This window comes from Triplophysa dalaica, chromosome 18, assembly GCF_015846415.1.
Source record: "Triplophysa dalaica isolate WHDGS20190420 chromosome 18, ASM1584641v1, whole genome shotgun sequence".
Lineage (NCBI taxonomy): Eukaryota > Metazoa > Chordata > Actinopteri > Cypriniformes > Nemacheilidae > Triplophysa > Triplophysa dalaica.
In genome coordinates, this window is record NC_079559.1 from 13,493,881 (window position 1) to 13,638,059 (window position 144,179).

A 144,179-nucleotide genomic window follows, 5' to 3' on the forward strand; every position below is an offset into this window, starting at 1 on the left:
TAGTCTTTAAAAAACATGTAGGCTATGGTGATCACAAGAAAATTCTTGAAATGTTTTACCCAATTGTAATAACATTGTAGTTTTGAAATACCCTTTGCAATATCTAAGCAAACAAAGAATTCCATGTCAAATAACCACTTCATTATGTTCACTTCAATTTCAGCCACACCAAACAGTAGCCTAGCTGAAAGTGAAACGTTTACATTTTATTATATAAACTATTATACTATTATAAACTAATAAAAAAGAGTGGTGTAGCCTATTATTGTCAAAGTGTAATATACATAGCATAGAAAAGATAGGCAACTTCAATTCTACTCATCAAAGAGTCAGTAAAAGCACTGTAGAAAATGTATGCTGTGTTGTGCAAGAATTTAGATTTTTATGTAGTTATAAACAACCCACATCACCAGAAAATCGCAATGAATTTTTTATCTTAAGTAACAACTTTCATTACCCTTTACCGCCCCCTAATGGTGAATGAAGGATGCAAGATGTTTAGTAATATTTGTATCCGGTTTCATAAGTCGACCTTTTCGTCCTTGTTTGATATGTTTTATAAGGTCACATCTGATTTCAATATATAATATATGGAGTTTATTTCTAGCACACATGGTGTATTGTTGTAGAAGGTTAGGTTTAGACTCAAACAACATATTTAGGGGATATAGAATATCAAGTTAGTCTGGTATAAATACTGTAAAAATCTATATTTTCTTCTATTACGAAAGCTAAGTAAACAAGCATGGCTGTATTAACACTTCGATAACAGTTTGACCCAAATATGTTTTCATGTTTAGTAGAAGCATGTTGCAGCATTGGAAACAAAAACATAATTGGTGATGGAGAAACTAAACAATTCTTTATTTACTTCAAAATGAGTGTTATGGCCAAATATTAACATACTATAGGCTATCATGGATGGTTTTGATCCAGTGTAATGCGTATTTGTTGTTTATGCAAGTTGTGAGCTTGTGTGTGTATCGTCCCTATTCAACATCTGCAACTGAGGGTATATATGGCGTACGTCAATAAATGTATTGTATTTCTGCTCAGAATAAATGTACAAGTGCTGTTACTTCTGGAAATAGCAGCAGGTGAGAGATGGCCTATTCGCTGATGAGATTCTTAGCTTTCAGGGTAAACTAAACCAAATAGGAGATTTTTGTCTGCGCTGTCATCTTGGTTGTTTAAGACCTCATCGACCTTAATCAGAAGATCAGTTGTGCTAATTGATGGATGTAGGTTAGAAGGTTTATGGGCCTCACACAGAACTGAAACGTGTTCACCCATATTTTCTACATTTCAAATTTCATGTATATCTGAAGTGGAAAATAGAAAAAGAGGTGAAGGAGAAGAGAATGGGAAGAAGGAAAGAAAATGCGAGAAGTGCGGGTGTGAAGTAATGAGACTATATCTCATTGTCAGACACCCAAACAAACAAAACAGTGTCATCTGTGGATGAATCATCAGAATCGATCATAAGACTCTTATAAAAAAAGTTTCAATTCGTGCAATTTGACTTCTCGCCTCAAAAATGTGTAATTTTCCGCATACTTCAGCATTTAATATCCCAAAGGATGACCCTTGTTTTTACATGCACAGTTATAAAAGAATGATCATAACCTGAATTTACATGATTTTACATCACCGTATAAAGACATAATGCAAACTCTTATACAACCAAAAGATTATAAAATGTAGAGGAGACTTTATTTTTATTCACTTATAATTTCAAATGTTTAAAAAATGTATTGGTGTTATTTTAAAAGCATTAATGGGGGTTCAAATGAGGACATCTCACATGTCACCAGAGGAAGTGGGCACACGCACGCACGGACGCAACCACTCACGCACGCACACACGTACACATGAACAGAAACTCAGCTTTCATCAAGAGTAGTGCATTTTTTATTCGTTTGATCTACAATAAATTGTATCTGCTCCAACCAAATAAACACAGAATAAATAAATAAATAAGGGCTTTTACGATTGCTACTAAAACGGCAACTAAAACGAAAACAAACTTTTATTCACCTGTATGCATTTTTTCCTCTGTGGGTGGGTCATACAATACTGAAATGCCCACCATTATTAATTGAAGTGAAAATGATACAAAAAGGATGTCATGTACGCACAAATTTACAACAACTGCTCATCACTGTATTCCTGAGAATACAATGATCATGGAAGAGTAAGTTGATTTCCAACCGTGCATCCTTTACATCACATAACAATGAAATATAACTTTTACGGGCATAACTAATCAAATATAAAGATAAACCAAGCCTCTCATATATTTATCTCATCTACATACAGTATCAAAATAAAAATCCACATTATTTATTTAAATGATCAAATTTGTAAAACACATTATTAACTTGGGCATTTCAGTTCACGCCCAAACCCTGCATTCCACTTGACACACAGCTTGACAAATAAATACATTCCCGAAAATAAAACAGATAACCAGTCCGATTTAAAGCAGACATAAATGCCTATATTTTAAATATTTACCTTTTATATACCTCATTGCTGTGCAAGAAGCAAATGTGACCAAACAAATCATCCTGGTCCCACTGATATGTGCAATACAAGATTTAGCAGAACTTAAAAACACTGGTACACTAGTTCACTTCACACATACAGCTTCTTTAGCTTCGTGGGACCTACTGGCTTACAAGGAAGAAAATGTACAACTTTGTCAGTCTCCATGCAAGGAATCACTAATATCTCACATATTTGGACAGGCATGCTTCAATTTGTTTTTCTTTTATCATCACATTTATTTTGTTAATTTTAGTGTAGTCTCTGGTGTCTCGCTGTTCATTGTCATGTGCTTCAAATTGTCATAAGTGCTAAAGGATCCATTCGTTCCATTAAAATTCACAGTTACCATACTTCCTTTTTACGGTAACTATGTTATTCGAAAGGTTGAGATTGAGTCATTTCCTTTATTCATAAGGCAGAAGAAAGCAGTCCAGGGTAGAGATGGTTTTCATACGAATGTTGAAGACTCCATTGGAATCCATCAGCCAGTAAGACAAAACTTGGCCTTGCAACTTCATTTCCTCATTTTGATCTAAAAGTCCCACCTAATGTTTGCTAGTAGACAATAGGAAGATCCCAGCCATTCAGTCTTACTTTTTAAAAGTAGTCCTGCTGTGAAGAAAAATCGGTGAGCCCGTACTGCAGTAGGCTACGGGGTCTATACGATTCTATGGAGTGCAGCAGGCAGGAGAATAGTGCTACAGAACAAGACAGAGTGACTGCTGTGCTAGTTTGGTATATAGACAGTGATTTGGGACATCAGGTTTATTTTTTAGCTTAGATTCACCCACAATCTATATCACATTTTCAAAGAGCTGCATGGAGTTCATGATGTTTTCGTCCTGGAATGCAAGAGATAAGAAACCAGAATGAGTATTTTATAAACTGCATTAATAGGTTAGTCTGTCAGCATTGATGTCCCATTACTTATATCAGGCAATTCACAAAGGTTTTTGACACAATTAATTTTTTTGAAATTTAAAGATTGTTTTTCAGTCTGTTCTTCGCTACATGGCTTCAGAACAGGGGTTCTCAACCTTTTTGACTCCAAGGCCTCCCATTATACTCAATGATATTCAAATGCCAAATCCCCAAATAAATAAAATATTTTAGAGCTTGCCATTAGCTGAATTTTTTTAATTCATAATAAAAATTGGCAAATAATAAGACATATCTTGGATTAAAGTTTTTTTTAAATGTACTTTAGTAATCATTTGGTCTTACAAAGGGTTTTTCACACTTGAAATCAATAACCCCGGGTTATTCTTAACCCCAGCTAAACAGAATTATTGGAGGTTTTTTTTCACGTTTCACGCTGCTTATAATTTTACAGGGGTTAAAGGTACAGTTTGTAGAAATCGCCGCTGGAGGGCGCACAATCAAAACAACAACAATCGCGTAGCTTGATGACGCTGTGTAGAAGCGTGGAATGATGGGATATCTTGTCTTCAACACCACCGTTGATGGTACCGCTGATACATCAATCAGACAGAGATGAGAAATCATGTTAGCGGAAGAGGTAAAGTATTAAAGTTTTATAAATGTTGTGTTTGATGAAATAATTTTATTTCATTATAATGAATTAGACCCGAGTAATGTAAGGTGTAAAAACTAAATTGATAGTCACAGATGTTACATCTTGTCAGTATTTTTGGATAAAAGCGTCTGTTAAATGACTAAATGTAAATGTACAGTGATTGTCCAATTCGATGGTGTGATAACACTGCGCAGTTTTAAGTGTTCAAATCAATCATAGTAACAGTTATTTTGAACGTACCCACATCATTTGCAATAATGCTAGACGGACCGATGGCACAAACTACTTCCGCATCTGTCTACGACAGTGTAACGTGGTTGCTACGTCAGTAATAACACAATATGACGGCATTGACAGGCGACTAAACGGCCCCGATCCACTGTTTAGAATGCAGGATTTAAAAGCAATTGGAAACATTTCAGATATTGTAAGTACTCAGCTTAAAAATATATATAACATTGGCCTAGTGGTTTTTGGATATTTTACTCCAAAATTCTTAAAAACTCTACCTTTAAGAGATTTCATAACCTGATGTTTCCCACTGTACATCACTAAACCCTGGGTTATACGGTATATACATATCTGCTGTATCAACAGTCATGATTGGAATAAATACTGCAGCGTCACAATGACTGAATAAAAACAGTATGTGGTCCCTAAGATGAATCATCACTGTCTGATCTCTGTCGTGGTGCAGGACATTGTGATCGGTCTGCAATGCCCGTGTCTGTAATGCGTTGCTAACCCTGCTTTACCCCGGGTAAAATGCAGAGACAACCCCGCTTCAAGATCACAAGTGTTAAACGTTTGTTTACCCGGGGTTAAAAAGAGGGTTAAGAATGAAGATAACCCGGGGTTAAGCGCATTGTGAAAAGACCAAGTGTCACAGAAAAACAAGGAGTCATATGACACGGCTAAAACTAATAATTTCCTTTGTTTTAGATGTACTGCAATGTATATACACATAAAGGTTCTAAAACGCTGTAATTTCCACATACCGTGCATGTCCTTATTTCCTCTTTGCCTTGCCTCTCTGAAATGCGCATATCTTTTACAAGGCTCATCGCCCTGAAAAGCGAGGTGTGCTATGATTGGCCAGTAAAGCAGTGCGTAGTGATTGGTCGGAAACTGCAAGCGTGTGACGCAAATGTAACGCCTCTTGCCATATTTGGAACATCAGTTTCCACAGCAATTGTGCTGACAGGTACACACACCTTACTTACGTATACATTTTGATGGTCAAATAATACCACAAACTCACATAGATTTGTGGGGCATTGGTAACACGAGGCGTTTCAGGCAGGTCTGTTTGAGCTTTAGATAGAATGCATCTTTTGTTCTGACACTTTAATATTTGCAATAACATGTCTAATACATGCATGGGCCACTGACAACACACCAAAGACACAGAAAAATAGGTATTTGCGCTTAAGACCCCTTTGATTTCAGAAGAGCATTTCTGTTTCACAAAAGGTCCCAATTATACAAAAAGCACTCTGGAAATTCAGCTTCCATTTTATTTTTATTCCCTTTAATTGATTAGAATACGCTCTTTGAATCAAAGCAAACAGAAACTTACTTTCTGACAGGTCTCAATGAACTCCTCAATAGTGACCACGCCATCTCGATTCCTGTCCATTTTCTATAAGAGAATGAAAAAGTGCTAATGAGCTGAAATTTGTGAACATTGAGTATCATCGCTGTCCTTCCGAAACCTCGGGTGTCCAAATTCACAGTTTTTCAGAAATCAAAAACAAAAAAACATTACTATTTAAATGATAACATGCTATGTTGTTATAACTAGACAAGGACTTTGTAACACTTTTTATTGGTTAGATGTTTGACAAACATGAAGAGTGACTGACGATAATGAATAATGGTAAATAATAAAACCTAAATATATGAAGATACAAGGTTTCAGAAGGACAGCAGCGATATGTTTTCTGTGTCCATGTGTGAACTGCATCCTACTGGTACCTGGAAGAACTTCTCCACGTGTTCAGATGGGGCCTCATCTCTCACACTGGGGTAGGTGTACCTGCCCATCATGTCGTAGATTGACTTCATGATTAATAGCATCTCCTACAACATACAGACACAAATCCATTAGGTGAAAAGTACCAGAGACCATCAAAACAAACAGTTTAAGGAAGCACCTCCTTAGTGATGTATCCATCTTTGTTGATGTCGTAAAGGTTGAAAGCCCAGTTGAGCTTTTCAGTGACAGATCCTCTAAGTAGCACTGACAGACCGATCACAAAGTCCTGCAGCACGGACAGAGATCAGACAGTGATGAGATGGAACAACTGAAGGGTGATATCAAAAACATCTGAGAGGAAAGAAATTCTCACCTCGAAGCGAATCGCTCCATTTCTGTCAAGGTCAAATGCGTTGAACAGGAAATGGGCGTATGTGGTTGCATCTGAGCGAATGAGGAAAAGAAGGTAAGCATGGTGGTAAGCATCCTAAAATTAGTTCCTGATGGAGGTTATGGACAACACTGAGTGATTATGTGTATTATGGAATCTGCTGTACCCCCTTGAGGAAAGAACTGAGAGTAGATGGTCTTGAAAGTTTCTTCATCGACCAAACCGCTTGGGCACTCCTGAAATGGAAAGACAGGGATATCTAATTAAACATCTAATTAAACAGATAATAGACTAATTCTCTCTGTGCCACATCAGCAGCTGGTGAAGGTTTAAATAAGTGCATTGTGCTACTTTGCTTTGTGGAGAAAACTCTGCCCTATATACTCCGTCTAGTACATAGTACATACTTGTACAAATGTAAAGGACAACCATTCATATCATTGTTAAATACCAAAAATTTGCCTTGAGGTGAAGGATTTAAAATATTACAAATCGTAGCCTGTAAGACCACAGGTGTGTATACGGGACATAGATGCAACATTCAACCCCTCCAGACAAGTATACGCTATTTTAGGCTGGTCCACATTCATTCCGTCATCACTCACAGTAAAAATCTATGATGCTAGAATTTTGTGCAGCGTCTCGTTGTAAAAAACAAGATTTAAATAAAGTTACGTTACCTAACACACAACAGAAACTTTCAAGTTCAAATGAATTTAGTTAAGTAAGCCTTACTTAGATTACTTTTTTGTGTATATGTTCAAAGTATAGTAATATCTCTGTACTAGTAGTATACTTGTATGTGTACAATTTCACATGGACTAAATTGGCCAAATCAACCAACTAAACTTGCTCATAAAGGTATACTTTATGTATACTTTACATGTAACAGTAGCTTTGACTACAAGAGCAGTTTTTCTGTTTGTATACTGCAACTATATTACGAGCAAACTTACCTGTGTATACAGTATATTGAAGTATTGAAATAACACTTTAAAGTACACTCTCAGTAATATGTATTTAGTCTACTCACTTAACAGAGTAAACACGCCGTATTTCTATATGAACTTAGAATACTTAATGTTTACATTGAGGTATACTCAGTATACTGAGTATAGGCCAAATATACCAAGACTTTATTGTCAGAATATACTGTATCAAGAATACTTTTAAGAGTTTTAGGTATCTGAGAGGTACAGCGAATGGAGACTGGAAGTATGCTTTTTTTAAGTTTAAAATAAGTATACAAATAGCACACTTGAAAAAATATTTCTTTAGTAAGTGTAGTTTGGCAACTATAATGTTGTGGTCTACAAAACAGCACATGACATTCGCAGAGGTTTGACTGTTTCAATATGTCAGATGGAAAAGAGACTTACCTTAATATCAAAACCATTTCTGACATCTGAAGGATTTTAGTGATGTGAGGCTCTTTGGCCATTGTGTGGTTCAACCCAATTCATATCTAATTGTACACTTACAGCTTCAGATTCATAACCAAACACACCTTTTCTGCATCCTTATGTTTTAACCAGCCTGGTAGACCAGCTAGATTGACCTAACTATCCCAGAACCACCTTTAGTAGACTCTTACATTTTTGAAGCCCCTGTACAGGGACTGCAACTCCTTCTTGGTGAATTTGGTCTGAACCTGCAGCTGTTCCAGACCCTCAGGCTGATGTCGCACCGCAGACAGCTCGAGGTCGCTGTCACTGCTCTCTGTCGGAGAGAAAGAGGAAAAGAGAGGAGGAAGAAAAAGAAGCAAAGCAGAGAGAGAGGGAGAGAATGGAGAGTTGGGAAGGGAGATTATGGGATGCAGGACGGGATGGGGTGAGAGAGCATTGAAAAGAGGAAGACGTGGAGTGCGTGGAGAGAGAGAGAGAGAGAGAGAGAGAGAGAGAAAATAAAGGAAGTGAAAGCAAGAGAGTTAGCATAAAAGTGGAAACCCAGGCAGAAGGGGATAAAGTGAGTGGGGTGGTTTGGTTTGATAGACAGGGAACACTTTCTTTAACAATGTGACTGACTGCTGAAAAAACGTATATAGGATTTTCATGTCCAGTAGGATCAATTTTTTATGGCCTGTCATTCCAAATCACACATGTGATCACACATTTTTATTCTGTGTATGTGGGCCTTTAGTTTTCAAATGAGGCTGAAGTCCCTGTTTTTTGACACCAAACCTTTAGGACTATCATCTATAGTACTACAAAAGCTATTATTATTAGGATCTAAATGTTATTAAACTAACTAAAGTCAATAGCATTTTTTACAAAATCCAAACTGGATGAAACAATTTGAACAATAATCAAAATGTGTTTAGCTCTCAGCTATTGCAGTCATCAATCGCATGATAAAGAAAGAACTCGATCAAAAGGACAAAGAAAGATACAGATACAGAAGAGAAAACGAAACTAGACAGGTGCTTTTACTCACCGTCTTTGCACAAACAAACAAATAGAATGTGAAACAGGGAGGCACATGAAGGACAGAGAGGGTTGGAGAAAGTGAGAAGAGGAAAAAAGAGAAAATAGTCAAGTCAAAATGTGCTGAATTACAAAAAAATCAAAAAAGAATGATGGTTAGTGAAACAATGACGGTGTGAGATACATATCAAATGCATCTGTGAAGCCTAGGTGAAAGTAAATACTGTACAGTATTGGATAAAGACATTTCACAAAATCCTATTATAGATTTGTAAAACCCCTCGCTGGAAAATATTACAGATTAAATACAACATATATATTACCCTGCTGTCGACCATACAAAACATACGACTTAGACCTTAGTTTAAAAAAAGAATTGTTTATTTGTTTGGTCTACATGATATTATGGTAAAAACCTTTTGCGGCAATCGAGAGTGTCTATGGTATTAGATCATATTTTACAATATTTCTTTAAGATTAAGTATATGTCAAACAACTGTAAGATCGTAAAAAATATATATACATCTAACATACTGTATATATATAAAACTCAGAAAACAAAGAATTCCATCTTTAAGCATGTCAAATATAGACGGAGTTTCCCTGAACTGACATTTTCTATGTTTTGTTCGTTCTCTCTCGCACTTTCTTCCTCTCTCACCTGTTTCAGTTATATCTATGAGCCCGAGCAGATGCATGAGTTTCAGAAACATTAAGACCAGGCAGACGATGCCCACTGTCTGTAAACCTTCTGTTTCCCATCTCACACTCATCCTCACACACTCTTCCTCAACACTCTTACAACTGTAAAACTCCCGCAACTGATCTTCCAGGTCAGTTCCCTCCTTGACAGAAGCAGCTTCATAAATTCAACGTAAGTATCCCGTAAAAAGTAAAATTTCCCACGAGGGAAAAGGATGGGGAGATGTCCTCTTGTGATAAACATCCATTAGACTCCAAAGAGGCAATAAAACCGGGGAAAACAAATGTAGCCAGTCTTGCACGTGAACGCTTTGCCTTCATGACACAACCTTGAATATAAGCCTTGTATCCAAAATGAGTCTAGATGACTGCTTTCTTCTTTCTCACTTCTATTCCTCTCGCATCAATTTAATCTTTGGCTCGTAATTGTCGGAGGGAATTGAGGAAAAATTCTCACCGCATATATGATCGTATGAAACACACTCGAGGGAAAAGTTTGTCCCAGTTACTGTAGATTTAAACGCAAACCCATTTAGCCTTCAACATTAACTTTGGACAATAAATACGAAATATTCCGAAAAATAAGGCACACTTTGTTTACGCTTTCAACAAGTTGACACAGCAGAGCTTTACATTTTTATTGTATGGTATGCTCAGTCCAAATTTTTTTTAACCAGGTCTGATATTTAAGTTCAAGGAATTATTAAGGTTGTTATGATAGATGGATAGCACTCATGTACACACATTCACACTTGAGGTGTCCTAAATCTTTCCTCCCCTGCGAACCAGATTCTCATTGTTCTCTCTATATTCAGTTCTTGTAAAGTGCCAGTGAGATGAATTCTTCTACTGTAGATCTTGTGACAGAGAAAATTCAAGACATTAAAAATTATAAACACTTAATCTTGAGAAACCAGATGAAAGCAACAGCAATAACACTAAAGTTAATGAAAAGTCAGGATTTGGTTTTATTTATTCACTAACAGCGCCAATTCACTTCAGAGGTCAAAAGCATTTCACCCCAAAATGAAAATTCACTCATATTTTGAACTTTGGTAACTACACAAAATTGGCCCCCATCGGCTTCCATTGTGTGAAAACAACACCATTTCTCAAAATATCTTCTTTTCTGTTCCACATAAGAAATGGTCATATACCAGTTTTACATTTAGGCATTTGGCAGACGCTTTTATCCAAAGCGACTTATACTGCATTATCCTATACATTTTATATAGGTATTTGCAATCCCCTGGGATGGAACCCACAACCTTGCGTTGTTAACGCAATCCTCTTACCACTGAGCTACAGGAAAGGGAAGAAAGCAACATTTGAACAACATAAGATTGAATGAATAATTACATTTTTTATTTTTTGCATGACCTTTCACCGTTTTTTAAACACAACCAACATCGCCCTCTGATGGTTGATGTTTAACTCCTCAAAGGCACCGCAGAACACCGTTTGCACAAAACACAGAGTAGATGAAAACAAGTTGAATAAATAAGATGTTGATGGATCATCTTCCCCCTCATGTTACTCTGACTGAAACAGAATCTCCACGTATTGATCGATTCATTATACACGCTCCCCTTCAAAAGTAATACTTCACCATCTCTGATTACATATTAGATTCACACAGCCAGAAACCCAATCACAAACCCAAAATAAACTTCACTCTCCTGACACACGGAGCGCAGGAATAGATCTACTAATGTTGTTAGACTAATAATAGAGTCCTGGTGACGTTATCTGTTGGGAGGTCTGGCTTGTGGACCAATAATGGATAAAGGATTTATGTATAGATGACACCAGGTACGCGGACCCTTTTGGAGGATGACGAGTTTGTTTAATCTTTTGTATCGTTATTGTATTGCATCTTGTAACTTTACACTGAATACTTGTATTGTGTATGACATTTGGTTTTGATTCATGGAATTGGAGGCACTCAAAATTAACAAAATTAACAATTACTGTTGTAATGTATACTAAAAATTGTCATCATAAATATGAACATGTGAGGTCATATTGAACAGTGGTAGTTTAATAAGTACAGCCAGCGTTTGAACTATTAAAGGATTCTAGCTGACCGGTGCTTTAATGAACCCACAGTTTGGTGTTAAACTGCAAATAATTGAGAGCTTTGAAGTAATGGCCCTGGGAGATTACTCGTCAATGACACACATGTTGGGTCTCCATGTTTTTATGAGGACATTACATAGACGCAATGGTTTTTATACTGTACAAACGGTATATCCTATTCCCTACCCCTAATCCACCCCCTAAACCTAACAATCACACAAAACTTTCAGCTTTTTTAGATTTTCAAAAAAGTTATTTCTGTATGATTATAAGCTTGTTTTCTCGTGGGAAAAAATGTCCCAACAAGGACAAGGACTTTGGATATTGCGGTCTTTGTGGGGACATTATGTTTACCTTTCCCACACAGACACACACATAATAATTTAAAGAAATTTGTATCAATTGTAAGCAATAATACACATGTAGCATATTTAGTATAGTACTCACTAAGCCTGTGTAGTTTGAGGTGATAACAGAAATATATATGTCCAATAATAACATTTACCTCTATACACTGTAAAAATTTCCAAATAATTTAAGTTTACACAAAGTCATCATTTATTGACCCTCCGGTCATTAAAAACCTGTGTATGACTATTTTTTCTGTGGAACACAAAAGAAGATATTCTGAGAAATGGTTTTGTGTCCATACAATGGAAGTCAATGGGGGCCAATGTTTGGTTACCAACATTCTTCAAAATATCTTCTTTTGTGTTCTGCAGAAGAAAGTCTGGGGTTTGGGATAACACAAGGGTAAGTTCAAAATTGAATAATTAAACTTTAATGGGTGAACTATCCCATTAAAGTTAATTTCAGTTGTTTCAAATATAATCAAAGTAGCTGTGCAAGTCATTTCAAGTCACTTGAGTTAAAATTACATAAAATTTCAAGCTGAATACAAAGAGTTACTTTCATGACACATTCTCATCATTTCTACAGTGTACAAGCAACTTAGTGTTTTAAAGCTTTTTTAGTATGTAATGTGCATTTCATGGGAATCACACCCATGATGACCTTGGCACTGTTAGCGCAATGCTCCACTAGTTGAGCTATAGAAAGCAAGGTTATATGTGGCATGTTCATGTTCAAGACAAACAACAGAAAATTAAGGCTAGAACATACCTATAGCCCAATAGCACATTCAGAAATAAAGTCCACCTAAAGGTGCTGACTGTGATCTGTTATACCAGAAATGACTGGGCAGGTATGATGAGAGTGTCTGATGGTGTGAAGGGGTGAAAAGGAAATGGACATTGCCCTTCAGGAACCAGTACAGAGACCAGCGCACCCATTTTTAGGTAGCCGTAAAGAAAGCCTGTTCAATACAGCATGCATAATGTATGAAGGGTAATGTTAGACTGGGTTTGATTCAAAGAGTGAAAGAGAGAGAGAGAGAGAGAGAGTGCAAGAGCAAGAGAGAGAAAGAGAGGGAGATAAAAAGAGATAAAAAAGAGAGAGAGAGATTGCAGTATTTCTTACATCATAGTTGTCATTTAGTAAGTTTACTCATCTGAAATAATTAATAAATAAGACACAAAACCTCTCGACTCCTATGATATATGAACGATAAATCACATGGTGCATTGCATTATAAACCTCAGCATAACAGCTACTTCCAATCAGTTATTGATGGCACACATTCAGTACTTGTGGGTTTTGTGGGTTTTTAGAGTTTACTAAAACATTTCTGTTCATTTAAAACAAATATTATTTGAAATACGTAAACTAAAAATAAGTTTGAGGCACTAAAATTATGAACTGAAAAAAAATAAAAAATAATTTACACTTATATAGCAACATAAAAAGCAAACAAATAAATAACCAAAAAGGACAACGAACATAACAAAATAGCTCAACTTACACTAAAAGTTAAAGAAAAATAAAATAAAATATTAACAAAACTAGTCAAATTGAACTGTAAATAAAGACACCCTTCACAATTCTAGTGGCTTATTTAGGGCTGATTATAATTTCAAAGTCTAAATCATCTCCCTATAAAAACATTTTGCACTTTTGGGATTCAAAATTCTGCTAACAAAAATGTAAACCTCTTAAGTTTAGCTAAATAAACCCGCATAAACATACACAACATCCCTGCGAGACGTGATATATAAGGTATGTGTTCTGTTTATATCTGCGTATGGCAAAGCAAACAGTATTATAAAAATGATCTTCCCCTAATCGAGAAAGACCCAATGACCTTCAAAACCTCTGAGGCCATTCTTAGCAAACTGAACTAATCTGGCATCACGCGATAGGACCAATCAATTACTGCTTTCATAAGTAATGTTTAATACTGTTGCTGTTATTCGATCGCATTATCTTTGCATTAATGCAAACATCAGCGTAAAATCAGATTTGTCGTCTCCATCTTCGGGAGGCACCTGACGCAACCCTAGTCCCACAGGCCTCATTGGTCAATCACATAACCATGACAACAAAGGGGAGGACCTCGGTTCTAGAATACTCCACTTACCTTCCAGTGACATGGGTTCCAGAATGCCGAATTGCTTGAGGACGGCCACAAAGAGTACGATGACCACTCCAATGGCAAACAGTTCCATTCCCTGAATACTCATGGCTGCGTTGATTTAAGGCTCTTGGCACAAGAACTTCAAGAACTACTGGAAGTCAGAGTATTTATCTCGGAGATGGTCTCACTAGTGCATACTATCAAGGAACAAAGCCAACTGGCCGATATGGGAACGGTAGCGCATGAAGGGGGGAACACCAAAACAAAGCGGCTATTAAATTTCATCAGTTCAACAGATAAATATTAAAAAGGAAAATCAAGGGATATGTATAGCAGAACGTCAAGCCGGCAGTTGTTTGTGCACATGGGAATCCTGTCCCGTTACATTTATTTTGAAGAAGAGAGGAGAAGTCGGTCTTTCCATGTTAGGTCATTCTTCTTGAAAGCCCCGTTGGATAAATAAAGAGCAGGATCGCAGCTCACTTACACAGTCCAGATGTGTAAAAGCCATTCTGAGCAGCAAATGTTATTTTCAAGTGTCAACAAAGACGAGAGCTGCGGCAACGCTGCAGGTTAGGCAATATTGGAGGTTGTTGATCCCAAAGCGCTCACCTTAGCTGGATCTCGGGCACGATTTGTAAGATTTACAAAACCGTGGACGCGCTGTTATTATGCTGCTGTCAAAACGATCATATTTCACGAGTCCTGAGTGCCTCTTGAATCTTCAATTTCTTGATTTGGTTTGAAACTGAATTTGAAACAAAGGTAAACCCTACCGCCTCAAACTGGATCCACAGTCCAAGAACCAGTCAATAAAGTAATATTCATTTGACTTAAATGCAGGATCTGGCACGGACTTTGTCGCTGCGACAGTCTGGACATGACCTGGACGATGAAAGCAACCTCTTTGTCTTTCAGACCAGGTTGGAGGAAATCGGCAGAAAAGCTACACCCGTGGCAGTGTTAAAAATAAGAAAGTCCTTCTTGGAATGCAGAGAAGTGTCCATATCCAGGACAGACGCCTTAAATTTTGGCTGGCTTCAAAGTCTTGGCTTCAAAATGGCTCATTAAATCCAGTTTAACATCTTGGGAGTGGCCTGTAGATTACTGACAGTGCGGTTTGTCTTCTAATTGTCCTTCTCTTGGGTTCAGTCAAGTGCTCTCATCTTTTCCTCTGCTTCTGATTCAGCATCAAGTGCTTCTATCTCCTCTTTCAACTTGTACCGTACGGTTCACGCTCTTTTTTCTCTCCCCCACCCTTACCGGTCTCTCTCTGTTGTCCTGTAATAATCTGCAGTGGGCAGTTTATCTTCACCTCTCTGTCCATTCCACCCTTCCTTCAGTTTCTCTTCCTTTCTGCTCATCTACGACCGCTCCATCTCTTCTTTTATCCATCGCTTAACTTCACTGCCCCTGACTGCAAGTCAGACCCCTGTGCAAGAACTGGTCCTCTGTCAGTTTACTGACCACAAACTCTCTCTCTCTCTCTCGTCTGGAGACCTGGGGGAAAGTTACATTTCCAAACAGGGTATAATGCAGGAGAGACGTAGAGATACTAGGGGGATCAAATTCCAGGGACGCCCTCCCCTTCCCATTTCCCAGCCTCCATCCACCCACGTATCCGTTCCATCAGAAGCATTTTCTCTCGCGTTAGTGAAACGGGGCAAGGCCTCTGCCTGGAATGGGACAACTAGATGACATTAGCACACATGTCCGTCTGTTTGTAAGGAAAAGAACTGGCTGGATTAGAGAAGAGAGGGAAGAGAAGAGGCGAGAGATGAGGAGAGAGCCATAATAGCTCAGTTAGAAATAGGGATCAATAAGTCTTAAGACAACCGACATAAAAGTGAGATCAAACTAATCAAATAAGAAATTGACAAGAGAATAGAATAGAATAAAGAAAGGGAAATAAAGAATAAAAAGTAATAATGTCAATTATCTGAAGTTGGACTCCACCTTCGGCAACTGATGTCAATGAAATATAATAAAATCTAAGAAAAAAAGAGTTCACAACAGACAAAATGTACATTTGATCATTATTATGCCTCCAATGGCTCAATTTCAATGTTTTAGTGCATGCTTTCACTAAGCAGTTATATTTCAGGATGGCGTCAGTAGAAATGTTTCTTGTGTATAGGAATTAATGTAGAGCTTTTAGGAGGACACGGCAGGTTCCAGTAATGCCATTAGAAGATGAACACTTCTTAATAGGGGCTAAAGCGTGAAGCTTTTGCTGACAAGACACTACGGACAAACATAACTCTCGAACTTCAAAAAGGACAGTCCAGAAACAAGGTTACAATCTTAAAGTTGGCACAGTTGAATATTTGAAAGTCTTTGATAGATAAGAAACCATCAGCCAAGAGCATCTATAAGAGTAGTTCTGAAAATGTTTCTTCAATACTGTTCTGATTTCAATTGGAACAATTCCATCGCCCTCTTTTCATTTCATGTGTTAAAAGGCAGATGTTCTTCCTGAGTATTGATCTAGTGCACTCCGATTACAAATGGCAAAAGTTGGGTTTATCCATCAGTGCTGCAGTATCCATTCACAGTAAATGGCACTACAAGCTCAGGGGTTAAACAGGGATTTTACATAAGGGAAACCCTACGATCTGGAGATGAGATAATGGAAAGCTTGAGGGAACTAGCGTACGATAATGCTTTATGGAACTTTTTTTTGGTGGTCCAACTGTCCAAGAACAATTAAAAAAGAAGCTAGCAATATTTTTTGTTCACTTTTTTATTTGATGTCGTTTTGCATTGGAAGAGGCAGAATCTGCATACATGTTTAAAAACGATGCAATGACGATTTGGCTTATATATAACTTTTCTAGATGTTTTGTATATAATAAAACTGAAAATTATTTTGAAATGGTCTCTTACGTTTTTTCGCAGCTGTATATTTACATGCAGTATTATTCATTAACGCCTGCCATGTTTTTACTTTACGGCTCTTAGAATAAACACAGCCAAAAGTATGTGCACAAGCTATGTGTACTTGTGACAATTTCTTTGGTTTATCCTAAATGTTAAATGTAATAAGTTGATCTTGAAGGAATTTATTTTCTTACTCGTGAATTCATACAGTTCGAATCGTACAAAAATGTGCAATTATTAGAAAAAGAACGCACAAGTTTATACAAATTAGTTACCTCATAAAACACTTACACATTGCTATGATTCTTGAAAAAAACCTAGGTTAAGCAGGACTGTGCAACCTGATATCAAGGAAATTCGTTTTACGAAGAGAACAATTTGTATGAATTTGTAAGATGTGAATCGTACAATTATGTATGATTATTGGAATAAAGCAACACTGAAGCTCATAGTCTATGGGGCGAAAGCAAATCGTACTTCCATCCATCCATCCATCCATTTTCTACCGCTTATCCGAACTACCTCGGGTCACGGGGAGCCTGCGCCTATCTCAGGAGTCTTTGGGCATCAAGGCAGGATCAAATCGTACTTAAACGCACAAATAAGATTTTTCAAATTCATACGAATTATCCTTGTTAAAGAGTTACATATTGCTATGAGACTGTTGAAAACTAAGCAAAAAACCTAGATTAAGCAGGACTGTGCAACCTGATCTCACAGGAATCGGTAACTATTTAAGGAGATGGCTTATTCATATGAATTTGCCCGATGTGAATCCTGCAAAAACGTACGATTATTAAGCTATACTTAAGCCCCTCCCCTAACCCCACTAAATATCACAGGCACGAAAGCAAATCATACTAAAATTTACGAATATGATTGTGCCAATTCCTATGATTTTGTCACCTCGTAGAATAGTTACAAATTCCTGTGAGATTGGGCTGGACTGTGCCAGAACAAAATAGTTAAACTCCGGGACAGTGTACCTAGTGACTTATTGGTCATATAGAATATCAGTTCTCATCACCAATCCATCCTTCCAATTTAACTATTGAACAAACAGCATAACGTCCATTACTTCAGAGGTCTAGTTATAACTGAACGTATACAAACACTGCACTCTCTCCAATACATGTTCAGTAAGTTTGTGCACACAGTAATGAAACCTGATACAAGGCAACTGGTCCTCTATCTAATACATAAGCACTCACAGGCCAAACATTGTCTCGCTTTCTCGATGCTCAGACTCAACAGAAGTGCTCTCGCTGTCTCTTTCCCTTAATGAGGTGTGATGGATCTGCTTTGACAACAAACATCCTGGAACGCACCGACAACAGAACTTTTACAAAACAAATAAGATGTGAAAAGTTCGGGAATATGGGAGGGATACCTATTGATTGGAAAGGATTCCTCAGAGGAAATGACTTGATTGAATTCTCTCGACAAGCCACGTACACATCAATTTTTCAATTTGCTTACGTATCAAATAACCCTTCGCTTCATGGTCTTCGTTCACGTTTATCAGGAAATCTCACAGTAGTTTGTCTTTGGTGGACTTCGAACTAGGGGTTTTCAATCTTTCCCAAAAGTTGATCATCCACTTCTGAAGGACCCCCATCCTAAAAGTTCAAATACATCTAAAAAAATGAATTTAAACAAACAAAAAATATTTTATATGATAAATCTTACATTAGTCTCCATTAAGCAAAATATTTATTATTAAAAATGATCTATAATATTTCTCACTATTGCAATATATTGTTAAATATACTAATTATTTATTTGTATTTATGTAACTTTAATTAGATTATTAAATAGACTATTTTTGTTATTTTATTTAATCTCATTTATTAATTACATCAATTTTTAATCGTATTATTTCTCATTTATTAAGCCCCACTTTTTAGATTTTGTACAGTATAGCTCACCCACTTAACAACAGTTGCATCACGACAGTCAACATTCTCTGTCAAAGATAGTTTAAACCAGAAATGTATGCTCTAAATTTAATATCTCACATTGAATCCTATCTGGGTGTTTCTTTCCTTTGGTACTTGTTATTTTGCTTGCAATATATATTACCTATAACCTAAAAACAAGCCACAGTCTGTATTGAAAAATATAATTTGATTACTAATAAATGAATAGACTAAAATTAGGCCAAATGTTTAGAAAGATGATATTGTTCTAACATGACAGATCGAAAAAGATGAGCAAACATGAGGTTTGTGAATTCCTTTATATTATCAGCAACTGGAGTTCAGACTGACTTCAGGGGTCCTGCGATGCCCCCTATTGGACAAAAATATTATTAAGGGAAAGCTTTGGGATAGGAATATTTATGTATTTGTAACAGGATATAATTAGGCAAGTATCTGACCGACTGCTGTTGTACAGGTGCAGCTGATTGTCATTGATAGTACCACTGACTGACTGTCTTAGGTGTGTATGTAGCAGTCTGTTTGTCAGTAAATAAATTGGTAGAATAATATATTCACGGGTCATGGCTTTGGACCGCAGTGAAAATAGATGCAGATTATATGTTTCGACAAAAAAAGTCACTTTGGATAAAACCAAATGCATAAATGAATGCAAATGTGCACCATCTTGTTTTCAGTCAGTAGCCTATATTTTTACATCTAGAGATAGAAGGTTGAGCTCTGTGGTATCTTCAAATGGGTAACGGTGGATGGCTAAAACAAACATTATTGTGTGTATTTGGTGTAATACAGTGTGTTTACGTGGTATACGGTTAAAAACATATTCGTTTTCACATACAGTACATAACTGTTGCTCCTCCGTGCCACTCTGAAACGCCTCAATTTTAAAGAGTACATAACATGAAATCATGAAATTGACATTTCATGCAGTATGTAATGTTGCCGTGTTTGAAATTAAGCAAAGTTGTATATCCGAAGGTAAATGAATAACAAAGTTATCAGCTTGGAAAAAAGGAAGTCAACTCCGAGTCACAGAAACAAGTCATCCCAAGTCCGATTCGCGAACCGCTGTGAATGTACGTCACTACATATAGTCCTCGCCTATGTTTTGCAGAAGTAATGTAAGAATAACTGCCTATTACAACGAAATAATAGTGTTTTCACATCTTCTACGTACATATACTTGTTGTTGGACACTACATAAACCAAAGTACAACCTTAAAAAGCCATAGTTTTGCACTCTTTATACAAAGCTCATTGTTGTGAAAAGGGCTGTGTGCTCTGATTGGCCAGCTACCCAGTGGATTGTGATTGGCCGAATACCTAAGAAATATATAGTACAGGAGCAATAATACAGCATGTGCCAATACAAAGTGACTGGTTTCAACAAAAGCTGGACCACTACCTGTTGAGAGAAAGGGTTAGTGTTTATTTATTTTTTTGTCTGTCAAGTATTTTCATAAGAAATGGGATTTAAGTAGTTTTTTGAATGTTGTGAGAGGTGTGGTTGATCGGACCGAGTTAGAAAGAATGTTCCACCAGGAAGGAGTTGTGAATGAGAAAGAGCGGGAAAGCGATTTACTGCCCTTATGGGAAGGCAATACAAGACGCCGCTGGTTTGCTGAACACAGGGATTTTGATGGGGTGTATGAGTGCAGGAGGGTGTGAAAGTAAGCCGGTGCAGATCCAGTGATAGTCCTGTAGGCAAGTATTAGTGACTTGAATCTGATACGGGCTTCGACCGGTAGCCAGTGGAGAGAGATGAAAGGGTGTCACATGAGCCCTTTTAGGCTGTTGGAAGACGAGGCGTGCTGCTGCGTTCTGAACCAGCTGGATTGGTTTGATAAACTTGAGTGGTTTGAAAACCAACAAGGAGAGCATTGCAGTAGTCCAACCTTGACATCACCAGGGCCTGGACAAGGAGTTGTGCAGCATTCTCAGCGAGATAGGGTCTAACCTTTCTAATGTTGAATAAGGCATGACCCCGATGTCTTTACAATGTGATCATTGAAGGACAGCTGTTGACCCCGAGGTTCCTGGCTGTTTTGGAAGGAGTGATTGTGGTATTGCCAAGATGGATGTTGAGATCGTGTTGCACCGCGGAGTGTGCCGGAAACACAAGTTGTTCTGTCTTGGCAGGGTTCAGCTGGAGCTGATGCGCTTTTATTCAAGTTGAGATGTTCTTGAGGCATGCCGTGATGCGAGCTGCTACAGTGGTATCATCTACTATAGCCAACTTCTTGAGCTGCCTTTGATGCTGTGTCTCGACGCAACGTGACAAAGTCAATAAAACATTTTATAACAAGGCATCTGTTGCATCCAGCGGTGACATAGTTACTTAATGACTTATATTTACTTTTTTATGGAGCATCATGCTGCAGGGGAGAACAGCAAGTTAATATAGATCAATTTCTGCATTCCTGATCGTAGGACCAACAAAAAGCTTAAGTTTGAATAGTCAGTTGCAAATTCTTTAATAATGAAAATTTTATTACAGGCTGTGTGTGAGATGCGGCAGACTGTCCTTACAATGTTTGATTTTCCCCAGTTTTTAGAAACAGCCTTTGTGCACAATCTGGTGTTAATGTGCTACACACAATACTCTCTGATTTTGGAGTTGTGCTGTTTCGGAACAGTGTTGTGAATAAAACTTTACCACCGATTTCTTATTGTGTCCTCGTTTTGGAAGACCCAACTAAGTAGTTTTTCATTTGTAATGAAACACACAGCGTCTCCCTGACATGGCGGCAACATACTACAGCAGGAATAGACATGTCTTCTTTTTTTTGCATTCTGGGGGTGTTCTTCAGGCTTCTCACAAACTGACGCAGAAATGTGGGGGCGTGTCCAAACGAGGCGTTTTAGGCCACGAGGCGTTACATGTCTAATATATGCATGAACAACTTGTAACACACCAAAGATACAGGAAAGCACGAAATCGTGTCAAAGGTGAAGATACTTGGAAACCTTCAAAACGGCAAGAACGCTTTGTCAGCATACTCAAATTTACTACACAAAGTGAGTACATTCATTTGTAAAAATATAATTTTTTACTTAAATTTGATAATGAACCTCAAGCTGTGAGGTATGAAATGCTGTAGGCATGTCATGCTGGTCTTTATGGTTGGACTGAAAAGTCTGGTAGACCTGCTTCTTTTAAACGAAGCACTTTAAAAAGATAACAAACATTAAGATTTAATTTTAGTCAAAGCATCTACTAAATGTAAAGAAATCTAAATCGAAACTAATGTCACTTAAGATTTGACTAAGAACTTCCTACGTTGAATGTTTTATATGAACATTTTCTTTCTTATATGTACATGCTATCCTTCCACACAAGTGTTTCAGAGCACAGAGGCACCAGAGTTATACCTCTCGACTGCAGAGAATTACACTCCGTTCTCAATCATCCGTATGTTCTTGTAACATTCCGCCGGTCAGACTCACCTCAGGGCACTTCATGTACCTTCAATACAGTCAGTCTAGAGCCAAAAAGCATTTTAAGAGCCACAATCTGCTCTTAAATCTGATATGGTGCTCCTGTATGAAGCTGTAGACTGTTAAAAAATGTACAGTCGGTTCCAAAAGTCTGTAATTTAACACTCGTGTACTAGACGAGTGTTTGTACTTGTGTGTGTGACTGTGTAAAACTAACTCTCATCCTAACACTAACCCATATTAAGAACTTATTAAGCAGCTACAAGTATTTTATTAAGTTAGTATACATTCTAGTGAACATATAAATTAAGCACAACAGAAAAAGGCTCTATGTTGCGTTTCTCTAATTTAATTAGGAAAAAGTTAAGCTTGCTTTCATTTCATTTTAACTAAAAATGAACATGAATTTCACGTTTCTTAGTATTTAGAATGTCATTTTTTTTGCTATGACATAGCGTGCACAAGCTGGCATGAATTTCAATGCTAATTTATAGTATTTACTCTTTCATTCAGAATGGTTCTTACACAATACAATATTGCATCTGTGCTATTGTGTTGATGGTTTTTATGTTTTATTGTCAGTATAACTGCTCAAAGAGATTCATCACGAACGGGAACACAGGTAAAAATTTGTATAAGGTTTCAAAACACACACACACACACACACATATATTTATTTGCCTTTTTAATGCCCAGGGCTGCGTTTCCCAATAACGTTGTCTCTTAGCACACTACTAAGGCTCTAAACGTACACCTTAACTCAAGTTATACCTTTTCTAGGCGTTTTTCCTGAACTATACCTTTACCTTAAAGTAAACCTTCTTAACTCTTTCACCGCCATTGACGAGTTATCTCGTCATTTAAAAAAAAAACAGTTCCCCGCCAAAGACGAGTTATTACGGCAATCATTGTTTGTACTGATGTACAGCAGGTGGCGCTGTTACACACCTTGCGGAATAAGTACAGAATCCCAGAACCTAGAACGTACATTTCTTATCGGTTTTTAATGTTTGTTCTGAGTGTAATCTGGACGGAAGCTTTTACAAAAAACGTTAATGATCTCAGCTGTTTAATCAAAGTAATGTATTTTTGAAGAAACCTACCCACATTTAAGGAGTGATAAAAAACGAACAAATGAAGATAGAAGAACACGGTTTCTTTTGTTTAAAAGCTGAGACTCTGTTCTCTCATTTGACATATTGTTTCTCCACATATTTTTTACAAATATTACAAATATTCTTTAAAATGTACTGTGAACCATTAAAGTGATGGCTGAAAATGTTAAAAATACTCTGGTGTAGGCTGGCAACTTTTTATTAAAAAGGCTGGCGGGGAAAGAGTTAAGTGCGACGTTAGCATGGCGGTGGTTATATCGATGCCTTGAGAATCGATTGTTCACTCTACCTTGCGGTATACAGTGGGTTATTGAGAAAACAATGTTTATTATAAAAAAACGCTTTAGAAATAGTAGAAATTGCATTTATCAGGGCTCACTGAAATAGTATAAAGAAAGAAAGAAATATGTGTGTATGTATAATTTTGCAAATATCTGATTTTAGGGTCCACGCCAGTCCTTTTCAGCAACCCTCCCAGATAATGGCACTATCAGGATGAGTTCCATCTACCAGAGTCTAAACACCTCCAATGTTAGATACCCAGTCTATGAAAGTCTAAAAAAAGGGTAAAACTATGAGAGGATAGACGGCTGTAGCATACAAATAGATCCAGATGCACGCATGGATGTCATCGATTCCAATATCTATGACATTTAATGCATTTATCTGCTTTAGAAATATTGTATTTAGTCATGTTAATAATAAGGCACCTGTATTTAGGTGTTTGATAAGCCCTTTATCATACTGCTTCTTTTACATGTTTCACTTATTTACTCAAAGCAAATTTGAATTTTAAAAGTTTAAATGTAGTACACGTAGGTGATGATTGTAAAACTTGTCCAATAATAATGCAATTATGCAGAACGTTTTATGTTTGATTATGTGATATTTGTATCTAATAAAACAAACACAAGGTTTTAAACGAACAACTATTTGCATTATAAAGAATAGGCTCAACTGCTTGTTTGGCTTATCGCTTCATGTCAAACTGAATGTGTGGGCTCTATAACTAGATAGGATACTTTCAAACAAGTGAAAAGCGACAGAGCTCAGAAAGGAGACGTTACCTGAGCGGTGATAGCGAGCTGTGCTGTGCCTACAATCAGACAGGAAGCTGGGACGAGAGAAACGACGACGCGCTTCTAAAGAAAGTGTAGCCATCACTCCACCCATTATAGACTGCTGACGAAACCACACCGATGGGAATCACATTAAACTGAGTGACCAGAGCTTGAAACAATACCTCAGTGACTCACGGTGAAGAGCGTGAGCCGCATAGTTGGAAATATCTCACGGAAACCACTTGACCATCAATGTGTGTGTGTGTGTTTGTGAGTCAAAGACTACACTAAGAATTCTGTTTGATGACTATGGGTCAGACACGCAGGTAGATGTACATGTGACAGGGACACTTCAAAGATTCAGTGTAATGATGACCTTTCACTTAAAACATGACACACACACACTCACAAACACACGATCTCTTGTGTTTGTTTGAAATATTGTTTTTTCTTTCCTCCCGTACTGAGCTCACCCCACGGAGGTAAAAATATTGATATGAGAAAAGGAATAAAACTGATTAATTTCACGCTTTGCTTTAAGATCCCTGAGACCAACGAGTCTATAAAGAGGCTGGATTATATAAATACAGTCGATGGGATTTAGTGCAGAAACATAGAACAAAGAAAAGAAAAAACACACACATATTCAGGGTTAATAAAAAATGGTTATGTGTGATAGTTTTAAAACTACAAGGCAAACAAGGTGAGGGTCAGGGTACATGTACACTTGTTCTTTTATCTTGCTGGTGAACTAAATGGATATGCTGATCTACCAGACAGACAAACACTAGACCAGCTACAGTGTCACAAGCATGGAAATAAACCCCATTGTCTGTAGTGTAATACACAAACTGTGCACTGTGAGGCGCTAGTGTATAATCAATCGATGTATTGCAATCACACCAGTCACAAGTCTCTCCACTGTTGTGTCCTCATGTGCTGACCTGGTTGAAGGCCACTGAAACATGAGAGGACAGATGGAGTCGATCCGACTATTTGAGGGACATATAAATGCTTATTTAGCAGACTTATGATTATATTCAGATGCTTGAACTGCAATTTCCTTTCCTGTCCCATAGACTTAAAATAAATCTGACACACAAGCTGACTTTGAACACATTTAACAATGTTGATCGTACACAGCGTATCATCACTTAAAACCAGTGACACATTCAAATTGATTCAAAGAACTTTGTAACATTATACTTTGGTCCCTTTCTGTTTTGAACTGAATTATTCCTGATAAATACAGTATAGTTTATTAATAGGAGAACTTTATGAAAGCATTCATGTTGTTTTATATTTCTTTTTTAAAGGCAGTGCTTGATATATAAGTTTATGATGAACGTCCTGCCTCAAAGTTAAAGGAGCCAGTTGCATTAGTTTTCTTGGCACAAAAATTTGTTGGGAAAATGTATTTTTGTGTGATTTTAGATTTAGATTTCATTGAAACATAATATCATCCAAAGCTTTGGAGACTTTGGTCTTTCCACATTAAGTTAATTGAGCTGCACATTTCTGGAATTTCTTTTCAATATGACTGACCTGCCTTGAAGGCACTTTGACCATGCAACAAAGTGTAAGATTATACAGGTTGCTTCCATTTTCTATACAGACCCAGAGTTCAAATCTTCTATTTAAACGTGCAAAATTAAAATGAAATCGACTCGCTCTCTGTCTCTGTGGTGTAAATCAGAACCAACAGTAAAGAATGTTTAGCTAATGCGTCAGTAAATTTCTCCATTCAGAGTTCATTGACTGTTATCGGGAGTCAGGAAAGCAGATCTTAGGAAACACATCAGACAGGAAAAATTGGTTTAGTGGAGAATTCATGAGAAAGACAAATAGATGAAGGTGCTTATTTACGTTTTTATTCATTTTGACTGTATATATTGCAATGTTTAAATGGGCTTCATGGATATTTTTCTACATTTTTGCATGATATTTAGATTTTCGTTTCCAAAAATTGTACTATTCTAAGACGTGTATCTCAATTTGCATATATGTTCGCTTCTAGGCCATTATGAAGTCAAAAAGTATGGAAAAGCATGAGCTTTCTGTACACTTCAGAAGGGGAGGAGCTATTATTAAAGCCACATATGTGATTCATAATTTTCTCAATTCATTATTTTAGTATTTATTGATTTTTATTGCATGCTTCTGTGTAGCAAGAACTCTTCACACTCTCAAGATGTTTGGGCAGCGTTCGGTCTGAGGGGAGGATGAGTGGTCCAGGCCTTTCCACAAGAGGAAAAGTTGATTTGTTTATCCCTTCTTTTTAGGCTCTGTGATTCTTGTGTCTGGGAGGGTTGAACACTGATAAGTGCATCTTACAGCTGTTTTAAGGGCAACATAAGACAAAGTGAACATAAGTGACATTACTGAAATGGTGGAGCCTCGGTCATGCATTTGTCCTTTGCATCAGTGAGACCGCAGCACAGTGGCTTGCTACTTTGGGAAAGATAAAGGGCTCCTGTTACACAAACACACACACACGCGCACAATCACGGTGACAGCGTAACATTGCAACATTATTTCAGGCAGAGATAGTTTTACACTGAATCACTGCAGTATCAGCAGATAAAAACATCATGCTGGACAATTTCTCCACAAAACTGACTTGCTGTCCCATCATAAACCAGCGTGCTTGACTCTTTAGTGCCACACAAAATGCCTGAGATCTATGGCGAAGAAATTGTAAATAAGCATTCCTCAACTGATCATCTGTTCTTGTCTTCTAAAAATAATACTTTCCATCATGGGCCTTTTAAGTGAAAACAACTAGATTTGTTTTCTAATACTAAATCGATATACAACATTGTATAAAATGTAATCTTTCAAACATAATATGTAACATGATTTTATCCAAACATTAAAATTACACATTGCCGTTGATTATTACAAAATCTGTTGAATTTATATTTAATTCACTGTAGTAAAATAATTTTACTAGTCACAATAGTAAAAATTGTAATGATGAAAAATGTTTCACCCTTGTATTATTTTACTTTTCACTTTTCATTTTTGTTTTTACTTTATTTTCAAATTTATACATTTTCTGTCACATTTGTGTATTATTGTTTATTGCTCACATAAGAATTTTTTAAATGTATTTTGTTTACATGGTTTAACAAATGGCAAACAAAATAAACTAAGAACAAATAAAAACCTCAATGTTTAGGATGACCTTGTGACATTTTGAGAGCAAATTTTTTCACGACAGTTTTGTGCCTCTTTGTGTCACAAAATATTAGTTTTACCTTTTTTGCTTTTTAAATTGACTGTAAAACTGATAACAACGGTGTGAAACTGAAACTGTGCAAAGTAAAAAAAACAAAAGCAGTACCTTGCGAAAAAGAGCCAGTCACCAAACCGAAAAAGCAGCTGAGCATGCTGGTCAACTCCTTCTGACACTCATCCTTACAGTCATTCAGTGCGTCCATGTCTTCTGTCCTTGTGCAACACCTCTTGAACAAACTTACCCACTATATTAGTGCTGACCAAACAAACACTTGAACAAACAAACTCACAAAAGGAAAATAGTCAGTGGACAATGTCTAATGTCTTAAAACTTCAGACGATGTCTTCACTGTGACAGTCCTCCAAACTTCTCATAAAGACTCTGAGCCAGGCAGGCTTCCATTCATGACCCCAGCATCACAATACAAGGAGTTTCTTTTGTCAAAGAACAAACAAAACAAGACCGAATTTATGGGATCCGGTGCTGGAAGATTCTGTTTCTCAGAGCGAAAAGACTCAATGTGACCCAATACAGAAGACAGCTGATTTGTTATCTGGATAACACGACACCTCCTGATCCAGACGTTGCTTGTAATCCAGACCAAACTGCTTCTGACAGACTTCGATGTACAGTACATCTGAAGATATCCTGACAAATGCATAGGAATTAAAGTCAGCTATGAGCAATAAGCTGATCTGAGAGAGAGAGTGAGAGAGAGAGGAGAGAGAGAGAGAGAGAGAGAGAGAGAGAGAGAGAGAAAGCGAGATGGCAGGACGCACGTATGCTTTACAGTAACACGAAGTCAAAGTATAGGGAAGACATTAGTTAGATTGTGTGTACAGTATCTATCAAGATAAGGCCACCGGCCTGATTCTATGACACTTCACCTTTCACTCTTCCCATAATCCTCTCTGATTTCTCATTTGTGAAGTACTCTCTCATTTCCTCTTCATGTCTATAGTGCCATGTTCTTTGATTGGTGCAATGACATATTTTATGTTACAACCACCCCACTATTCTTCTCTATGCCCAAATATGCCCTTATTACCATAAATTCACATTCATTTTTGCAGAAGCTTTTATTCAAAGCCACCAACAAATGAGAGCGCATTAAAAAAATTCTAATGCCAATCATTCAGTATAATTATGAATAACAATACGACAAAATAACGGTAACACTTCACTATAGGGGGCAATTCTCACTGTTAACTAGTTATTATTAGCATGCATATTATTGTTATGTTGGCTTTTTACAAGTACTTATAAGCACATATTCATTACCATGTTCTACATCCCTAATCTTCCTACCCAATACCTACACAGAACAACAACCTTACAAACTATTAATAAGCAACATATGAAGAGTTTATTGAGGAAAAAGTCTATGTTAGTGGTTTGTTTATAGGGAGGATTGCCCCCTATACTGAAGTGTGACCAAATTCTATCTTTGCGAATGTGTAAAATGTCTACCATCCACTTAAATTTCAGCAACCTCACTTGTCATGTTTCCCCATTAAACCACTAGATGGCAACAGTTGAGCATTGTAAAAACGTACTTCTCAAAATAATGGGGAGGTCACTGAGTAAATGGTAAAGGAAGATTCTAAACTGCTTGAGCATCTTATAGTCAGTTTCATCAGACGTACACGCCTGGCCTGTGTTTGTTTACCAGTCTAGCTAGTTGCTAGTAATTTAAGTCAAAGTAAAAGTCTGCTTTATTGTCAATTCTGCCACATGTACAGTACATATATAGAGGATTGAAATTGCATTACTCTCAGACTCATGGTGCATACAAATAACATAGAATAAAAATATGTATAATAAAACAGATGAATACAGATTTTATATACTCTATGTAAAATACAACTTTAGTAGGAATATTTAAAACTGAAAAAGACGATAGGTATTGACAGAGTGCAAACCAGTGAAATATACAATTTATATAATATTTAATTCATAATAATATTAATTGATTTGAATATGTTATTGTATATTGAATAAACAATGTGTTGAATAAACAATTTAAATACCTTTGAATAAACAATTTGTTGAATAGGTTGTGTAACTTTGTCGCATTCAAGTTTTGCCAAGTAATGGTTCTTTTCAGAGCAGCCCACCACACAGTCCCCCATTCACGATTGTGTTCCGGTTCCACCTACGTCTGGTGACTCGAGTGAAATGTGACAAAACCTTTTGATCAGAAGGTGTTTGCTTGAATGTCTGAATACTGTTCAAACAAATTAGCTCTTCGTCACAAATTAAATGTTTTAATTGAAACAATGTTTTTGAAATGGATGATTTGGGCGGAAAAAGGAAAATTCAGAATTGATGGGATTACCTCAATTACAATTTAAAAAGCATCTTAGGATCTGATAAAACGCCAAGAAACATTTGTGCATATTCCAGAAAAATCTCTGAAGAAGAATTTTGTTATGATTTAGTCACCCTTAATAAAACACATAATTCAAAATGTGATTACAACAAGAATCAATATCCTATATATCGTAAACTATGTATATTCCTTATCACAGCGATGCCATACCGGCTATAGCCCTATATAATTTAAAATAAGCAGGTGAAGTATTAGTACCGACATGTCTTAAACTGTCCTGCCACTAGTCTGCCAGCACTAATAGAAGTAAATTAGGAAAAGCCAGCAAAAAACTTTCTAGAGATTCAGCTTTTATAGTTTTGATAGCATCTCATTAATGAACTGGAATGTACAAGTTTACGAGAAAACGGTGGCAACAACGATAGAATCGGTCGAAATCGAATCAACCTGAATCTGTTACCAAGGCTGTGGCACTGATCAACAGAGAAACTTCTGCTCAGGTCTGTTTGATCAATGTCACCCTCTTGGGGTCGAGACCCGACAGCTGTGCTTACAAGATGCCTGGGGTATCATTTACTGATGCGGGGGCTTTGATCGTAGCGGGTAGAGAATATAATGCATTTAATGAATCTAACAGTTTGTGTCCTCTGCTAGTGAGAGCAAGAGGAGGTGTTACTGTTTTTAAGATTTTATTTGTATTATTGTTTATTTAGATTCTCAATTTCAGTTTACACATTGTTTTCATATTAGATTTATTTATGTTTTTTTAAAGAATTGCTTTTACCACGACATGGTGTTGTCTTGTTGTCTCAATCCAGACTGCTTCTCCTGGGATAGTTCATAGCATCCAACATTTAAGCTACAAAAAAAACCCATTTCTTATTGATAGTATTGGTTCACCTGATTCTTTTGCAAACCATTTTTCTCATAATGGTTTCCGTTAACGATAAAAGCCTTCAGTGACAAATTGGAGAAGACATTATCGGGTCGCTGATGGAGCCGCGCGGCACAATCATACATTATGTGAGACAGTTCTGCAAATTTAATCCATCCACAGTCAACATGCACACGCTCGAATCTAGACTCTACATTGTCTCTGAGTAAAGAAGATGTGCTTAAATCAGCAGTTAGGGATTGAATCATCTACAGTCGCTCTGTCGCCTCTAAATTTAAAAATATGATATTTCCACTTTCTGCGTTTCACCTCGATACACAAATCTAAATCTCTGAATGTTCCCATTCGCAAAGACTCTGTTCAGTTTCTCCATCACAACCATTTCGAGCCAGACTCATTTCAAACATCTCAACAACTGACACAAACCAGTTGTTTCCCAAGAATTTAGGACCTAGGCTGAATGGAAACAAATCCTGAGCCAAAACATCAACTGAATAAAACACATTTTTGGGTCACATGGACTTTGCTGACACTCTGCTTACATTTTCCACTTCACCTAAGAGAAAGGTTGTTGTGCAGTTGTTAGGAACCCAAGGCTCACAGATTTAAACCCTATTATGGATTATGTGAATAACTGTTTTGTTGCATCCCAAAACAAAGCTTTCTGTATTCACGTAGCTGTGCTCCCTCTCTGTGTCGTCTGTCTCACCTTGCTCTTTGGGACTGGTGCTGGCGAGGATCCATTTGACCAGACAGCACCTCATGAGGGCTTTGCGTGTAAAGCGTGGCCTCTGCCATTTGCCACTTTCCTTCTGTCGGCCTGTGCCAGGCTCCACCCCGTTGGCGTCGCCCAGCAGATTGCCGTCCACCATCTTGCCATCCTCCTGGGAGAGAGAGGATACAGTTTTATTAGATGCATTTATACAAAACTTATTCAGCTGACAGCAGAATGTGTCTTGCTGGTATAGTTTAATAGTGTTTAAAACTAAACAGATGGCATTGCTGTGTACAGATCACAGACTTGTGACATTGCTTGGACGTGGATTGACTTACTATTTATATTTTTGGCTTCCCTGCTATTATTTTGGTTGCCACTGTCAACTACCTTCACAAATGCCGAAAACAATTACATCTGCATTTCCTGATGGATACAGAGGTGTTTGCAAGAACAATACTATAACAGCTTCAGGTCAGCTTAGGTTTGACGTTGACGTCTGCACATGGTGATATACAGGTAGATGTATGAAAAATAAATAAAAAAATCTTGTGTTGTAAACCAAAATGTACATTGTTTGTACAGTCACTTTCTTGCATTTTGTCTTGCATTTCTTGCATATTACATTTATCAACTTTAAGCTGTAAAATGATCTACAAAATAACATTTGGATAGAGTCTGTGCATTAAGCAGTCTTATTAGTTATTAAGCTGATCATCTATAGTTGAAAACCCAAGCCTGAATGTGGAACATATATAAAAATCTTTCATAAAAGACTGATGTGACAAGAGACATCTATATCTGCAGCGGGCTGTCGTGTTGTTTTGATCGAGATATAAATAAGTGTGGTTTATGTCAGCCTACGAATCTAAAATTAGTTTACATAGACAAATTTTTCACTGAGCTGTGCTTTCTACACGTTCAGCCAGATAGAAATCAATAACTGACAATGGCAAAGCTTATGAATATATATATATATATATATATATATATATATATATATATATATATATATTTATAATATTATTATTTAAATTTCTCTAGAATTAAGTTATTTTAAATATTTAAACATGTAAATTTACTGATGAATGTACTGATCATTTACCGTATAATAATATGCTAAAAGTTGAGTATCTGTTCCTTTTCAAGTCCAATCTCAAAATGGTATGCTCTTTTAAAATGCTGGGCTATTTAAAAGCATGGTCGGATCAAAAAGGCATGAAACCAATTGTTGGTTTGTAAGGCCCTGTCAACATGAACGTGGGTGTTTTCAAAACCACTGCTTTTTTTTAGCGGATCGCCTGTTCATCCATATGCAAACGCAGTATCAAGTCACTGAAACCAAACTTTTTTGAAAACTCCTGCCAGGGTGAACATTTTTAAAAACTCGGGTATCGGTGTTGTTATGTAGGTTTTGCATGATCCTGACAGTGCTTCATAGCGCGCTTCTGCATCTTCATGTGGACAAAATTTAAAAACGTAAAACTCCTTTAAAAAAACCTGTGTACTTGTGGAGCCAAAAATGGTGGGTTATTTCAACCCATTGTTGGGTAAAATATGAACATTATCTGGGTTTATTTAACCAAAAAGTGTCCCTTTTTTAAAGAGTAGTTTAGACAGTTTGATGTCCAAAAATCATTATACAGTATACTGCAGGGGAATGTTATTTGTAGGAGTAAAGATGTAAAAAAACACAGGATATATAGAATATTTGGGTATTATTCATATTATTGTACATTGCAGAGACTTTGGAGTCTGATTTAACAGAGGTGAATGGGCTGAACTTATATCAATGTGTAAAAAGGTAGTGAAAGATGTGTGTAGCAGCAGTAAGGAGATATTGGAAAAGTGACAGATTGAAGTTTGAGTCTGAGTGCAAACTAAATAGATGAAAACTCTCCTCTTATGCCCATTTTTATCAGCATATAGGACATGTGCTGAGGAGTGCAATGCGAGAGTATAGTACAGACTTACACACATAGCTGTAAATCTGTCACCACCACGCTTTAAAATAACAGGACAGGTTTTATTTGCTACAGGAAAACCCTGATATGTAGTATACTGTACTTTACCTCATTCCGCTCAGTCATCTTTCAGGACTCAATTATTCCAACTCTGACTCTATAAAAATGCCATCAATAAAATATCAGGAGAAGAGAGAAAGACTAGGACAAAAGCCTCTTTTACATGAATACAAAAGCATTGCAGGTAGAGGTTGGAGAGCCGCCTTGCTCTTGATAAACTCACAAAGGAGCCCGTCATCAGCTTGAGAGGGTTTATATAGAGATAAACAGTGACATTGATTTAACTCTGAGGGAGAGGTTGGTTAAGACTGCGCTGTAAATGCTGAGCAGCGACAGAAGGATTGAAACACAAGAACCAAAGAGCGGAGAGCTAAATACCAGTTGAAAGAGAGACTGTTTATAAAATGACATATCAGAGAGCTGCTGATGTGAGATGCTGAAAATGTGGCAGTGAGAGTAATCGGCCGAATTAAAAATAGCAGAGTCTCTGCTCTGACCGCATAAAGTTTGAATCAAAGCACTTTGATATGGACAGATATGGCAGATTATAAGAGCGTATTTGAATTAAGATGGAGAGGCACTTTGCTTCCCATTTGTTCTTCACATTTAAGACATACAGTACCATGATATATATGTTACTTCCTGTGTGAAAGCCAATCTTGTAGATAGAAGGCCAACACATCCAATCTGTACAACACAGTGATGCCAGATTTCACATATTTTGAATGTTCACACCATTTTAAATTTTTAATGTAATGTGTAGCATAAAAAAACATGCAAATGTGGGAGAAACGTATGATAAACCAAGAAAACAGTACATTCCTCATTTTGCACAACACAGTCTCATTTCTCAATTTAATAACGGGACATTATAATATGATTATTTATGGCATTTGACAGACGCTTTTATTCAATGCAAAATACAGTGGATTTAATCCATATATTTTGGATTCCCTGGAAATCAAATCCACAACCGTTTGGATTGCTAAAGCAATGCTACTTGGTCATGTCATATATTGTGATATGTCTTAATATGATGGTGACTATGTACAGTTTGGCACAAAACAAATTCCTGTGAGATCATATGTGAAGCTGTATTATTATAATTGTGAAGAAGTGATTACAAAGAAAACGCGTGGGCCATTCAGAGCTTTCTGTCGACCCGTTCACCACTCAGCGGGTTCTTTCTTTTCAAACCTTCCCATGATGCCTCAGCCGTGGGATAATCACAGTCCATGCCAGTGATAATCGTTCGGTATCCCTCCAATTGACCCAACACTGTCAGTCATGCGTTTCATCTCATCGTGCTCTTCATCTCCCCTTCACCCCCCCACACTCGCTGTTCAGTCCATACATATCCAGTTATGCTGTCATGCATAGACATGCATCAGGGTACATGTTTACCGACAAACACGGTTTAATTTCACACCAATTGGTGATCTAGCGGCATTTAGAGGCTCTGACAAGCTTCCGACGACACCCAGAATACTGCCGTAATGTGCACTGTGTAAGAGCAGGCAAGAGATGAAAGAGAGCATGAGAGATAGATCCATTATTATTTCCATAAAAGATGGGAACAAATAATGAAACATAGAGAGAGAAAGAGAGAGACAGAGGGAGAGAGAGAGAGAGAGAGAGAGAGAGGGGCAAATAGACAAGTGTAAACTGTATGACCAAACACTCCCTTCACACAGTGATATAAATAGAATGAGAGAGAGCGCAAGTGCGCGATAGAAGGAGAGAAAGAGAGAGAGAGAGAGAGAGAGAGAGAGAGAGAGCAGCTATAGACTAAAATAAAGATGGCACTGGATATTTTTCTTAGATACTTGCGTGCCAATTTAGCATAGTGAGCACAAAAATACAATAAAAGAAAAGAAAGATTGGTGGAGTGGTGGAGTAAAAAACGGAGGAGAGAGGGAATGACATTAAGATTGGAGGATTATTGGAAGATAGAGAGATGATATGAAACCATTTTGATGGGAAATTTGCATTACTATTTATGGGCATTCCAATGTGGAGAGAGATAGAGAGAGAGAGCAGAGGAAACAAATATATACAAATATCTTATTTGAGAAACAAATAAGAAGAAGAGCAATAGAAAGAAAGAAGAAGATTTGATTAGGTGAAGAATGAAATAATTCCACAAATTCATCAAGTTAATTTAACGCAAAGGCGTAAGCAAACAGCGAAGAAAACTCAGATAATGAAGTTCACAATGTGCTTTTCTCTTTTATTGTGCTTTCATTTAGGAACATTACTTCTCTTTTCCTGAAGAAAGGGCATTAAATGCATTTTAATGTGTCTTGTCTGTGACTTCAAGTGTTCTCATTATTATCTTCTACAGCACCTGAGAAAAAAAGTGGTGATCACCAAAATACATAATGTACACACGAAAAGAACCCGGTAAAGACTGTACTGTATCTGTGAGGACACATTAACAGAAATACAGTGATATTTCAAGATTTTTTACGTCTTATATATATTTATCAATTTGGCACATGCTTTATCTAAAATGACTACATGTATTTAAATATTTAAGCTACATATTTTATGAGTACACTCATTCCTTGGCAAATGAACCCATGACTTTGTGTTACGCTACAGGAACCCTGATCCTACACCTAAAGGGGTCGCACACCAGATGCGGAAGAGCCGTGTCCGTTGTGCGAGACCCCAAAACCTCACACAAACCTGTTGAGAGTTTAACATTTTCAGTAAAACATGATTTGGAAGATTTATAACTGAATGTCATCTAAAATGGGCCAGAGATCTACTGAGACCTGGATAGTGACTTGGGCCATGAAGCAAGCACCCAAACCACACCCTAGCAGCCACCCAATGCCCTAGCAACAAGCTGACATTTTCTTTAGGAAAATGCAGTTATCATCTACTTTGACTCAACACACAAATTCCAGTCACTGTTCCATTTGATAAATGTGTAAGTATACAAAGCGTAACCTTGTTTGCCATTTCATGCAGGAGAAGCAGACTTGAGACAAGGCTGTATAATTAAAGCCTGAGGGAGACTCCTGTGTTTAGAGAGAAGAGAAGATTTGTGCATTACATCAGGTGTGCAGTCACCATTAAAACATACTATTCCTCAACCAGCTCACAAACCCACACACAAAACCCACATTTAAAAGTCACAATCCACCACCATATAGGCTGTGTGCAGAACTCACTGACAAACATAACGTTTGCTGAAAACACCTTCAGTAGTATAGATTTTATTAAACCTGTATGTGAAAAGAACACAGCATGCGATGCTAAACATTACAAACAGCAATGACGTCATGGTTTAATTAAGTAGGCACCCCGTTTTGACCTATTCTTCAATTTCGCATTTTTATAAAATGTTCAGTAAAACTGTATTGCATATGTGTTGGTAGTTTTACCAAATAGCTAATAAGTCCAGAAAGAGATTCCATGTCCAATGAAATTGGAAAATTGAACACGTTGTATACTGCGTTTTGCCAAATTGTCGCCGTGTAAATAAAAGGTTTAATCTGCATTCTAATGCAATGATCCTGTCCTTCTCGTCTGGTGCTTTCTGTTTCTTTGGACAGGGTCGAGACAGTACCATGTCTTTGTTGCATTCTGTGTGGAAACACGTGGCCTTTGTTATGACATTGCGCCACGTGTCCTCCATGCCCCGCCCCCTTGTTTCCCTATAATCTTCCTTTTAGGGGTTTATTCCCATCACCTGCCGTCACCTTCCCCATGTGATTATATCCCGTTAGTGTTCCATATACTATGCCCCAGTTTCCTCTGTCCCGTACCAGTTCGTTATTGAGGCCATGTCTCGTAATTCCCCGTCTGACAACGTGTTCCTGATTTACCCGGTCGTGTTTTGGATTTCTTTGTGTTTTTTGGATTATATTATTTATCATCAGGAGTCTCTTGTTTTTGCCCCCTCGTGGGAAGTTTTCTGTTTGTGTTGTTTTCCTTGACGTTTTGCCCCCCGTGGGATTTTTAAATAAAGTCTTTGTTTTTCCTCTACGCCGTCTGCTCTTGGGTCTCTGTCTGAGAATCATGACATTCTTAAAACCTTTAAGATAAAACGTTAAAGCATTCAATTTGACTCTGTGGAGACACAAGTCCCAAAATGTACACAATGTAAAGAAAAAAAAACATAACATAATGTAAATAAGTTGTCACAGAATAATGTATCATAGTACAGTTGTGCACAAAAGGGGGTGTTGGGCACAGTTTTTGTGGCATTTTATGAAACATAGAAATGTATCATAATTTCTATGCAATCAAACATCAGAAAAATAAGACCACCAACTAAAATAATTGATATTCCAGCATTGTATAAATGTATGCTTAGTTAACATTTTAAATCTAAGATCTACGTTTTTATTTAGTGGGTCCGCAAAGTGATGCACTCTACACAAAGGGGGCCTCACAATGGAAAAGTTTGAGAACCACTAATTTAGAAAATGCGAATAACTCTTATTTTACAATAATGTCAAAAACGACCTTTTAATTTAAAGGCGACAAAACGTAGTATCAACACTGAAAATGTGCATACTGTGCATTGTATACATACTGCATGCTACAGAAATAGTTACAGCAGTATGACATTCTGTATAAAAAACCCAAGGCACACAGTGGTCTTTAACCTAATGTTGTAAGTAGTGCTTAGCATTGATCACAGATACATTAAGGCTACGTAAAGCTGCATTTTTAATGAGAACAGAGCAACACGTCTACTGTGGAGCTAGAGACCAACACTACGCACAACAACCGGTAAGACTAGTAGAAGCATTTCCATTTCTAATGAGTATATATTTTTTTGGCTGATTATTAAGAGTCAATTAAAAAAACCTTTGTTACCATTGCTACTTAGCATGTTGTTGTATAGACTAAAACAGCAGAGTTATGTGGGGTAAAAACCCAATTTTCTCAAAGTCAAACAATGAAGTCTAAAACAAATCCTCATAGATCATTAAGCAAGATGGGAAAACCGAAACCCATAAATGAATAAACAAAATCAGTTATTGAAGAAGTACACACAAAAAATGACTTCAGGGAAAAAATGTTTTTTGTAAGATTTAAGTTTGCTTTTGTATAATAAAGAATTTCAGCTTTTCAGTTAATAATCACATTTCCCATACGCCTAAAGAGAGATTCAGCAAACAAATATGAAATAAAATGACAAAAAATGGGCCTTACAATTCTGCAGAGCTTTCCTTGTATACCTGTGCATATGGCATACAAGTATTTATTGAAAATATTATTAATCCTTATAGATAGTCAACAGGAAAAAACACATTTGGAACCATGCAATCGTTGCATTTTATTGGTCCCCTGAAAGATACAAACACACATTCAATTATATCCGGTCATGACGCTTTAAAAATGATGACGCGTGGCGGCCTCACTTATGTCCTTGAGGAAACACCATCTAAAGGTAGCCTACTACTTAGCCAGTGTGGAGGGTGTCATCGGTGTTTGTGAAAAAACACTTGAGCACCATCGGGCTGTTCATTTCAGGCTCTCGGTCACATTTTATTCGAATGTTGGCATGACACTCGTTACAGTTGCCTCTGATTTCAATGTATTTCTCTGTGACTGATGGGTAAACCTTAGCTCTTTTAAAGGCAAATGTGCAAGCGCTCTTCACTCCTTGCCAGATATGAGAATTTATCACATGCGTGATATGCCAGATGCCAGGCTTTAAAATTGTATATTCCTTTTTTGTGTTTTAGAGAACTTGTTTTTGTACTCAACTGTTTCAGGCATGAATTCAATCCATTTCTGAAATGAAACGTGAAGATTTTCAAGGATAACTGTATTGGTCAGAATATTAGGATAATATTATGTACTAACAATAAATGTGAACCTGCCTATGAAAATCAGGCTAAATTATCATAAACAATGAGGTCATGAGCAACAATGTTTGATTTTAACTATGATTTAAAATTGTGATATGGAAATTGTGAAATGATTTATTAAATATATCAATATTATATTTTCACAGAATGTTCATTTAAAGATATGAGGATATTTTCACACACTGTTCTTTACATTATGTAGGATGATTTTATGTATAAAACAGCAAACCACCCAAAAAAAACTTGAACTCTGTTTGCAGGGTTACACATAAGAATATTATGTGTCCCTTTCTGTGAAAACCCAGCTGAAGTGTTTCGTATGTGAATTGCTGTTTTTAACATGAAATCATCCTACATAATGTAAAGAACAGTGTGTGAAAATACCTTCGATTTAAAATCGACTTTATCACAAATTGAAATCATAGTAAAAATGAATGGTTAAAATCAAACTTTGTTGCTCATGATCTCATAAGCAATGAGACTTGAGCCCGGGGTCACAATTTTAGAGACATGCAGCTGTAATTAGTATTTTATAACGGATACTGATACTAGCAAGGAGTTTTTGGTTGAATAAATATTGACAATCTAAGCTTTCTTGAATTTCCTTCCTTACTTTTTTAAGGAGGTCTAATAATATTGTAACTGGCAGTGTGAAAATGTTGTACTTACATTTGCCAGAAATTTGAAATAGTAACTTAATAATGGATTTTTACTCTACAAACACTATTTCCCACGGGATCTTGTTTAACATTGTGTGATGCGCAGTGGTGGCAGTGAACCGTAGCAGATGATAGGCTACTCCGTGTAAATAAAGAAAAAGACAAGAGAACCCATGAAGAGTAGACAATTATTTATTATTATTTGGATGATTTCGGAGCATGTCGATGGGCTGATGACATCATCGCCTCTAATTCAATGTCTAATATTAAAACAATTAAAGCAGCACAAACGTTTTTTTACGGCACAAACCAGCACAAACGGAGCACAAACGATTGATGCTATTTTGGGTGAGTTTGGAGCATGTCTGGGGGCTGGTGACGTCATCGCCTATAATTCAATGTCTAATATTTAAAAAAACGTAGCAGCACAAACACAACTTTTCGCGGAACAACCAGCACAAACGGAGCACAAACAAGGGGGACTATTTTCGGTGGTTTTGGAGCATGTCGGGGGGATGAGTGACCTCCGAATGACCTAAAATTATTCTTCTATTATCTGAAAAACTGAAGCAGCACAAACACATTTTTTTACGGCACAAACCAGCACAAACGGAGCACAAACGATTGAGGATATTTTGCAAATGTTTTGTGTTGGGAGGGGGGCCAACTTCACGCAGGTCATGTCAGATTGTTGGTGCTTGTGCGGTAAAAAAGAAAAATAGGAGAGAAAAGATTAAAAAAGATATAACGTAGCCCTATCCCACCATGTGTTATCAGCCAGCCAAGGTCGTGAGATGAGGTCAGCTTTTATGTTCCATCTGAACGCACCACAGCCCACTGACTGAAGACCAGCCTAAGGCCAGAGTCTTCAAAGAGCTGTAGTGACTTCCAGCCTAACCACTGTGAAACGCTGAAAAAGATTAAGAGAAAAGAAAAGAGAGAGTGATGTAGAAAGGAATAATGTTGGATGAATTACTTATTCAGTATTAGTCAAGGACTCTGTGATAGACAGTAAGTGCTTCCTCAGATCACACATTAGATAATATAATATATTATCTAATATAATTTAATATAAGAGCCTGTCCTTTCACGCACAGTTTTGAAATGATGCGATTGAAGTAACATCTTGCCATAATGTATATTATGGAGTGATGGACAGGGAGGTTTGTTAATGTCAACATCTAATAGGATGGTTTGTCGTCTATACTGTACGCTTCATAACAGGTCTGGAAATGGGAAAGCTCACTGGTACAAAAAAGAAAATGCTGTTTTAAAGACAAGGTTTCTTTGTGGATATTAGACACTTAAGGTAGGGCGCATACAGTGAAGTGAAGCACCACAGATGCACACATTATATATGGGAGAGCTCAAGGTCAAAATCTCTCCCTGACGCAAGACCGGCCAGTTTTAAAGCCCCAGTGAAATCAAAATGATAGTTTTTTTCCTTTCATTAAAAATAAGTTAGCCTTAAGGATTTCAATAAACTAATATGCTCCTACACGCTGACAAAATTCCCATTAAGAAGATATACGTTTTCAAAACTGACAGTCTCGCATGTGCGCTAAAAGAAATTAAGAAATTCCATTACAACACAATACACTTCAGCCTCTCGTCAAAGTTCTCGCCTAATCAAACACGCTTTACAACCCGAAGAGTCCCGCTCTCTTCACTATGAGAGCTGCGGAAGCGGCGCCCTTAAATCAGCCATTTATTACTGTATTTCCTAAATGGTGAATGAGATTGGGGTTGATCCAGACAGTTTTAACATTAAGTCTTAATTTCGCGTAAGTGTCAAGTGAGCGGTTGTACGGGAGTGTTCTCCGGTTCAGAGACATGATAGCACAGAGCTGATCATAGGCTGACTGTAACTTCATATATTATTGGACATCAGGTGGCTTTTGAATGTGAAACAATAAACAAACCACGGTAAATGTTATTATAATGGTACAGTGTTGTGTAACATTTGAAATGACGGTACGATATTGTAGTTTTATATTAATTTAGCTGGCATAAACTACCCTGACGCTAGCCAAACAAGTCATTTCACGTGTTCGCCTAACAGATAATAGGTACGGATAATAAGGGACAGATAGTATGCGTATTTGGCGGGCTGTCCCAGACTCGGGTCGTTCCCCCCATTTTTCTACGGTAAAAACAGGCTGATGGTAAGCAGTTGGGGTGGAGGAGGGATGCTGCGAAACTTTAGAGAAAATGAGGCTAAGGCGTCTAGTCTATTTGTAGGGGTTTCCTCCCAAACTAATAGGATGATTTGTGAGATTGGTAGGAAACTAGCCAGTTAGTTATCTGATTTGTGAGATTTGTCAGGAAAAGCCATCCGGGCTAATTAACTGATTGGTGAGATTGGTCATAGCAAGCCACCCCGGTTAGTTATCTGCAAATGCTCATAACAAATATTATGTAATTAAATGTAAAGCCGCGTTCACACCGCTAGCCTTAGCATTTTAGGACTTCTTGTTCCATCGTCCATTACACCATTCACAGTCTATTTACTTACCAGGGAACACATTTTTAATAAAGTTTGAAAGAGTTGTCAGAGGCTTGATGGTGGTAACGTTGTTATCGAGCGACCATATCGTAGTCTGTTTATAGAATCATAATAGCTTTCCACTTCTGGCGATTGTATTTTGGCTTCAAAAGTAACAAATGTGTATTTGCAAAGATGTTTTTGATGGGCAAAAGGTGTAAACATCACAAACCTTTGTTAAACAAAGAGCTTATATTTTGCGATCTTCCAAAAGTCTTTGGGAAAAATCATAGGCTTTTGGTCAAGGGAACCATTGCATCGCTATTTATATTGGCCTACTAAAAGACGTCATCTCTGTGGCTCCCAATAGGCCCTTTTCACATGATGTCATGCTTCTTCCGTTCTGCCGCAAAGCAGTGTATCGCTACTTCCACTAGCGCCTCAGAACGGAGTTTACCAAATCCCTTGAACAGCTGCCACAAATACAGATAGATGATGTACAACATCGTGCAGAGAACGATTTCGCTTACAGCAAGATCGAAGCTAGATAAAGAATACAAATTCTTCGTTGAACAGCCCCTGTTTGATTATCAAGATAAGTGTTTTGTTTTCGTTTTGTGTTAGCGAACGTGGTAGGATAAGTACTTGAATAAGTGTTCTGTCAGTTCTTCTTCTTGCTTGTTGCAAGATGGATGTTCTGATACACTGCTTTGCGCAAAAGGCGGAAGTTAAGTGACGTCATTGTGAAAAGGGCCTATTAGAAGGTGTTTCTAGTTTTGGTTGCTCCAGTAACAGTTAACATAAACAAACACTGCAGTAACTGACAAGACATATGCCAAATTTGCCTTCTTATATCATGCTCTAAAAGTATGTACTGTTTTTGTTATGCAAAGTATATCAATTTAAGTGTATAGCAAAACAATATGCCGGCACTGAGACAAACTAACAGAGAAACAGAGGTGGCCCTTGTTGCCTAGAAAACAATGTGGCCATTAACTGTACACACATAAAGCTCGTATTACCATATCAAGTATTTATTTACTCATTGTTTCATATAACGTTAACTCTATAGTTATATTTATTAATTTAGTGACATATTACTTATTTAATTAGCTTTTCTGTAGCTAAGTGGTAAGAGCATAGCGTTAACAACGCAAGCTTGTGGGTTCGATCCCAGGGGATTGCAAATACCCATGTAAAATGTATAGGATAAAAGCAATGTAAGTCGCTTTGGATAAAAGCGTCTGCCAAATGCCTAATTGTAAATGTAAATGTTAATTTCATTTATGCAGTGGAGTGTCACTTAACTCCGCCCACTCACAGTGAGTTGTGGGTCATTTGCAATTCGATTGTGCATCATTCTGCACTTCGGATTTCTACCGGACGTAGTAGACCATCCAGGACTCTTTGGAATACTCTTTTCAACATACTATGATTTGGGACATACTAATTATATTTTCGAATACTATTTTGGACGGATAGTATGCAAATTGGGACGCAGCAATAAAGTCATATAATTCACACAAGACACAGCTACTTCCTTGCGCCAATAGTCCCTGTTGCTCCTGTCGCTAGAAGTTGCTAAGATACCATAGAAATGAATGAGACCATGTACATCTGTCAGTGCCAGTGTGAATGGGGCTTCATACTATGTAAGGGCGCTCTGTGGTGCGATGTGATTTAAGCATAGCTGAACGCAATTTTTCGTTTTTAAAGGCCCAATGAGGTACTGCACTTTTGTCAAATGAGACCCCCTTTACGTTTCGGCTGATTGAAAACAAATTGGTCATTTTGGAAAGAAACATTTGCATATCTCTTGGCTAAAAAATGGAGTTAGCTGGCTGACCACCTTAAACCAACTAAGACCACCAAACCATGTTAAACTGGTATAGTTTGTATAAATTTGTATAAATTCACCATGTGTTGCATTCTATTGCCATCTGGTTTTAACTTGTTGCGGCTTTCAACTACTGGCCCTGCTGTTGTACGAGCCCTACAGACAGAGAGAGAGAGAGAGAGAGAGAGAGAGAGAGAGAACAAGACAAGAAGGAGTTTATTTTTAGCTGAGACCAACCGACGCATATTCTCCCCTGAGACGAAGAGAGAGGAAAGAAAAGAAAGACCCCCTAATCAACTCACACACCTGCTGCTCCTCAATCTCCACCTTCATTCTCTTCAGCTTCCGACTACAGTATAAAATACCTACTCATCTCCAGACACAGCACAAACTCAAGCTGAAATCTTCTCCCTTTTCCTGATGTAAGCCAAAATCTCTCCATCTTCCGCTCCGTTTATCCATTTCTCTCCATTCTTGCCTCCAGATACTTGCTCTAACTCCATCTGCCTTTCCCGCTCGATAACTTTTCCTGTCAATCTTTCTTGCCATGCTGGCTTCCTGTCCTCCCACGCCTGGTGTCTGATACCATATCTCACAATCTCTCCTTCACTCCCTTCCTTGCCTCTTTTTTCTGTTTTATATTGTACTGTTTTCTCCCTCCAAAAAAACCCATCTCCTGTATAGTATATCATTTCCCCTGTTCCTTCCTCTCACACGTTCTCTCTGTTCTTGGGATCTGTTACCACATGAGAGAGTCGCAGTGTTTCTCTTAATGTCAAAAGGGAATGTGTGTGTTGCCTCCTTGTGTCTGGTCTCTTATGTAAACCTTCTGATCTACAGCGAGCACACGGCTCTGTCAGTCATCCTGGTTTAGGACCGCCCAAAAAATAACGGGAGTAAACAGGTACACAAATGCAAAAATCTCTTTTCTGAGATGAAATATTTAAAAGAGATTTCAAGAGAAAAGTACAAGATGTCATTGTTCCTGGAATGTTCAATGACAGGTTCTGGACCAATCAGATGTGAGCCCTGTTTAAATGGCCAACAGGGCTGGTCACCAACATCTGTTTTGGATGCTTTTTGCTTTTAAATAACATCATCTTTCCACTAGCTAGAACACAATCTAAATTTGACTAAAATCAAAACAAACCAGGCTAAACCAGCATAAAAATTGTAAAAAGGTATATCTGACCGTTCTTGAACTATTGTTACATCGTAAAACAGCTTTCATAACCTGTAAAATCCCCTTATGAAACAGCTGCCCTTTTATTCGCTAAGAGTCTATTTGGCTCTGTCCCCGTCCTTTAGGATTAGACAAAATTAATCGACATGGAAAGCCTCTAAATCCTGCGTGTGGACTTCAAATCTTGGAAGGTCTGATCCTGCCTGATCGCAGAGATTGATTGTATTGAGAGATGTCTGGCATTGTCTTGCCGGCCTAAATGAGAGGCTGATTAAAAAGTCAGATGGAAAACAGACAACAGGGGCTCTGCTGTTCCCAAGGTGAGGATTGAGAATACAGAGATGGGGACAGAGCAACAAAGAGGATTATTTTCATAGCTTCTTCTCCTCTTTCAGGTCTTTCAAATCTAACTGTCCTGATGGCTCAGCTTGTCCCTGCCTCAAACGTGATTCTGATCTACAGTAACACGTGAATAAAGCCTTGACCTTTTCAAAGAGAGCGTGTCTGGACGTTCGTGTGCTCTCATAATTGTGGAAGATCATGTCTACTGCAACCCCCTGATAGTCAATAGGAGAGACCTGTGTATCCGTGGTGTGTTAAGGTGACGAGAGGCTATTTGCGGCTGCTTGTCTCTGTGGTGGCAGAGTGTGGAAAAGAGAGAGAGTGCCTGCTGGCTTTTTGAAGTTGGTGCATCTGCGAGTGGGTGGACGGCGGCTCCATACGCACGTCTGGGTGGCAGGGCTGCAAGGGGAGCACATCTATTTATTACAGTGCATGTGAAAATGCGGGGGGCAGTGAAAGCAATTCATCTGGTCAGTGCATCTTGTTTGCATGCACAAATGCCTCGGAGAGATTATCATGCCTAAATGCTTTTATTTATGCCATATTTGCATACAGGTCCAACATGTTTTTTTTAACTGATTATTATATACTACCTTTGGCACGCATGCGCTACAGATATGAAAGCTAGCTCATATGTTCAGTAGAAACAAACAGAATTTCTACTGGATGTATGTATGGTTGAGCATAGATGTAAATTAACCGGTCATCCTTTGAACTCTATGAACTCGTACAGACTTGCTATTGCAGGACAACCCCAGGTCGTATCAATGAATAAGATATCACTTTGTAATCTTTTTTGTGGATTTTTGCCTTTGTTCAGGACAGTGGAGAGAGCAGACAGGAAAACAGGTAGGAAAGAGGGGGTCTGAGAACAAGAAAGGACCCAGGTAAGACTTAAACATCCATGCAAGCCAATGGCTCATATGTACAGTCTGTATGCACCAGCCACTGGCCAAAGCTCAGATGAGAGATGCGATTACTAGAATGTTTTTAAGCCTACAGTTGTCACCTGGTGTATGATTAAAAAAGGGAAAATAAATCTTACAGACTTACATTACTGAACGAACCCTGGCCATATCATGTAAATATCAACCTTACGGTACCTAAAAAAAAGGTTTTTACAATACTGATCTGTCAAAAGTCAAAAAGTGTTGGTTTAAATTCCCATGCAATGTCTCATTGAAGCGTTTTTATGTCTAAAAGTGCAGCGTTTAAAATTCTCATGTCCATAATTGTGAAATGTCACATCCATATCATAAATATGCAAACAAAAATAATTATAAAAAATATAATAATAATGATTGCTTCTGGTTTGTATATTACAATTAACAGAATTCACACAAAGTATTTTGGTGCTAAAAGAGCGCATCCTTTCTACATGTCCAAAAGGCATTTATATTTCCCTCATAGAATAGAAAACACCCCTAAATTGACTGATATGTTGATGTCTGGATTGTATTGTCAGGGAATCCATAAAAATTGGGCGATTTTGACCAACTGCATTGCAAACAGAACACCTTAACAACCACGCACAAGTGTCCTAGCCACCACCCAGAACACCCTAGCAAAAGGTGGGTCAAAATCCTTCAGCATACTCATAACTGCACCATCCCCTGCAATCACTCACATTTTCATCTGTAACAATATCTGGTTCTCATTCACAGGTATGTCATTGCAGAAAAATGCTTGCATTGGCATGTGCACATCACACCACAAACAGAATTTCTACAGAACATATGCATGCATGGGCACAGATGTAAAATACCCACAAGGTCATTCTTTTGAACTCTATGCATTTTTGATGCAAGCACGCGGTACCTCTCAGAGGATGCCGTTTATTGAATGCCACACTAAAAAAACCTGTTTCAATAATGCTTTTGGCTTGCTTCCTCTGCCCGATTGTACACGCAGGTCTGTTGATAATGCGTCTACAGGGACTGTTTAGAGTCAATAGAGAACATGCGCCATTTCTCATCTGCTGCTAACAGCCAGCAGGTCAGTTTTCCTCACTGAAGGACTCCATGCTGAGGATTAAGTTCAGGAAAAGATTTGTCATCGGTGCATTGAACTTACACCCCAGTCCTTTCTTCGAGGATGTGAGATCAGCATTGTTTAGAGCAGGTGCACTAGCACGTTTATCATAATAAGTGACACACAAAAACGGTTGGTGAATCTCCATTAACAGTTCTCGTGCCATGTCTGTCACACAACGTCAACTTCAGACCATCTGTGGGGGACTATATGATAACTGTAGTATATTTATGTGTTAAATGAGTATCTACTGCATTCATTTACTATATGCAAGTGCAACATTATATTTTGGTAATTCACAAAGCTTTCGAGCTTTGTTCTTTTTCTGAATGCATCAACATTATTTCATGTTCTCCTTCCACCAAACTGCACAAGCCTTCGTTTATACCACGGTTAGTATTCATTTACATTCTCTCAATTTATGTTTCTGATTTATTTCAGGGCTGCACATATCGCTGTTTCAGGTTCTAGGCTTATGTTTGCTTAACATTCAGAACCAAACCTGGATCAGAACTCAGAGCAGCGAGGCCAAACGGTCTGCTGCAGTCAGCCGATTCAGTTACGGGTGAAGCAGCTCAAAAGATACATTTCCAGTTTATGAGTCCAAATCTAACGAATACAACATCAATCCAGCACTGCTGCTTTGAATCTCAAATTAAAAAATATGTTTATTAAGAATCCGTAAACAGAACAATCTGTATGTGCTCATGAGGCAGATGATCTTTGGTTCACCATGGCACTGTTTATTCTTAGTTTTTTCTTATTTCTTACCCTTTCATTAAACAAGCAGTATAGATTACCCCAAATTATTTATTATTCAGCTTCTCGCTCACCTGGACCCCACTGAGGCCACTTTGTGAATGTGTGTGTTCATGTGTTAGGAGACATTGAATTACCTTAATGAAAGAACCTAATCTATATCAATTGATTTGGTGTGAATAGCTAAAGACTGGTGTTTGGTTTCTGTAGTATGTAACGGAGAACACCATAGCCATGACATCCATGACCACAAAATAGGTCCCATTTTTCATGGTTTATAGAAAAGTCTTACACGCAAATCTCATGTTTTGTATTTCGGTCAACTATTCCAAGCTCAATCTCAAGTCACTGCAACTGGATTGAACACAGGAAGAAATCATAAAAAAGATTCACAGATGGTATGCACTAATGTAATATTTCAACAGGTCCAATAGGTCCATCTCAAAATATCAAAAATGTGCCATGCTCATAACAGGGCAATGAGCAAATCTAGATTCTACATGTTAGATAGAAAAAAGCTCTGGGGATGTGCACGGGACAGCTCCCCATAGTACATGCACTCATTTGTCAAACGGAGGACAGGATTTAATCCACACACTTATTTCAAAGCTGACAAAACCAAATTACTGAACATTTCAAATGTCAAAGCTTTCAGTGAGTAAGGATTCTTAAAGCCAGAAGACAGAACACCCAAAAGGTTTAAAACTCATCACTTAATCCCTGTGACTCACAAACAGCAAGAAGCCCATATAAATCAATACTTGAGCTCCAATACGTGTTTTTAATACCTGTCTATAAAAAGTTTAAATATTTAAAAATATTCACAGCATAACACGACAATTGTTCATAAAACCAAAAGAAAATTGAAACAATAAAACATATGGGAAAATATGGCAATAAGCTCGAGATGCATAATAGCCTAATAAAACATAATACAAATTTATCTGTATAAGGGACCTTTTTATAACAAACATTGCGTGCAATTTCATTTGAAGAGATTTTTACCCATGGGTATACAACAGACTAAATGCAGAGGGGTTTATAGCTGCTTTAAAGAGCACGGCATGGAGGTCTGTACGTGTTATATAATATATAATAACATATTTTCCATCATGGCACGTCAACATCTGTATGACATCGCGACCCCGCGCGCTCACATCAGCGAGCGCATATCAGAGCAAGCTACAGTTCAAGTGAAATTATGTAACTTCACCACAACTCATTCTCTTATACAGTCGATGATATGAAAGACAATATACTACAAAACATGCCAGTGGGTTTGACATAGCGTTACAAGTTTATTATTTATCATTTTAAATAAAATCGCTTTACTAATGCAACAACTGCTAGGATCGTCAATCTGAACATACATATTTTGTGAATTAAGGTGATGGATTACACACCTGCATTATGTCTCGTGGTGTGATGAATCCTCCTCAAGCCCTGAGGAGAAATGTCTATTTCCACACACTTCCAAGTGCACCAGCTTCACCGCGCCGATCCGTCAAGTGGAATGCTAGGGAATGCCCAGGATACGATCCGTGCGCGCGCGCGCGAGAGAGAGAGAGAGAGAGAGAGAGAGGGAGGGAGAGAGAGCGAGTGCTCATACAGCTCGTGTGAAATGTGTCTGTGGGTTTTATTAATTTCATCACAATTATTATCCTCGCAAATTAAGAAAGAAGCGCGCACGCAGCTGGTATTCTCATCGCGTAGCTGCCATGTCGAAACCGTAAGTGCCAATAAAGTGAAAAATGTGTCTTCACCCTCTATTTTATTGAAAAAATAAAATACATGGAAATTATAAAAACGAATAGGTTACAGCCTCGCACTTTAATATAACATTTAACAGTGACATTATACAAATCTAACATGGCTATAATTCCTCTATAATTACAAATAGAATATGTGGGAAAGATAAGTGGCAGTTTTCATTAAAATCAAATACTTTTAGACATTCCTCTTGGCAGTAATGATTCAATAAATCTAGCTGTGCTGTTTAAACCAACAGCATGTCTTGATATTTAAACAGTCAAGAGTCTGACTATAAATCTGCACTAAGCGACCCCCTTTGATGTCACATGCTCTTTCTCTCAATCCTGGGGGAGGTCACATGTAGCCTCATCCCAGCATAACGACAAGTGCACTCTCTGCCAAGGAACCCACAGTAAGGTTCAACCTTGCAAGTGAAACGGCAGTCAGTCCTTCCTTATTGCTTAGATCATTAGACTTGCCATCTAATCCACATGATGACATGCAAGGCAGCAGGAGACAAGCAAAATATCTATATCTACTCAAAAATAACCATTGAAAACCATTGATTTGCTCCAAACATGAAAGACAAAAGATCACCTAGGAAAAAGAAACACTGCCATAACACTCATTAGTTTATTAATCTTACAATTATCTTTATTGATGACAAATAATTCTCTAGGAATGACAACCAGTTCCAAGCACTAATTTTAACCAATGAGCATGAATGAGGCAATGTCACCACACGGTAATGTCACTCTCTTGTAAAATTGCAGTATCATATTTTTCATATTATTAAAATAGATAAAAACTGCACTTTCTCTAAGTCATAGAAAACAGGACCACATTCCACAGACTTTTAAAGCAGAAAGACCAATTACAAATCGGCAAATAAGCAGAGACTATGGAGTTTATACACCAATGAATCAAGCATCTCTCTTTCTGTCACACACGTGCAAGAAGCAAGCAAGACAAGTGAGGGGAAGGAATTGTAGCATGTGTTAAAATCATAATTATTAAAGGATTCGGGGTGCAGATATACGATGTGGAACTTAATTGCAAGTTATTCAGCATCGTGCAAAAAAATGTCTACTCCAGAGTCACTTTCCCTGCAGGGAGTGTATTGATTAAAAAAGAAAATGAAAATGTGCAAATATGAAGTAGGTATATAGTACCTTAAAGAACTGTACTGTAAACCCTGATGTGAACTTTTTTTATTTTTGTTTTCCGATTCTGGTCATTTATAGATTTATACAATAATTGTAGGGTGGATCAGGAATAGTTTCTGTATTGAGACAACTTGCGTGCTGCAAAATAACTGTGCTAAATGGCAGCTTGATTTCAACTCAGTTTTAAAGGCCCACATGAGTCACATTACGCCTGAACAGGTCTCCCTGTTGCTCATGTTAGCTATCCCAAGAATGTCATTGTGAAGATCATATTAGGCTAGCTTAATTACTGTACTGTATGCAGGGTTTGAATGTGGAACAGAAATGGGATTGAGGTGAAAGTGTACGTTTTTTAAGAGCATATTGCGTTTCAGTCAACAGGACATTCAGCTGCATTCTACTGCAACCAGTGGAATAACACATTAACGGCATATTAAGCACAAAGGCCGCAATTCAGTTTTCAGTGGAATGTGTCGCTTAAATGGTAAACAACCAATAAATATGCAGTTAGTTAATGTCTGTGCAGGGTAGGACCTTCAAGACATATGTATACAGGAGCTAAATGCACTGCCACTGGAGTGGCAAAATGTGTGCATCATAGATGGGGGACTGTAAACTGACAACTGAGAATGTTACTGTCACAATAGGTTGCTTCAACAAACCAGGCCATGAATCTAGGACTTGAAGGTTATAACCAAAGAGCAGTCATCCAGTCTGCATGTTATATGCACTTGTAATTAGACCTCAATGTCTCTCAGTTTCAAGGGGGAATGGTATCTGATGGCTGAGAAGTTACCATTCATGGGTTCCATTCACCAGTCATATACCATTCCCCCTGTGTTCCAGATTCACAGTTCATGCATGTCTCAGACTTACACTGCTGACTTTTGAGTCCAAAACCAGTGGGTTCTGAGATGTTAAGCCTGTTTTCGCTAAATGTTTGCATAATAGATGGGGGAATGTATTCTGACAAACTGAGAATGTTGCTGTCACATAAGATTCCGTTGTGTTTGAAAAGAGAAAAAAATCTCACAAAACCAGGCCTTGGATCTAGGACCTCTAGCAAGGAGCAGACACCTGCTCTACCACTGAAGACCTATGGTTATTAGTTTAAGTTTATGATGAGCAGGTTATTGGTTTGAGTCCTTCTTCCCTCTCTTTTTTCTCATTGAACACAGGGGAAACTTATCTTACAGCAACAACTGTAGTCATTTTATCTTTCTTTGATGTACAAATTTAGCTAGAAACTCTAAGAACCTGCTTCCTGGGGTGTTGAAGTTCAGCTGTGTAAGTGTAAGACAAGTATGAACTTTTGATCTCATGGATCACAAGCTGTCAGATACCGTTCCCCCTTCTTTACCTGCCAACGTTTAGCCTTGAAGTGTTTCAGTATCCACCAGGTTGCATCCAGTTGGCCCATTGGTGCAGTGGTTAGCGCTTTGGGTTTCTCATAGGCTGGTTGTTAGTTAGAAGCCTACCTCCCTTTTGATTTTTTAATTGAACACAGGGAAACCGTATCTGACAGAAGCATTCTTCGATGTGACAATATGTTCACCTGCATTGGTGGGACAATTTAGTCATAGAAAGCTAAATCTCTGAGAACCCACTTCATGTGGTGTTGAAGTGTGAATATGAGACTGGTATGAACTTGATATTCAATGGAAAGTAGGAAGAACAGTATATGACAGCAAAATCTCAGCTTACATTTAGCCTGGAAGGAATTCAATTTCCATCAGGCTCATCCGGTAGGTCCCCTGGTGTAGTCGAAAGTTTGATGCTTGCCTGCCCGGCTGGAAAATTTAATATACACCCAAAATTCTGTAAAGCTGGCATAACTTACTGACATAATTAATATCATTTTGTCACTGTGTGTTTATTTAAGTATACTATATTTTACTGCTGGTCGCAAGAGGCTGCAGCAGAACTTCCAGTGGACGAGAATCTGCTCTGTTCATGAAAAGCTCTTTTCTTTTGGTTTTATTGCATATCCATTTAAGACTAAAACTGTGATGAAAACAAACCAAAAATATGTCTGAGATTTGTTTTTATGGTTGTAGTAGAGTAGGCGGGGCGAGACCGTGGTTCGAGTCCGGTGAGTAATTGTGAATAAGCGCCAGCTGTGCGCACACCGGGCTCGAATCACGTAGGAGATGGGAGCATAAAAGGAACGAGCGACCGGACCGTCGAAGAGAGAGGACCGGGCCCGAACTTGTTTTACGTTTGTATTTATATTGGTATTTATGTTTATGTTTTGTTCGCCGGCGGTCGTCCGTGAGGGGCCGCCGGCTGTTATTATTTATATTAAAAGTTGTTTAATGTTTTCCGGTTCCCGACTCCTTCCTTCCATTTTATTGAGATGTGTTACAATGGTCATAAATAGGTTTGAATATTTCTGTTTCGAAATCTAAAACAAATTAACAAAATATCTGAAGGTGTGTTCAGACAGTCAAACCTCCTGTTAACGTGTTTTGTTTATGTATTAAGAATCGTTATGAATTATTTTATTTTATTATGAATTTTAAAATAAATACATAAATGTTATAGTAAATATTATAAATACATATAGTATATAATTGTATAAATATTAAAAATAGTACATTTATATTAATGTATTTTTATTTATTTAGTCAGTCAGTTTTAACTAATCAACATTTTAATCTAACAATAACACTAGGAAAATACATAGCATATCGTAATATTGTACAGTTCCCTTTCTGTCGGTCTCTCGACGTTGTTGTCGAGAACGACAGATGGGGTTCGCCCTTGAGAACCACTATAAAAAAACTATAAAAAAAGGCCAATGAAATTTGGCGAATGAAATTTGCATGCCGGTCTCTGCCCCCGAATGTCCGGTATAAAAGGAAGCCGGAGTGCAGGTTTCATTTACCTATTGTTCTTCAGAGCCTTCACTCATGACTACGAACAAAACGAATTCAACAAATTCTTCTTATACATTGCCGGATCTACGACGTAGAGCAGCGGATCGTCCCTACCTGCAGCGACCTTCCCCTGGGCGTCTCGGGGCTTCCGGAGGTGTTAGAGATTTTTTCTAAAAAGGTCCTTTTCAGGACTGAGCATTCTCCAGCGCGGCATGTCCCGCTGTCGCTATCACCACTCATCACGACTCAGTTGATGGAAAGTTTCTAGGGCAACACGACCTGGTCACCAGGTTCCGAAGGCGCGCGAGAGGGCGGAATCTGCCTCATCTCCGCTCCATACCCCCTCAATTTTAAATTGCTCCTCACCTGATGAGTAAGACAGCCCTCCTGATGGCGCTCGCTTCCTTCAAGAGGGTAGGGGACCTCAAAGCATTCTCCGTGTCCCCGGATTGCCTTGAATTCGGCCCTGGAAACTCTCACGTTATCTTGAGACCCAGGCCCGGATGCGTGCCCAAAAGTTCCCACTACTCCTTTCCGGGGGTCAAGTGGTGAACTTGCAGGCGCTCCCCATCAGGGAGGAAGACCCAGACCCATCCGTGTTGCGTCCAGTCCACGCACTGCGCCTCCACCTGGACCGCACGCAGAGCTCAGAAGCTCTGACCAGCTCCTTGTCTGTGTTGGAGGACAGCAGAAGGGGAAGGCTGTCTCCAAGCAGAGGCTGGCGCACTGGGTCGTGGATGCCTCCGTCCGTGAAAGGTTACCGGTCAGGGATGTACCGATCTTTCTCCAAGAAAGCTCTGGGACCCCCGACCACCACACTGGAAGGTTACAGTTTCACGCAGCTTCGAGCTGACACGCCCAGGCTTGTTACCGTCGCTTCGCTGAGATTGTGACGCGATACAACGTTGTGGCGCTTTCCATAGGTAACCCCATCTGTCGTTCTTGACACAACGTCGAGAGACCGACAGAAAGGGAACGTCTTGGTTACGTCTGTAACCTCCGTTCCCTGATGGAGGGAACGAGACGTTGTGTCCCTTATGCAACAAACACGTATCGTATTCTGCTGCAGTTGTGAGTGACTCTCAGTCTCTTCAGAACAAGAGGTAAATGAATGCTGCACGCCGGCTTCCTTTTATACCGGACATCCGGGGGCGGAGACCAGCATTCAAATTTCATTCGCCAAATTTCATTCGCCTTTTCTATAGTAGTCAGAGTTGATTGGTTCTCAAGTACGAACCCCATCTGTCGTTCAGGGAACTAAGGTTACAGACGTAACCAAGACGCTTTCCTGGAGCTCAGTGGTTAAGAGCATGGCACTAACAATGCTTAGGTCGTGGATTCGATCCCAGGGGATTACACATACTTAGAAACAAATGTAGTGGATTATGCAATGTAAGTCGCTTTGGATAAAAGCGTCTGCCAAATGCCTAAATGTAATAAGAAAGGTGCAATGTTAGAAAATCATATGCCATTAAAATTTTGATTTTATGAACTGCATGCTTATCAACAAAGAAATGTTGGCTGCCTGGATACCCCATATCTAGGCTCACAGTATAACTTGAACTTCAAAATGAATGTGGCTGGGACCTTTGAGTATTGAGAGAACCCAGAGCAGTGCCGAAACGATTACAGAAATACAGAAGTCCCACACTACACACATACAACAAAAATAAATGTGGCTCACTCCTGCGGTGTCAACCAAAGTCAAGGATTGCATGTCAGATAACTGTATGTTGAATGAAAGCATCATGTTGAGCTTTAAAAAAATGCACATGCAATTATGTGACACATGCATGATGCATTATCATTATTATACAGTTTATCTCAAGTAAAGCCTATCATAGATTATACATTTTGCTAGTCCAGTTTTCTGGTCATAATAATTGACCAATACAAGATTATTTTTATAACACATCGTGTAGTACCTCAACCTAACCACCTCTGAGCAAATTCTAAGTGAACCCTCTGTGAAGAAATAAAATCTCATTCTTAAGAAACAATCTGCCATATCTGAATGACTATGCCTAATGTCTGGTTTCCTAACTTTTCTGACTAAATATTTTTTAACATTATGAATACTTCTTCAGGTGTTGTGTGAGACATTTCCTGTTTATCATTGGTTTTGTTAAACCGACAACAAGGCCTGAAGAATTCGGCTTTGTGAATAAGAGTGACTGAAAATAGAAGGAGAGAGTAAGAGGCATAGAAATATTAACTGCTACACATGAGGGTATTTAATCATATAAATAGAGCCTAGAGGGTATTTTTAATATTTCTGTGATAATAAATCTTCTGAAGTGTAATCACTCGAAACGTGTCGCTCCTGTCAGTAGACAATTCAGTGTAAATTATTTCTCTTCATTTGGTGGTTCATTTCCATTCATCAAAGGCACATGTACCAAATGGGATCACAGTAGGCTGCTGCCTCTCTCTCTCTCTCTCTCATTATAATTATTATATGTGCTTTTGAATGTCAATGTCAATTGTCCAACTGGGATCTATAATCATGTAAGGTCCTATAATGTTACATACTGTAATAGCTTGAGGTATATGAGGCATTCATTCAGCCTGCATTGTGTATTGATATGAGATGTTATTTAGAATATACTGTATAGCTTTGTAAAATGCAAAGGGCAAATTGGTGTCCAAAGTCAAATTAATTATCATAAAAGCACATGTCTTGTTGCTGTAACAATAGCTGTTTACATAACAGTAAAATCAGATGTGCTATATTTCACTGTAAACCCTATCTGCAATCCCTGCTAAATATGGATCGACAACTGTATGTCTGAGCCTGAGTTTCTCAAAAATGCACTTGACTAACACATGCCGTGACATAACTGCTCCCTTCTTCAGTCATCCACTATTCCCTCTGTAGTGAATGACATGTGAGTGCACTGTAATGAGAATAAGTCAATGAGTGGTGAGAAAGGTTTTAGACAACGATGAAGTATATAATGTTCATAAAAATAATGTTTATATTTTACTTGTGTGGTTTTATGGATGGTTTTGTATGGTAAACTTCATTGTTTGCTTTCGTCATTTTTGTATTAGTGTATCAGATTATAATAAAGAGAACAAAACAACTACTTGTCATGTTTATTTAATACAATTTGTATTTATTATATTTATAAAACGATTTAATCTATTTGAAATAAAACACAACAGTCCATTACGTTCCTTTAATCTGTTTATTCTTTAAACTGTCAACAAGAACTAAAAGACTATATTGATTATAGATGAAAGAAATTGATTACAAACTGATTGTATATTATATTTAAATGTTACAAAGGTGGTGCGCATGTGTGCGTGTCTTTTGAATTTCAAGAAAATATGTGAATCTAATTTTATATGCATTTAAAAATAGCTGTTTCACTCGCCCGATTTACATTTGTCACACTTGATGGCTTATATATTTTTTTCTTTGTGCTGCCATAATACAAGAACGTAGATAAAAGCATTCATTCAACATTACACAGTCAGTTTGATAATCAACACTGCAAACCATGTAAAGTTTGGTTTATAATATTAGTGGTTTGAAGGGCTGTTGAACACTTGAGGACTAAACGATGACTAATAGTGAAAAGGAGAGAAGCAAAGTAAAAACTGAAAAAAAGATGAAGACGGGGCTGATTTTGTTGGCTTGGAGACTGTTGCTAAGTAGCAATTTCAGGAAGCACAGAAACACAGTGAGCTAAAGGGGGACGTTATTTTCTGATGAAATGCAAGATTGCAACTTTGAATATTTTACAGGAATGTGTAGATTAGATGTGTGAGGAATTCAGGATGGATGACAGACTTTTGAGAAATGTGTAGCCTGTGCGACTTGGAGTTAAGTCTAGACTTGAATGACCAGAAATATTTTTAGCTCACCTCAAGCAGTGTGAGACCCCTGGAGAATGGAGCATTCATAGATTTAATTATGGCAGAGAAGGAAGTGATAGAGAGAGGAAGAGAGAGAGAATGTAAGAGAGAGAGAGAGCATGCAAGACTGATTTAATCAACAATACTTTACATGCAATTAGCTCAGAGGACATTTTAAACTGTGAATTACTATGAAATCAGGGATGCTACAATTGCTTATTTGGTCCAGCGATGGATTGATGAAAGGTGCAATAATGATGTCTATTCAACTGACCCTTACCACCAAAGAGCGATTCCTGAGGATTTGTGCTTATTAAGATAGCTACCCTAGATTCAAACATGCACCTACATGAACTGGCATGCAAATCACAATGCTATGATTCACATTCATTGTTATTCATTAAAGGGTAACTGGTGTATAAGGTACAGAAGGACAGTGGTCACCTGCAATGTTCTCGGACTGTGCTGATTTCAGATACATGATTACATATTGTATTTTTTTATTTTAATTGATTGTTTACGTTAGAAGTATGCGTCTAGTCAACACTTGTGAGTTATTTATAAATTGTGTTTACACTTTAAACAATAGTGAATCTAATTGTTCAAAATGAGATATAAAGAAACTCTTCAAAGAAGTGTTAAGGGCTGTGTTTTTTCTTTTAGCATTACCTGATGATGCTCCATGGACAGCAGAACAGACAGACAGAATCAAAAATGAAATGAGGTCAATACTAAACTTGTTTATCGAAGGTTTTGAGCATTGCCCCATCTCTTTTTGAAAAATATTTCAATCATGAACCAAAGTTTTATTCAGTTTCGCAACTGTATCAAATGTAAGATTTCTATATAAAATAAATTCATGAAACTCACAATTTGTGCATTGAATATTATTTTCTGTAAAAAACTAAGAAACAGAAATCATTAATGTTTTTACAGAAAGATGTCAAATGCACTAGATCCATTGCTTCAAAGGAAAACTATGGTACATATCTGATGTTTAGACAGCTCTGCTGTTATTTACTGTATGACTCTGTTCATGGTCTGCTTTGAGTGTCATGATATGAGGGAGGTAGAACCCAATTGCAGGCAGAGGCAGGGAATTAAGGGGTTAACAGATTTATTAAATACTGAACACTACAAAACAGGCAAAACAAAAACCCACAATGGGGAAACCAGGACAGGGTAAATTAGCGAATACAGGAACACTGACTGACTATAACTACAAAAACAAACACTTGATATAAACACACTAACTAAACTAGACTAGACTTAATAACACAGCATGGATAACAGGAACTTTGGAGAACAGGTAAGAGACCGACAAGCGACACCAGCATACACAGACCGAACAGAAACAGGTACACAAGTACAACGCACGAGCACAGGACAATGAAACACGAGGACTCTTTATAGGGGAAACAGACAAAGGATCGTTAACGAGAAACAGGTGCTGGGGATTAGCACTGAGGAGAGGCTGACGAGGAACGAGATGTAGGGAACAATGACGAAACACGAGAAAGAACTATGTCTTTCCCACATAAAACCATCAGGCAATGCCATGGCTCCACTCGAGACAGGAATAAAACATGACATGATAGTGGAACCATGACATTGAGAAACAACAACATAAGAACATGATAATTTAGGAACATAGAATAATGTAAATATTACATAATACATGCAGTTTTGTTTTGTGTTGTGTTTATTAAACTTACAGTCAGACAAACTTGCACACTTATTCTTAGTCTAGCATTTACATTAAATAATATTTAGAATATAAATACTGAAGGTATTGTGTGAGACCATGCAACCATATATTTTGGGTATTTATTATTACTATGGAAATGCGCGTCTCTAAGAGAACCTTCAAGAATCCAGTGATATTCACCACAATGTTTCAATGTTTTTCTGTGTAAAAGTTAATTGCAATTGTTTAATACTAAAATAAACTGTAAATCATATTTTTGATCATTGGGACCTTATTGTAAAATGTTCTAGTTTTATGTTTGTGATGTATCTGTAACTTCATTGTCGTAAGTTTGTTCTTCAGCTTCACTTAAGCTTGTATCTAGATTTTGTGTTGCTCTTCTGGAATCATAACCCGAGTCATTGGAGGTAAAAGACAGGCTTCGTACTGCAAATGTAAGACATACACAGATCATTAGAAATGGATATTCACAAGATATAATAAACTATCTTTGAAAGATATATATAAAATGTAAAAAACTCGATGAATGTTTGTTTCAAATTGTGTGACACATAAAGTTTTACTCACACATAATTAAGTGATTGATGTCAGCTAAATACTCACACATGTGTGTTTTCTCATCCCAGCTTACTCTGTATTTCTTTTTATCTTGTTTTTGGAATTCATTGAAAATCTCTGTGTAAAAAAAAATCATTATTGTAACCATTAAAGTCCAGAGAACTATTCATCCCAAAAGTTAAAACATGTTTTTACTATGTATTTATCAAACACAGACCACTGAAATACAATACTCATAGTAAATAACTGCAGCTATGCTGACATTAAGTATTTGTTCATTGAAAAAAGCTGTTTTTAAATAGCCATTATCACTTTCTACATGTAATGTGCACAACATTGAATACCTAAATATAAAAGCAGATCTTCTTTAGATATGATGGCTCCTGTTATGGTAACTAGATAAGGAGAGAGACAGAATTAAAGAAACATGTATCACACATCAATTTACTATTTATTATCAGTATTACTGTTATGTATTGTATGACTCACATGTGATAGGTTTGTCCATGCTCTCTCTGTTTGTTTTTGGCTCACCAATTCCATATTTTTCTGCCATGAATGAAACTTCTTCAGCTCTCTGATCTAATTAATTATGTAGACCATGAGATTATGACTTGTGCGGACATTAAACTTTTTAGGTGTTGATATGTAGTTGTTATATAATTTATATAAGCTTTTGAAAGAAACAGCAGTGGTAACATCTGCTGTAGGCCTACTTACAGTTACAGTAGGATATACAAACACTTGTAGCAGATTTGATTTTTGATCTTATCATATAGATCTTATTTATTATCCAAAAAGTTGTCGACATAATGGATATGTTACTATAAATGTGACCATACAGTAAAGTCATAAATGTTTAAAATCATGCTAAAAGATAAAGGGGTACCTTTGATAACCAGAAAAATTATCTAGTTCATTTAAATTTAACCAGCTCCCTCTACTGGCAACTATAAGTATCAGCTATCCACAACATAATTAATAGACCTAGTTAGCATAAACTTCTTAAACTTAATCTATATCACAGAACCTTAAGATAAATCATGTTTATCCTGTAAACTAAACATGACTAATTTAGACTGGAACTTTTCTGGAATACTGAACTTGTCAAATGTCTGAAAACTTTAACCAAATCTATAACTTTTATATTCTATAATATATGACCTCACATCATAACTTTACAATATAGAAAACACCTAAATTATAAATTGACTTAAATAATTTTACTGTGACTTAATTCTCCTTTTGTTACAATGATCCACTAGAAACTCACTCTGTGTTATAACCTTTGGTCAAAATAACAAATACAAACTTTATCACAAATTTGTGTTGTTAGCAAGCTAACACCTTTTCATGTTGAGACCCAAAAAACAAACTATTGTCACTATAAGACACATTTTGTAGAATTTTCTTTATACATAAAATGGCAATTTTGTTCTGAAGCAATATTTTGTCTTACCTTACTCAATCACAAATTTCTCTTCTGACTAGTTGAGTCAAGACTGTTTTGAGGAACAAGGAAATAAGCTTGACAAGAAATAACAATGAAAAGCAGTCAATACTTGTAACTACCGGTTTGACAAGCTCATGATGTGCTTCATCAAATGTTTACTTTCACTTTTTGAAATAACAGAACTACAGCAACAACTTGGACTGGACTACAACAGGAAGTAAACCAAGATACATTCAAATCCTAAAAAATAAAAAGCAGAAAAAAATAACAAAAACACACAGTCAGATATGTTGCACATTTGTTTTTAATGATTATGTTGTTTGCTGTGTTTCCAAAGTGTCTGAAGAGAAATGTAATACACAGATATTTCTGATGTTGCATTTTCTAAGTCATTATATGTCATGACAAACAAGCAGGCACCATGAGAATGGAGTCTTTCCATCTCCATCTTAGACAATGTTTGCAGGAATATAGACAAAGGTATGTGCATTTAAACACTGCAAAATCTGATTGTTCCATGTTCTGTTTTTTTATGTTTGTGTTGCAGGAGTCTCCGCATTCTTAAACTCAAACTGTTCTTCCTCAATTACACTGAAGCTCATATCTAAATTGTGTGAGACTTTTCTGGAAAGGTAATCTGAGTCACATGAATGACTTAAGGTGGTACACGTTTTCCGTACTGTAAATGAAAAGCAAAACAGATGAACATTTTCTGCTTGGAGTAGAAATAGAAAAACAAAAATTATACATGTTGCTTCAATACACAGTATTATCTGGATTATTCTTTGCACACAGTTTACTGATGTGATGTGCTTGATGTCACTTCAATACTCACACATAGTGCATAATGCTTCATCCCGTTTCTTTTTTCTTATTTAATTTGTCTTTTATTTAAAATCTCTGTGGGGACAAATATTGATTATTGCCACTATGGACCACAGATATAATAATGTAAATTAATTTGCAGCATCAATCAAATAGATGTTTTAGTATTAGAATAGTAGAATCAACACATTTTATAACATTGTGTGTACAAAGATTTGTAATTGTTTTTCACAACCTAAATTGTATTACATGTTTGATTAATATTGAAAATGATGTGCCAATAAACCAAATTACAAACAAATTGGGCATGTAACACTCCAGCCTGTCCCCTGCCTGTGTTCCCCATTTGTTTTGCCTTGTTCATTGTTTTCACCTGTCCCTCGTCATTGTTAATTAGTCCCACACCCGATTCTGTTTTCCCCGAGTGTTTCCCGATGTATTTAACCCCTGTGTGTTCCTCAGTTCCCTGTCGCTTATTGCATTGTAAACGTGGTTGTGTCTCCCCTGTTCGCCTGCGCCTGCGCCTGCGCCTGCGCCTGCGCCAGCGCCATTAAACCCTTGGATAATACCTTTTGGGTCTCCGTTCGTCCGCATCCGTGTAATCTTGTTACAGTGCAGGCTTTTATGGTCTCATGCAGTATATACCACATCTAAAGCCTGAATATGCAGAGTATAAAACTAGGTCTACTTTTGAGAAACTAGGTTTTTCTTCTGACAGTGATACGTTCTTTGCCCAAAGGAGAGACAAAGGACTGATGAACGAGAACATTTCACATATCGTTGCTATAGATAAGTTATGAATACACATTGTTGACTTGGTCTAAAAGAATGCCAATGCTCTTTCTGAGACTGAACCCAGTTTCATCTTTTTCTGTCATTGTTTACATAATTTTCAGTTCTGTGATCTATGAAGGGGAGATCATTGACTTTTGTTTTCTGTTAACTTGATATGGTTTGTCTTTGTGATCTTTTAATCAAGAGCAATTTGCTGCTGTCCTTCTGAAACCTTGTATCTCCATTTTCGTGATTTTATATATATTTTTTAATAAATCAGTTTGGCAAATATCTAACCAGTAAAAAGTTGTGCTTGTCAACTTTGACAACACAATTTGTAATCATTGAAAAAGTTACCTGTTTTGCCATATTCTGAAAAACAGCAAATTTGGAAATACAAGATTTCAGAAGGACAGCAAAGAATTCATCTCTGGTCCCTACACAGTTATAGTATATTTGCCACGAACCTTTGTCGCAGATTTTGTGTTGTTTTTGCAATTATCAAACAATATCACACATTTCCAGATGTTTGGGTGTCTTTTAATGCATGGTAAGTTGTCGTATACAAAAAACTAGCTATTCTTATGGTCATGTAAACAGGATCAATGGAATGATACAAAAACGTATATTTGGGAAACATATGAAACCAGCATCTGTACAAGATTTCAAAAGTAATGAAGGTTGTCTTCATACCCAAATTAAAAAGGGCAAACCACTATTGGGGAGATGTGTTTGCTCCAGCAACAAACTTGAAAGAAAAAGAAAAATTAAAACAATCTGCTCATGTGACCAATACTGGTTAAACTGGATGAACAAACTGTGAGAGAATTCTTTACATGGTTTTTGAAACGAGATAATGTATAAGGATGAAGGTAGGTAACTGTATAATAATTTGTGAAAGTGCTCCCTCTGTTGGCTACACAAAATACTAACAAAAGTTGCCCTCAATCTTATGAAACGCCCCTTTTTTTGCCTTTTTAGACTTCAGAACAACCATATATAAACAACCATATATAAACAACCATATATAAACAAACTGAAAAAAAGATGAAGACCCGGGCTGATTTTGTAGTCTTGGAGACTGTTGCTAAGTAGCAATTTCAGGGAAGCACAGAAACACAGTGAGCTAAAGAGGGAAGAGACATTCTGAAGAAAGAAAGATTTGGACCTTGAATATTTTGCAGGAATGTATATATTAGATGTGTGTGGAATTTAGGATGGATGACAGACTTTTGAGAGATAGCCTTTGCTTGACCATGTGGCTTGCAGTTAAGTCTAGACTTGAATGACCAGAAATATTTTTAGCTCACCTCAAGCAGTGTGAGACCCCTGGAGAATGGAGCATTCATAGATTTAATTATGGCAGAGAAGGAAGTGACAGAGAGGGAGAGTGAGAGAGAGCATGCAAGACTGACTTAATCAACAATACTTTACATGCAATTAGCTCAGAGGACATTTTAAACTGTGAATTACTATGAAATCAGGGATGCTACAATTGCTTATTTGGTCCAGCGATGGATTGATGAAAGGTGCAATAATGATGTCTATTCAACTGTGACCCTTACCACCAAAGAGCGATTCCTGAGGATTTGTGCTTAATAGATAGCTATCATAACATTCAAACATGCACCTACATGAACTGGCATGCAAATCACAATGCTATGATTCACATTCATTGTTATATTTATTAAATGGGTAACTGGTGTATAAGGTACAGCAGGACAGTGGTCACCTGCAATGTTCTCGGACTGTGCTGATTTCAGATACATGCACATGAAAACATTTTTTATTCCTGCTGAAATTTAATGGCTTTACAGAAAGATGTCAAATGCACTATACCCATTGCTTCAAAGGAAAACTATGGTACATATCTGATGTTTAGACAGCTCTGCTGTTATTTACTGTATGACTCTCAGTTCATGGTCTGCTTTGAGGAACAACAACATGAGAACATCATCATTTAATATTACATAATACATGGAGTTTTGTTTTGTGTTGTGTTTATTAGACTTACAGTCAGACAAACTTGCACACTTATTCTTAATCTAGCATTTACATTAAATAATATTTAGAATATAAATACTGAAGCTATAATTGTGTGAGACCATTGAACCACATATTTTGGGTATTTATTATTACTATGGAAATCCACTTCTCTAAGAGAACCTTCAAGAATCCAGTGATATTCACCACAATGTTTCAATGTTTTTCTGTTTAAAAGTTAATCACAATTGTTTAATACTTAAATAAACTGTAAATCATATTTATGATCATTAGGACAAAATTGTAAAATGTTCTAGTTTTATGTTTGTGATGTACAGTATCTGTAACTTCATTGTCAAATTTCTGTTCGTCTGCATCACTGGAGTGGAGAACAAAAGGCACAGCACACCAACATCAAAACCTCATCCCAACTGTGAAATATGGTGGAGGGGGCATCATGGTTTGGGGCTGCTTTGCTGCCTCAGGACCTGGACGGATTACTGTCATCGATGGAAAAATTAATTCCAAAGTTTATCAAGACATTTTGCAGGAAAACTCAAGACCATCTGTCCGCCAACTGAAGCTTAACAGAGGATGGACGATGCAACAGGACAACGACCCAAAGCATAGAAGTAAATCAACAACAGAATGGCTTCAACAGAAGAAAATACGCCTTCTGGAGTGGCCCAGTCAGAGTCCTGACCTCAACCCGATTGAGATGCTGTGGCATGACCTCAAGAGAGCGATTCACACCAGACATCCCAAGAATATTGCTGAACTGAAACACTTTTGTAAAGAGGAATGGTCCAAAATTTCTCCTGACCGTTGTGCAGGTCTGATCTGCAACTATAAGAAACGTTTGGTTGAGGTTATTGCTGCCAAAGGAGGGTCAACCAGTTATTAAACCCAAAGGTTCACATACTTTTTCCACCCTGCACTATGAATGTTTACATGTTGTGTTGAATAAAAACATGAAAACGTATAATGTTTGTGCGGTATTAGTTTAAGCAGACTGTGTTTCTCTATTGTTGTGACTTAGATGAAGATCAGAACACATTTTATGACCAATTTATGAAGAAATCCAAGTAAGCACAAAGGGTTCACATACATACTGTATATGTGTAATCAGGGGTGCCGCCAGAAATTCTGGGCCCTATGGAAACCAAAATTTCTGGGTCCCCTACATTTTTTACAGATAAAATTTAACCCAATAAACATGCCCTGTATACTTAAAAAAAGATACTTAGCACATTGCATAGTTAAAATGTCTAAAGATGAGTACAAAGCCTACAAAAACAAGAAAAAAATATAGAAATATGTTCTTGTTTACATAAAAGGGAGAACATTTATTATCTCAATTGCAATTGCAAGCACAACAGAACATTATGTACACATATTGACATATACTTTACATGAACAAGCTTTAGCTGGGTCAAACTGCTCAGTCAGGAAACATCAGCTACAGTAGAGACACTTTTTTATTTAATTTTTATATAATTTTTTATACATATTAAGAACGTCAAGTTTGACAGCATCGATCGTAGCAGCAGCACTGTCACTTCACAGAACACACGACACGGCAAACTGATTTTGTAATTTTTGAAGCGTGGAGATTACTTTTTGTTTTGCAAAGTTATCATCATGTGGCGAACACAGTAGATAAGACGTGTTTAGAGACTTCAATCTTCGCGAAGTTTCGCGCACAGGCTCACCTTGTTCGGCTGAGACTGGGAGGGGGGACGTGGGTGTGCAGCAGCCGCTGAATCTGTGTCTACGAGACATGATAACCGGTCCCGGAGACAGCAGATATGTCACTATTGTTGGATGTAAATCATAATTCAGTAATTCTTTTACTAAGCTAGCTAGATAAAAGCAGGTCATGTAGCAACAAAAATAAGTTTTGGAATACAGGAATAGGGCAAGCTACCTTTCTTTTTGAAAAACTGTGTGACATCCCAACAAACATTTAGACGTTTGATGACCGTTGAAAAGACGTCATTTCGACACGTCCCGTCACGGTTGAAAAATAGTTCCGAAATGAAAGTTGAACCGACGTCTTTGACGTCATCTGAACGTGATTTCCACGTCTTTTCTGCCCGTCCCTGGACGTCCAAATGTATCCTCTTTCGGACGTTTATTAGATGTGTAGCTGCTTAATATAAGCGTATATATAAGAATGCGTTAAATATAATCAAACTCGCGTTGTGTAACATCGTGCAAGGCAAGCAATTATGTATTAAGGTTTACGTGTCTTAAATTGACTTAAGTTCTAAAAAGGTCCAAAATCGGTCCGGTCTGACCTGAACGTCTATAAAACGTTTCAATCACGTGCACATCACAAACAATAACACTTTATTTGTGGATTTAGGCAAAATTTAGTGTTTTAATTTAGCACAGCATATTTTATAGTGAACATCACATTTTTGAATGGTCTTCCATTTGTTTGACAGCTACTATTCAAACAAGAAAATAAAAATAGTAGAATCTCGAAAGCAATGGAGTTTAACATTGATGTTTAGCAGCCATTAATCAAACATGAAAATGACAAAAGTACAGTATTACAAAAACATATGACACTACTTTAGTCCATTTTTTTCAAAATGTTTACTCATTTTCTTGGTCCCCGACCACCGGCTCTTCCGGGAGTGTGATTCATGTGTTCCACCATTAATGGTTAAAAGTCAGAGCTATGGCACTACCAAATTATTTCCTAACAGTCTTGTATTACTGTTAAAACAGCCATAAAACAAGTATCCATCAACCCCAGTGTGCTTCAGGTGATCTGCCATTGCTGCATCAAAGTCTGAATCTGTTGCATTTGGGCTACACCTGTTCACAGCATCTGAGTGAGAGAAAAGAATATGAATATTAAAAAAAGTAGAAAAAAGATCAAAGGCAAAATTTGAGGTAAATTACATTAATTTATTTAGAAAATGTCAGATTATCCCACAACTAAATTTAAAATACATACAAGATTGTAATTAACATGTGTTACACTTTATTCTTCTCTAGAATAACCGAATGTCAATAAAAGTTACTAATAACACTAGAATAAATTTATTTAAGGGTAGCAAAAGCACCTGATGAGTACTGTACTCCATGCTGTTCGTTTTGAAAGATGAACTTCAGCAAATAGCTGGTATTCTTGATCATGGCAAGTCTTCATCTTCTATGAAGAGTCTAGATTGTGACAAAGAATATATGTTAGATTAGCGGTGCCCTTGAGAAAGACCCTGTAAACTTTGTAAAAGTGGTATTTCTGGTAAAACCTGATGTTCTTACAGAGAAGTCCACTAAATAGAGAAAATAAAAATTACATAAATGAAAAAATAGACAAGGAACAAGAGATTTTTGCAATGTCATAAGGCCAAAATTACCTTGAATTACATAGTATAGCTTTGAATGGCTTCTTTTTAAGTTGACCACCACCCTTCATAATGAATTTCACCATAAATGCATTTAACGTGATTCTGTGAAATAAATGACTCCGGATTACTTCACCTCAGAAAAATTACAGTTTTGTTTTCAGATTTGTTGCTGTCACTATGGTTCTTTTGTTTACTACCCAAATATTTGTATCTACACAGAGAAAGAGATAGAGAAAAACAAACAAACACAAACTACATCCGCACAAACACACACATTCTTTGTCACAATGCAATCTCTTAATAGAAGATGTAGACTTGCCATGTTCCAGAATGCCAGATATTCACTGAAGTTCATCTTTAAAACCGAAAAGCATGGAAAATATTCCTTTGGAATCCTGAAAGAAAAATCTGTTCATTAATATGTACACACACCTGGACACATGACTACTTCTAAACTGAATGTGACACTTGCTGTCACATTTTGTGTTTAATACAAACAATTAGGGCGGATGTCCCAAAGGAAGAAGGTTTGGAACCCCTGATTTATTTACACATTGTTCCTGTAGTTGCATGAAATTACTCAACTTGATGTTAATTGTAACTGACACAAAACTCAGCCAACGTTAGCTCTTTACCCGCCAGCCTTTACAAAAAAAGTTCTGAGCCAGCTTCAGCGTTTTTTAACATGTTCTCTAAACTTTGATGGCTCACAATACATTTTCTGTAATGAATAATAACTTGTCTTTGGCAGTGAACGGTTGATTTTTAAATGACAAGATAACTGTGGCAGGGAACGAGTTAGCAGTTTGGGGGATTAATGATTTTGCTATCAATATCCTAGCAAGAAGCATTAACGTTACACAGCACAGTTCAAGTGTAGAAACTAGCGTAACTTTAAACTACCTTTTAGCCTGCTAGCTAATTTCAGCCAAACATAAACTACATGGCAGTTGACAATGTGCGCAACATTTCTTTCAGTTCCTTCGTGTCCAACAAGTAAGACTCAACCACATTAATAAAACTAAACAAAATGCCCTTACCCAACAGTAGTATTTGTATAACTCCGTCACTTTTCGAAATAAACCACACCGCCATTCCCGAGTCTTCTTCTTCTTTAGAGTTTATTGCTGATGGTAAATCAACTGAAGGCGCATTACCGCCACCAACTGGAGTGGAGTATGAATCACCGATTTTGACAGCACAGTTTTGGCAATCATCCACTTTAAATTGTGAAAGCAGATATTATAACATTATATATGTAAATGTGTCATTTAACTAAGATGAATACAAATGATCGTGTATTTAAAAAAAAGATTTCCTGCTTTTTGCAATGGGTGTTGTTTGACGTGTAACGTCAACGGACGTCTATCACAACATTTTTATAACTAATTGGGCACTCAAATGAATCATTGCAGTATTATGCAAGGTAAGCACAATTTATTTTGCTTATTTCATAAGAACTTTACAAAGGGTCACAATGGACTAAAAATGCACGTGTAGAGGACGTCACAAGAGGACGCCCTTTCAACCGCTTCAATATTTATATAATTACACGTAGCTAAAGTCAAAGTAACAATCATACATGCAACCCATAGAGATCTGTTGACATGTACAAATGTATCTCAATGCATTTTTAGGAAATGTTATATGTCACATATTTTTACCGGTTTATGCCGTCCTACCGCGACTATTTTAGGCCAGGGACACGACGTTGCCGTCGGACCAATGTTTGTTGGGATACTGTCGACTTTGGCGTTCTCTGTCTTCTCTTTTCTTCTTTTCTTTCCGTTTTTGATGCCCTGACTTTTGATGTGTGTCACTGTCTGCGCTGCATAGCAAGTCCAATAAGCAAGAGACGCTACACTAGTGATCGTAGCTCGGACAGCGCAGGTGGAATGAACCATTGTGAGAGGGAGCAGGGAGGTGTGTGACTAAAACAGTTAATACAATATTTGTTTTTTAAATATTAAATCTATGGTCAAAACGGACAAAATACACATTTAGTCCACGAGGGGCCCTAGCACATTAAATGTATGTATAAAAAAAGAGAAAAGAAATAGGAAAATAAAAAGGGGGTCTGCTCTTCTGGGCCCTAAATCAGCCAGGGCTCTTAGAATCGTCATAACCTTCCACCCCTTTACGGCGCCCATGTGTGTAATGACAATAAAGTTGAATCTAAATCTAAAATGAAAGGTTGTCGGCTTTCAGTCCAAACAGAAGCGAAGTGTATTGACGTTTTAAAACATAAAATAAAAAATATATGTCTTTAGGACTTTATACCTCCCTCTCTTTGTGTCTTTTTTCAGTTAGCAGTTTAATTGCTAATTTATCTATTAGAATTGTTTTATTTATCAGCTTGTTCATATTCTGCTGAAAACATTCAAATGGAACAAATATTCTCTTTTCATTTCAACTTCCCTCATCTTATATCTTTGTTTTCCACTTAAGTTTAAGTACTTTAAAAACTGTTTTTCCTATCAGCTTGTTCATATTCTGCTGAAAACATTAAAGATGGGAAAAAATATTCTCTTGTCATTGTTTTCCCTTAATAGATGTCACATATTTCCAATTGTAAATAAAGCTACTATTTGCTATTGTATTTGCGCACCTATATCTTGTGTATCTGAGGGGATAGTTTACAATTTTTTAACTGTACTTCTGTACACTGCCTTTACTATGAATGAGTTTTTTGAATACCATGTGCATGGTCATAAAACCTTGTAACAATAGTCTACCTGAATTGATTAACAAAACCTGGTGTTTAATAAAGCTGATACTAAGACTGGATAAAAAATTAATAACCATTAAAATATTACATTTGGTTTAAATGGGGTGTAACTGGCTCCAATAAGTCCAAGAAACACGTCATAACTTGTATAAATGTCCTTTAGATGTTTGTAAGTGACATTTGAAATGTTGTTAAGACATTCATTTCCAACACTGTTAGGATGTCATTTGGATGATGATAATTGGTTAATAATGAACATTTCGAAGACTTTTAAAAAGACATATTTTCAAGGTTCACTATTTATGTCACTTGGATGTTATCAGTGAACGTTAAAAAGACGTCATAAATCCTTTCATTCTTGCTCCTCAGACGTCTTCTGAACGTTCAATATTTATGTCACTTGGACGTCAATATGTAATGTTAAAAAGACGTTGCAAAAACCTTTAATCTGGCTTCTCATTGGACGTCTTCTTAACGTTCAGTATTTATGTCACTTGGACGTCAACATTGAACATTAAAACGACATCTAAAAAAGACGTTGTTAAAACTTTCATTCTGGCTCCTCGGTGGACGTCTTTTGAACGTTCAAGAAAGACGTTAAATAGACGTCTTTTGGACGTGTCTTTGTTTGCTGGGTTGAATCTAGAATTTGTGTTGCTCTTCTGGAATCATAACCCGAGTCATTAGAGGTAAAAGACTTCCGCAGGCTTCGTACTGCAAATGTAAGACATACACGTGAGAAATGGATAATCACTAGATATAATGAACTATCTTTGAAAGATATGTATAAAATGTATAAAACTCCATAAATGTTTGTTTCAAATTGTGTGACACATAAAGTTTTACTCACACTTAATTAAGTGATTGATGTCAGCTAAATACTCACACATGTGTGTTTTCTCATCCCAGCTTACTCTGTATTTCTTTTTATCTTGTTTTTGGAATTCATTGAAAATCTCTGTGTAAAAGAAAATCTTTATTGTAACCATTAAAGTCCAGAGAACTATTCATCCCAAAAGTTAAAACATGTTCCCTATCGATACTTCACTCGTACTGCGTAGCAGGACGCTTTGGGGAAAACTCCTTTTTCTCCGATGACATAAGCTTTATAATAACACAGTGAATACTGCACGGCCATTGGTGCGTGTAAAGTAAAACTTTACGGCAATGGCAGCGAAGCTGCAGGGACCTATGGCGATGGCGCCCGCCAAAAGGGGCGGGGCTTATGGATATATAATCAGACACATCGCCGTAGGGTCCTGAGATCTCTTCTCCTTCAGTGACGACTTCTATCTCGCTACCCGGACCGATAGCTTCGCCATCGAAAGAGCCTTGCAGTGGACTGGACCTCTCTGCTCAGCAATTACGCTGGTTTTGGCAGCGCTTTATTCTTTTACCTGCCGCTATCAGGCAAAGCTCTAAAAGGCAATTTTCTGAGCAAATTTTCCAGCGGCGTTGTTGCACATGTTGCGCCGTCCCTGTCACTCGTGTGGGGTCCTCCTCCACGCTGCTGACGGTCACGGCGAGTGTGTCTCATGCTTGGGAGATTCAATGTCAGTACTCCAGGTAGACCAAGTCAAACTCCTCCAGGGAATGGACAAGTCCGTTACTGACAGTGTGCCCTTCAAAGAGCTGAGGAGCGCGACGTGGCTTTGGCCACCAAAGCCACGGCCCAGGCGATAGGAAGATCGATGGCCAGTCTTGTGGTTCTAGAGCGCCATTTATGGCTGACACTCACAGAGATTAAGGAGGCGGACAAGGTCCCCTTCCTCGACGCTCCGATTTCTGCCAGCAGCCTCTTCAGACCGGCAGTCGAGGGTTTTGCAGAAAGTTTCATGGCAGCAGAGAAATCTTTGCAGGCCATGAAGCACTTCCTGCCACAGAGACTCGGACCCAGACCAATGTCGGCTCGCCACAAGCCGGCGCCGACTCATTATGGGGATAATATCTTGAGGATATTCCATCCAATTCGCTCGCAGACCCCCGCGGTTTCGCGGGTTGATCCCCACCCGAGTTCAGAATGCTAATTCACATGTTCTGCGCACGGCGCTGAGGAACTTACTGGACAAAGGAGCCATAGAACTGCTACTTCCTTGCACCCAAAAAGGACGGTGGTCTCCGCCCTATCCTCGATCTTATACATCTGAAACACGCCCTTATGAAACGGCGTTTCAGAATGAAACTGAGACAGATCCTCTCGCAAATATGCCCAGGGGACTGGTTATTCTCCCTGGATCTGAAAGACACATACTTCCCGACCAGGTAGCTCCCCATTACAGACGATTCTTGATATTCACTTATGAAGGGGTTGCATATCAGTACATGGTCCTTTCATCTGTCATCTTTCATCTGTACATCTGTCTCTAGCTCCTAGCACTTCCACGAAGTGCATGGACTCGGCTCTATCCACTCTCAGGCAGACGGGAATCCGCATTCTGAACTACCTCGATGACTGGCTTGTCCCAGCAAAGTCAGAGGAAGAGTAAAGGTCCCACAGGTCCCTCCTTCTCAGCCATCTAGAATGCTTGGGGCTCAGGATCGCCTTCGCCAAGACCGCTGTGTCTCCAAGCCAACGTATATCGTTCCTGGGAGCGATATACGAAAAGAATATAAATTATATTCTTCGATTCGAGTCGTATGACAGCCAGACCGTCAGAAGCTCACGGCCTATTTACACCGGGAGCGTCACGCCCCCTCGAGGCATTTCAGAAGATGCTGGGACTCATGGCCTCCTTGTCTCAAGTGCTGCAGGTCGGCGTTCTTCAGATGCGTCCACTGCAGTACTGGCTGAAACCAAGAGTTCCGCCACACTCTTGAAGTCTTGGACGCCTACGCATCTGGGTGGATCAAGTCTGCATAACCGCTCTCGCCCCATGGAAGGATCTTCCTTGGTTGGAGCAGGGTCTGCCCCTGGGCACCACATGCAGACGGAAGGTGATCACGACAGACGCCTCCAACATGGGTGTGTGACTGCCACGTCTTAGTCCGATCGAACAGCATTACAGTGGTGTCCTACATAAATCACCAGGGAGGCCTCTCCTCAAGACGCCTTTTTTCCCTGGTACTTCGCCTATTGGAATGGCCCCAGTGCAATCTGCGCTTACAGAGGGCAACTCCTGTGCCAGGCGGACTGAACCAGGGAGCAGTCTGCCCAACTCATTGCCCAACCTATTTTTCGAATGACAAGGACGCCTTGGTCCACAGCTGGCCCAACCGGCTCCTCTATGCCTTCCCCCCGATCGCTCTTATACCACAGATGATCAGGAAAATCAAAGAACATGCACACACAGTGCTGTTCGTAGCCCCACTCTGGAAGAACCAGCCTTGGGTTGTGGAATTGTCTCAGCTGCTTGTAGCAGCCCCGTGGCCTATGACCCTGAGACGGCACCTCCTCTCTCAGGCAGGCAACACCAATTGTCACCCCCAGCCAGAGCTGTGGGCTCTGCACCTTTGGCCTCTCGGTGGGAGCCTACGATCCTCCCCGAGAGTGTCATGAACACGATAACACAGGCTAGAGCTCCGTCTACGAGACGACTCAATACCCTTAAGTGGTCTGTCTTCTCAGCCTGGTGTGCAACTCGCGGCACAGACCCAGAATCCTGTGACACATCACTAATTCTGTCCTTCCTGAAAGAGCTGTAGCCCCCCCCCCCTTTTGGCGGGTGCCATCGCCATAGGTCCGTGCAGCTTCGCTGCCATTGGCGTAAAGTTTTACTTTAAACACACCAATGACCGTGCAGTATTCATTGCATTATTATAAAGGTTAAGTTATCTGAGAAAAGGGAGTTTTCCCAATAGCGTCCTGCTATGCAATACTCATTCCCGTATCTCAGGGAACCGAGGTAATGTAGTAACCGAGTACGTTTTTACTATGTATTTATCAAACACAGACCACTGAAATACAATACCTATAGTAAAATAACTGCAGCTATGCTGACATTACGTTTTGTTCATTGAAAAAAGCTGTTTTTAAATAGCCATTATCACTTTCTACATGTAATGTGCACAACATTGAATACCTAAATATAAAAGCAGATCTTCTTTAGATATGATGGCTCCTGTTATGGTAACTAGATAAGGAGAGAGACAGAATTGAAGAAAAATGTATCACACATCAATTTACTATTTATTATCAGTATTACTGTTATGTATTGTATGACTCACATGTGATAGGTTTGTCCATGCTCTCTCTGTTTGTTTTTGGCTCATCAATTCCATATTTTTCTGCCATGGATTAATCTTCTTCAGCTCTCTGATCTAATTAATTATGTAGACCATGAGATTATGACTTCTGCTGACATTAAACTTTTAGGTGTTGATATGTAGTTGTTATGTAATTTATACAGTACGCATTTAAAATAAGAAGCAGTGGTAACATCTGCTGTAGGCCTACTTACAGTTACAGTAGGCTAAACAAACACTTGTAGCAGATTTGATTTTTGATCTTATCACTTATTTATTATCCAAAAACTTGTCAACGTAATGGATATGTTACTATAAATGTCACCATACAGTAAAGTCATAAATGTTTAAATTCATGCTAGAAGAAAAATGGGTATACAGTTGAAAGAAAAAGTATGTGAACCCTTTGTGCTTACTTGGATTTCTTCATAAATTGGTCATAAAATGTGTTCTGATCTTCATCTAAGTCCCAACAATAGAGAAACACAGTCTGCTTAAACTAAAACCGCACAAACATTATACCTTTTCATGTTTTTATTGAACACAACATGTAAACATTCATAGTGCAGGGTGGAAAAAGTATGTGAAACCCTAGGCTAATGACTTCTCCGAGAGCTAATTGGAGCCAGGAGTCAGCCAACCTGGGGTCCAATCAATGTGATGAGATTGGATGTGTTGATTAAAGTTGGCCTGTCCAATAAAAAACACACACCAGTTTTGAGTTTGCTGTTCTGAAGAAGCGTTGTCTGATGTGAACCATGCCTCGCACAAAAGAGCTCTAGAAGACCTACGATCAAGAATTGTTGACTTACATAAAGCTGGAAAGGGCTACAAAGGTATATCTAAAAGCCTTGATGTCCATGTGTCCACGGTAAAACAGATTGTCTACAAATGGAGAAAGTTCAGCACTGTTGCTACACTCCCTAGGCGTGGTCGTCCTGTAAAGATGACTGCAAGAGCACAGCGCAGAATGATCAATGAGGTGAAGAAGAATCCTAGAGTGTCAGCTAAACACTTACAGAAATCTCTGGCACATGCTAACATTTTTGTTGACAAATCTACAATAAGGGAAACATTAAACAAGAATGGACTTCATGGGAGGACACCACGGAGGAAGCCCCTGCTGTCCAAAAAAACATTGCAGCACGTTTGAAGTTTGCAAAAGAGCACCTGGATGTTCCACAGCACTACTGGCAAAACATTCTGTGCACAGATGAAACCAAAATTGAGTTGTTTGGAAAGAACACACAACGCTATGTGTGGAGAACAAAAGGCACAGCACACCAACATCAAAACCTCATCCCAACTGTGAAATATGGTGGAGGGGGCATCATGGTTTGGGGATGCTTTACTGCCTCAGGCCCTGGACGGATTACTGTCATCGATGGAAAAATGAATTCCAAAGTTTAAAACTTAAGACCATCTGTCCAGCAACTGAAGCTTAACAGAGGATGGACGATGCAACAGGACAACGACCCAAAGCATAGAAGTAAATCAACAACAGAATGGCTTCAACAGAAGAAAATACGCCTTCTGGAGTGGCCCAGTCAGAGTCCTGACCTCAACCCGATTGAGATGCTGTGGCATGACCTCAAGAGAGCGATTCACACCAGACATCCCAAGAATATTGCTGAACTGAAACACTTTTGTAAAGAGGAATGGTCCAAAATTTCTCCTGACCGTTGTGCAGGTCTGATCTGCAACTATAGGAAACGTTTGGTTAAGGTTATTGCTGCCAAAGGAGGGTCAACCAGTTATTAAACCCAAAGGTTCACATACTTTTTCCACCCTGCACTATGAATGTTTACATGTTGTGTTCAATAAAAACATGAAAACGTATAATGTTTGTGCAGTATTAGTTTAAGCAGACTGTGTTTCTCTATTGTTGTGACTTAGATGAAGATCAGAACACATTTTATGACCAATTTATGAAGAATTCCATGTAAGGCCAAAGGGTTCACATACTTTTTCTTTCAACTGTACCTTTGATAACAAGAAAATGATCTAGTTCATTTAAATTTAACCAGCTCCCTCTACTGGCAACTATAAATATCACGCTATCCGCATCACAACTAATAGACCTAGTTAGCATAAACTTCTTAAACTGAATCTGTATTACAGAAACCTAGGATAAATCATGTTTATCCTGTAAACTAAACATGACTAATTCAGACTGGAACTTTTTCTGGAATACTGAACTTGTCAAATCTCCGAAAACTTTAACCAAATCTATAACTTTTATATTCTATAATATATGACCTCACATCATAACTTTACAATATAGAAAACACCTAAATTATAAATTGACTTAAATAATTTTACTGTGACTTAATTCTTCATTTGTTACAATGAACCACTAGAAACTCACTCTGTGTTATAACCTTTGGTCACAATAACAAATACAAACTTTATCACAAATTTGTGTTGTTAGCAGGCTAACACCTTTTCATGTTGAGACAAACTATTGTCACTATAAGACACATTTTGTAGAATTTTCTTTATACATAAAATGGCAATTTTGTTCTGAAGCAATATTTTGTCTTACCTTACTCAATCACATATTTCTCTTCTGACTAGTTGAGTCAAGACTGTTTTGAGGAACAAGGAAATAAGCTTGACAAGAAATAACAATGAAAAGCAGTCAATACTTGTAACTACCGGTTTGACAAGCTCATGATGTGCTTCATCAAATGTTTACTTTCACTTTTTGAAATAACAGAACTACAGCAACAACTTAGACTGGACTACAACAGGAAGTAAACCAAGATACATTCAAATCCTATAAAAAAAAAAGCAAAAAAAAAAAAAAGAACACACAGTCAGATATGTTGCACATTTGTTTTTAATGATAATGTTGTTTGCTGTGTTTCCAAATAGTCTGAAGAGAAATGTAATACACAGATATTTCTGATGTTGCATTTTCTAAGTCATTATATTTCATGACAAACAAGCAGGCACCATGAGAATGGAGTCTTTCCATCTCCATCTTAGACAATGTTTGCAGGAATATAGAGAAAGGTATGTGCATTTAAACACTGCAAAATTTGTTAGTTTCATGTTCTGTTTTTATGTTTGTGTCGTAGCTGTCTCCGCATTCTTGATGTTGCAGACGTTTTCCGTTTGTAAACATTTGTAAATGTTTTTCACAACCTAAATTGTATTAAATGTTTGATTAATATTGAGGATGATGTGGCAATAAATCAAATTACAAGAAATTGGGCAGGCTTTTTCAGTATCATGCAGTACATACCACATCTAAAGCCTGAATATGCAGAGTATAAAACTAGGTCTACTTTTGAGAAACTAGGTTTTTCTTCTGGCAGTGATGCGTTCTTTCCCCTTACTGGAAAAGGAGAGACAAAGGACTGATGAACAAGAACATTTCACATATTATTGCTATAGATAACAGTTATGAATACACAAGGTCTTACAGTCTAAAAAAATGTCAATGCTCTTTCTGAGACTGAACCCAGTTTCATGTTTTTCTGTCATTGTTTACATAATTTTCAGCTCTGTGATATGTGAAGGGGAGATCATTGACTTCTCTTGTCGTTTAACGTCATAAGGTTTGTTTTGGTGGTTTTGATCTTTTAAATCAAATTCAATTCGCTATTGTCCTCCTGAAACCTTTTATCTCCATGTTCGTGATTTTTATATACTTTGTACCATAAATCATTTTTATTGGGGTTTTGCAAATATCTAACCAGTAAAAAATAATGCTTGTCAACTTTGACAACACAATATGCAATCTTCGAAAAAGTTAAGTGTTTTTTTAATTTTCTAAAGAACATCAAATTTGTAAATACAAGATTTCAGAAGGACAGCAAAGAATTCATCTCTGGTCCCTACACATACAGTATATTTGCCACAAAACCTTTGTCACAGATTTTGTGATGTTTTGCAATTTTTCAAACAAATATGCTTGTAAACATGTTTTTATGCATGTTTATATAAAGTAGAATTTTTAGAGGTTTAAAACTCTGTTTGTTTTCAATCAATATCACACCTTTCCAGATGTTTGGGTGTATTTTAATGCATGGTAAGTTGTCTTAGACAAAAAACAGCTATTGTTATGATCATGTAAACGGGCTCTTATTAACATTACATTTGGAAAACATATAAAACCAGCATCTGTACAAGATTTTAAAAGTCAAAAAGGTTGTCTTCATACCCAAACTAAAAAGGGCAAACCACCAGTGGGGAGATGTATTTGGTCCAGCAACAAACTTGAAAGAAAAAGAAAAATGAAAACAAGTTGCTCATATGACCAATACTGCTTAAACTGGATGAAAAAACTGTGAGAAAATACTTTTTAAAACAAGATAATGTTTAGGTATGAAGGTAGGAAACTGTATAATAATGCTCCCTCTATTGGCTACACAAAATACTAACAGAAGTTGCCTTCAAACATATGTAGGCTTATTTAGCTTTTTTTAGACTTTGGAATTCAAATTTGGAACACACTTATAAACAACCATATATTTTGACACCACAAGATAATATTTATACAATTTATTTTTATTGGATAAAATACTTATTTTACAAAACCATCAAAAGTAATAAACTCCATTTCACCTGATTTGATGTTGTTTATTGCATAAAAAAATGCTGGAAAGCTGTTCCCTGTCACATTCTTCATTTCAGTTCACATATCAATGTTAGTTATCTCATCCTAACTTGTTCTGTATTTTTTCTTGCTTCTGGTTTTATCTTAAATCTCTGTAGAGAAATACAACTGTTTACAACAAAATTATTCTTTAAATAGATCATTTTTAAATAGTTTCCTTTTATTGCATTATATAAATATGTTGGTGTTGTTGTGTGTTGCCTGTCCTATGTGATGCTGTTACCTTTTTCCCGCATCCGTAATGTATTGTGACCCATTCAGAACAAACATCCCAAAATCTCTAGATGAATTATTACACGTGACAGGAATCGTTTGTACTAGGCTTTGTATCTCACTGCTTTTCTGAAATTGCCTCCCCTACCTTTAACCCCGTCTATTCCTCCAATCTCTATTGAGAGCTCAGGTCGTCTGTCTGTTATTACTGTCTGTTATTATATCACCCTTCACAAGAGGGCGCAAGTATCCCTACTACCCTTCCAAACTGTCCCAGACTGGCGAACCAAAACAAATACTCCATCCTTCCGTGCAATGCGATCCCATACCGCCTTCCGGCTCCTACAGCAAGTTTGTGTGAGCCAGCCTGCGGTTTTGTTTACAGAAAGACCGCAAATTTGCCAAATAACCCGTCAGGACCGGCGTTATAGCGGTACGGAATTCTTTCCTAGTACGATTTATGCGGGATAAACCGACGACTCAACGGAGAACGGTAAACCGCGATCAACAGGACGCGATCCATCCGACACACAGCAGCGGGGTTTGGTTGCGCTTTAATCCCAAACAGCACACGCAGGTGGAACAGAAAGACGTCTATTAGAAGTTCACGAAGAGGTGGGCAAAATACAATATTGCGTTTCTGTATTTGTGGTTCTCTTGCTTTTGTGTATCACAGGCTGCTGGTCTTTAGACCGTGGAATTGGTTGTAAAGCAGGCTAACGTTAGTCAGTTCAGCTAACAAAGAAACTAATATGGCGAGTCATTTAACGTTCTTTTCTTTCCACAACATTATATCCCATTGTTATCTCAGTTTTGATGAAAACAATTAGTTACTACAGTTTTCGACACTTTACTTATTTATAGGAAACTTAACGTACTTGTGTGATGGTATTAGCTAACGCTGATAAAAAGTTGAATTACGTCAAAACAAAGATTGTGAACACTTGAACACAACAAGGACACCAACATGTCACATTTGTTTTTAAACGTATTAGTTTCTCTGTAATAGTGTTTTGTACATTAGGTTTGGTAGTAGTGTCTTGGTTCACAGTACCATCGTAATACTTTGTAACTTTTATACGTTTTTCTTTACTAAAGTAGTGTGGACTTCTCGTACGTATTAATGTGGGCTAATGCTTGCACTTTAAATGCTTTATTTATGTTAAGCGCGAATATTGTTGTTTCTACAGTAAACAATTGACGAATTCTGGCTCTCTGTTATTCAAGTTGTTTTCGAGACAAGCAGTGAAATAGTGGATCGAATGTTAAGACACGTCACATTATGACACCACATGCATGTCTAAAGGTTTCTTTTAAAAATTGCATACAGTAGTAAATGTTATCTATGTGTTGGACACACTTTTGTCGGACACTTATCCAAAGCGTTCCATTGATAACACAACACAATACCAACAGAATAACAGCAACACACAACTTTAGCCTTTTGATAAATGTGGATTAGGTTAAATATTTACTTTTTAACCCAATACAGGCGTAACAATACTCATTTAATCGGCTTGCGATACTTGGGAAGCCCACAAACTCATTAGCATTTAATTCCCTGGCACTATGGCAGAATGATGTTATGCTGTCAGGTCATTTAAACGGGTTGTACTTTGATAAATTGGGTTAGTTGTGTGCATTTATGAGCAGGTGATGGGCCACACTACATCACTCTGTGTGCTGAAGCATTGCCCGCTGTGCTCATTCCTTGCTTTTGTTCTTCAGATAGGGCATGTCAACTATTTTCCCTCATAAGAACTGGCTGAACCAGTGCACACGCATGCGAACTGAAAAACAGACACTGTTGTGTAAAAGGGCATTCAGTTAGTGGTTTCTTACCTGGTTTTATACCTGGTTAGTTGAACGTTTACCTTTGGAAATCCTATTGTGAAATAATCAATCTTGCTTTGAATCTCATCAGTGTAACATTCTTTGTGTCATTCACTTATTTATTATCAGTTTTTAATGTTTACAGTATGCTCCATTTGAGACTGATAAGCAGTTTGGTTTGTTCGTCCCCATTGTGTTTTAGTTTGGATGGCTCAGATTTTCTTTACAAACTTACACGGAAAGAGGGTGAGGTCGATGTTTTTGTTGTCCCTATTAGAATCTTTTTGCATTTAGCAGCTGGTATGTCGCTGTATTCAAGACCTGGTGCGTATTGGTTTTAGGGCTAGTTGTAAATCATAGCATTTTCCGTTGTTTTTCTAGCAGTTCTGACTGAAATATTATTTAGTTCTGCTGATCAATTTCAAGGTTCCGTTATCAATTTTTTTTAACCTTGATTCCAAAACTGTATTTTTGGCAATAGTCCATGACCTGTTACTCCACTGTGCTAGATTTATTTATATTCTATCATTAATATAATAAAACATTATAATTATTGTTTTCAGTACTGTCCATTTATTTGCTCATTGTTAAGCCGTAAATCCTCAGCATCATATTTGGTTCATTTCTTTGATAAAGACTGGCTGATTCTGATTTATCCTTTGCATATCTTTGTGGTTTCTCAAAATAGTGAATACCCTTTGATAACTACACAATGCACAGAGAATGTGCGTCTGTTTGTGTGAATTCAGTTGTCTTTTTCCGACACTCCTTGTTAGGGAACAATTTATTATCCCCAGCATTAGTCACTCATCTCATGATGTGATTATCTAGGGAACTAAGGCAACATCTTCAACAAATGAAGTTAGATAGGAGTTGTTATTTGACGGAAAGCATAGGCTGATTTTCTCGTTTACCTTGCCACTGTAAAACAGTGGAATTTAACCCCAGGTTTGATCTACTCCATTTTACGGCATTGGTTTATGTTCCTGGGGTAGTTAAGGTGCCGGGAATTGATTTGATGGTAACAGTCATAATATACAGAGCAGGTATTGTACCACAAGGTTGTTATGCAGTTTGAAACTTGTTGGATGAGGTTTGTAAATGGATAAAATCTCAGAAGTTCCACCTCAGTGAACGTTTTTTTGTTTCCTCTAAAAGTGTTTGGTTAAGTCTTACCATTCACATGTTATTGGTTGGGTAAAATAAACTAAATTAAAATAAAATTAGTTGTAGTAGTACTGTAAAATTACACATTTTCTGTAATCACGTGACAGTTTGCAGACTGCTATAATGGTGCTACAAAGTAAATATCCATTAAAGGACCAGTGTGTAGTTGTTTGGAGTATCTAATGACAGAAATGCAATATAATACATTACTAGTCGGTGTATGTTTAAAATGAAACTATTAAAATGAAACTTTCAATCTACATACAGTGCAGGTCCCCTTGCATAGAATGCTGTTGACATGTCGCAATGTTGTTTTTACAGTAGCCCTAAAGAGAAAAACTGCTCTACAGAACGCGTTTCGTGTGGTTCAGAGGTTAGAGCATGCCGCTAGGTCATGGGTTCATGGGTTCGATCCCAGGTATTGCACATACACATTGCACAAATGTTTATTATAATGCAATGTAAGTCGCTTTTGGATAAAAGAGTAAAAAGAATAAAATGTAAACATGTTATGTTTCGGAAAAGATGCAAAATGTGACAATTCCTTAATCCTCTCTCGGCCTCCGTAGTGTTTCGAAAGGGAGGGATAAAGTGAACGGTTGGTTACAGTTCGCAACCTCATCGCTAGATGCTGCTAAATATAACTTACACAGAGTACCTTTAACTTAATTTCCTTGCAAAATATGTAAGTTTAAGTATAATTTATTTTGATGGAAAATCACCTAGTACCAGCCTACCAGGTTTCGTAAAGTAAATATTCAGTTATTTGCTGTTACCAAGAATAATGGCCCTGAAGACAGATTACTATTGCCATATCTAAATTAGCATCCACACCAACAGGCAATAACGTTGTTATACACTCACTAACTGACATTTTTACATTTTAAAGGGGAGATTTAACGCTGTTTCATGCATTCTGACTTCTTTACAACGTTAACGGTGCTGGCTCCTCATGCTTAACATGGTCAACTTGTCAAAAAAAAAAACGAGTTAGACGTATTGCGTAGTATTTCTGTCCTCAACACACTCCCCCAAGGTTCGTATAGGTTTTGTTAAGTTTTTTTGAACATGAAAAACTGTTACGTAACAACTTTTCTTAGTGCCTCATTGGGCAATACTCCCGGAAAAACACGCCCACGGCAAGGCGAAAGAAATAGCCCCGTCCACGCGTCAACCGATGAAGTGATAGGAAGACCTGCTTACCATCAAGATTGACTGCGCTGTGGGCCTACAGCTGCAGCTTGTTACCCTTGCGATAGTGAGAGAAGTTGAGGTCAGGTGTGTTTGTTTGTTTACGGCAGTTCAGTGATGGATGTTAAATAAACGGTGGATACAACGCTCGATTTGCAGATCCTTTGAAATTGATAGATGGAGTGTTCCCAGCGCTAAAGGTTGTTGGGCATGAACCGCACGGGGTAGGTGAAACGAAGTCATATGTCTCTGTTTTGTTTGCAATTGGAGAGTACGTACATAATGTAAACAACACAAACTTGTAGTGAATCAACAGTTATGCAGGGATAATTTGATGATGCATTGATATTAATGATGTATGGATGAGGAGTCACTCCTGCATTTGTAATGATTGACAGTGGCAACCATAGCGGTAACCAAAGCAACGCTGTTGCTGTGAATAGGTATTTTCGGATAGTTTTTGGTTAAAGACTTGTTTTGTCCATCAGTTTTAAACTGCTCTAAAACTGCTTCACAGAGCGCTCTTTTGTATGATTGCCATGTCCACTTATTCATAAGCACTTTTGGGCTGGTTTGGTCTTAGCTCATAAAGCTAGGCACTTTATGTAGTTGAAAAAAGTGGTTTGTTGCAGATATATGAAAAGTTTGGTCTTACGAAAGAAAGATAATGTGGATTTTTTTTCCTTTTTTTTTTTCCCATGTTTGGTATTTTTTCCTGTCAAGATCTACCATAGGGCTCGTGAGAGCACAGGGCTCAACGCTAAGGATTTTTTCTACTGGCCCGGTCGGGCAAGTGATTCCAATTTTTACTAGCCCTGCCAACATTTTCACTTGTCCCACCACGAAAAACTATTAAATAATATCTAGTTTTTTGTTTTTTACCTTTGTAATTTTTAATAAATAAGGGTATGAAACCACACTATTAGCCTATAACTTAAAATTATTGATTATTAACTATTTGTTATTAGCAGGCCTATTATTGGCATATTGGCTGTTTATTAGTATTTATAAAGCACATACTCTGCATGATCATGCTCTACAACCCTTATCCTACCCAATACCTAAACCTAACAACTACCTTACTAACTATTAATAAGAAACAAATTAAGAGTCTGTTGAGGAAAAAGTTGTAGTTAATGGTTTGTTAATAGAGAGACCTGCCCCCTATACTGAAGTGTGACCAAATTAAAAACTAATCAGTAAATAATAAAATCAAGTAATCAAAGTATGTGCAATAGCACAGATAAATGTAATAAAGCAAACATACAAATAATCAGTGCATTTCACGTGTTTTAGGTTGGTCTAATAATAGTAGCTATCAGGTATACTTTATAGTCTTCACTGTATTCAATATAATATTGATTTAACCTTACTAAAGGTCAAATTTAATCCGTGAAGAGCAAGGAGTGTTTTTTTGTCTTCGTTGTTCGATGAACAGAGGCGTTATTATGCTGCTGCCTCTTTAAGAGATGCATTGATCTTATATAATGTAACACACGCATCTTGTTTCCAACTGCGTTTTGTTCCTGTAAGACATTATTGATGACTTTTTTTAAGTATAATTGGTAATATTGGCATTTTGGCATAATTTTGTGTCGATATGGCTGATAAGAGCAAGAACATTTGAAAGAGAACTCTATTCAGTATTTTGTGCATTGTCTGATGTGGCATTCCGGCCGCACACGTATCTCAAACAGCACGTGAGAACCGAATCCAGTCCTCTTTTGCATCTTCTTGGAAATATTTAAATAGGCAAGTCTTATAAGCGTACAAATTATAATTTCCCATGACGATACAGCACTGGCCTGGACGGGCAAGTGGCAGTTCTCTCAACTGGCCCGAGGATCTCCCATGCTGGCCCAGGGCCATCCGGCAATTCTTTATGTCGAGCCCAGGAGCTGATCTCGCTTTTTCAGCTCACATATAGACAAAGCTTGGTTCTTGTACAGACAGCATACATTTTTTTGTAAATGAGTTGTTACCATACCTTTTCTTTCGGTAGTTAATTTTATAGTAGAGTAGAATGGTCATTGTCACTCCAATTGTAAATTAGTGAACTGTGTATGTGTATGTGTACAGAACAGAAGGGAGCAGTTCGCCCCAAAATAAAAATTCTGTCATCATTTACTCACCCTTGATTTGTTCCAAATCTGTATACATTTCTTTGTTCTGTTGAACAAAGAAAGATATTTGGAAGAATGCTTGTAACAGTTCTCGGCCACCATTAGCTACCATGGTAGAAAAAATGACAATGGTAGTCAATAGTGACCCAGAACTGTTTGCTTTCCTACATTTTTCAAAATATCTTCTGCTGTGTTAATAAAACAAAATTATATATACAATTATTTTTCCTACTGTGGTAGTCATTGGGGTCAAAGAAATATTTGGTTACAAGCATTCTCCCAAATATCTTTCTCCGTGTTCATCAGAACAGAGAAATTGATACCAATTTGGAACAACTTGAGGGTGAGTTAATGATGACAGTATCTTCATAAATAGGTGAAGTGACAACAAAATTTAACAGCAGTGTGTATGTGGCCTACCTAACCTAATCCATAACTTTTAGGGATGCTTTGATACTGATACTGGTTTCTGTATTGGGCCCGATACTAAGCTCACACACTCGTACTCATAAAAATACATTTCATGTGCCAAAACTGACTGAAATTTGTGCTTTGAAAGGTTGACAAGCAAAAAATGTTCTTATTCTAAAAGTCTAAATGATTAGCTATTCCATTTTTATAAGTCTCACTGTGTTGTGCTTGGAAAATTACCACCTCACAAAAAATACAGGTAAAGGGATTGGCGAGTACCAGAAAAATATCAGTGCACATACTCTTGTCTTAAAAAAAGGGTATCGGTGAATCTAGAGGTCAACCGGCAGATTTTTGCGTTAATCATCCAATTGTGCCACAAATTAGGCCGCTTAAAAGCCAGGTGCATCTGTGAGGAGCTCAGCGTTCTTGCGGCAAACAGATTACCACCAGCATAACACTGTGATGTCCCCCTCTGCCTTTTAACTTTTTAACTCCCTGATAACTTCACAAGAAAATGGTATGACTTATTTTTATCCTTCGTTCATTATCCTACCACCCTTGTGTATTTCATTGATTAAATATGGAAATAATTGAGAATGCGAGTAACTATTTGGAATTCTAAAGTTTATTGAGCCTTCAACCACATAGTTTAGGCTACATGTATGCATAGGTACCAAAACCTTGTGACGAGCCCACCGGCTAAATTATTACAGTAGGCCTCATTGTATAGCTAGAAAACTCTGACGTTATAGACACTGTTTCTGTACCAGAGAATTTCTCTCCCTCTGAGGCTGCGCGTGAGACGGAGCAACTCGCACTCTGCAACCATACCTTGTTAAAAGACAAAACGTCTGGCTGAAACATGCACATTAACTTTCCTGCTTAAATGTTTCGATGGGTCGACTGTTTAAACATTGTATTAAGAGACGTGTTGGTCCAATTTTCTATCAAATGGATGACATAAAGACACACAATTAACGTATGAATGTGACCGGGGCAGATAAACATACATATAGAATTTCTGCTCTTACAGCCACAAGACACGATTAACACCGTAGGTGTGTGTTAGAAATCTGAAAAGGAGAGAAAACATTCTGCTTGCTTGGTACGTTTTTTGTTATTAAACCAAACTTTTAAGTCCTCCGCCAAAGTTTAAATCCTGACTTGTTGTTTCCTCTTGTTTACGCATTATAGGTGGTCTTTTATGGTTGTTTAAATGCATTCGACCACAAGAGCGTCTACTTTCCTGTCAGGCTTTCTACTGTCCTATAAAATAGAAAAAGGCTAAAAGCTAAATATAACTAAAAATGCAGTTATGAGCAGCAGGCTGTGTAATATGAGTTATTTTTTATTTTAGTTTTAACTTACACCGTGTCTACACCGGACAAGCCGCATCCAGTGTGGAGGAAATTTGAAATTATAAAGGCTTCTAATGCGCCTCTAATGTCTTTTGTCGTGTCACGTCACACCTGTTGTGTCCTGTGTGGACACGGTGGTAGATTATGACCATTTGACTAAAAGCAGTGTCTGTCAAAAACATAAACAAAAAGCATGCTTCATAACAGAAGGTGCTTAAAAGTTTTGAGCAATGTATTATTACTATGAATTAAATGACTATCTTGTACCCAGCAATTAGCACTTATTGAATCTTTCTCTATCAAGTACACTTATTTGAAGAGACATGTCTTCAATAAATGTTTGATTTAAGCAATATTCACTTCTTAGTTAAGTGTCACTTCTTATTACTTAATTCGATTTTAAGAGATCAAGGTGGAAGAAATGTATACAACCAAAAATATCGGCCAAAAAAATCAGCCATCAGCTGGCATGATTTCTAAAAACTGACATCGGCCAGAGTACATATTCTGTGTAAATGTTTTCCTATGGGATGTCATAGTCACTTCCCTAAACACTCTGGGTTTTGAAGCTGTAGATATTAAACATTCCACATTCCAGCTGCAAAGGCGTTTCCTGTCAACAAGCGACTGCCAGTTCACTCACCCCAACCAAGATCCTCCTCCTCTCTTTCCTACAGCGTCTTTCTCCGTCCTTTCTTTTTGACTCTGCTGGTAATCTGTTTGCCGTCCCCTCCTTCCGTGTCACTACTTCAGTCCCCTTTGCGCAACCACACAGATAAGATTTCACTAACACAGCCATATCGAATGTGTTGGACTGTTCCGTAATCTATAGATGTAGGTCAATAGTGGTAAATATCTTGCTCTCCGGTTTGCTCTCTGTGTGTTCATTTGTTTGTTAACTAGGTAGATCAAGTCATTTTGCATGTTGCATAAAATGCATTGCAGATTCAGATTCTTGTTTACTGTGTGCGTCTACGTGTATGAACTCTGTTCGTCTCATAAGTGTTCTTTAAAAAACATTCTTCAGTTATGATGTTTGGTGATTTCCTCAAGCTGTGATTTGCACGCAGTCCTTCTGGCAACAAGTGTATGTGCGTGTTTAAGGATTTGTAATGATTACAAAGGACACTAGAAGTAGCCGTGTCTAACCATGCTGTATTCCCTGCAACAGAGTTTGGCTCCGCCTCCTCCCCAGATGATATGACATCACTCTGCGGTTACCACAGAAACCAGGGCTCCACTGCAGACGGCTGACAGCCAAGCAGGTGAGTTATTGTTATGGAATTGGAAAACTGCAGACAAAGCACAATTTGATAACTGCATTGGGACGCATGCTGTATACATGTGCATTTACACAGGTATGTGAATGTGTTATGAAGCACGTTTTCTTTGTGTGTATATTGTGTGTGTTAAAGTCTGTGTGCCCTGCGTGATCCAAGCGTAAACACGTGTGTGTCGGCTTCCAAGAGCGACATGTGTATTGCGTTATGGCTCACTGGATGCTCATTTTGTTTCATGTGTAGTTGTAGTTGCAGACTCGTGCAGGATTTTTACACGCCAGACTCATTCTCAGTATGCGCTCTTGATTCAGAAAATTGATCCCTCCCTTCTGGCCAATGTCCAATCATGCTGATTTAATATACCTATACACACAGGCACACACACACAGATTTATGGCGTGTCAGTAAAGCATTCGATGTGCTCTTGTGATCTCTGAATCTGCCAAGGCAAAGTCCACAGCAGTGGAGAGGAAAGAGCATTTTTCTTTGGGATTATGAGCACACCCCACAAGATTTTTGAGGACTGTTTTTTGGTGTTATCAATTGAAGAACAATCTGAAAAGACAATATCATATCTGAAAAGACCAATTCGTATCTTTTATTTTTTTAAGGTTAAAGTTTTTATTTATTTAATATTTCATTCATACCGTCATTCCAGCATCTAAGGGTATATTCATGGCGAGAACTAGTCAATCTGTGCACATGTCTGTTCTTTACACAAGTCGATCTATGCACAAGTAAGGGGAGGGACAATTTTGGGATCCTTATCAACCTATGCAGGATGTCTTTGGACTGTGGGAGGAAACCAAAGTAACCAGAGTAAACCCACGCTGACACAGGGAGGTTAAAGGTTTTAAAATAAAAATTTTAAAGTTATATTTAGGTACTTTTCATGCCTTTTTATGAGACAGGACTAGGAAAGCATTCGGTGAAGATAGGGGTTGGGAAAAGAACCGTCAAGATAGGAATGGAACCTTGGTCACCATCTGGACTTGTATATCAGCGCAATAACCATATCATATCTAATAAGACCATATCTCTGTAGGAATAATCTTTTCTAAGTTTCTTTGTTCTGTTGAACACAAAAGAAGATATTTTGAAGAATGTAGGACAGCATACAGTTCTGGGGCACTTTTGATCACCATTGCAATTTTCCTACTATGGTAGTCAGTGATGGCCAAGAACTGTTGCAAGCATTCTTTCAAATATCTTTCACGGGACTCTTTGGAACAAAGAAATGTATACAGATATGTCTCAAAGGTGAGTAAATGGGATTTGGGTGAACAGTCCCTTTAAAATAATATTGATTCAATTCATTATCACCTAATTGTGGATTTGTTTTCGTCTTAGGTGGTGTGATGGCTGCCCAGGTGGAGTTTGATGCTGGGCGGCCAAGTATGGGGAGTCGTCTGCACCTCAGCCCTCTCATTGACTCTAGCAACAAGAGCTTAGTGGAGGCTTCTGGTGGCCCACAGGGATCACTTATTATATCCTCAGAGCCTACCAAACCTGTCCCAGGCCCCAAACCCAGATTGACCCCTAAACCTTTCACTGTGGAAAAAAATCCTACTATACGCCACATTATTGCTCCTAAACCACAGCCGAAACCTAAACCTGAATCCACACAACTAGCTCCCAGCAAGCCAGACCCACCAAGCACACCTAAACCACAGCCAGCCGGTAAACCCAATCTACCATCCACAAATTCAAATCGGCCTGAATCCTTTGCCTTTAAAACAGGTCCGAAGACAAGCGCAGGACAAACAAACAAACCGGTGGCACAGCCCTTTAAACCAGCACCTACTATTACCTCTACGGATGTGAACAAATCTAAGCCGACCCCAAGTGGAGATGTACTGAGAAGAACAAGTTTTGGATCCACACCAGCTCGACCAAAAACGAATGTTCAGGCCTCAACTCCTGGTGCTGAATGGCCCTTTGCGTCCCAAAATAAAACACCTGGCCTGTCAATCATTCGGGCTAAATCAATGTGCTTCCTAACAGAGATTGGGCAGAATTTTGAGAATACTAAAGAGGACATCGGTGCCAAGGATGAGAGTTCTTCTGCTGTTCTTCGGCCCCAGTCGAAAGGTTCAAGAGCCAGACCGGTTTCAGCTGTGTTCTCTCCGAACCCCACACAATTGGAGTCCCTCTCTCCTGCTCCTCGCTGGGCAGAAAGACGGCCACTTTCCTCTGACCTTACTTCAAAGTTTGAGTCAGTTGGGTTGTTCCTACACCGCCGACCTGGTAAGGAGGACAGTAAAGAAAACACTCCAGAAACAACAGAGGGTGTTGGAGCTGTAAGTCTGAGAGAGAAAGAAAATGCAGAAGGGCGCAACAAGCCCTCTGTGCCTGATAAAATAAGTCAAAAGACAGAACTAAGAGACACAGACTCTAAACCTGAGGACATAGGAGAAAGCAGTATAAGGAGGCGCATCAGTTTGCTCCTGGATTCTTCTTCATCTTTCGCGGTAGCACGTGTGGATACTCAAGGGACAGAGCCTCATTCACCGGTGCTGGCGGTCTCTGATACTGATGGTGGTGTGGGGGTGAAACAGCGAATCAAAGAACTTACTGAAGAAGTGCCTACTACGTTGTCGCAACCCCAGAAGCCACAAATAAGGCCACGCAGTCTTCTATCTGACCGTACTAAAAGGTAAGCTCCAGCAGTTTGTCATAATGAAATTTTTATTTTTGGGTATATATTTTCATACACTGCCCGTCCAGAAAACAGTCACACACTCTAAGATTTCCTTGGACCGCCTTTAGTTTTAATTATGGCACACATTCGCTGTGGCATGGTTTTGATAAGCTTCTGCAATGTCAAGGATGTAATTTTTTTCCTGTCCAGAGCTGCATAAATTTTTGCCAAGATCTTGTATTGATGATGGGAGAGTCTGACGGCTGCGCAAAGTGTTCTCCAGCACATCCCAAAGATTCTCAATGGGGTTAAGGTCTGGCCTCCGTAGTGGCCAAACCATGTGTGAAAATGATCTATCATGCTCCCTGAACCACTCTTTCACAGTTTGAGCCCGATGAATCCCGGCATTGTCATCTTAGAATATACCCGTGCCATCAGTGAAGAATGGATGTGTTGAATAATTTTGTATTGTTTCTATCTTAATTCCTGGCACAGACACATTTTAGCCGTAGTGGGTGTGCATTAGGTTTGGATATTATGATTTATGCATTTTATCATTTTCAGGCTGACAGAAATTCCTCATTTACTCTGCAAATTTTAATGCTATTCTCATCAACAGTACACAAAATTATTTATGCAGATAAATTGTAAGTCATCTCAATTCACAGTTATTGACTTATACCGATTGTTTCCGTCAAGGTCCTTTAATAGTAAACTCCACATGCAGAAAGCCAGGCCACAAAGAAAAGCAGCATTTTGGTGGTATTCATACAGACTGGCATTATGAGCTCATCTCATACATATAATTATTCTGAAATGACAGCATTTCTTTCTTTGTTTACAGATTTGAGGCAGATAATGATGATTCTAGTTCCAGTGAGTCCAAAGATCCCCAGGAGGTTAAGGAAGATCTCAGCAAGAAGGTATAAGAATGTAAACCAGTGCCATTGATTATACTGTACTGTTGAAAGCATCTTTACATGTACCTGTGAGTTTCAAAGTCCAGAAGCACATCAAAATGTTTATTTTTTATCAACATATTTTTACAAACAACCGCCCAGTATAAAAAGTTGTCAAAACTATATTTTTTTTTAGATAAGTAGAAGTGAGTACAACTCACAATGTATGTATGCGTTATACACAACTATTCGCCATAAATGTTTTGAAAAGTTATACTTTTTTTTACATTTATTTAAATAATTAGTTACACAGACTCTTAGACATTTGAAATAGTAACTGCACACATGCAGCTGGAACCAAAAACCTGACATGTAAAAAAGAAGAGTAATTTCTTCTTGTGAGGGAGAGAGAGACAGGAAAAACAAATGACTTTGAAAAAGTCACTTCTGATGTCACTGGAGGTGCGGCATTCCAAAGGTGTGTAACCTGAGTTGTGGCGTTAGTCATACTGTGATTATGAAACATGCACGGTTTGAATGGAGGGGGAGAAAAAGGTCAGTTTGTGAGCGAAAAAGACGCTTTGATTATGGGCCCTTCACGCCCCACCTTGCTTTATGAGCTTTGACAAAGAGCATACAGATCCCATTTCACTTTTCTCAGACAGACATGTCCAGTTCCTCTCCCTTTTTATTTGTTTTTGATGTTTGCTTCTGTCTCTTTTCAGTACTTTCTCAGTTTATTAAACTCATTTATTATATTTAGTATTACATTTACATTTACATTAATTAAATGAAATAGTATTAATTAAAATTGTTATGTATTTGTGGTTTTCATTTGCCCTATCTTGCACTTTCCCCTTGTCTATTATCCCTTTTTAAACCCATCTTTTTAAATTGTAAAAGTAATTTTGCTTGTTTGTTTGCTTTCATTATTTGCTCTTTTTTTGTTTTACGCATTTTCTCTGGTTCACTGTCTCTGCTTATGCATTTAGTCATTTCTGTAACTGAACTAAAGGCATACATTCTCTCCTTTAGTTTGCTTCCAAATCAACTTTTAATATTACCCTCTTCTGCATCTAATATTACCCTCTTCTACAATACTTCTAGAATTCTGCTAAAAAACAGTAAGTTAAAAATGTGCTGTATTCTGTTTTATGTTAAAAATGTGCTGTATTCTGTTTTGTAGTTCTCCAGTATTGAAGGACAAACAGAAAACACACAGGAAACCAGCAAGTTACCATCACATGGTGTTCAAGACCTGCCCACCCACTCTTTAGATAGTGATGGCGTGCAAACGGTACGAGCAGCTATGTTTGAGCATGTGGTGGAGAGGCATAGTGTTCAAGTGATGGAAGATTGCATCTCACAAGGCCCAGCACAGCAGCAAAGCACAGTTAAACGCACACCCAGGCGGAATCACTCTTTGCGGATTCGAGACAATACCTTTAAAGCTCTTGAAGATGATGATCCTGGTAGTTTGGTCAAAGCAACATACAGAGAGCAAATTTCCCCTCTTAGCCCTGTTTGTGTAGACCATGTTGTTGGCTCCGTGGCCTCATTTGAAGAGAGCCGTGCTGTTAGTGAGTCACTACCAACAGCTCATCTGGAGGACCGTGCTCTCACCCTTCGTTCACGTCGATCAGGTCCTCTGGAGAAAGAGGATAGACCCACCACAGAGATTAGTAACCCGCAAGCTAATAAAGAGAGCACATCTGCTGCCTCTTTGATGGAGACACGCAATCCTCGCTACCTCAGGGTGGGTGCACTGAAGAAATGGAATGTAACAGATGTGGACAGGGAGTTTGAAACTGAAAGAGAAATGGTGAGAAAGATGGAAGAAGAGATACAAAAGCAGATTGAAGTGCACATGGCTGCAACAGCAGCCTTGGAGGAAGAGGAGGAAGATAGTGGAACAGTAGGGTTAACACCGATAGAAGCACAAAGGGAAAGAGAGAGGGAACAAGAGGAAGTTGCAGCAGCAAAGCGGCCTAAGATGCTGGAGCACGAAGAGCATGCAAACAAACCTAGAGCCACATACTTTGCTCTGACTGGTCAGATTCATGAGACTGTTCACCAAGGTGAGAGAGTAAATGAAGAAGAGATCTTTGGTAGAGGTAAACAAGCAATGGTGGGTGGAGAGGACAGAGGGATGAAGAGGGAAGGGCCATTCGATGATTTCACTTTTAGAACAGGGCAGTGGGCTGCTCAGAATCCATTTGCTCCATTTAAAAGAAATTCTTCACTGGAGGCTGCAATGCATAAAGATGTGGTGGAGGAACTACATGTACATGACACCGAGGGAATCGATCACAGATTACAAGACAGGGAACGACACAGAGCAACCAAGGAGGAGATGGAAAAAGACAATCAAAGATCAGTAGAGTTTGAAAAGATGAAACAATTGGAAAGGATGCGAGAAAAAAAACAGAGAGAGCTGGAGATGGAGAATCAAAGGGAAATTGAAAAAAGGAGACAAATAGAGATAGAGAGACTAAAACAATTGGAAAGACAAAGAGAGCAAGAGAGAGATATCCAGAGGGAGTTAGAGAGGCAAAGGGAAATAGAACGACAGAAACGAGAAAAGGAACGACAGAAGCAAATGGAATATGAGAGAATGAAGGCTGCAGAAAAAGAGCTCGAGCTGCAGAGAGAGTTTGAAAGGAAACGTCAAAAAGAGTTTGAGCGTGAGAAGGAGAGAATGCTTGACCAGGAGAAACTTAGGCTTCGAGAATTTGAAAAACTGAAAGAGATGCAAAGAGAAAGAGAGAGACAGATAGAGTTAGAACAACAGAGGGAAGTTGAAAGACAAAAACAGAGAGAACTTGAAAAACAACAAGAAATTGAGCGGCAGAAGGAGTTAGAAAGACAAAGGGAATTGGAGAGACGGCGTGAGTTGGAGAAACAGAGAGAGATTGAAAAAGAAACACAGAGACAATTGGAAAGACAGAGAGAACTAGACAGACAAAGGGAACTAGAGAGGCAGCGGGATCTGGAGAGACAACTGGAGATGGAAAGACATAGGGAGTTGGAGAGGCAGAGGGAGATGGAGATGGAGAGGCAGAAAGAACTTGGAAGACTGAAACAGACAGAGATGGAGAGGTGGAAAAAACAGAAAGCTGAGGAGAGGGAAAGGAAGAAAGAGCTGGAAGAGCTTGAGAGAATAAAGGAGCTTGAGAGACAACAACTTCTAGATTTTGAGCTGCAGAGACAGGGTGAAAGGCCACTCCAGCAAGAGCATAGGAAACACAGAGCAAAAGGAACAACTGAACTAGAGGGGGACAGAAAGCAGCAATCTGAACGCCAGAGGGGAGTGGTACGACGGGCGGGAGTAGAGCAAGAAAAGAGAACAGCTACATCTCCACTTCGGCCCAAGGTTCTAGATCTGGACCAAGTCTATTTGGGTGCTCGGGCTGGTCGAGATGAGAATAGTCCAACAGCCAGATGGAAGCAGCCATCACTTCGTCCTGATGAGGTTTACAGGCCAGCCATCCTAGACATAGACTCATTCAGAAGTCAAACCCAACCTGATTGTTTAACTGGTCAAGTGACTCATGGTCGTCCACAATCTACACAGCTGAATCTACCCCAGCCCCACACAGCACCTCAAGGTCAGTCTCTTCCTCAGCCACTATTCCACCCTCAGTCCCAGGCTTTCTTACATCCCTCCCCGGCAGAACGGATGAGAACTCAACTTCCTTCACCTCTGCAACCCCAAATTCTTCACCAAAACCAACAGAATGTACTGCCCTTAAATACAGAAATACCTGAGTACCAAGCTCATTCACTGACCGAGACCTCAGATTGGGCCTTTTTTGCGCTGCAGCCAAGCTCTGCTTTGCCCCAAGCACAAACTAATGTTTGGGGACAAAAAGAGCTGGCTGTGGATGAGCCTCTTTGGGTATCAGCCACAGAAGGTTCCCGAAGGCCCATTAGCACCAGACCCGCCAGCCTTGAGCAACAACTTTTGCGTCCAGAGGAAAGAGGTTTAGCTAATGTTTTGACACCAAATCCAGCCACTGCCATGTCACCTGTGTTTACCCCCGTACAGCAGACCTCTATTGCAGCCCCCTCGATTGCCATTCAGACTCCTTCGCCGACTGTGCAATCAAACCTTTGGCCTCCTGCAACCCCTATCCTGAACACGGAGGGAAGCTGGACTTCAGTACCTTTCAGTGGTGGGTCAAGCGCGTCCTTGGCCCTTTCTCCTGCAACACCATTAGTTGGGAAAGACACCTTGGTGCCCGGTAGTCAAAATGCGACCTCTGTGTCTGATCCTACATGGAGCCCAAACTGGGAGCAGGTTTCCCAGGGTCAGAGAGAGAACCGTGCACCACATAGGGACAAAGGACAACAGGTAAGAAAACATGCTCTCGTGGATTAGGGGTGCCACAATACTCAATATAATATTGAACCGTTCGGTACGACCTCCACGGTTCAATACGTCCAACTGAATTGAGTTTTTCCAGTTTGCGTAGTTTTTTTTCTGCGCACTTAATTACACTGTGAACTGCCGCTGTCTGTGTTTGTCTGTATGCTGAGATAGATAAACGCATCCCCAGTTTGTAATAGCGACGAGTGGTGATGGGGCAGTTAAGTGAGCCTTTAACACGAGAAGCAATGTGCTGTTGTCGAGTATAATGCTGACGAACAGACACGAACTGGCTTTATTATATGCTGCTGTGAGCTGTCAGTGTAAATATTTACATTTATAAAATACACCAGGAATTTGTACAAGTAGATTTTTGCTTGAAGATAATAAAATAAGTCAAAGATAATAAAAAAAGTTAAGTAAAATAGAGAGAATTTCTGTCAAATTGTTATTTTTTCTTAAATTTTTACTGTTCCTGTCACATAACCCTAAAATGATCAAAAAGAACTTTAATCTGCTGAAGCCATCAGAATCGAACCGAAAACCGTGGGCCATAAACCGAGGTTCGTAATGAACCGTGGGTGAGCTGTATTGTTGCACCCCTATCATGGATACAAATGCAATTCCACTTTATGTTTTTTCTTGCGATACTGGTTTTGATTTCTTCCTTACTGATAACCAATGCACATTAAGCGAAAACTAATAAGATTAAAACATTGAAGTACAGTTTAATTTGATTAGTATAAAAATGAAATATTATAAGAAAATTAGTGTCTTTGACCCATTAAAAATATCAGCAAATATTATTTTATTTATTAAAAGTAGTGGTGGGCATAGATTTTTTTTTTATCTAGATTAATCTAGATTAATTCCAAGATTAATCTAGATTAATCTAGATTAAAATGGCTCATTTGAATTCTGCCGAAGGCATTCAGAATATGTGTGCTACCCAAATAATGACTAAAAGTAAGTCTTTGAGAACGGGTTTCTCAAGCCAGGTGGCGCATTAGACCAGGGGCTCATCTCCTGTTTCCAAAATGGATCACAAACTGCTTGAGAAAGCTGTTCTACTATGATAATTGGTGATGAAAATTAAATTATGTTCAATAAGATGAACTTGTGTTTACTTCCGCATTAGCTAAGGGATGATTTGCGTTTAGGTGGTACTTGAGACTGGAAGAGCTCCTACAGTACATTTACATTTAGTCATTTAGCAGACGCTTTTATCCAAAGCGACTTACAAAGAGTGAGGGAGCAACAAGCGATATGTCATACAGGAGCCATAATACATTAGACCTCAATACAAAGTTACTGGTTTCAACTAAAGCTAGACCGCTACCTGTTGAGAGAAAGTGTTTTTTATAAACCAATTCCGCATTGCACAAGGTGCAAACAACCTTAGTCTTGTCGATGTTTCTATTGGGAAGCTTCTTAAAAATTAATATGCACTGAAGCAAACCCGGCGGCTTCATAGCTGCATCCATGTTAGCACGTCACGTTTGATGCGGTAATTTCACAGTAACGTTATGTTGTGTTCAGACCAAACGCGAATGGTGTGTCAAGCGCGAGTGATTTATGTGTTAATGCAAAGAGCCAATAGACCTACTTGCTGCGCGAATCGCGCGAATGAAGCCCTGGTTATGAGATGATGAGGCGGCTTCTGCTTCCGCGAATGACGCGAATCACGCGTGTTGAAAAATCTCGTTCTCGCCCCGTACAGTGCAGTTAAGCTGGTATACATCCGCGCTAAAATATCAAGGTGAAAGTCATCATAGCTTGCGTAGTATAGACCCAGCTCCCAACCCAACTTTGAGAATAGATTAACGGCGACATTTTTTTTATCGTGCGATAAGAGTCTCACGGCCCACCACTAATTAAAAGGTTTTCTTTTTATGTAACATTTGCAAAACAACAGCGTAAAGAACAACATAACATGAAGGTTCCCACATTGATGAGACATAATGACTTTAAACACAGATTTACTGTTTCTACAGTTTAAAATGAGCAGTGCGTCAACACAGGAAACAAACTCAGATGTATATACAGTATATGCATATGTGATGATCTTGTGGCATTATTAGAACGGGCTATATTTTTCCTCTCCGGCTCTCTTTATTCACTGCAGGTTTACCACCGACCCTTAATGGGGGCAGCAAAAATAATACTTTGTACATTTTTTAACCGATTCAACATTTTTACTATGGATTAATGATTAAATGTTTAATTATATTTATCACTTGACTTTTCAACTGTTTTGTCCGTCGTTTGAAAGTGACTTCTTTCTGTTTGTATAGAAACGTTCAAGGAGTATGTGTCGAAAGTCTGATCTGTCAAAAGTCTATTTTGATGATGGCCCGCCTGTCCATGTGAGAACTCGCAGAAGTCGGAGCGCACACAGAGAAAAATGTGGAGAGAGCTCGGTAAGTACAATCTCTATGTTGAGCAACTAAATTTCCAAAAAGTACACAAATGTTGTCGATTTCACACAGTTGACCGCTTTATATACGCATGTTCACATCAAATTTGTATCTATTAGCATAGCAGATTTAGAAATTGAGGAAGGTTGTCTGTTCTCTCAATTAGGCACTGCATTACGCTGGTAATACAGCTTCATGCTCGTCCTTTAAATATGGATTTATTGATGTGGTCCCTTCAGAACAAACATAAATATCAAGACACGTTTTTGCATGTATTGCCTAGTCCTACTTTGCACATGGACCAGCATACAGCTTACATAACAGTTCTTTGCCTTGTTCTAATGGAAATTGTACAAAAACAAAAGAGGGAGAGATTGCTTGGTCGGTTTTGATGATTTCACCATCATTCATAGTCCAGATGTTGGAGGAGCTCCCTGACAATGTGAAAAACAGCTGTCATGTGACCCTTTCTGGCATGTAGTGCTCTGCTCATGATGTTTACCCAAATCTGATGGAGTTAAAGCCTTGTTTAAGATCATGTTAAAATGTCGAGAGATGTTTGTACTTATTTTTCTACTGTCGGGTATGGAGGCTAAACCAAGCTTATTTTTTTGTGTGTGAGAGGCAGTGCAGGAATGCAGTCACAACGAATAAAGGGCGTGTCTCAAAAGTTACTGTGTAATAGCAGTGCTATTGTTTTAAACACTTATTCTTATTCTTCTATAATAGTGACATATAGAAGTCAATATAAGACTGTTGTAGACAAAACAGCCCTGATCATGTTTGTGTAACTAAGTGTAAAGTTCATATGTAAAGCTGGGTTATCTCACAGCTTCAGCATTGCGTAATAGATTTCTTGACTTGATTTTGAAGAAGAGGAGTTTTCTGTTTAAAGAAAGGACTTTCTAGGAGGCTTGTTTATGCAAGGCAGTTATTGGAGTTTGTAAAGTTCACTTGAATGCATATGTATTGCCATCTACTGTATGAATTGTGTTATTACATCATTGATTATTACCATTGACAATCTAGCATCAGCAATAAAATGTGTGGCTGATCTAATCTTTTGATAAATCCTCTTCCCTTTAATTTTGTTCGAAACTTCTATATTGAAAACTGTAGTTTTCAATAGGTATTATGCAAACAAATACGGCTTTTTTAATTTACATTTTTTATGTTTAATCGAATGCTGTTTAAAAGCTTGTTTGTTTATATATATATATATATATATATATATATATATATTGGTCTTTTTCAGTGTTCAGAGTGGGTGTCTGCGTGTGGTCTTAAAGAGGAAGCTTGTTTGCTTTCGCTCTCTCTCTCTCTATCTCTCTCTCAGTATTGGTCATCATATAGGAAGAGTCATTTTGGCATCACGGTGTGCTCATGATAACAGGAAGAAAGAATTACTGCACAAAGATGTAGAGAGCGTTAAAATCTTTTCTCACTTCTAATATTTGAAACGTTGTTTAAGATATTCGTTTAGGCTGACTTGGTAGAAAGATCTGCTTTAAAGAAATATGGCTTATCACATCGTTCCTGACTGCTGTTGGTGGCTTTGGGTAAGCATACTTTTTTACTTGTACAACAAACCACAACACATAAAACTGTTTTCAAGAGATGGTTATAGAAAGAAAAGTAGATTTCTGAGTGACTCTTATCTTTAATTGTCAGCTAGTATAGAATCTAGGTATTAAGCTTTTGTTACAAGTTTGACTTTTGGCTGTAACACTGAGAATCTAAAAAATGAGTGTGTTGCAGTCTTTTAGTGAGTTTACTGATGAAGGTGTTTCTTCCTCTGAGATATGAGTATTGTTCTGTTTCGATATTTTTCACATGACTAAGGTGAGGCCACTGCTTACGGTTCCTGCTGTGAAAATAATTGCTTTTAATTTCCTGAAAATAAATCTGAATATGTGTTTCTTTTTATTAACTGCTCAGGGGAAGATGCCGATGTATTACACGCATATTAATCTTGAGTACCTATAGAGTAGAATTGCATATTTCTTATCTTTAAAGAGTCTTTAGTTTTATCACATTTGTAAAAGATAGGGCTGTATGATTATTTCCGGAAACCGGCGACCTCCTGAATGTGTGGGAGGGCGGAGCTTAATCAGGAGCACACAATTCATCATCGCATTATCCCTGAATAACTGTTGATTCACTATAAGTTCATGTGGTGTACCTTATGCATGTATATGCCAATTTGCCAACAAAACACAGATTTATGAGTCAGTTTTACTTACCGCATGTCAAGCATGAGAAGGCAGCATGTTTAAAGGACACCCCCTTTAAAAAAAGGCAGAGGTAAAAAATAAATCATATTTTCCCAATGGTGTCTTAAGTGAATCAAATACAAGATTTGGGTTAGATTGGAATAACGTGAAATACTTATAACACTTCTATTCTTCTGAGATGATGTTCTAAATATGACATAAGGGCGAATTAGGTTGATAGAACACCTTTTGCCATACTTCTCAATGTCAACCTGTATTAACCCTACTTTTTGGCAGCATTGTGATAATATATAGTTTTCTGATAACAATTAAGGGTTTTTTATTTCCATAGAGACCAAAAAAAACTGTTTAAGCAGTTTTAGAAGTTCCATATTTGGGGGTATACATGGTATTAGTTATGTGTACTTATCTTATCTCAAAAGAGTGCTTTGTATCATCGTGTGCATTGTTCTGTATAAAATAACCACACCATGCTATAGTTAACCTATTTTATGTGTCCGGAATGAATATTGTGTTTGTAAACAGATTGTGTCATCATTTCCTAAAACAAAATTACCAGGAAAGAAAAGGTTTTAAGCAAAGAAATCTGTTTCTTTAAGACCGCTTTTGCTGTGTGAGAAGAGCAGTGAGCAAACAATATCAGTCAGAATATCAGGCCCATGTCACTGGCACTATGTCATCATACAATTGGTTGGTCTTCATCTTACTATTGTTTAAATGCTCACACAAGCTGATCAATCATAAGCTAAGCTGTCTGCTTGTGTTGTACTTTCTTCCCAGTGTTATTGTCATAATTTATGCAAGAGAGGGTGAGGTGTTATAACAGAGAGGAAGTAGTGTTAGTCATTTTTCCGGTACGGACCATGTGTGGTTTTAAATAGAATAACCTGTTATCTTGATAAAGCCGATTTGATGAGATGAGATATGATACAGTAAAGTAATACCTGTGATTGTAATTATTTATATATATATTTAACCGTTGCAGTTTGTTGGAACTGTATGTTAGATAGGATTAAGGTTTGCACTGCATGGATAAAACAACACGGCAAACACACAACACACTATCTGAGAAGTGATTTGTACTAAATTCATTAATAAAAAATCTATCTGGTCTCATTCCAGGACAAATTACAGCTTCGGTCAAAGCTTAGTAACACTGGCTCTACAGAACCCTTGACAGGGTTTAGATTAAGCCAGAAGTAGGCTTTTTAGGATATTAGGAAGTTTTTACAAACATGCCTTACAAACAAACATTACTGGTGTTCATATTGAGGCAAAACAATTGAGAAAGTTCTAACATTAATTTGAGTCTGACACTAGCCGTAAACCCTATCTGGGAAACCAGCTCTTAGTGTTTATAGCTATCTACTTTATGTATGAGACATTTCCTGTTGGGGTCAGTAAGAAAATAGATGTTAAAGTGATAGTTCACCCCCCAAAGAAAACATTTACTCACGCTCAGTTTGTTCCAAACCAGTGTAAGTTTCCTTGTTATGCTGAACACAAAAGAAGATATTTGGAAGAATGTCAGTAACCGATCAGATATCGTACCCCATTGACTGCCATAGGAGATTCAATCGGGGAAGAGAGCTGCTCGGTTAATGGCATTCTTCCAAATATCTTCCTTTGTGTTTAGCAGAATATTCTGAGGGTGAGTACAGGATGACAGAATTTCATTTTTGGGTGAACTATAACTTTAACAAGATGCACCACTGCTATTACTATGTATTGGCACCTAATGTATTATGGCTCCTGTACGACATATCGCTTGTTGCTCCCTAACTCTTTGTAAGTCGCTTTGAATAAAAGCGTCTGCTAAATGACTAAATGTAATGTAATGTAATGTATAGGAGGGGATTGGAAGTTGGAACGCACAATGTCGCTCTAGTGATGGAAGACCCACTTTTCAGTAAAAAGAGCCAATCGGTAACTGATGAATACATTTTCTGGGTGTGGGGTTTCCTGAGGCACTTATCAAACTGTGTGCTTGTGCAATAGAGGAAACGACCTCAAAAAGGTGTTTCAAGCGTTTACTTGAGTTTAAAAACAAGTTACTGTTCAGTTGACATAATGTTTAATTTTTGATTGGAAATATGTTGTTTAATTATTATATTAATATATATTGTTAATATTGTTTCAGTTCTCCAGCTGGCTTTACTGTCAGACAGATGACCGTGTCATGACTCATGACTAGTAATTTCATATGCTGATGTGATGCGAGTTTAATATATATGGTCACTGTCATCATTTGACCATTCGTCCTGTGAGTGCACTTAGTCAACATTTGGATGTAAACCAGATTTTTCTAGCGTTAGATTTTGTTGTAGCTTTCTTCTGAATTGTTTGCTCTCATGCTGATGTTTTGTGATAGGATGTGCGTTTGTGTGTGTATTGTTCGTCACAAAGGACAGTAGACTCGACATAACCATTCCTTTATGTCTATACAGGGAACAAAAAACAATTTACCATTGATTGGCTTTTGACATTTATGAGACACTCTTGACTTGATGTTCCTTAATCTAATCTTAAAGTGATTTGTGTCGTGTACCAGCTGTACCTCTGAAACTGGAGCTTTTAGTTTGTCTTTTAGGAAGAAAGCTGATATTGTCTGTTGAAAGTCAGGCATACAGTGGAGTGAGTCTGAAACCACATACACTTATTTAGTATTTTTCTAATTTAATAAAAAAGTTTGTTATTGTTATGAGCATTACAATTTGACAAAGTTTAAGTGAAAATTTCAAATTTGCAATTTGTATGTTTTTATCATTTTGGGTTTGGTACCTAGCATGGACTTCGTAAGTTAATGCAAAACAGATGGTCCGTGTGATAGACCAATAAATTGTGGCAATACATTTTGGAGGTTTTTATTAGCAGCATCTAACAATACATTTTTACAATTGGCCGATTATTTTGTTCAGCTGGTATAGAGGTATGTCTCACGAGCATTTTGTTCTTAAAAAAGCCCACACGCATGTAAAGCCAGCAGTTGACACATTAATATGACCACAGTTAAATGGGTCATGTGAGGTAGATTAGACACAAATATTGTAAGTACTGATAATACATTTAAATTCCTATATATTTTGCTCATATTTAGCAACATTTAGATGCACGAGACAACGTAATGACATGTGGACACCTTTTCATCGTTTCAAGTCTGTTTTAATGCTACTTACTCAAGCTACTTAGTAGCCATGTAATAGACAATAATTGTTCGTTTAGTTTCACTAATTTTCTGCATGTCTCTCGTTTACTGTAATTGTGTTTGTTTTAAATAGGACACAGTGGATTCTTTTTATATCGGCGTCGACCAATAAGAATTCGAAAGAGCATCTTGTATCCCTCAAAAGAAGGGAATTCAAATATATTGTACAGAAAGGTTAATGTGATAGTTTGGCTTATTTGAGTAAACAATTCTTTGTTTTGACTTTTTCAGACTCTGTTTAAATTCTAGTTTTTTTTTGGATCACAGCAACATAACATGCATAGGAATGATTTTAAAAACCTGACAATGACCACTGATCAATGGTCTATGATATATAAGTCTTATAAAAGTATGATGTTTTGCCTCAGAAATATGTGTTAGTTCAAGAATTTTCTCCAATAATACAATACAGTGTAATGCACTCTCATTCCAGCAGGGGGTGATACACACATTAACTGACCCAGTCCTATCATTTTTGTTCTGCTTCAACAAATGATTGATTACTACACAAATCATTTTAAAAAGTAATAAAAACATAACCTATCACCGTGTACATAAGGTTGAATTAGGTGTATTTTATTGTGCATTTCATTGTTGCATATAAACAGCAATGAATAAAAATAATCTGAACTGCTCAGTGTAGTGAGAGGAAATGGAAAACAAGAGAAGGACAAGAGAGCAAGGTTTGGTCGGTCTTCAGTGATGTTTGCATGACAGAGCTGTCCATTTGCAAAACAAACTCACTGATGGTACCATGTGATGCACTAGTTTTTAAAACTCTTCAGGAAGACGTGACTAAAGCCTGTTTGTCATGTAGTGGTAAATTCATTTATTTTATCTCATTGACCATTTTTTCTGTCATTCCTTATTGTATCCTTTCATCAACACTTCTGCACTCAGCAGCAAATTGAGCTGCTGACAACATTACATAACCAATGCACCTCTCTCTCTCTCTCTCTCTCTCTCTCTCTCACTCGTCTGTAAGCTGGAACAGTAGCAGGGAACACTGCAGTGCATATATCTTCCTCCCCTCTCTCTCTCTCTCTCTCTCTCTCTCTCTCACTCATATCACTGGCTTCCCTCACCCCTCCCCTCTCACTCACTCTCTGCTCTCGTTTTCTCCTCCCTTGTTTTCTCCTTGAGCAGTCCTGTAGCACAGGGGGACAGCGGCGGGAAAGCTGACACATTTCTGTTCTACCTGCCAGTATCTGCAGGAACAAACAATAGGAAACAGTGGAACCAGAAAAAGAGACGACCTCAAAATATCATATAAAGATGTTCTGAAATCAAATGGATACCTTGCGCTTGTAACTTCAATGTTGGACAGATACACTTTCCACCTGGGTCTGCGTGATCCAGAAACTCCCGCATCTGACCCTGAGTTGGGTGTTGTCTGTGTTTTGTGAACTGACAGGTGGATGGCGTTTTCAGGCTGTGCGTCAAAGCTTTTTGGACTGCGTGAGCTGCAGTTGCCTGACGGATCTGAGACGTGCGTGTGTTTGTGACAGCTCTGATTCATGAGTTGACTAGCGTTTGTTGGAGGATGTGAGCCTGCTGACAGAGCCACTCAGAAAACAAACATTCATGTTGGAGTTTGCTGCTAATTTAGGACCTTCAGGAGTGACGCAGCCAGTTATTTCTCGATTAAATGTGAATGAACTTGCTGTTCGTTCATTGATGCCTGTGAAAGATCCAGATACGCGCACACGTCACCAGTGAGGAGCAGGAAGTGGACTTGGAAAATTTGACCCATGTCGAGGTGAATGACGTTATACAGGCAAATTAACTTTTATGACATCGTTCCTCTGTTCTATGTTTGAGGATGTAATTGTTGGTTCTTCTGTGGTTTCGTTTTTTTGATGTTGAGGCATGAGGCATCACAGAACTGCTTTGGACAACTCTATGACCTCTTGGAAAACCTGGTGTCCTGGATTTCCACTCTATCTATGATATTTCAGGTCTCGGAATACTTGAGAACAATGACCTATGTGCGCCTAGTAGGGAAGCCCCATGTATTTTTAATGAATCACATTGAGCTGCTCAATCAGTAAATGCGTGTCTGTACGTTACGTCTTACAGTCGTAGGTGTCAAGTTGAGGTACGCCACCTGAGCCGCTGTAAACAGACTGTAAATTCTCATCAAGCATGGGGGGAAGTTGATTCGCGGATGCTGCTTTGCCTCGTGGTGCAGTGCAGAAACAATCTGTCCTGTCCTTGTTCTGATATCACATACTGACGCTTTAGTCCCAGGACAGAGCTGAAGTCAAGGTCTTCTGTGCTATAAACTTTCCTTAAGTAAACTGTTGTTCATACACAACCATGGAGATGCGCTTTGAAGTTGACTTTTTTGACCAGCGACTTCCCTGAAGGTGGAATTTGAATTTGGTTCAATCAAGTGACCTTAAAGACTGGACTTTTTGTAGGGGTCTCCAGCTTAACAGACCCCGTTGAAAGAGCTTGCCTGGACATTGCAAGACCGTAAACCTGAATACACGCCAAGATTAGGATGGAGTATCTGGGCGACAAGTTGTCGGTAGCCCACTCCCAAATGTCGGGCTGGATGGGAAACGTGCGCCGTTCCATCCAAGGTGCCATCAACGTGGTGTCAAGCAGTGTGGAGAGAAGAACTACTGGAACTAGCGGTGGAGAAGAAGGAGGTGGCAGCTTTAAAAGGGGCGCCTCTTTACGCAGTCTTGCCAATCGCAGCCGGGAATCCTTCCGCAGGTTCAGTCTGCGCAGCCAACAGAACTTGTCCATGCGGAGACGAACGACCTCATTGGCTTCACCAAGCACTCCATCCTCTGTAAGAGAATCTAATTACAATCTCTACATAACATGGTCTAACATGGTCTTTCAAACAGCCACATCATCCACCGCAAGTACACAGTAGTACGTGTACCAGTATTTTTATCTTGGCATGTCATCTTAGAAATGCAAGGCTTGTGGCGGGACGCTTAAAAAAAATAGGATGAGACACAACACAGTAGCCAATGATTAATACACTGGGGATTGTGCATAATGCTAGCAACTGTGTTACAAAAGTGGTACTTTGACTGTAGCGGTAATGCTTTATAGGGGTTGAGTTTAGAGACGCAACTTCTCAGAGAGCTTTGCAATGTAATGATCATCTATATCTGCTATAGCTGTCAGCATGATGTCTTGCCCTGCTTTGGGAAGTAATTATTATATTTCTTATAGAAAAAACTCGCATCTCACACACTGTCCAGTCAGTTGTAGAAACCTGCATATTCATTGCTGAAAAAACATCTTCTAGCTTTGCAAATGTTAGCTGGTTTCAGCCAACAAGTGCTCTCAATCCCTCTTAAACAAGTCCCTCAGGTTAGGGGGTGTGCTGAGACCAGCAAATCAACCTAGGCTGGTTTAAAGTCCCATTGAAATTAAAAGTAAAAGGGCCTATTTTCTATGTTTATTGTAAATAATTTATTAATGTGGGTCATTCTCTTTTATGTGCCCTCTATAACTTTGGATATAATATGTAAATGAACGTTCGTCCTGTAATGACTATCAATCTTAAATGACGTTTGTTGGACTGTTTGGGCAGAGCATCTGTTAACCCCTCCTCTTCAACTGTTAGTCTGCTACTAGTTCCAGTTCAAAATGCCATGACTGTTTTTATGCATCCAATCACATCGCAGAGAATGACGAAAACCACGCCCACTATTTCTCTCATTCCAAATTCCATTTCACTCGGAAATGCATCAAAATACGGAAGTAAAAACGATCGCAACTTTTGGTTCACGGGGACTTTAACGTGTCGGTAAAATGATTGTTTCTGGATTATCAAGTCAAGTTTCCAGTGTGAAGCCCCAGTAACCGTAAACTCTTATAGACCTTGTATTCTGCGTGTATTTTTGTTGGTGACTTGACCTTCAGCAGTAGTGGGAGTGAAGCGTATACATTAGATGCACAGTGACCCTAGAAGAAAAGTGTAGATAAAGCTAGGTCAGCATGATTGACACATTGATCTCCTGCTTAGGGAGTATTTCATGCTCGCAGAATGCATACATACAGCAATGGTAATGTAGACTGGCAGGATAAAGGTTATGAGAATACGTCATCTACATTTGCTGTTCTTGGAAATTCACATCTAGGTTTTCTGAGGATGCTTTCTAAAACGGACAGTTTACCAAAATATACTAGAAAGAACTATAAAACTATTAAAAAAATTGTCTTCAAAATAAAACAAAGAGGACATAAAGTCCAAAAACACATTATAAAAGTAGTCAAGATAATACATACATAACACTCTTAAAACAGGCAAAAATTGAACTGTCCCTAGGCAGCTGTGGTTAAATTTTCTTACATTTTATTAAAACAGCTTCAACTAAGAAAATCCTGCTTTTTAGTTTGAAGAAAGTCATCAAAGTTTTAAAGGTATAGTTCACCCAAAACGAAAATTCTGTCATCATTCATTCACCCTCAATTTGTTCCAAACCTGTATACATTTCTTTTTTCTAATTAACAAAAAGGAGTATATTTGGAAGAATGTCAGTAGCCAAACAGATCCCACCCCCCATTTATTGCCAAAGCAGGGATGAGATATGTTACTCTTTAGCAAAGCAAAGAAATGTTTACAGGTTAGGAATTACAATCCTTTAAAGACATGAGGATTTGTCAACTTTTTGTCCTGTCCCTTTCAGACCAAAGAAAACCGTCATCGGTGTGTGTTGTCTTGCGAGTCATGCTTCCACATATATTTTAGGATCATTGTTGTATGTATGTGCGAGCCAAGGGCAAGGGGTGTTGTCCAGTGCGTCTTTAACAAAACAACAAGTCATTTCAAAAGCGAGAAGCTGTTGTTAAATATAAATGAGGGAACGCTTGTGGGCAGGTTTCCAACTTGATTCTGACTGATATCTGAATTTTATTAATGTCACCTCTCATAATCCTCATTCATTCAGCTCTGTCAGTCAATGGCTTCTCCTCAATCACTCACTCAGTATGTGAGCCAAAGTAAAAGATGTTGTATAGATTTACCAACTGTTTCACTGGAACAGGACGCGGTTGAAAACAGGTACATATTCATTGTAACAGAATTAGCTATAATGGGTCGTTTCCTTTGTCCTTCGGCTGTCGGCACTCTCATGGTGACAGACACAGGCAGTGTGCAAACACGAACAAGCTTTAACATGAAGACTTTACTGGGATAGTATGAACTTGCCTCTGGGTTTACAGGCAGAGAATTGTGTTTTACTGATTGTAAATGCATACACTCTAAAAACGAAATAACTAAGAAGCAAACTGTTGCTTGTCTCAACAAATGCTTTATTGTTTAGCCAACTTAAATCTTGTTCATTCATGCAGTGCAATTGCGTTTTTGTTAGCTGCTTGTTTAGACTAATCTCATTCAGTATACACAGTCAATAATACAAATCATAAAAAGTTCAAAAAAGGTCTTAAAAAAGTTAGTTCATTATCTTGGTTGGAAGGACATTTTAAGACCTTTTTATAGTGTACATAGACAGCCCTTGCACAACACATGTCCTCTAATAAATATACGTTGGATTCTGCTTTATAATCATGTCAGATGTATATGATACGAGGGAGGGGGAAAACTACCACAATGTATATTCTGTTATCATTTACCTCTTGTCATCTCAAACCTTTATGACTTTCTTGCTTCCTCATAACACAAAAGAAGATTTTTTTGAAGAAAGTTTGTAACGGAACAGCACGGGCCCCCATTTACTTCTATTGTTTCTATTGTACAGACACAAAACCAATGCAAGTGAATTGGGGACAGTTAACAACATTCTTCAAAATATCTTCTTATTTGTTCTGTGGAAGAAAGAAAGTCAAAAAGGTTTGAAATGACAAGAGGGTGGGTATTTGATGATAGAATTTTCATTTCTGGATGAACTACCACTTTAAGTAATTTATTTGACCTCTAGGTTGTGTGGATATTGGGTTCTGTTATTAAATATTACTGATAAAAATATTACTTAGCAAGCTAAGTTTCCCATTATTGTTTGACAGCATGAATGAAAATCATGATGAAATGCATAAATTATCAAAAAAGTCCCTAATTTTCATCTTTTGCTCATGATGTTTGCGATGCCATTGTACATTTTATTGCACTGACTGGGTTCTCATCACATCAGTTTCTTTTTTTTGTGGGGGATTCTTAGCTGTCACACTTATTTTCTACATGGTGGCTCTGTGACATGTAGGCTTTTAAAGTGCTTTCTGTCTTTTAACTTTACAGTGTCTTACACGGCTCCTTCACAACACAGGCGCGCAGTTGTTAATGTTTGATGTTCCCCGAGGTGAAGGTTGCCACGCCTTTGGTGGAATGTGTTTGTGAGACTGCCAGATGAAAATGTACGTCTGCGCACAGCCTCACACACATGTGTATAAATCGTGGAAATAAAGATAGGAACAAGATTTGATTGCGTAGTGACACAAGAAGGTTAATGTTCTGGAGATGAAACTGATGGGGATACAAACACATCTTTTGCCTGCTGGTGTTTAAGTCACAGCTTCTCTTTTTCTCATCTTTTCTTTCCATCCGTTCATTGTTCCATTGCTTCCCCTTATGCACTTTTCCTGTGTTCACACTCACAGACACGCGCACACACACACAGACAAGCACACACACAAACAAGCACGCACACACACTGTTTTTGTTAGTCTTACTCTGAAAGGTTCAGATAAGCGTGTTCTTATCCAGGGTATTGCCCTTTAAATAAGATATTGTTATTTCTAGGGCCTACACCCTTACATTGTCAATATGACCCTTCGGGCAACCGCAACTCATTTTAATCTTAAGTTCCACTCCCTGTATGTGTGTTTTATGTTTGGTTGGGAGGTACAGAACATAAGTTAAGCTTTCCAGGTTCAGTTCAAAGGTGTGTCTTCATTTGAAAACGCACTGCTGTTAATATGAAGTGTACAGATAAACCTGCCATAAGTACATTTGAATTGTCTAAATAACCAGAACCCAAAGTACTTATAACCAACCACACCCATTTTATGGTGTTTAAAAAAAGGTGTATGCAAAGATGTGCAAAACACAAATATTCTGCTCACAGTCAATGCAAATGACTTTGCGCTGAAATGCATGCTTAGGTTAATCAGACACCAGCTGTATGTGATATTCCTCATGGCTTTTCTGGTCAAGTGATTAGCATAAACAGCTTTAACTTCACACTTAAGGGAGCAAAAGGGAAAGTTAATTGTAATTAGCGTTAAATGAATCGTTTATTTCTTTCATAATTTTCCTTTTTTATAAAAATATACTGTATAATAATAATAATAATAATCCTTCCTTTCTTTTTAAAAGAAAATATCTATTGTAGTCATACTTTGTCCCAAGACATATCAGATATTTGAAGGTAGTGATTGTTTTTGCTAAATTTCTTAAATTATTTGCTTTTTGGAGCTCCAACATTTTAGGACCTATATATATATATATATATATATATATATATATATATATATATATATATATATATATATATATATATGTATGCCTATTTAATAAAAAACTTAATTCCACTTAATATCAATCAAACTGCAGTTGGTTTGTTTTGAATAAGTAACAATAACTCCAAAAATACATTTAACTAACACAAAAACATTAAAAAATATTTTTCAAGAATATTTGTTAAGAGTTATGTTTTTGTAAATAGTCTCCTCATATACTTATACAGGGCTCTACAATACTGTACAGTACAGTGTCGCACATGCTGCGAAAAATCGGTCTGTGCTACGAATAAATTTAAAAGTGTAGCACGAGTGCTATACAGTTTGGCAGGTGCATTAGACAGAGCCGCTTGTTTGTGTGAAGGGTGTTTGTCATTGTGCTTGTTCGTGTATGAAGGTTAAATAATGGTACACCACTACTTATTTTCGTTTTGCGATTAAAACTTGTTTTCCGACTGCATTCTCCATTGATCTAGAGCCCTATGATCTGCACGATGTGAGAAAACATGGAAGGAATCCCAAAATTCTACTATTTAAATATGTCCTCTGCTTGTTCTGCTGTCTATGAGTGAATTAGTAGTACACTTTAATATGGTACAAGTGTGACACTCGTGAATTTGTCTGTATCTAATTATACAAGGACATAAACTTCATCCACAGAGTCGTTTTAAGTTTATTTCACGAACTTTTTACTTTTTGTGTGAAGTTACTGTCAAACAAGTAGAAGCTCTAGCGTCTTCATGACCATCCGCCAAAATAAAAGTCTGTTTAATTTGATCCAGATGAAAAAATAATGAACTTGTTGTCAATTTATGAACTGTAGTAAACACTATAGTATACTTTAATCATTACTATTTTATACAGTATTTTTATGGAGAAATGTATTTTCTACTGTATAGTAGAGCATTGAAATGACAAAACAAAAAATTGCATGGCCCTAATTTATCCATTTTTATAATGTGAATGTCCTTTTCTAGTTACCTTTCTATATATGTGATGACCTGCAATTGAGAACAAAGATGAGCACTGGTGCTATGGGCAAAAAAGTTAACCAACAGCCCTGTATTTGTATATAAAGAAAATAGGTTATATCTGAGATGGAATTCCATGAACATTTTACATTTTAATAACAAAAAGTAGCGCAATTTACCTTAAGTTAACCCACCATTATTATTTCTTCGCATAACCTTACTTGTATAGAAACATACAGGTAGCAAATTTCAGTTCAAAATGTAATATGCACTATGGCAATACTATATGTACAACAGCGATCCATTGGATCTGCCTCGGCTTTAATTCAGTTGATCAATACCGATTTAAATGCCCAAACGAGAGTGTCTGTATAAATATATTGTCAGATGTATGTCCTGTTGCACTGAAGTGTGTCTTTCACTGTTGTCTGTTGCCTGTTACTCTTCCTGTCAGGAAGAGCAGAGCTGATGAATGACATCCTGTGCTGTGTTCTCTAATGCAAACAACCATAACACACACTCTCCTCTACACTTAGTCGCACCCACACACACTGTCACTCTTACCTTAATGCTCAGGTCGATACTCATCATCTTTAACTCACACACGCTGTGTTTCAAACGTACGGAGTTGCCCACTGCCTAAATAGGCTTCCTACAAAGGTAGCATCAGAGTCATTAGTGCTCCATAGAAATAGCACTCAGCTTGATTTAACTTGTGTGAGTTTTATCAAAGATATTAATATTAACAAGATGCCATTTAAACGAATGGGGAGGAACGCAACGCTCAATATGGCTGCCCTAGTGAAGCTTTGCGCATGTCAAGTATTTAACACCATGACTACACCGGACACGACACGACAAAAGACATTAGAAATGTATTAGAACCCATTATAATTTTAATAACGCCTGTCGCGTCCGGTGTAGACACTGTGTTAAGCAACATGAAAAATGTTATAACCACAATGTGATCATAGGAAACCAACGTTGTGGTACAGTTTACGTCATTTTTAAATGTTGTTTTTAATGATTGTAGAAATGTCAGTATTCCCCATTCACTCTTGTTTGAATTACGTATTAACTGCCCGGAGGTGCGTTGCAAACATGGCCGCCGAGTGGCACGACTTCGCTCAACGGACTTTGGTTTAATTTTAGCATGTTGCTAAGCTAACAGTGTGACTCCAATAAGCATACAAATGCTATTTAGGTCATATTTTGGATTATAACATTTCAGTATTGAATAAAATAAATCAGATTTTCTCCACCATCTTGTTACTGTGATACACAGTACCCTCTGTAGGCTCTCATTAAAAACAACACGGTCGAATGAACACCAGTTCAACCAGTGTTTTTCTATGAGGTCATCGCAGTATTTTTATGAGATCTCTCTCTGTCGTCTTCCTGTTCTGTTTTTCCTGGTCATTTTTTTTTCTTCTGGTCACACCAGGAGCTTCTGGTTTACCTCGAACTGTTTATTACTTATTTCATCCCTCATATAACAAACATTATTCTTCCCCTGGAGAAATGTCAGCAGTTGCCCAGTTATCCAACCGTGGCACTCCCTACAGTAATGCTGATATCAGCGGACTGGTGTTTTCAGGGCAGTTTATAACAGGTTATTGTACTGATTCAAGGTGTGCTTTTGAGTCGTGGGTTTGTACTGCATGTGATATGCTTTTCCGGTCTTTTCTCAAGGACAAACTTGTCTATGAAAATTGGGTTTTATGCTCTTCTGGGCAGATTGCGTCTTTTCACTCAATGATTGGCTAATGTCCAGGTCTGATACTGTGATGTCACACCCAAAGGGAGCGGCTGAGTGTATGACACAGTTGTTCTGTGAGTTTAGCAGCTCCTCCTGGTGGTCGTTTGCAGTTCTGCATTATGAATCGACTGCAACTTTTAAACATATTATCTAAAATCTTAATGAAATATTTGCCTTTTTTGTGGTAGGTTTGTTTAAAAGCTGTGGCAGAAAGCACACATTTACCCATGTTTCTAGCACCTTCCACGGATTTGTAACTTGTATGACTTGTATGTAAGATTTTGTATGACTTTTCCATTGGGTGCAGAAGGAGCTATCAGTTGTCACAGCTGCAGTTTAGGGAGAATTTTACTCTAAACCAATAAATTAAGTTTAAAACAAATTACACATTAAGCTGTCATCGGATGCTAAATGATATATATTACAGCGATGCATCTTGCACATGATTTTTTAATATTATTATTTGGTCACACTAGTTTATTTAGGATATGAAAAGAATGTAAATGCTACTGGTACTTTAATATACAATGTTTGTTTTTTCACGTGTACAGGAGCTGGTAAAACGGTGTGTGGGACAAGAACAAGAGGAGAATAAAGACACAGACAATCTAGTGCAGGAGACAGACAGCCAGTACGGCACATGGGAGACGGGCCTTCGTACAGATGAAAGGTGAACACACACACACACACACACACACTCACACACACACACAGTCTTCAGCAGTTAGTGGAGATGAAAAGACACAGTCAGCAGGTGTCGGGTTCTTGTACAGTGAGAAAGATGAAGTCTGACATCTCATTGGCCTATTTTCTGTAGATTTATAGTCATATGCTTCATTTACTTCTGACGTCTGTGTGTAGCTGTGTCAATCAGAAAGAGAGAAATGTTGCTCGCTTCAGGATATAATAAATGACCAACAAAACAGTAAATTTAGACTCATTTCATATCTGTGGAATTCGCTTGAATGAAGTGCTCATTGCAAGGAATAAATGCAGCTGCTCAGACCTAAAATACAAAGTTGCATAAAATAAAGATTAAATAATATATCACAATAATAAACATGCCCAATAGGGTGTCCGCAGGATCTTAAAAAGTATTAGAAGTTGATAATTCAGTTAGAGAATATTAAGGCCCTTAAAAAGTATTGAAGTCTTAAGAACTATTTTCCAAAGTATTACATTTTTTATCATCTTTTCATATTTGTACAAAAAGGTCATATGCTAAATTTTGCATAGACATTGTGTAGTCGAATAGTGGGAGGTCCATTTACACCCGGTTGTTAAACAACATCGTTGACTAATGGGAAAAGGCAAGTTTTCATGCAAATGGTTGGAGGATAAAGAGTTGGAACCATGGCTGAGGGCCGTCTCTAGGAATAAACCGTGAGGCGTACTGCTCTGTGTGTCGGAAGGCGATTAGCTTCTAATAAACCTTGCATTGGGTTAGTCATTCTCTGGGCTTCGTTCCCACCCTTTTGAATTATGTTGCATTAATAAGGATTCATTACAAACTACGACTGTTTAGTTGTGCTATCTCACAATCAGTATATAGTAAACGTAAGATAAAGTGTCGCCATTGTACGATTAAAACTTGAAGTGGTGATAAGGTCTTAAAGGGGCTAGGCCTTAGTTTAATTGGAAAATCTTAGTAGTTTAACAAACATACCTTACAAAAACATTACTTGTGTGCATTTTTGAGACAACACAAAGGCACTGATGTATTTTAAGATATGTCATAAGTTGTTTTCAGTTTGGACAGCTCTTACTTTTATTGTAGTCTAGGACTAGTCTATTTCCTGTCCGTGAAACCTCTCCAAAATGTATGGAAAGAGTCTTGAAAAGGTCTTAAAACGTATTCAATTTAGCTCCATGATTTCTGTATAAACCCTGATCGTGCACTCTTCAAAATACAGTGAATAATAAGAAATAATAAGATTTTAAGAATGCACCTTTTTTCCACCAGCCAGTTCAAATTTACAACACTAGCATACATGTGTGCTCTGTTTGAGGGACTGGATTACAATGCTTCTGGCTTTGAGTATACAGTAATGAAACCGACATTACATGAGAGTGACTCATAATAAAATCCTATTAATCATAATTAAAGGCCAATATTGTAATTTTATAATCTACTGTATATTTTATCATTTTTATTAGAACTAAAACTTAATGGTTACTTTTTACTTTTTAATGGTTTTTACATTTTTATTCACTTAAAATTCTTTATATTTACATATTTGAAAAAATGTTTTTAAGTTGAGCATGAACAAATATACACAGCGCCAACAACATCAACATTTCAGACACTGTTTGCAACTCTACACTACAATCAATAGAATCTATTGAAATCTGTAACTGAGTTTTGTCTCCTGTTTTAATGATCATTTAGTGGCTAATACATCTGTAAAGCTGACTTGGGCTTGTTTGGAAGGTTTGTTATTGTACTGACAAATGTATTAGAGATTTAGAGTAGATGAAATGAGATTGAATCACTAGATGGATAGGATTTTTATTGTGTTGTTAATATGACCTTTGGACAAGTACAGCTTAGATTGTGTTGGCAGGAAGACGGCTTGTAATGGTTGGAAAACTCCACCACCATGTGGCCACAATGCGGTCTGCAGTGAACACTTCTGTATACCAGTTAAAGGATTAGTTCCCCCAGCAATGAAAATTCAGTCATCCTTTACCTACCCATATGTTTTTCTCCTCTTTCGAGGAGAACTTTTGTTGATGCCTTTTTATTCTTTTAACCTCTCACTGTGGTGCATGAAGGTCAGAGAGTCATGTTGGTTTTTATTACCTTTTTGTTCTCCTCAGCCTTACTCCAGCTACACCTTCACCCGAAAGCAACCTCACCCCATCGCCACGGAAACCCAGCCCACCCCACACGTCAGAACAGAATCTTCTCATCGACACAACAGACGGCTTTGCCACCTCTCCTCACAGACAGACTGAGCTCCCATTTCCAGAGGTCAGTCTTAAAGGGACAGCTCACCCAAAAATTAAAATTCTGTCATCATTTATTCACCCTGGATTAAACCAATGGTGATTGAGGCTTTCTTTCGTCATATTTTGAAAGTTTCGACGTAAACAAGCAAGATTTATGTCTCTCTATCCGCATAGACACCCACAATACTGTTAGACAACAGTGCACAACGTGCCAAGGCTCAGTTGAGAAGTAAGAGCACTCGCCGAGCCCCTCCCTCTCGAGCCGCCCGGCACAGCGCCATGTTATCACAAGTACCTGAAGCAGGAGCAGGAGGGGATGAATGGCGCTACAGAGATACAACAGGTATTCAACAAGTTTAAGCATCTAAACACCTGTGTTTATACATTCCTGCAAGTGCTTCTCATCCCATAAGCTTTGCTTTTAGCAGATGATGGCACGTAACTCAACCATAATTGTCTCTTATGTGTAGCATAAGTGAGGTCGATACAATCCTCAACACTCACTCTAGTCTCTATGTCTGTCTGTAGAGGATAAGACTGACTCTTCTAAACCAGAGGAGGAGTCAGACTCCGAAGAGCAGACCAAGGGACTGAAGTCCCGTTCATCTTCCAGCTCTTCGCAACCACAGAGAGTGGCTCTCTTCCCAGGAATGGACCCATCTGCCCTGATGGTGAGAGAGCTTTCTAAACAATGTGAATGAATTGGCATTGTCCTTCCATTTTAGATATGCAACACACATGTCTGAACAATCATGAAACGTCACCAGTTTTACCCGCATGTCTCTCCTATGCTTTCTTCTTTCTCTATTTCATTGGCGGTTGTTTACTGTGCACTAGCTTGTTTGGAGAGCATGCACACCTGAACTTTGGCCAGCCAGATTTTAAGCAGGTTTTTAAACAGGTTTGAAATCTGTTATCTGTCGTAGCGTTTGAAGCTTGTTGAAGCATGTCTCGTTAGTGTGTTGTAAAACTGCGGCATCAGGTGTGTGATGCGATACGTGGCCTAGTCACCATGAAACGGAAGTTGCGAATGACTTCTTTTTTATATCGTGGCGTAGCTCCGAGTGAAGCAGCTTTTGAAATGAGAAAAAATGTAGGGCGGGGCTTAATTTTGCCTCTCCCTTATTGATTGGTTTGTTGTAAGTTGGGCCTGCAGGCGAAGGCTAAAAATACCTGACCCTTGGGGAGTATAGTCCTATCTCTTTTTTGTTGCTTACATCATGTGGTGAAGAGTTGTTGTTGAGAGGGGGAGTGGAGCTTTGTGGTTTTAACTTTTGATTAAAGGTTACACGTGCAAATGAATTAGAAAATAATAATAACGGTGTTTACTGATTAATCATTTATGATAATCACTGCAACGCTGTGTAAAACACTTTTAAAAACACAACATTTTCCCGTTTGATATCATGGTGACTCATAAAAACATCATAGAGGACAGTTCAATGGGACCTTGGATTTAAAAAATCATTATGGTTGTTTGAAATGAGTTTGTTTGTTGTTACAGGCCCAGCTAAAGAAGAGAGAGTCAGACAATCAGACAGACGGACCCTCACCCTTACAGCTCTCACGCTCACCTAAATCTCCATTCATGCCCCGAGCCGCCCGTGTGCTGCCTCCTGCTGGTGGCAAAGAGAATGGGTGAGTGCACTTCAAGAGTTGCACATCGAGTTAAAATCTCTGGTGATCTAATCACATTTTTTTCTACTTTAAACATTATGCTTATGGTTTGGTAGAATTAATATTTGTGTGTTTTATTGACATGCCTAGAGTTATTAATCACAAATTCATTCACAAATGGTCACGGGAATAAACAGTTATGCATCTCGGCTCATCATTTAGCACTGTGCTTGTCTTCACATGTATTGTTGCATTTAAAGATTTTATCTCTATATTTCTCCTCAGAGAGGAGTCTTCACCTCAGTGGCTGAAGGAACTAAAGACTAAGAAACGTTTGAGTCAATATGAAACCGATAATACAGCCTGAACAGACAGGTAAAGCATCTTGCGTCAGTATGCCAAACCAAAACATGTTTTATTTTGTGCTGTATATTAAAAAAGACTGTTTCTGACTTCAGTGTACTTCTCATGTAATACTTGAATAACACAAAGCATATATGTGTGTTGTTCCTTACCATGTCAGGATGCCTTATAACTGCAGTATCTGTAGCTGTAAATCATGAAAGAAGCCTTAACCTTTGACCGGGAGCGGACGGGAATTCTGCTGCTGCTGCTGACTACAACATTTATTTTTTTGTTTCTTTTACTATCCTGTCGTGTACACGTGCATGGTGCCTTTCTAAAAGATGTCTGGCGGATAAAAGGGCAAAGCAGAGATCTGTGTTTGAAAGCGTGTCTGTGTTTCTGTTGTAGTCCTTTGTCATACGAGAGAATTATTTTATTTCAAAGAGCCACTTTATCTACGAGTGAGCGAGAGATCACGATTAAAGTGGAACTGATGTTTCCATCAGGATTTATTCCACCTGTGGGACCACGCGCATCTACAGTAACCCGAAGTGCTTCATATTATTGGAGTATGGACCGGTTATTTTGTTAATATTAGAAGAGCTTTCATATTCTTTGTGTTATTTTTTAACATTTTCATGTAGTTGATGGGTATAGGCATCAGTTGCACAAGCATCTCCATAGACATCGTGATTTTCTTGAACTAATCAATGAATCAATGCGGCGCTACCTGACTGTATAGAAAATGTATTTAGTTATGGCAGATATTAATGTAATCACAAAATGTTATATTTGTATTAATGAAAGAGGAAAATGGTTTGTGTAACTCAGTGAAGAGTTCTTCATGTAAGAAGCAAGCGGAGTGCGTGTATGTGTGTGTTAGCGAATGCAGGAGAGAAAGAGTTTGATGCTTTGTTTGGGTGGGTCACTGAATGCATTTAGTTGATCAGTTTGCACATCTCCACTCCAAATAACCCAGATTGACCAGACAAAGTAGATTTGATTCATTAAAATCATGTGTTTCACTTTTAGCATTCCATTTCTCATTTGAAAAAATTGCAATTCAAGCGCATGTACAATCAATCATTCCCTTTATTTTTCTAAATGTTTTACTTTAATACCTGCTTTAAGGATGGGCCACACATGAATGGGGGTAAATTGCAAGTCAAAATGTCTCTTAGATCAATCATCCGTCTTAAAATGTATCGATACAAAGGGAAAAATGTTCAAATTTTATCCTAACTGTAAGGTCATACAGCTTGAGCTTAATATTTTTATACTAGTTTGCTTCAGCAGAATTTAAAATATAAATGTACTGTAAGCATAGTTCACGTTACATTGCACATTTGTTGTATTTTTGAAAAACACAGGGCCATGGTGTCTATCCCACCTAAAGAGCTGAGTTTCAACAAGCACTTTCACCTGTTAAAGAACAGAACTGTTTTGTGGTCACTGACGAGTAGTCCCTTTTAAGCATGAGTTGTCACCCTTGATGTTTATATTGTGATGTCTGTATGCTGAAGGTATGCGAGATATATGTCTTACGGTTCTTTTTAGTTTCCTTTTTTTGTTTTCTGCTTCTTTTCTTTGCGTACAGTTGTTATAGTCTGTTTAAGGGTAATTTGTCCTTTTTATTTTAAATATGATTGTAAAGATGTTTATTGCACTGTTGTAATGCCAGTGTCCAGAACTGTAAATTCATAATAAAATTTACTATGAATCCACTGTTTTTTTTGGAATCTAAAAAAACATTCTACAAATTTTTGGGTTAAATAAAAATTGTAGGCTATATATATATATATATATATATATATATGTACAGTATAAAGCATATAATATATATATATGAAGAGTTTGGTTCCAAAATGAAATAACTTAATAAAAAACTTGAATGTATTATTTTATAATGTTAACATGTTTTTTTTTTTATTATGGCTCAAATTTATAAAGAACAACAACTGCAGTTGTATTGATATTTGTTGGACTGCACAATAAAAAAACATGATTCATAGGAGTTATCTCATTTTGGAACAAAACTCTTCATATACACAGTGCTGCTCAAATGTTTACACACCCCTTGCAGAATCTGGAAATGCTGACATTTTTGGATTTTTGAAAATTAAGGTTTATTTTTAGTTTAGTCCTGCCCTGAGCAAGTTATTTCCCACATCATACTGTTCGTTCTAGAGATGAGGAAAATATCAAGAAATGCTAAAAAAGCAAAGATTGTGGAGGACCTGGGTGATTGTTTTGAAGATCATTGGAAAGTCTAATGACGCATGACAAACAAGAAACCCTTAAACAACTATGACTAAACATAAAAACTGTTTTGAGAAATTCTGTTATTTTTCTTTAGTTTGGACTTTATGTAAACATTTCTTTAGTGAAATAACATGAGTTTCAAAGGTCCTCTTTTCTTCCAAAAGTTTCAACTTTTTCCAGATTCTGCAAGGGGTGTAAACTTTTGAGCAGGACTGTGTATAAATATATTTCCATTTTCTTTAAAAAGGGAAAAGTCAAATAATCTTAAGAAGTGCAATTTATGGGGCAAACACAACCATTACTGCAAACTGAATGAATTTAAAGTAATGCAAGAATTGCTGCAGATGACCAATTTTACGATAGATTACATTTATTATAGTATTTATTGTCATAATAATGCAGCGTGTTGTAAGTGCATGTGAGAGAAAGAATCATAGGTGCACGTGATCCCCAGACTTCATCATTTTTCTCACTTGTAATCGGAGTAAGAGTGAAGAGTAAGTGTGAAAATTAATACTGTATGACGAGACAAATTTATTATACAAGGACTATTATACAAAAGCTAAACGTATTAAAAAAAATTATGAACCAAGAATTTGCGAAAGTTCGTGCTATGGAGAAGGAAAGTCATGTCGACATGACTGGTGAGATTAAACAACAGATCTGCACACAAGGATCAAACGAAAACGACAACGACAAATGTAACGTTAAAAGGCTATAAAGTGCTAATCTGTGTGAATAATGTGCATTTTGAAATAATGTTAGTTTACAGTATTTTAAAACAAATTACTTTCAAGATTGTTTTAAAGTTCCAAATATAGCCTATAATTATTATTTTACTCGAGACATAAAGAATATTTTTGCATGTTTTATGCATGGCTACTGAGATGTCCATATACATGTTCAAATAGTTTGGCTTTTTAGTTACAACATAGAAGTAAATACTAAGCAGTTACATGTTATTCCAAAGTTTTTCATAATTTCCTGGTATTCTAAACAAGGGGTTTTAAAGAGTTTCACGCCAATGACCCCAAATTTATGAGGAACCTTTTGCAAGGCACCCCTTGTAACTTATAAATAAGCACTTCTACTGTGAGACAAATAGGATAGGACGACATATTGTAGGTAGAAATGAAACCGTATAAAGAACTTTACAACTTTTGCTTTTATCAAAACAAATTCAGTTTGAAAACCATTGTTTTAAAAAAATATATTAAAAACTATGTGACTCTTACTGTAAATGATAGTGTGGATGTCAATTAATTTTTGTAGCCTAGCTCTGTATTGAAAACAATTCTGTGCTCTCCAAATTCATTTTTATGGTCTTGTTGGATGTATTTTTGCATTTGGCTTAAACATTTGTGATTAAGGTCTGTTGAAATTAATACATTTATGAAATTCATTTATGAAGTTGGACTCCAAAAGTGTTTGGAAGTCACTTTGCTTTCAATTGCAACATTTGATTGAAGCAAAAATGTGTGAAAATATAACAAGACATTAACACCCCACCATAATCTTACAGGTGATGTGCGCAACACCTCAGAGTTAAGGATTTTACTGCTAGGCAATAAAGCAGCCGGCAAGAGCTCATCTGGAAACACCATCCTGGGCAAACAAGAGTTCACTGTTAAAACCGCTCAGTGTGTTAAAAGATGTGGAGAAGTTGAAGGAAGGAGGGTTACTGTGGTTGAAGCTCCAGGCTGGTGGAGAAATTACCTCATTAAGGACACACCAGCTTTACATGCAGAAGAAATTGTCCTCAGTATGTCTCTGTGTCCGCCAGGACCTCATGCAGTGCTGATAGTTGTGCGTCTGGACTCAGAAATTAACCAAAAAGCAATTGAGGAGCGTGCTGTTCAGCTTATGGGTGTGCATATTTGGAATCACTGTATATTGCTGTTTACCCATGGGGACAGTCTGCAGGACACAAGTTTTGAGGAGTATATTAAAAACAAAGGACGGGCTCTTGAATGGGTCATTGCCAACTGTATGAAAAGATGGCATGTTTTCGACAACGATACTAAAAAAGACAACAAACAGGTAATAGAGCTGCTACAGAAAATTGATAATATGGTGGCAGAAAACAATGGGCAACATTTTGCGATGGATCGTGCAGTTTTACTCGAAATAAAGTCGAAGAGAAAAGCAGAAGAGGAAAGGGTTAAAGAACGACTTGTGGCAGTAGAAAAACAGGAGCAGGACTTATTACCTCATGCAGGTAACTCACATAGTGAAAACACAAACTGACTGTGGTAAACCAATACTGTATTTTTACACTATTTCGGTGTTTAATTTTACAGTTTTTCACAAACTTCTGAAATATTGTAAAAAACGTCAAATTACATTGTAATCGCAAACTGTACACTGTAAAAATACCTGTAAAAAATGCACCTTCCTAAATTCTAGCAGCTGGGACGCTAGAAAAAAAAAGTTCTGCATTTAAAAAAATATGTGTAAAAAACCCAGCCCACTCTCATGAATTGCGTATAAATAACACGTGCTGTGCAATATTGTGTAATTCGTACACCAACCGTCGATTTTGCGTGCCAACAATAAGCCTTTATTGCGTGCATTTGATATGCAAATTTAGTGTGTGTGCATATTAAACAGCAATTTGTCTCATTAACCTGTCCCCTAAACCTAAACCTAATTTTACCGTCCGTGCATATTATAACCTCTAGCCAAACCCTAAACCTAACAGTATTATTTTAATTATTTCAGTGTTTGCTCTTCATGTACATTTAAAAATGGCTGCTCTCCACCCAGGTGCACGCAAACATTGGCGTATCGTATGCACGCAAAATCGAACTTTGGCGTACGTATTACACGATAATGCAACAGCGTGTTATTTATAAGCAATTGATGAGACCGGGATGAAGAGCCTGTAAAATAAATCAGTTTAATTCCATAAAATTACATTTATTTTCAGTGCAGTGTGGTATTGGTGGTAAAAACTGTAGTAATATATCAATGAATCTGTCAAAAAACACATGGGGCCTCATTTACAAAATGTTGTGTAGATACAGTCCTAAATTAGATTTTACGATATTTTTTCAAAGTGTGTAGACCTACGTGTGATTCATAGAACGAACATCCGCACATAAAACCTGTGTGCGGCTCTCTTTCAGATGTGAAATGTATAAATCGCAAATAATCAGAACAGTTTCAGATCTCTGCCTTGTAAACGATGTCTAATAATGTCATTGACATATTAAGAGCACCTGTCAACATTTCAATCCTTTACAAGCGGCAGGAATGGCTTATATTTTCCAAAACAAGCAAAAGTGCGTACGCATGCGCAGACATTTTTATAAATATGAATGCTGTCATAGAATTACGCGTTCTGTACTGTACTATAATAACAAGTTTCCTAAGGGCAATTACTTATCGATTGCAGCAAGTCATTCATAACTACAGACGCAGACTTGACTAAACTTTTCTACATGTCTCTGACAGGTCAAATACATTCACAGTTGAGAATCATTCTTGTAGGCCACAGATATTCAGGATAGAGCTCAGCAGGAAATACAATCCTGGGCAGACAGGCGTTTGATCCACGCAGAAGTTTTCAGGCTCTGGGGAAGCAGGGAGAAGTCTTTGGAAGGAAGGTGACAGTCGTGGAGGCTCCAGGCTGGTGGAACAACTATCTTCTGGAGGATTCCCCTGAACTTTACAAACAAGAGTTTGTGTTGAGCGTGTCACTGTGTCCACCAGGACCGCATGCTCTACTCTTGGTCATACGAGCGGATGGCTCTTTCACACCAAACAATAGAATAGCTATTAAGCAACACCTTGAACTTCTCACAGAGAGAGTCTGGAAGTACACAATAGTATTGTTTACTTATGGAGACTGGCTTGGAGACACTACAGTTGAGCAGTACATTGAAAGCGAGGGGGCAGCTCTGGGAAGTTTACTAGGAGATTGTGGCAATAGATATCATGTTCTAAATAATACAGAATGGAGTAATGCTTCTCAGGTGACCGAGCTCCTGGAAAAGATCGAGAAGATGGTGTGCAGAAATGGTGGCCTTCATTATGAGTTTGATGGAGAGTTTCTGCAAAAGATGGAAGAGAAAAAGAGAAGAACTCAAGAATGTGCAAAGCAACGAATCACGAAGCTGAAAAACAAGAGAGAAACTGAAGCTTGGATAGGTGAGATGAATCATCTTGGGAATGCTGTCTACAGTCATACAATAATACGATGAAAACTATTTTTATGCCATTTAAGTGATACACGTTTTCTTCCAAAGCTGAGAATTGTACTGTTGGGCTCTAGGTTTTCTGGAAAGAGCTCCACAGCAAATACAATTTTAGGCAATGAGGAGTGTGTGGAAGCGCACTATAGTGTTATTTACTTGCGGTGACTGGCTGGGTGACACAAACATTGAGCAGCACATTGAAAGTGAAGGTGTGGCCCTACAGTGGCTTTTAGAGGCATGTGGAAACAGGCATCATGTATTCAACAACATGATACAAGATGATGAAACTCAGATCTTGGAGTTGATGAAGAAAAAAGAGCAGATGTTTTTCGAGGGTGGTAGGTTATCTTATGTTTACATCCGGGACAAGCGAAGTATTTATAATCCACCAACAAGTAAGAAATACAAATTTTATTACATTTTCTTTCTTTCCATTATGTAAGTTTGTATTTATGTTTTATTGTTTATTGCTTTTTTAACAGAGGGTGCATATGACAGATCTTTAACTGGCTCGGACTATGACTCACTTCCTCGATCCAGTCAGAGTGGATCAATGATCTTATCACTGACCTCTGGGATGGGCTCACTGAGAGAGCGACGGCTCAGTGCTTTCTATAAGAGGAGAGCAGAAGGGGACACATGCAGTGTATCATCAAAATCAAGTAAAAGGAATCCTCTGGATGAACAAGACTGAGTTGATAGATTCTGTCATTAAAACTGGGCGGGTGGCTGTAAGGACAGAATGAAGTGGCCCATAGGAGAACAATTGAATGACTCAATATTCATTCTTTTTCTAAACTAAACCATAAAATATTAATTGTGAAACAGTTCTGATCCTTGATTCTGATTGGTTGTGATGTGTTCTTAGCTGTTGTAAAATTCCCAAAACATACAGCTGACCTCATACTCTACTGTTGAGGTGCCCAAGCAGTCATGTGTGTTACATCACTCTCTGTGAAGGCTGTTTGTTAATTGTTGATGCAGCTCAAATGTTTAGGTTGTCTCAATAAGACCTTTCTTATCTTTTATTGTAAATAAAAAAACTTACTTTAGTACTTGTCAGTGTGAAGGATCTGCCATGCCTTAGCAAATCACAACCAAAAAAATGATTCCATTGCCACAAAAACAGGGAGCAAAGTAGTCTTCAAGTGTGACAGTTTTATTAAGTCCTGCTTACGCAAGATGAAAGGTGATCAAGCCTCATCATAGAGGAAAAAGATGCACAAATTGTAATCCATTCAAATTTGATCATAAAGATCTGGTACACAAAAAATAACTCATCACGCTTTAGCCTCTCACTAACAGAGGACAAAAATCCAGCACCACCTTTCTCAGGGTACAACAAGTAACTCCCAAAGACAAAACATACACTGAATTTATAAGAGGTGGCCAGCACCATGAAAACAAAAAGGGGAGACAAAACAATACACAATTTCACAACAGTAAAACAAACCCTGAAATGAACAAAAATACATTTGACTAAATTTAGAGCCATGGATAACTTTAGTCAATGCAAAAATAATTATATTAAACAACTCACATTGATCAAGACATCACATTTTCCAATGTCCCCTCTAATACTTGAAAGTTGGTGCAGTCTCATTTCCTTAGAATTCCCATAAAACAGATCAACTTCCTGTTTGAATCTCTTTGTCACTAGGCTGGTCCATTCCAACAACACCCCAGGTATTACACATTTCAAGTCATCTTAACTATAAAATGAACTTACAATTTGAGCTAAGTTTTTATAAATCCTATTCTAGCCACAGAGAAATTTTAACTGGTTTTAATGTTTTTATCTTAAGCCACTTAACTAAGCCCGTGCACTGACTCAGTACAATGACAAAATAAAAGATCTTAAACCAAACCAATATAGTAATGTCTTTTTATTTATCAATCCATGCAAAGATAATGGTATCAGAATTGTGTGGCCCAAATCCCGGCCATCACAGTCCGAAACCTAAAGGAATTTATATACCTGCGAACAACAAACTCAAAACTTGATAATTCTGCATTCTTAAAATTGCACCACTGCGTCTGTGTTGCTTGGCAACCGCTTTGTTGTTGTACCAACCAGTGTTTCTTGGGGGTTTTTGCTTTATTGCTCAATGCTATTGCTTTGTGGTTGGATTAGTATTTTGCGAAATGTTAAAAGGATTCATATTGAAATTCTATCATAATTTAGCATCTTTTTAATCCTGTATGATTTTTATCTGTGAAAGACAAATGAATTGACTACTTTTATAACGCACAAGCCAGTTTAGTTTTTGGTCCATATTACTTACATTTATACATTTGGTAGACGCTTTTATCCAAAGCGACTTACTTTAAAATGTATTATACATTTGATTCTGATTATGTGCAACCCCTGGGATCGACCCCATTACGTGGCATTGCTAGTGTCATGCTCTAACCACTGAACCACTTGTTTTACAGCATAAATTTCACAATCACTGAAATTTCTAAATTGTTGTGTGCTTTGAAGAAATGTTGCTGTTTTCAAGGTTGCAAAGTAACTCAAAATGTTAATCCCAGAAATTTATTTCAGTTTTCTTTTTATAGTTTTCTTTTAGAATTTAATGAATGGTGAACCTCTTTAAAAAATAATAATTTCAGTATTATAGGATGTGGGTACTATTTTATTTTATGTGTGATATATTGTGGTTAAAGATCGTGATTTGTTTTATCATACTCTTATCTCTAAAAACAGCTTGTTTTGTTTCTGTTAGATTAGGTCATAAGTGTACTTCAACCCAGTCCAACTAGTTTTCAAACTGATTAAAAGATGTTTTTTTCAGTACTTCCCCATTGTCATTTACTTTGAGATATCCTGAGCAAATGGTAAAAACTGTTTGAAATATGTAAATATATTCCTCCTAAAATATTTTTCTGTTTACTGAGTACTGCATGAGTCAGTCTCAAATAATTTTTTTATAAAAAAAATGTTAAATAATAATCATTAATAAAAATTGTTTTCATAAAATTCAAGCCAGTTTCAAACTATAAAACCCTAAATAAAACTCGTAGTCAATCATAACGCAAAAGCAGTTATTTTTACTCTGCAGTGGAAATGGAATCACTGACACAACTGAAAGAGTCTTGAAAGATCAGCATTCAAAGGAGAAGAAGAGCGTCAGAAGCTGGGGGTGAAGAGATGTGCTGGTCGCTCAGTTAGTGGGAAGAAAAGCTCCTCTTTGGTGCCATTGCATGTCACGAATGCGCCTCACTGACTGGATCTGAGGCAGCACAGCCCCGAACTCAGAACACTCCTTATACTCTCCTTTCTCAAACAAGTACTGATAGCCTCTGTATCCTGGGTACTGATAACCCACCCAGCTGTTAAGAAGACAAGCACGAGAAGATAAAGAAACATGCTTTATATAGAGAAAGCAAATGTCTGCATGAAATATCAGAATACCGTGAAGTATTTCGGCTTTGGTTTACTCACGTGCCAATCTGCACACGGACTGAGGAAACTTTCTCATGATATCCATGAGCGTGAAAGCTGGGGACATCATCATCTATGATCTCAATCTTCTTCCCAGCGAAGCTTGGGTTCTCGTACAGCACGATGTTGTGTTCCTGGCTATCCTGCAAGGATACAGTGATGATGTTCAACAATGTGTTGGAAGTGTTATGTTCATGAAATTAAAACAAATTCAAATTCAGTTCGTAACACGATTTGACTAAGACCGCCTAAATCTTAACGCAAGTAAGGTGGGTGACCTGTCTGTACATATGCTTTTGAACCTGATGTTCCATATAAGGTATATCAGCGCGTTTCAGAGAGGCGGAGCAAAGAGGAGATACAAACATGCAGGGTGTGTAGAAAATACAGCGTTTTTAACCTTAAAACGTGTTTACACATTGTATTACATCTAAAGCAAACAATAATATTTGTTTTAGCCGTGTCAAATGACCCCTTTAAAACAACATTTTATCTACATTGTATGTTCTTTCTAAACGTTCTGAAAAGGTCATAAAAGCGTTATTCTTACATTGTTATTTTGGGAACGTTCGCAAAACATTTTCAAAACATGTTTTTGTAAGCTGGTCAATAATAGCCATCGAATGTCCAGCATGGTAACTCCTTGTGAAGTATTTTGAAATATTCCCATGTGGATACCTCATGAGGCTGGTCGAGAGAATGCCTGAATAAACTAGGCATTTTATAAAGGAAGCTAGCTTTGATGTGTTTAACATTTAGACATTGTTACTGTTCATAATTCTTAAATTTCTATTTGTGTTATTTTATATTATATTATACTTTAGGGTTACTCTGTAGTTGGGTTTGTCCATATTTGACCTAACCATTGGTTGAAACAACCAAACATTGTTTAGAGAAGTCCAAAGTTTTACTGGTAGTGTATATAACCTGCAATTCAAAGTTCTATAGCAAAGTCTTAAAGTTACCACTTTAATGGGGCGGAAGGAGAAGATGCAGTCACTGCGTCTGCTGTTGGTCCAGGCATCCCAGCGAGGATACTCACCCTTCTCGAACACATACTGCTCCCCCTTACAGCCGGGCTGCTCATATCCCACCCACCTACATACAAATTTAGCTATGATTCACTGCACTATAGTCTCTGTAAACTACTATAACAAATTTCTTTTGCCATATTTTATTCAGACACATTCAAACAAACACTCACGGTCCACACAGAACGAGTATTGAGCCCACTTTCTCCAGGCCCGCCTCCTGGACGTTGTTACAGGGCCCAGTCAGCTCATGACAGCGGCCTTGGAAGTTCTCCTGTTCGTAGATCACCAACTGTGGATGGAGAGGGAGAAGAAAACAGTATTAGGTAGGAATGACAGATGAGGCATACAGCCACAGATCGTGTGAGAATGTGTTTGTACCTTGAATGCACTGGTCGCTGGTTGCTTTTGTTTGGTTGCAGGGATCTGATGATCAGTTGCCATTGTGAACCAGGATGGGTGTGATGAGCTTTGTTGAAAGAAATGACATCAAAAACATGTACGATGAAGAAAGCAATCATTATTTGTGTATAATTAAATTATACACAATTTAATGTATATAAACAAGAGGGTTGAGTTGTTTCCCATTCGTAATGCCATTATAAAAATCAGCAGTAATATGTAGTGTTCTCTTACCAGTTCTGGGGTGCCAGTTGCTGTGGGATGGCATCAGAGGCTCAATATATATTGCATGCTCAGGGGCGGATACACTGCCAAAACATTTCTATGCACTGAATGCATTCATAGGCCGGTCCCAATAGGCTGACCGGCTGGCACTGGGTGGGCAGAAGAAATACCAGCCAAACAGACACACATATTTTTCCTCTCTTTTCGACCCTCCCTGTTTTTTTGATGCCTCACAAAGTTATTTCATTAGTTGTCAGTTTCGCCCAGCCTCGCTTTGTTATATATCCCATGATTCAGCACAACCTGTGCCAAGAGTCCAGCACCTACAACAAGTGCAACAGACTCTGGATGTCCAACTAAAAGAGCGAAACAAGGATGAATATTTTAGTAAAAATGTGTTAATTTTCTGAGGTTCAGTGTCAAATGCCATTTTTGAACTTGCTTTGGGAGCCGAGTTCATCTTTTTTTAATAAACTCTTAGCATTTACTTTACCTTCAGTAAATGAAATTTCTGAACTCATTCAAAAACACAAATCTTCAACATGTAGATTGGACCCTCTTCCTATAGCTCTTTTAAAGGATACTCTTTCTCTTTGTCCTCTTTCATCACAGATATTATTCAAACTTCCCTTACCACTGGAATTGTTCCGTATTCTCTCTAAACAGCTGTTGCAACTTCAATTTTCAAGAAGCTTGCTTCAGATCCCAACCATTTTATTCATTTTCCATCATATTCATCTTTAAAATTCTTAAAATAATAGTTTGTACTCAACTCCATACCCATCTTTTTTGCAATAATTTATATGAACAATTCCAGTCTGGGTTCCATCCCCTCCACAGCACAGAAGCACCACTCCTTAAAATCACTAATGATCTCCTTCTGGCGGCTGACTCTGGTTTACTATCCAGCTTGATTTGAGTGCGGCCTTTGACACAGTCTCACATACTATATTCCTAGATAGACTTTCTTCTATTGGTATCACTAACATACCCCTCAAATGGTTCCATTCGCGTCTCTCTTGTCACACTCAGTTTGTTCAATTAAAATAATTTACCTCTTATCTAGTCTTAATAGGTGTGGACCAGGGCTCTGTCCTGGGGCCACTGTTGTTAATCATATACCTTCTTCTGTCATGGTTCTGCCTGATCATGTCATGACATTCTTGGTCTAGTGGCAGGATCATGACAGAGCCTCATGTTTTCTGTGGAAAAAGGTGTGTTATTGTTGGTTCTCTCCGGTCTCGTCTTTGACCCCACCCCGCTCGCTACCTCGTTTAGCTTCCCATCAGTGTTTCAGTCCTTTACACCTGATACCTGTCCCTTGTCCTCCTCTTGGGAGGTTTTGGTTTATGGTTTAAGTCTTTGTTTTCATTTTTTCACTTATCGCTGGGGTTTTGCTTTGAGTTGTTTTGTAAATTAAGTCATTTTTTCTTCCCACCGAGTTCACCTGGGTTCTCATTCGTAATCATGACATCTTCCTCTCAGTTATATCTTTCGCAAACATCATGTTAACTTCCATTAGTACACAGATGACACCGAGCTCTACCCTTTTACCAAACCCAACTCCAAACTCCCTCTGTCCTCTCTCAATAATTGTCTTCTCAAAATAAAATCCTTGTTTACATCAAATTCTCTCAAATTAAACGGTAATAAAACTGAACTTCTTATAGGCTCGAGATCAACATTAAACAAACTTCAGAATTGTTCTATTCCCTTTGATAATTCCTTCATCTCCTCCTCTTTTCAGTTTAAGAGTCTGGAAATCACTCTCTCTTTCACCTCCCATGTTAAAAATGTAACCCAGTCTGCTTACTTTCACCTTCAAAACATTAACCGTTTACGTTCTTTCCTCACACCTCACTCCACTGCCATTCTCGTTCATAGTCTAGTCACTTCTCGCTTAGGCCTTCCACATAAAACCCTCCATAAGTTACGATTGGTTCAAAGTCGTATTATAACTTGTACCCCCTCTATCCATCACATTATACCTATTTTACAACAGCTTCATTTGCTCCCCATCACTTACAGCATTACCTACAATATACTATTCGTAATCTCACACCTCCATATCTTCTCCCCAGCTTTGGAATTCTCTCCCGTCTGAGCTTCTTAATATTTACTTTCTCTCACATTTTAAATCTAAATTTAAAGCCATTTATTTAGCATAGCTTACTCACTTTGTTTATAATTGTGTTTTTGACTGTATTGTATATGACTGTCTTTATTGATTTTGTTTTGCTAATAGTGTACGATGACCATGAGTGTCAAGAAAGAAGCCTATAAATAAAATGCATTATCATTATTATTATAAAACGAGTGAAAATTCTGGCCAAAAACTGTTTTGTGTCTTTATGCAATTAAGCTGCTTAAAAGCTCCCTTCAACATTACATATGTTTTAATATTGTCTTTGAAGAATACATTGACTAGGGGTGTCATCTTCAGCTTTTTAAACCATTTTGATATAAGAGACATTCTAATTAGGGGTACATGTCATGTCCGTTGATCAATCGTCCGTTATTACATTTTCATTTACTACACTTCAAGCAATGATCTACTTTTATATCAGGGGACATTTCTCATTCATTTAATACAAAAATCCAACAAATATCTTTTATCTTGCAAAAATGACAAACTATATAATGGAAGTTGCTGTCTGTGTGCTGTCCGAAGTTTCTGTATATATGTCTTATAAATATTTGTCCAAAATAATCATTAAATTATGAGAAAGGTGTTTTGAAAAATATTTTTCTCATGCATCTACATTAAATCATCCAATTGTATGTCCGAGAAATCAGTGTCATCCTGACAGAACCTCCCCTGATGTCCACGGGTGATGTTTACCAAGGTGGTAGATGAGAGGAAAACAGTATGGACGCTCTGGCTTGAGAGTTCTCCAAATAGGATGGTAAGGATGTAAAACGAAAAATATGGAGCAAAACCTAGAAACTGATTCAGCAAACATTTAAATACAAGGAAATTGCTGTCGATAAAATGTTTTAACTGTACCAATACTAATAAATGTTCAAACTAAATTATGTTTTATTAACAAAGTTTGGAAGGAGCACGTGCAGATAACTAACCCTGCTAGCTTTCCATGACCAATCTCACAAATCCGATAATTTACACGGCTTGTTTCCTATAACCAATCTCACCAATCATTCTTTTAGCCCGGAAATAATCCCCCTACACAGAGACATTTTCTCATGATCCCTCCTCCGCCCCAACTTCTCAATATCATCCCGTTTTTACCCCAATATATTGTCCGTGGCCCTCTCCCTAGACTAGGGGCGGGCACTCCGAGTTCTGAGGAACTTCCAAGCTCAGAGCCCTCTCCCCGGGATAGCGCGCCAAATACGCATACAATCCATCCCTTATCCTCCTTACTTATTATCTGTGAGGCGAACTTGTGAACCTCCAAATGACAAACATTACTGACAGGTGCTGCACCAGATGTGTAAATCATTACCAGCCATCGGCTTTAAATAACTAATCCAAGAACTCTAGTTACTGCTCATTAGATGTGAACTGATTTGCCCCTGTAAAGCTGCTTTGAAACAATACACATTGTGAAAAGCGCTATATAAATAAACTTGAATTGAATTGAATTGAACTGATGAATTTAAGAAATTGTATTATGTTTCCCGTACCTCTCAGTGAACCTGTTGACATTGATCAACTTTTGCTGCCAACGCTTACTGTTGTGCATCCGGATTATCTCTTTAATCATCGTCATCATCACTTCTCCTATAGGCCTACATGCCTCCTCCGAAGATTCGGCAAGCTTGAAGAGCTTCATCTCTGCCTCGTCTCTGTAAGGAGGAACAACATCTTTGTAAACCAACTCAGCTCTCTAACAATTATGTATCTGATCAGTGTGTCTTACTAGAAGATAAAGAGTTTTACTGCAAGGAAAAAATTGATGACTTGGCAGTTTATTCCTGAACATGTGGGGCTGGGAAGACGAATTAAATGGTGAACCAAAGCTGAAGATCATTCTCTCACATAATCATCAAAATAGAGTCACACATTGTATTAAGACTTTTGTGATGATACAAACACTCTAGCTATAAGCTCTTTTGCTTTAGCATCAGCAAGTCTGAGAGGTCTACTTTAGTATGAGCATGAGCAAAAATATAACAAAGTTTCTAACAAGCCATTCAATACCAAAAAATCTGAATCTGAATCTTCCCAATTTAAACATAGTTCATTATGAAATGCTAGTAACATTATTAATATCCTTATGTATGAATACATACTGTACAATGTGCAATGTAAGGCGCTTTGGAAAAAAACATCTGCCAAGTGCATAAATGTAAGACATTAAGGTTTATAATATGTCCTGGTATATCCAGTAGGCTGACTGACCGATACAAATTATTTATTTTCGTTGACTTCAGTATAGGTAACAGACAGTAAAAGTGTGCATTTGTTGACATGCTCTCGGTGTCTGTAGGTCTTTATGCGACGCCTCTTAGAGAGAAGCAGCGCTCGCGGTGTGAGTTCAAAGCGCGTGTGGCGCTAAATAACGTCATTAGAGGACATAGCGTCAATACGTCATCAGCATAGCATATGTCCCAAATAGAATGGTCCACACGTCTCGCGGTGGGCCACTGCCCTAAACTTTATGATTAAACACTTGTTAGCCAATTTTCATTATTGCCTTAATTTTGTTGAATACAAACGACTTTTCAATCTGATATTATAATCAATATATTACAATTAAAAATACTTACATTTAATTTAAAGATTGAGCTTAGAGTGCATACTGCCACCTAACGGCTTTTGTTAAGACCTTACAGAATTTGGTAACGCTTGCCAGCAGTCAATGCATTTAAAGTCAAACCAGAAGTAAAACACCATCAAGTTTTTCTACACGTCTGACATCCAATGGGACAAAGTTGGGAAACGGCAGGAATGGGGGAGGAATCGGTGTTTATTTTCCTCCAGCCACAGATGGTTTTAAAGGTTGTAGAGACACAGTAACACAGTCGGGGATGATGAGACCACAGCTCTGCCAACATCATAAGCTCCGATCATCTCGGTTATTTTAAAACGCTATTTTTCTTATAGTTGAAGTTAACAAAGCATAGTGTGGCGAACTTTTGAACATCTTCCGTTTATTTTGTTGTAAATTCACTTATCTTGAAAGAGAATTTATGTCTATGATCAAGTCGCTTTTAATGATGTCCATGTGCATTTGGAGAGCAGTCTCGCAGCTGATGAAGACCCGTTTCAACACGAACAGAAATCTTTGCGCTTAACTTTGTTACCAAGAAAAATATCTTGAAGGAAAAGTATTGTTTGGACAGTTCTGGCACAGGACACAAGCCCTAATAATGTTAATGCTCGTGCTCTTTTATGTCTTCTTATCCATACGAGCTGGCGATGGTTTTCCCAGTTACAAATTTGACTACATGGATGAAGACTTAGCGACCTTCGACTATTATAAAGGTGCGGATGAGTTTGACGAGCGGAACGGGACGGAGGTGTGCGAGGCGTGCGTGCCGGACCTGTGTCCGCTCGCGCGGGGCTGTAGAGCGGGGCTGGTGAAGGACAGCTGCGGCTGCTGCTATGAGTGCGGGAATCTAGAGGGACAGGCATGTGACCTCGGACGGAGGAACGTCTATTATGGGCTGTGTGGAGAAAATTTGGAGTGCCAGCTGGAGAGGTCTGAAGGAGTCGACGAAGAGGAGCAAGAACCCCAGTGTGTTTGTTTGTCTCAGAAGATTCTGTGCGGGTCAGACGGACAAACATACACGAATCTCTGCAAGTTTAAAGAAGCGACTTTTTTAAACCCAGGACTCAAAACGACCGACGGGCCATGCAAAACGGGTATTAATATATTAATAATTATAACTAATAGCTAATAATAAAATAATAGTTCAAACACACTCATTCAAACACTTTCTTTCTTTCTATCTGTCTATCTGTCTATCTCTCCTCCTTTCTGTACATCTTTGTTTTGTTTGTTTGTTTCTGCCTGTCTACCTGTTTATCTGTCTTTCTTTTGTGCTTGCTTTCTGTCTATCTTTCTTTCACTTTTTCATTTATGTGTATGTCTTTATTTATTTATATCTTACTTTCTTTCTATCTGTCAATCTTTCTTTCTTTCATTCTGTCTGTCTGTCTGTCTGTCTTTCTCTCTCTCTCTTTCGTTCGTTCTTTCTGTACATCTTTGTTTGTTTCTTTCACTCTGCCTGCCGTGTTTTTCTTGCTTTCTCTCTGTCTATCCTTCTTTTGTGCTTTCTTTCTTTCTGTCTATCTTTCTTTCTCTCTTTAATTTTTTCTGCCTGTCTGTCTTTCACTTTTTCTGCCTTTCTCTCTTTCATTTTTTTCTGAATGTGTCTCTTTGTTTCTTTCTTTCTTTCTTTCTTTCTTTCCCTCTGTCAATCTTTCGTTCTGTCTGTCTGTCTTTCTCTCTCTTTCGTTCGTTCTTTCTGTACATCTTTGTTTGTTTCTTTCGCTCTGGCTGCCTGCCGTGTTTTTCTTGCTTTCTCTCTGTCTATCCTTCTTTTGTGCTTGCTTTCTGTCTATCTTTCTTTCTCTCTTTCATTTTTTCTGCCTGTCTGTCTTTCACTTTTTCTGCCTTTCTCTCTTTCATTTTTTTCTGCCTGTGTCTCTTTTTTTTGCTTTCTGTCTTTCTTTCTTTCCCTCTGTCAATCTTTCCCTCTGCCTGTCTTTCTTGCTTCTTCTCTCGCTCTGTTTTCCTGTTAGTCCCCGTCATCAAGGTGCCACCACATAATCTGGTGAATGTGACGGGAAGCAGTGTTGCATTTCTGTGCGAGGTGTTTGCATTTCCCATGGCATTGGTGGAATGGAGGAAAGATGGAAAAGAGGTCGTTTTACCTGGCGATGATCCCCACATATCAATTCAGGTAAAGAACTTTCAACTGCAAGTGCTTTGTGTGAAACTGAAACAGGGTAATAAAAGGTCTTGATTTATGTCAGAAGATCTTTAGAAGGTGTTTACGGTTCAGAGATTCAGGGGACACCGGACATTCCAGGGTATATGTCTCAATTAACATGCCAAGGGCTCAGCAGTTACATATGGACCTCAGCCTGCCTTAGCCAACAGGAAATGTTTTTTTCAGTAGCCACCTCTTCTTTTCATTTCTCCATTTGTCCTGCAGTCACGAGGGGGTCCTCAGAAGTATGAGCTCTCTAGTTGGCTGCAGATTGAAATGGCCAGTCAGATGCATTCTGGCACATACAGGTGCATCGCTCGAAATGCGCTCGGCCAAGTTTCAGCCACAGCAATTTTAGGGGTGTTGCCACCAGGTACAATATCACGAGCTCCAATACTACTTGTGGTTTCATTAACTGTTTATAATATCTTTCCCCCTTTCTTTCGCTCAGATGAGATGTCTGCGTATTTGGAACAAAACAAGAATGCAGCGATGGACTATGACCAATTACAGGACTACGACAGGGATTATTACTAAACCTTGGATGCAAACACCCTCAAGCATACATTCTTACTGAGTGAGACATTCAATTTAAAACTTGGCGAAAAGACAATCAGGACACGATTGTATATAAGACTGTAAAGAACAAAAAAAAAACCACTACGGAATTTCTGGAACATCTGGGCAGTGAAACATGCAGACGGATGGCGAGGAAGAGCTCGAGTGAATTCCCAACGGTACAGGCCTCTGAGACGGATGAAAAACACAGAAAAGAGACGACTGGAGGAGTGAGTAGGTCACTTCAGGAGCTAGATGGCTCAGTTTAGAAAAGAGAAAATCAATGTCTCTTTTGTTCAACCAGTGCTGTTCTTCAAAGCCCTCGTGACCAGCTGGATAGCTAAACACACAAAGTGAAGAGACATGAGAAACCGAAGAGTGAATTTTGAGCACCTTCCAAGTCTTCTCAAAATTGTGACGCCTTTGCACAAACAAATCTAGAGGGGCATCACAGTTTTGAGTCATTCTTTTTCTCTTCAAAGCAGAATGCTTTGTATCAGCCTTTGGGTTTATATACAGTTCCCACATATGGCATCTCTTTAACCAGACATCCCTTTGAGCGTGTGTTAGACTTGGGTTAGCCACTCCACAGCTGGCTTTAATACATCTTTATGATCTCCTGGTTAAAGCAGCCATCCTATTTAAATGTTTACGTGCTTAAAACTCACACTTGTCTTTCTTCATTGAAAAAACACACGGCCGCTTATTGATACAACAAACATCTTGACTTGTAATTTCACCTCTGTTAAGTGAGGGGAGACCTGTAGTTAACAGGAAGGCTGTGGATAACGCAGCTTTTTAATCTGTCTGCTCTCCTCTGGCCTCCCCTTTCATAATGTTCTCTGGTTTCTTCAACTTCTTCATAATTAGGGTTACAGCAATTGCATGTAATGGTAGGTTAGATTGCTACCACATTATTTAAACAGTGTAAAATGTTTACGTTTTGACACTTTGCTGTTTCCAACATAAAAGGCCTCTAATTATAGGATCTGTGAAACCTTTTATGTTTTGCATACCTGTATTTTACTGTATAGAGAGTTATACAGATTCATGTACTATAGCATTCTTTCCAAAAACATTATTTGGGGAATAAACCACATTTAACAACAAATGGTTGCAGAGTCCATTTGCGCGACTTCATCTCGACATCAGCTGTTAAAGCAATTAGACTGAGGTCAGAAATCCTTCCACACTGCGAGCACCCGGGGACATACGCCTGTTTCCTTTCGCTTTAAACAAGCAAACACTCGGAAGCTACTGGTGCTGAAACAGATTTTGTATGATGTGTCAAATATAAGATTTAAGGACAATATGTTATGGTTGTCCCAGGGCTTGGGACAATCTTCCAGCACCAACTAATATAATGTTATAATAACAGCGCTCATTCAGAAAATGCATATCTTGTTGTTTCCCCCAAACAAGTAGATGGTTTTATTTTCATAGGAGTCCGTTTTCTGCCTATTTCAGTTTCCCCTCGGTTTCTATGGAAAACTGGGGAAATAGTCAGGGATTGTATGACAATCCACAGCCAGAAGCGAGGGACTTCCCATCTCTGGCCAAGTATCCGCCAATATCCTGTGTCGTGAAAAGACATTACTGGCACAGAGATGGGAGACCAAAAAAGTCGGAGGCCTGAATTCTTACGGAGTGAAAACCATGTGTGCATCCAGAATTTAAACAATAATTCTGAGAAATGCAGTGGACCACCATCTTGATGCCTCTTTATGTTTGAAGACTATCAGACGAATTAAAGGGAAAGTTCTCCATCTTTTACTCGTACTTGAGCTGTTCAAAATCTGCATTAATTTCTTTGTTCTGTTAAACACTAAAGAAGATATTTTAAAGAATGTAGTAAAGGAAACAGTTCTGGGATATTTGCATTCTTACAAATTTCCTTTTCTGTGTATCTCAGTTTGTGCTTGTTGGTAAATCAAAGTTTCTCATAAAAAATATATAAACAACAAAAAGTTGTCATTTATTTTCCCTGTTGGTCTCTATCAATGAACAAAATCACTACAAGCACTCCAATTTCCCTGTAGAATTCGCAGCATGGCCAAACCATGCTGAAACCATGACAGCCATTTAGAAATGCCTCTGTGATCTCCCACAGTTTGATTTAAAGAGAGACAAACATTCCCAGACCCGCTGGTTATAAACAAGTCATTCTCAAGCTTGTGTTTTCTTTCCAATTTTGAGCAAAATGAGATCCATGTGCTCTAAGATCATAGCTCTTGTAAGTGGATTTATTGCAATCAATACAGTGAAATGAGAGCACAACATGAAGAGTTATTTTTAATGACTGGAAGAATAACAGACAAAGCAGGAATGCGAAGAAGACAATAAAAAGGAAAAAAGAAGTCAGATGAATTTATAAACCAAACTTAAATCATTCAAGTCGTTAGAGGTTTGGATATTAAAGAGTTATCCGATTGATCTAAAGGTTTGCTCAGATGAAAAATCTCACTGGCTTTGGATAATAATATAATGATATGATATATATGTCTCCATGTATGAAGTCGAACAAGACCACTTTCTACCTTTCTGTTTTTTGAACAATTTACAAATATTTCAACAATGTGACAGGATCATTGTTTTAAAGTTAGCCATAATTTACCACCACAACTGAATTTTTTGTAATTGTATGCTGATCTTGTGCAGTATCTGTTTTAAGGCACTAGAGGGCAGTGAGAGGACACAGCATAAATTTTAAAGATTTTTTTAAGCTATAAGGTAAGAATTACTATTGCTGTTGCAATGCAATGCTCACACATACTGTAAAGCAGATGAATAGCTTACTTTTAGGCACGTTGACATTTGAGGAAGTAGTAAACCTCTAATGTGGTGTTGTCTAACTGCATGAAAGAGTCCTCAGATCGTTCAACTTGATAACCAAAGGTGTGCTGTTCTTCTGAGACTACATTCACGATTCTTACCTGAATGATGAAACAGGCAAATTTTGAGTTTATCATGTTTAAGAACTCAGATTTCCAGATATTGGGAGATAGAGCTGACGAAATTCCAATTATTAGGTTACACGATGTAGATGTAAAATTTGTTTTGTGCAAATGAAAAATGTGTTCAAATGTTTCTTGAATATTTTATTGGTGCAGACTCAAGATTTTATTTTGTAAAACGTTTGTATTTGCTTTTTATCACTTAAATTTGGATGATTAAGTCCACTTTCCAATTACACATTTTAGCACAGTATAAATGTTTAATAAAAAAAAGTTGTAACTTTTTTATATGAATACAATATTCTCATATTTATAACAATTTCTGTGGAGAAAAAACATTAAAGGTCCAATTCCCTCCGATCCCATTTTTCAACCTTTAGTTAGTGTGTAGTGTTGCTGTTAAAGCATAAACAATACATGCCAAATGGTAAAGCTCAAAGTTCAGTGCCAAGCGAGATATTGTATTTAAAAGAATGAGCTTTTCAAGGACTAAAGAGAACGGCTGGAATCGGACTACAGCCCTCTACTTCCCGGGTACTGGATGTCACTATTCCGAGTGCTTTTTAATAACCTCCGTCCACAGGAATACGGCAAAAAATGGGCGAGACCTTCCTCAGAGAAGATCGAGGAAGAGCCGCTGGAGTAGTGTTTGGTTATCAGAGATCTTAAACATTTGACTGAGCTACGCGCTAAACTTCCCTTTCATCACAGTCCTACAGCTGCTAATAAGAATTCAGCTACACACAAGTTAACCATTGCTCAAATAAAAGCTTTCATGACTTTAACATTGGCTGTGAAAGCTGTTCTGTGTAATACATGATATTGTGTGTACGCATAGCCTACCTCTAAAACACTTCTATGAAACATCCTTTGAAGTCCTGATTGCAAATGTCAGCAGAGGTTCGGGCAACCAATCATGACAGACCTGGGCAGCTTTACCAATCAGAGCATTTTAGAAGTAGGGACTTTATATATACCGGTAG

General features: G+C 38.0%; 5 protein-coding genes and 3 long non-coding RNA genes across 11 annotated transcripts; 3 read left to right on the forward strand and 5 right to left on the reverse strand.

The window, feature by feature from the left end:
• Nucleotides 1–1,913: 1,913 nt before the first annotated feature.
• kcnip3a (Kv channel interacting protein 3a, calsenilin) lies at nt 1,914–50,429 on the reverse strand. 2 transcript variants are annotated; one of them, XM_056729982.1, is made up of 9 exons: nt 50,314–50,429; nt 31,745–31,919; nt 8,051–8,175; nt 6,623–6,692; nt 6,439–6,509; nt 6,244–6,351; nt 6,065–6,169; nt 5,667–5,729; nt 1,914–3,392 (listed from the first exon to the last, which is right to left on the reverse strand). In XM_056729982.1, exons 1-9 carry the CDS (start codon nt 50,317–50,319, stop codon nt 3,345–3,347), a joined length of 771 nt encoding a protein of 256 aa, XP_056585960.1. In that variant the 5' UTR covers nt 50,320–50,429; the 3' UTR covers nt 1,914–3,344. The 2 variants fall into 2 exon arrangements, with proteins under 2 accessions (XP_056585960.1, XP_056585961.1); XM_056729983.1 differs by lacking the exons at nt 31,745–31,919; nt 50,314–50,429 and adding an exon at nt 9,541–10,468.
• Nucleotides 50,430–59,671: 9,242 nt separating this feature from the next.
• Nucleotides 59,672–62,383, reverse strand: LOC130407067 (uncharacterized). The gene is made up of 5 exons (XR_008904564.1): nt 62,297–62,383; nt 61,327–61,419; nt 61,182–61,232; nt 60,883–60,954; nt 59,672–60,705 (listed from the first exon to the last, which is right to left on the reverse strand). It is a non-coding gene; the product is annotated as an uncharacterized LOC130407067 (long non-coding RNA).
• Nucleotides 62,384–68,201: 5,818 nt separating this feature from the next.
• On the reverse strand, nt 68,202–69,343 carry LOC130407288 (uncharacterized). Of its 3 annotated transcripts, none has more exons than XR_008904598.1 (3): nt 69,250–69,343; nt 68,953–69,052; nt 68,202–68,714 (listed from the first exon to the last, which is right to left on the reverse strand). It is a non-coding gene; the product is annotated as an uncharacterized LOC130407288 (long non-coding RNA). The 3 variants fall into 3 exon arrangements; XR_008904599.1 differs by having other exon boundaries at nt 68,953–69,165; nt 69,250–69,264; XR_008904597.1 differs by lacking the exon at nt 69,250–69,343 and having other exon boundaries at nt 68,953–69,243.
• A 212-nt stretch (nt 69,344–69,555) lies between these two features.
• On the reverse strand, nt 69,556–78,801 carry LOC130407289 (uncharacterized). Its single transcript, XR_008904600.1, has 6 exons — nt 78,696–78,801; nt 76,133–76,225; nt 75,988–76,038; nt 72,855–72,926; nt 70,281–72,682; nt 69,556–69,635 (listed from the first exon to the last, which is right to left on the reverse strand). It is a non-coding gene; the product is annotated as an uncharacterized LOC130407289 (long non-coding RNA).
• Nucleotides 78,802–81,290: 2,489 nt separating this feature from the next.
• Nucleotides 81,291–122,931, forward strand: si:ch73-138n13.1 (uncharacterized). Its single transcript, XM_056772547.1, has 13 exons — nt 81,291–81,605; nt 90,248–90,341; nt 91,707–93,012; nt 93,842–93,920; nt 95,083–98,250; nt 100,560–100,685; nt 116,849–116,967; nt 119,118–119,271; nt 119,424–119,592; nt 119,778–119,920; nt 120,754–120,887; nt 121,152–121,241; nt 121,390–122,931. The coding sequence occupies exons 3-12, from the start codon at nt 91,715–91,717 to the stop codon at nt 121,231–121,233; spliced, it is 5,472 nt and encodes a 1,823-aa protein (XP_056628525.1). The 5' UTR covers nt 81,291–81,605; nt 90,248–90,341; nt 91,707–91,714; the 3' UTR covers nt 121,234–121,241; nt 121,390–122,931.
• A 1,179-nt stretch (nt 122,932–124,110) lies between these two features.
• On the forward strand, nt 124,111–127,039 carry LOC130406870 (GTPase IMAP family member 2-like). Its single transcript, XM_056729447.1, has 3 exons — nt 124,111–124,117; nt 124,996–125,691; nt 126,930–127,039. Exons 1-3 carry the CDS (start codon nt 124,111–124,113, stop codon nt 126,983–126,985), a joined length of 759 nt encoding a protein of 252 aa, XP_056585425.1. The 3' UTR covers nt 126,986–127,039.
• A 3,449-nt stretch (nt 127,040–130,488) lies between these two features.
• On the reverse strand, nt 130,489–136,469 carry crybb2 (crystallin, beta B2). Its single transcript, XM_056729594.1, has 7 exons — nt 136,427–136,469; nt 132,788–132,927; nt 132,533–132,620; nt 132,325–132,443; nt 132,086–132,218; nt 131,121–131,263; nt 130,489–131,008 (listed from the first exon to the last, which is right to left on the reverse strand). The coding sequence occupies exons 3-7, from the start codon at nt 132,593–132,595 to the stop codon at nt 130,840–130,842; spliced, it is 627 nt and encodes a 208-aa protein (XP_056585572.1). The 5' UTR covers nt 132,596–132,620; nt 132,788–132,927; nt 136,427–136,469; the 3' UTR covers nt 130,489–130,839.
• Nucleotides 136,470–137,709: 1,240 nt separating this feature from the next.
• kazald3 (Kazal-type serine peptidase inhibitor domain 3) lies at nt 137,710–142,148 on the forward strand. Its single transcript, XM_056729455.1, has 4 exons — nt 137,710–138,611; nt 139,494–139,654; nt 139,910–140,057; nt 140,136–142,148. The coding sequence occupies exons 1-4, from the start codon at nt 138,116–138,118 to the stop codon at nt 140,219–140,221; spliced, it is 891 nt and encodes a 296-aa protein (XP_056585433.1). The 5' UTR covers nt 137,710–138,115; the 3' UTR covers nt 140,222–142,148.
• The last annotated feature ends 2,031 nt before the right edge of the window (nt 142,149–144,179 follow it).

Coding starts and splice junctions, on each gene's coding strand:
- kcnip3a (XM_056729982.1), bottom strand. Junction 8,176..31,744: donor CACCAGTCCCAAAGAGCAAG/GTGAGACAGACG, acceptor TCTCTCCGACAG/AGAGCAGTGACAGCGACCTC. Junction 6,693..8,050: donor TGTACAGGGGCTTCAAAAAT/GTAAGAGTCTAC, acceptor TTTCCATTTCAG/GAGTGCCCAAGCGGTTTGGT.
- si:ch73-138n13.1 (XM_056772547.1), top strand. CDS start 91,715: ATGGCTGCCCAGGTGGAGTTTGATGCTGGGCGGCCAAGTATGGGGAGT. Junction 93,921..95,082: donor AGGAAGATCTCAGCAAGAAG/GTATAAGAATGT, acceptor TCTGTTTTGTAG/TTCTCCAGTATTGAAGGACA. Junction 119,921..120,753: donor TGGACCCATCTGCCCTGATG/GTGAGAGAGCTT, acceptor TTGTTGTTACAG/GCCCAGCTAAAGAAGAGAGA.
- LOC130406870 (XM_056729447.1), top strand. Junction 125,692..126,929: donor GGACTTATTACCTCATGCAG/GTAACTCACATA, acceptor TGTCTCTGACAG/GTCAAATACATTCACAGTTG.
- crybb2 (XM_056729594.1), bottom strand. CDS start 132,595: ATGGCAACTGATCATCAGATCCCTGCAACCAAACAAAAGCAACCAGCG. Junction 132,444..132,532: donor CAGCGACCAGTGCATTCAAG/GTACAAACACAT, acceptor CTCCATCCACAG/TTGGTGATCTACGAACAGGA. Junction 131,264..132,085: donor CCTTCCGCCCCATTAAAGTG/GTAACTTTAAGA, acceptor GTATCCTTGCAG/GATAGCCAGGAACACAACAT.
- kazald3 (XM_056729455.1), top strand. CDS start 138,116: ATGTTAATGCTCGTGCTCTTTTATGTCTTCTTATCCATACGAGCTGGC. Junction 139,655..139,909: donor ATCCCCACATATCAATTCAG/GTAAAGAACTTT, acceptor TTTGTCCTGCAG/TCACGAGGGGGTCCTCAGAA. Junction 140,058..140,135: donor TTTAGGGGTGTTGCCACCAG/GTACAATATCAC, acceptor TCTTTCGCTCAG/ATGAGATGTCTGCGTATTTG.